Source organism: Zea mays, chromosome 8 (genome assembly GCF_902167145.1).
Source record: "Zea mays cultivar B73 chromosome 8, Zm-B73-REFERENCE-NAM-5.0, whole genome shotgun sequence".
Taxonomy (NCBI): domain Eukaryota; kingdom Viridiplantae; phylum Streptophyta; class Magnoliopsida; order Poales; family Poaceae; genus Zea; species Zea mays.
Window position 1 is genome coordinate 15846841 of NC_050103.1, and position 144179 is coordinate 15991019.

Below are 144179 nucleotides of genomic sequence, written 5' to 3' on the forward strand. Positions count from 1 at the left end.
CTCTGCGCCGATTCGACGAGGAGAAGCGCAGAGCCATAGGCGAGGAGATCCACAAGCTAATGGCGGTAGGGTTCATCAAAGAGGTATTCCATCCCGAATGGCTTGCCAACCCTGTGCTTGTGAGAAAGAAAGGGGGGAAATGGAGGATGTGTGTAGACTACACTGGTCTGAACAAAGCATGTCCGAAGGTTCCCTACCCTCTGCCTCGCATCGACCAAATCGTGGATTCCACTGCTGGGTGCGAAACCCTGTCTTTCCTCGATGCCTACTCAGGGTATCACCAAATCAGGATGAAAGAGTCCGACCAGCTCGTGACTTCTTTCATCACACCCTTCGGCATGTACTGCTATGTCACCATGCCGTTCGGCTTGAGGAATGCGGGCGCAACGTACCAGCGGTGCATGAACCATGTGTTCGGCGAACACATTGGCCGCACAGTCGAGGCCTACGTCGATGACATCGTAGTCAAGACGAGGAAAGCCTCCGACCTCCTTTCCGACCTTGAAGTGACATTCCGATGTCTCAAGGCGAAAGGCGTCAAGCTCAATCCCGAAAAGTGTGTCTTCGGGGTGCCCCGAGGCATGCTCTTGGGGTTCATCGTCTTCGAGCGGGGCATCGAAGCCAACCCGGAGAAGATCGCAGCCATCACCGGCATGGGGCCCATCAAGGACTTGAAAGGCGTACAGAGGGTCATGGGATGTCTCGCGGCTCTGAGCCGCTTCATCTCACGCCTCGGTGAAAGAGGTCTACCTCTGTACCGCCTCTTAAGGAAGGCCGAGTGCTTCACTTGGACCCCTGAGGCCGAGGAAGCCCTCGGGAACCTGAAGGCGCTCCTCACGAAGGCGCCTATCTTGGTGCCCCCAGCTGTCGGAGAAGCCCTCTTGGTCTACGTCGCCGCGACCACTCAGGTGGTTAGCGCCGCGATCGTGGTCGAGAGGCAAGAAGAGGGGCATGCGTTGCCCGTTCAGAGGCCAGTCTACTTCATCAGCGAGGTACTGTCCGAAACCAAGATCCGCTACCCACAAGTTCAGAAGCTGCTGTACGCGGTGATCCTAACGCGGCGGAAGCTGCGACACTACTTCGAGTCTCATCCGGTAACTGAGGTGTCGTCCTTCCCCCTGGGGGAGATCATCCAGTGCCGAGAGGCCTCGGGTAGAATCGCAAAGTGGGCGGTGGAAATCATGGGCGAAGCAATCTCATTTGCCCCTCGGAAGGCCATCAAGTCCCAGGTCCTGGCAGACTTCGTGGCCGAATGGGTCGACACCCAGCTACCAACGGCTCCGATCCAACCGGAGCTCTGGACCATGTTTTTCGACGGGTCGTTGATGAAGATAGGAGCCGGCGCAGGCCTACTCTTCATCTCGCCCCTCGGCAAGCACATACGCTATGTGCTACGCCTCCATTTCCCGGCGTCCAACAATGTGGCCGAGTATGAGGCTCTGGTCAACGGGTTGCGAATCGCCATTGAGCTAGGGGTCCGACGCCTCGACGCTCGCGGTGACTCGCAGCTCGTCATCGACCAAGTCATGAAGAACTCCCACTGCCGCGACCCGAACATGGAGGCCTACTGCGATGAGGTTCGGCGCCTGGAAGACAAGTTCTACGGGCTCGAGCTCAACCACATCGCTCGGTGCTACAACGAGACTGCGGACGAGCTGGCTAAAATAGCCTCGGGGCGAACAACGGTTCCCCCGGACGTCTTCTCCCGAGATCTGCATCAACCCTTCGTCAAGATCGACGACACGCCCGAGCCTGAGGCACCCTCGGCACAGTCCAAGGCACCCTCGGTTCGGCCCGAGGTACCCTCGGCCCCCGAGGGCGAGGCGCTGCGCGTCGAGGGGGAGCAAAGCGGGGTCTTGCCTGATCAAAACTGACAGACCCCGTACCTTCAATATCTCCACCGAGGAGAGCTACCCTCCGATCGAGCCGAAGCTCGGCGGGTGGCGCGGCGCGCCAAGTCGTTCGTCTTGCTGGGAGATGAGAAGGAGCTCTACCACCGCAGCCCCTCTGGCATCCTCCAGCGATGCATCTCCATCGCCGAAGGTCAGGAACTCCTGCGAGAGATACACTCGAGGGCTTGCGGCCATCACGCAGCGCCTCGAGCCCTTGTCGGGAATGCCTTCCGACAAGGCTTCTACTGGCCCACGGCGGTGGCCGACGCCACGAAGGGTGTCAGTTCTACGCAAGGCAGACCCACCTGCCCGCTCAGGCTCTGCAGACGATACCCATCACCTGGTCTTTTGCTGTGTGGGGTCTGGACCTCGTCGGCCCCTTGCAGAAGGCACCCGGGGGCTACTCGCACCTGTTGGTCGCCATCGACAAATTCTCCAAGTGGATCGAGGTCCGACCCCTAAACAGCATCAGGTCCGAGCAGGCGGTGGCGTTCTTCACCAACATCATCCATCGTTTCGGGGTCCCGAACTCCATCATCACCGACAACGGCACCCAGTTCACCGGCAGAAAGTTCCTGGACTTCTGCGAGGATCACCACATCCAGGTGGACTGGGCCGCCGTAGCTCACCCCATGTCAAATGGGCAAGTAGAGCGTGCCAACGGCATGATTCTACAAGGGCTCAAGCCTCGGATCTACAACAACCTAAACAAGTTCGGCAAGCGATGGATGAAGGAACTCCCCTCGGTGGTTTGGAGCCTGAGGACAACGCCGAGCCGAGCCACAGGCTTCACGCCGTTCTTTCTAGTCTATGGGGCCGAGGCCATCTTGCCCGCAGACTTAGAATACGGTTCCCTGAGGACGAGGGCCTACACCGACCAAAGCAACCAAGCTAGTCGAGAGGACTCGTTGGACCAGCTGGAGGAGGCTCGGGACAAGGCCTTACTACACTCGGCGCGGTACCAGCAGTCCCTGCGACGCTACCACGCCCGAGGGGTCCGGTCCCGAGACCTCCAGGTGGGTGACCTGGTGCTTCGGCTGCGACAAGACGCCCGAGGGCGGCACAAGCTCACGCCCCCCTGGGAGGGGCCGTTCGTCATCGCCAAAGTTCTGAAGCCCGGAACATACAAGCTGGCCAACAGTCAAGGCGAGGTCTACGGCAACGCTTGGAACATCCAACAGCTATGTCGCTTCACCCTTAAGATGTTTTCAAGTTGTTCATATAACTCGCTCCCACGCAAAGTTTAGTCATCAAGGAAGGGTCGGCCTCGCCTCGGCAAAGCCCGACCCTCCCTCGGGGGCTAAAAGGGGGGAACCCCCTCTGCATCGAATTTTTTCCTCGAAAAAAAGATCCTTTCTACCAGAATGTCTTTCGTGCTTTTTGACTACTTCGAAAGTGGAACCTGAAAACGACGGAGTACACGTAAGCAGCCAAGGCTGACCGAGCCGAGGGACTCCTACGCCTCCGTGATATGGATACCTCACTCATCACCTTCTGCGATAAGTAACTCACGTTCGGATAAGTGATTCCGCGGACCGAACAAGTCTTCACGTTCGGAAGCTCTTCTGCCGAAGCGATTCTTCGAGCCTTCTCGACTGCGTCGGTGACAGAACCCCATGGACGGGTAAGAGTGCGCGTAAGCGGCAAGGCCGACCGAGCCGAGGAACTCCTACGCCTCCGGGATACGGATACCTCACTCATCACCTTCCGCGAGAAGCAACTCTCGCTCGCACAAACATTTCTGTTACCGACAAAAAGGTCCAGATACTCGGAATAAGAGGAAAAGAGACGCAGCTTTACAACACGGCGAGGGTGTGTGTTGGCCTCGGCGGCCGCAGAAAACACACGCTACAAGACGATCCGATCCTGCAGGCTCGGATCTTGACGCTTGAAGGGAGCAGCAGCACCCTCGGCGTCGACAACACCTTCGGCGAGGTCCGACCTGGCCTCGGACGGTGACACGGACCAAGGGTCTCTGCTCTGAACGACAACGTCATCACCAAGCCCGGGCCATCGCCGCCAGGGTCTTCTCCGAGAATTCGGCCCGAGCAGGCGGCTCGGTCGATCACCCCGGGGCCTCGGCCAGCTGTCCTCCGAGGACATCAGCCCAGCCCGAGGCCTCGGCAGTTCATTTCCAGCGTCGATCCCGCTAACGGACGACCCGGCCAGGCTCCGGCCGACCAGATCTTCTTTTCGAGCCAACTCTGCCTCTGTTCGCGCTGACACCGCTACCCCTGGCCTCGGCTCATCAAAGAGCGGTCGAGGGGTTCCTCTAACTAAGCAAGGGAAGCCTCAGACAACAAGGCTGACCGAGCCGAGGGACTCCTACGCCTCCGGGATACGGATACCTCACTCGTCACCTTTACACGGGGCGACTAACGCTTCGTGAAGCGGTTCAGGCAACCAACAGGCGAGTCTTAGTGCTCGAAAATGAGGGAAAAACACGGCTCCGTGCCGAAATTACATACATGTTCAGGCCTCGACAGCCACAATGAACAAAAACACTGGCATTCGAAGTGCCATTACAGACGGAACTCTGGTTCCGTCCCCGCGGGTATGTACCACCTCCACACCGGGGAGCCTGCGGGGCGACGAGCACCGGGGGACCCGCCAGCGACCTCTGCAGCAGCAGCCATGGTCCCAGGACGGACGCGGCCGCCGGAGGGCTCTCGTTCGCGTTCCCGCTCAAGGGACGCGAACCAGCTATTAAAGCCAAAGAGCGGGCCGCTCCAAAGCGCACCGGCAGGTCCTCGCTCCCGTCCTCGCCACAAAAGCGAGGAAGAGGGCGGAATGTTGCATCCTAGCTGGGCAGCAACAGTTCGCCTTCCCCGGCATGGCTGGAGGACGTCTCCTCCGCAGAGCTGGAGGATGGTTGCCACCACCAGAAGCTGGAAGAAGAGGTGGCCAGCCGGCCCGCGCGAGAGGTAGAGCCCCGGCTCGCCTCGCCCCCCGCCCCAGCAAGGATGACGAACATCCTCGAGGCTGAGGCGGGACCAAGATCACAGCCCGGTTTGCCTCTCCCCATCCAGGGGCTGGAGGTCACCGTTTTGGGTGACCACCGGCGGGGGGGTGCAACCGGGCTGTATGATGAAAATCCTTGAAGCCGAACGATGGCTGAAAGGTACCAACTCCCGCGGAGTTGCGTTCCTCCAACGACGAGGCGGAAAGACGGCGGGTATCCCCCATCCGGGGGCTTGGAAGGTGGAAAGACATGATGCATAAGGGAGCGCGAAGACATGGTCGCCTTCCAAGGGGGTCACCCTCCTTTTAAAGGCGACTCTCCCTACTTGCGTCCCCAGCTGTCGTGGGCTGAGTCTTCTCCAACACACTCCAAGGTCCTCCCCTACGGCGCGGGGGCTGGGTCCCACACGTCATGCAAGCCGGCTCAGAGCAGAAGAAGCCAAACCGCCGCACGCGGTGCGTGCAACCGCCCAGCGGTTGCAAGCGGCTCTCCACTTTTGCCCAGACCAACGGGCGGAAGGGCGGGCAGCCATGCAGGCGGCATGCAACCGCGCCAAGTGGGCGCACTTCTCCGACTCCCAACACGCCCGACATGGAGACCCGGGCCCACGCGTCATGCAACCGGCGCGCCGAATGCTTCGTGCATGCAACTGCACCGCCACTTGTGCCACCACCGCGCCTCCTCGACTGTGGAACCAATACCGCGACTCGAGGCGGCCCAGAGCACGACCCAGCAGCGCCAGCCTGGCGCGACGGACAATATGGCCAAAAATGGGCCAGCAGTAATGGCGGTGGCAGACGGGGCAGCGGTCACGTCGTCAGCCAAGCTTACGTCCCATCCGGGGGTAGCGAGAGAACCCACTCTCACGGCGTGAAGACGACGCGCCCGTGTTCCGTTCCTCGAACGGCTCGCGCACGCGCAACGGTCGCCCCGGGAACCACTCGCCCCGTCGCATTAACTCCGCGGCGAGACAGGCGGCGCCTCTGGCAGGAGAAGCGGGCGACGCTTCGCCTTCGCCATAATGACCGCGTCAGAAAAGGTACGCCGCGTCGTTCGATTTCGTATCCTTTTACTTTTTTTCCTCTTTCTCTCTCTTGCAACAGGGACCGGGAAAGGGGGATACCCCGAAAAGGATCCTTCCCCGTGAAGGAACCAGGCTCCGAGCCTCCCTACTAATCAGAGGTTCGAAGGCTGGCCCCTCGGAAGGGTTCAACAGCCGCCTCAGAGCGCGTGGGCTCCACACCCACTACTGGTCAGAGGTTCGAAGGCCGGCCCCTCGGAAGGGTTCAACGGCCGCCTCAGGCTACTCGGGCTCCGCGCCCACTACTGATCAGGGGTTCGAAGGCTGGCCCCCGAAGGGTTCACAGCGGCCTCAGACACAGAGCGAGGGATGACCATGGGTACGTTCGATACATAACCAAGGCTCGGGCTGCGCTCCCGAGGTACCCTAGGACATTTCCGAGACCAGCGGGAACGATCTTGTAACGGAATCCCATCGGAGGGAGGCATCGAGCCCTCGGACCCCGTCGCCAGGGGACCGGGTCCGGCAGATCACCCGCAGGTACTTTTGGGCGCGCCTTTGGGCCCCTAGCCGACCCCTAACGAACGGGGCATGGACGTCCACTCGGATTACCCGCCTGCAGCTCACCGGAGACACCATGTTCGGCGCCCACCGAGGGCAACATGGCGCTTCCCCCCCCTCCTCCTTGCGGAAAGGCGACGCAGGGGCGTATATAAAAAAGTCGAGTCTGTCCCTGATCGCCCTCTCGCCCTGTGCGGAGGCTCGGGGGCTGCTCTCGCAAACCCGGCTCCGGCCACACCGTTGACAGCGTCAACATACCAGCCCGAGAACTTGGGACCCGACCGTACACCCGGGCTACGGCCAGCTCGCATGAGGGAACGACCAGACCAGCCGAAGCATTGCGCGAGGCATTAAGACCTCGGAGGAGTCAAACCACTCCTCCGAGGCCTTGGGGGCTACACCCGGCGGGTGCGCTCGCACGCACCCGCCGGAACAAAACGCGACCGAGAAAGGCTGGTCCCCTTGCAAAAAAGTGCGACGAAAGCCTCCAAGCGAGTGCTAACACTCCCTTCGAGGCTCGGGGGCTACTGTCGGGGACCATAATTAGGGGTACCCTCAAGGCTCCTAATTCTCAGCTGGTAACCCCCATCAGCATAAAGCTGCAAAGGCCTGATGGGTGCGATTGAATCAAGGATCAGTCCATTCGAGGGACTCGATCACGCCTCGCCCGAGCCTAGCCTCGGACAAGGGCAGCCGACCCCGGAGGATCTCCGTCTCGCCCGAGGCCCCCCTCCAGCGGCGAACATATTTCTGGCCGACCCAGGGCTCGGACTCGGGCTAAGCCCTGGAAGACGGCGAACTCCGCTCCGCCCGACCCAGGGCTCGGACTCGGGCTAAGCCCCGGAAGACGGCGAACTCCGCTCCACCCGATCCAGGGCTCGGACTCGGGCTCAGCCCCGGAAGACGATGAACTCCGCTCCGCCCGACCCAGGGCTCGGACTTGAGCTTAGCCCCAGAAGACGACGAACTCCGCTCCGCCCGACCCCAGGGCTCGGACTCCGCCCTGGCCTCAGCCGACGGTCTCCGCCTCGCCCAAACCAGGGGCTCGGACTCGACCTCGGCCACGGAAGACAGACTCGACCTCGGCTTCGGAGGAGCTTCCACATCGCCCAACCTAGGGCGCAGACCAGCCACGTCAACAGGAGGCGCCATCATCACCCTACCCCGAGCTGACTCGGGCCACGTGGAACAAGACCGGCGTCCCATCTGGCTCGCTCCGCCAGATAGGCAATGATGGCGCCCCGCATACTCTGTGACGACGGCGGCTCTCAGCCCCCTTACGGAAGCAAGAGGACGTCAGTAAGGACTCAACAGCTCCGACAGCTGTCCCTCCGCCAGGCTCCAGCACTCCTCCGACGGCCACGACATCACACCAGCTGGGTGCCAAAATCTCTTCGGCTGCCACGATGGCATGTACTTAGGGCGCTAGCTCTCCTCCGCTAGACACGTAGCACTCTGCTATACCCCCCATTGTACACCTGGATCCTCTCCTTACGCCTATAAAAGGAAGGACCAGGGCCCTCTTAGAGAAGGTTGGCCGCGCGGGGACGAGGACGAGACAGGCGCTTGCGTGAGGCTGCTCGCTCCCTCTCCCGCGTGAACGCTTGTAACCCCCTACTGCAAGCGCACCCGACCTGGGCGCGGGACGAACACGAAGGCCGCGGGATTTCCACCTCTCTCACGCCCATCTCCGGCCACCTCACTTCCCCCCTTCGCGCTCGGCCTCGCGTCAACCCATCTGGGCTGGGGCACGCGGCGACATTTCACTCGTCGGCTTGGGGACCCCCCGGTCTCGAAACGCCGACAGGTGGCGGCGCCAGTCTACCTAGACTGGTCCGACAAGCCCATCACCTTCGACCAAGGCGACCACCCCAACCGCGTGCCGAGCCCGGGGAAATATCCGCTCGTTGTTGACCCCGTCATCGGCAACGTCAGGCTCACCAAGGTCCTCATGGACGGAGGCAGCAGCCTCAACATGATCTACGCCGAGACCCTCGAGCTCCTGCAGATCGATCTGTCCTCGATTCGGGCCGGCGCGGTGCCTTTTCACGGGATCATCCCCGGGAAACGCGTCCAGCCCCTCGGACAACTCGATTTGCCCGTCTGCTTTGGGACTCCCTCCAACTTCCGAAGGGAAACCCTCACGTTCGAGGTGGTCGGGTTCCGAGGAACCTACCACGCAGTACTGGGGAGGCCATGCTACGCCAAGTTCATGGCCGTTCCCAACTACATCTACCTCAAGCTCAAGATGTCGGGCCCCAACGGGGTCATCACCATCGGCCCCACGTACCGACACGCGTACGAATGCGACGTGGAGTGCGTGGAGTACGCTGAGGCCCTCGCCGAATCCGAGGCCCTCATCGCCGACCTGGAAAGCCTCTCCAAGGAGGCGCCAGATGTGAAGCGCCACGCCGGCAACTTCGAGCCAGCAGAGACGGTCAAGTCCGTCCCTCTCGACCCCAGCAACGACGCCTCCAAGCAGATCCGGATCGGCTCCGAGCTCGACCCCAAATAGGAAGCAGTGCTCGTCGACTTTCTCCGCGCAAACGCCGAAGTTTTCGCGTGGAGTCCCTCAGACATGCCTGGCATACCGAGGGATGTCGCCGAGCACTCGCTGGATATCCGAGCTGGATCCCGACCCGTGAAGCAGCCCCTGCGCCGATTCGACGAAGAAAAGCGCAGGGCCATAGGTGAGGAGATCCACAAGCTGATGGCCGCAGGGTTCATCAAAGAGGTATTCCATCCCGAACGGCTTGCCAACCCTGTGCTTGTGAGAAAGAAAGGAGGGAAATGGCGGATGTGTGTAGACTACACTGGTCTAAACAAAGCATGTCCGAAGGTTCCCTACCCTCTACCTCGCATCGATCAAATCGTGGATTGCACTGCTGGGTGCGAAACCCTGTCTTTCCTCGATGCCTACTCAGGGTATCACCAAATCAGGATGAAAGAGTCCGACCAGCTCGCGACTTCTTTCATCACACCTTTTGGCATGTACTGCTACGTTACTATGCCATTTGGTTTGAGGAATGCGGGTGCGACATACCAAAGGTGCATGAACCACGTGTTTGGCGAGCACATTGGTCGAACAGTCGAGGCTTACGTCGATGACATCATAGTCAAGACGAGGAAAGCCTCTGACCTCCTCTCCGACCTTGAAACGACATTCCGGTGTCTCAAGGCGAAAGGCGTGAAACTCAATCCCGAGAAGTGTGTCTTCGGAGTCCCCCGAGGCATGCTCTTGGGGTTCATCGTCTCCGAGCGAGACATCAAGGCCAACCCGGAGAAAATCGCGGCCATCACCAACATGGGGCCCATCAAGGACTTGAAAGGCATACAGAGGGTCATGGGATGCCTTGCGGCTCTGAGCCGCTTCATCTCGCGCCTCGGCGAAAGAGGCCTACCTCTGTACCGCCTCTTAAGAAAGACCGAGTGCTTCACTTGGACCCCCGAGGCCGAGGAAGCCCTCGGGAACCTGAAGGCGCTCCTTACGAACGCACCCATCTTGGTGCCCCCCGCTGCTGGAGAAGCCCTCTTGATCTACGTCGCCGCTACCACTCAGGTGGTCAGCGTCGCGATCGTGGTTGAGAGATGAGAAGAAGGGCATGCATTGCCCGTCCAGAGGCCGGTCTACTTCATCAGTGAGGTACTGTCCGAGACCAAGATCTGCTACCCACAGATTCAGAAGCTGTTGTACGCGGTGATTCTGACGCGGCGGAAGTTGCGACACTACTTCGAGTCTCATCCGGTGACTGTGGTGTCATCCTTCCCCTGGGGGAGATCATCCAGTGCCGAGAGGCCTCGGGTAGGATTGCAAAGTGGGCGGTGGAAACCATGGGCGAGACAATCTCATTCGCCCCTCGGAAGGCCATCAAGTCCCAAGTCTTAGCGGACTTTGTGGCTGAATGGGTCGACACCTAGCTCCCAATGGCTCCGATACAACCGGAACTCTGGACCATGTTTTTCGACGGGTCGCTGATGAAAACAGGGGCAGGCGCGGGCCTGCTCTTCATCTCGCCCCTCGGGAAGCACCTCCGCTACGTGTTGCGCCTCCATTTCCCGGCGTCCAACAACGTGGTTGAGTACGAGGCTCTAGTCAACGGGTTGCGCATCGCCATCGAGCTAGGGGTCTGACGCCTCGACGCTCGCGGTGACTCACAGCTTGTCATCGACCAAGTCATGAAGAACTCCCACTACCGCGACCTGAAGATGGAAGCCTACTGCAATGAGGTTCGGCGCCTGGAGGGCAAGTTCTACGGGCTCGAGCTCAACCACATCGCCCGGCGATACAACGAGACTGCGGACGAGCTAGCTAAGATAGCCTCAGGGCGGACAACGGTCCCCCCCGACGTCTTCTCCCGAGACCTACATGAACCCTCAGTCAAGACTGACGACACGCCCGAGCCCGAGAAGGCCTCGGCCCAGCCCGAGGCACCCTCGGCCCCCGAGGGTGAGGCACTGCGCATCGAGGAAGAGCAGAATGGGGTCACGCCTAATCGAAACTGGCAGACCCCGTACCTGCAATATCTCCACCGAGGAGAGCTACCCCTCGACAGAGCCGAAGCTCGGCGACTGGCGCGGCGCGCCAAGTCATTCGTCTTGCTGGGTGACGGGAAGGAGCTTTACCACCGCAGCCCCTCCGGCATCCTCCAGTGATGCATATCCATCGCCGAAGGCCAGGAGCTCTTACAAGAAATACACTCGGGGGCTTGCGGTCATCACGCAGCGCCTCGAGCCCTTGTTGGAAACTCTTTCCGACAAGGTTTCTATTGGCCGACCGCGGTGGCCGACGCCACTAGAATTGTCCGCACCTACCAAGGGTGCCAATTCTACGCAAGGCAGACCCACCTGCCCGCTCAGGCTCTGCAAACAATACCCATCACCTGGACGTTTGCTGTGTGGGGTCTGGACCTCGTCGGTCCCTTGCAGAAGGCACCCGGGGGCTACACGCACCTGCTGGTCGCCATCGACAGATTCTCCAAGTGGATCGAGGTCCGACCCCTAAACAGCATCAGGTCCGAACAGGCGGTGGCGTTCTTCACCAACATCATCCATCGCTTCAGGGTCCCGAACTCCATCATCACCGACAACGGCACCCAGTTCACCGGCAGAAAGTTCCTGGACTTCTGCGAGGATCACCACATCCGGGTGGACTGGGCCGCTGTGGCTCACCCCATGACGAATGGGCAGGTAGAACGTGCCAACGACATGATTCTGCAAGGACTCAAGCCGAGAATCCACAACGACCTCCACAAGTTCGGCAGGCGATGGATGAAGGAACTCCCCTCGGTGGTCTGGAGTCTGAGGACAACGCCGAGCCGAGCCACGGGCTTCACACCGTTCTTTCTAGTCTATGGGGCCGAGGCCATCTTGCCCACAGACTTAGAATATGGTTCCCCGAGGACGAGGGCGTACGACGACCAAAGCAATCGAACCAACCAAGAAGACTCACTGGACCAGCTGGAAGAGGCTCGGGACATGGCCTTACTTCACTCGGTGCAGTATCAGCAGTCCCTGCGACGCTACCATGCCCAAGGGGTTCGGTCCCAAGACCTCCAGGTGGGCGACTTGGTGCTTCGGCTGCGTCAAGACGCCCGAGGGCGGCACAAGCTCACGCCTCCCTGGGAAGGGCCATTCATCATCGCCAAGATTTTGAAGCTCGGAACATACAAGCTGGCCAACAGTCAAGGCGAGGTCTACAGCAATGCTTGGAACATCCGACAGCTACGTCGCTTCTACCCTTAAGATGCTTTCAAGTCGTTCGTACACCTCGTTTACATACAAAGTCTAACCATCAAGGAAGGGTCAGCCCTGCCTCGGCAAAGCCCGACCCTCCCTCGGGGGCTAGAAGGGGGGCACCCCCTCTGCGTCAAAATTTTCCTCGGAAAAAGTCTTTCTGCCAGAACGTTTTTCGTGCTTTTTGACTACTTCGAAAGTGGGATCCTGAAAACGACGGAGTACACGTAAGCAGCCAAGGCCGACCGAGCCGAGGGACTCCTACGCCTCTGGGATACGGATACCTCACTCATCACCTTCTGCGATAAGTAACTCACGCTCAGATAAGCGATTCCACTGACCGAACAAGTCTTAATGCTCGGAAGCTTTTCTGCCGAAACGATTTTTCGTGCCTTCTCGACTATATCGATAGCAGAACCCTACGGACGAGTAAGAGTACACGTAAGCGGCAAGGCCGACCGAGCCGAGGGACTCCTACGCCTCCGAGATACGGATACCTCACTCATCACCTTCCGTGAAAAGTAACTCTTGCTCGGACAAACAATTCTGTTACCGACAAATAAGTCAAGATACTCGAAACAAGAGGAAAAGAAACACAGCTTTACAATGTGACGACAATATGTTTGGGCCTCGGCGGCCGCAAAAAACATATGCATACTATAGGAGAATCGATCCTGCAGACTCAGACGTCGATGGAGGGGGAGCAGCAGCACCCTCGGCTGCGACTCCACCTTCGGTGAAGTCCGACCGAGCCTCGGACAGCAACGCGGGCGAAGGATCTCCGCTCCGAAGGACGACGTCAGCACAACGCCCGGGCCATCGCCGCCAGGGTCTCCTCTAGGAACCCGGCCCGAGCAGACGACTCGGCCGGCCGCCCCGAAGCCTCAACCAGCTGTCCCCCGAGGACACCAGCCTGGCTCATGGCCTCGGCAACCCGACTCCGGTGCTGGTCCCGCCAGTGGACGGCCCGGCCAGGCTCCAGCCGACGAAGTCTCCTTTTTGAGCCAACTCTGCCTCTGTCCACGCTGGCACCGCTGCCCTCGGCTCCGGCTCACCGCAGAGCGGCCGAGGATTCCTTTAACTAAGCAAGAGAAGCCTCGGCCGGCAAGGCCGACCGAGCCGAGGGACTCCTACGCCTCCGGGATACGGATACCTCACTCGTCACCTTCGCATGAGGCAACTCACACTTGGTGAAGCGGTTCAGTTAGCCGACAGGCGAGTCCTAGTGCTCGAAATGAGGAAAAAACACGGCTTCATGCCAAAAATACATACATGTTCAGGCCCCGACAGCCACAATGAACAAACACCGGCACTCAAAGTGCCATTACAAATGGAACTCTGGTTCCGCCCCCGCAGGTACGAACAACCCCCCACATTGGAGGGCATGCGGGGCGACGAAACCCCAGGTGGCTCACCGACGCCCGCTCCGGCAGCAGCGACAACGACCTCCGCTCCAGGTGGCCAAACAGCAGCAGCGATGACCTCAGGGCGGACGCTGCTGCAACAAGCCCCTCGCCCACGTCCCCACTCGAGGGGCGAGGACAAGCTATCAAAGCCAAAGAGCCTGAGGCCCGGAGCGCGGGTGGTGGCGGTGATCCCGTCGGTGACGAGGACTTCTTCAGCCGCCACCACCTCAGTGCTAGCGACGGAAGCCATCTGCCCACCGGCAGATCCCCACTCGGATCCTCCCGGACGGACGAGCACCGACCTCCGTGCAGAGGCGTCGTACCGGAGCAAAGACAGGACCGTCCAAGAACATGAACGCCGCCCTAGCAGCGCGCGACATCTAGGGCGGTCCTCCGGTGCACGCGGCGCGACAACCGCTCTCGCGGCGGGAGGGGGCACCGGGAGCCGAGCCAGAGCCAGCTGAGCCAGTGAGCCCAATGCGGTGAAGTTGACGACGCTCGCCACCGACCAGCCCCGCGTTGTCGAAGTCCGACCCTCCCGCTAGGCCGGTGAGCGCCCTCTCCCCTGAATGTTGGGGGAGAAGGTGACCCACGAACCCGCGCGGGAGGTAGAGCTCCGGCTCAGTCCGGCCTCCGCCCTAGCCAGGATGATGAAGATCCTTGAAGCTGAGGGCGGGGCAGAGGTCGCAGCCCGGCTTGCTTCTCCCCACCATCAAGCTGGTGGTCACCGTCTTGGGTGACCACCGGCGAGGGGATGCAGCCGGGCCGCCTGATGAAAATCCTTGAAGCCGAGCGATGGCTGAAAGGTACCAACTTCCGCGAAGTTGCGTTCCTCCAACGACAGCAAGACGGAAGCGACGCGAGTGTTCCCCATCCGGGGGCTCGGAAGGTGGAAGGATGCGATGCATGAAGGGAGTACGAAGACATGGTTGCCTTCCAAGGGGGTCACCCTCCTTTTAAAGGCAACTCTCCCCACTTGCGTCCTCAGTCGTCGCGGGCTGAGTCCTCTCCAACACGCTCCAAGGTCCTCCCCCTACGACACGGGGGCTGGGTCCCACGCGTCATGCAAGCTGGCCCAGGGCAGAAGAAGCCAAACCGCCGTGCGCGGCGCGCGTAACTGCCCAGCGGTTACAGGCGCTCCTCCACTTTCGCCCAAACCAGCGGGTGAAAGGGCGGACCGCCATGTAGGCGGCATGCAACCGCACCAAGGGGGCGCACCCTTTCGACTTCGACGTGTCCAGCATGGAGGCCCAGGCCCACACGTCATGTAACCGGCGCGCCGGTTACTACGTGCGAGAAACTGCACCGCCATTCGCGCTAGTACCGCGCCGACTGCGGAACCGGTGCCGCGACTCGAGGCGACCCTGCGCATGACCCGACAGTGTCAATCAAGCACATCGGTCACGGGTCAGTCAGCCGCGGGAGAAGGCGTGACGGTCCACACGGCCAGAAATGGGCCGGCAGTAATGGCGGTGGCAGGCGGGCGGAAGCAGCAGTCAAGTCGTCAGCAGGCTCACGTCCCCTCCTGGGACAGCGGGAGAGCCCTCTCCCACAGCGTGAAGACGATGCACCCGTGTTCCGTTCCCCGAACGGCTCGCGCACGCACAACGGCTGCCCCGCGAACCACTCGTCCCGTCGCATTAACTCTGCGGCAGGACAGGCGGCACCTTTGGCAGGCGAAGCAGGCGACACTTCACCTCCGCCATAATGACCGCGTCAAAAAAGGTGTGCCACGTCATTCGATTTCGTATCCTTTTCCACTTCCTCTTTCTCTCTCTTGCCACAGGGACCGGGAAAGTGGATACTCTGAAAGGGATCCTTCTCCGCGAAGGAAGCGGGCCCCGAGCCCCCCTACTGATCAGAGGTTCGAAGGCTGGCCCCTCGGAAGGGTTCAACAGCCGCCTCAGAGCACTCGGGCTCCGCGCCCACTACTAGTCAGAGGTTCGAAGGCTGGCCCTCGGAAGGGTTCAACGGCCGCCTCAGGCCACTCGGGCTCCGCGCCCACTACTGATCAGGGGTTCGTAGGCTGGCCCCCGAAGGGTTCTGACAGCCGCCTCAGAGCACGCAGAGCGAGGGATGACCCTAGGTACGTTTGATACATAACCAAGGCTCGGGCTACGCTCCTGAGGTACCCTAGGACATTTCCGAGACCCACGGGAACGATTTTGTAACGGTATCCCACCAGAGGGAGGCATCGAGCCCTCGGACCCCGTCAAAAGGGGACCGGGTCCGGCAAATCACCCACAAGTACTTTTGGAGCGCGCCTCCGGGCCACTAGCCGACCCCTAACGAATGGGACACGGGCGTCCACTCGGATTACCCATTAGCAACTCACTGGAGACACCATGTTCGGCGCCCTCCGAGGGCAACATGGCGCTTTCCCCCTCCTCCTTGCGGAAAGGCGACGTAGGGGCGTATGTAAAAAGCCGAGTCTGTCCTTGACCGTCCTCTCGCTCTGTGCGGAGGCTCGGGGGCTGCTCTCGCAAACCCGGCTCTGGCCGAACCGTTGATAGCGTCAACATACCAGCCCGAGAACTTGGGACTCGACTGTGCACCCGGGCTACGGCTAGTTCGCATGAGGGAACAACCAGACCGACCGAAGCATCACGAAACGCACTAAGACCTCGAAGGAGTCAAACCACTCCTCCGAGGCCTCGGGGGCTACACCCGGCGGGTGCGCTCGCGCGCACCCACCGGAACGAAACGCAACCGAGAAAGGCCGGTCCCCTTGCAAAAAAAGTGCGACAAAAGCGTCCAAGCGAGTATCAACACTCCCTTCGAGGCTCGGGGGCTACTGTCGGGGACCATAATTAGGGGTACCCCCAAGACTCCTAATCTCAGCTGGTAACCCCCATTAGCACAAAGCTGCAAAGGCCTGATGGGCACGATTAAGGTCAAGGCTCAGTCCACTCAAGGGACACGATCTCGCCTCGCCCGAGCCCAGCCTCGGGCAAAGGCAGCCGACCCCGGAGGATTCACGTCTCGCCCGAGGGCCCCCTCAAGCAACGGACACACCTTCGGCTCGCCCAAGGCCCAGTCTTTGCAGAGAAGCAACCTTGGCCAGATCGCCACGCCAACCGACCATATCGCAGGAGCATTTAATGCAAGGATGGCCTGACACCTTATCCTGACGCGTGCTCTTCAGTCGATAGAGCCGAAGTGACCGCAGTCACTTCGCCGCTCCACTGACCGACCTGACAAGAAAACAGCGCCGCCTGCGTCACTCCGACTGCTATGCCACTCGACAGAGTGAGGCTGACAGCAGCCAAGTCCGGCCTCGGGCGCCATAGGAAGCTCCGCTTCACCCGACCCTAGGGCTCGGCCCCCGTCTCGGTCTCGGAAGATGGACTTCGCCTCGCCCGACCCCAGGGCTCGGACTCAACCTCGACCTCGGACGACAAACTCCGCCTCGCCCGACCCCAGGGCTCGGACTCAGCCTTGGCTCCGGAAGACGACGAACTCCGCCTCGCCCGACCCCAGGGCTCGGACTCAGCCTCGGCTCCGGAAGACGACGAACTCCGCCTCGCCCGACCCCATGGCTCGGACTCAGCCTCGGCTCCGGAAGACGATGAACTCCGCCTCACCCGACCCCAGGGCTCGGACTCAGCCTCGGCTCTGGAAGACGACGTACTCCGCCTTGCCCGAGCCCAGGGCTCGGACTCAGCCTCGGTCTCAGAAGACGGACTCGACCTCGGCCCCGGAGGAGCCTCCGCCTCGCCCGACCTAGGGCTCGGACCGACCACGTCACAGGAAGGGCCATCATTACTGAAAGGGAATTAGGCTTACACCTAGTTCCTAAATAATTTTGGTGGTTGAATTGCCCAACACAAATATTGGACTAACTAGTTTGCTCTAGTTTACAAGTTATACAGGTGCCAAGGTTCACACATAGTCAATAAAAAGGACCAAGTGTTGAGTTCAAACAAAGGGTAAAGAGGCAACCGAAGGCTCCTCTGGTCTGGCGCACCGGACTGTCCGGTGTACCACCGGACAGTGAACAGTACATGTCCGGTGCACCAGAGGACTCGCACTCCAACTCTTCACCTTCAGGAAAATCCAGAGCCGGCGCGCTATAATTCACCGGACTGTCCGGTGTACACCGGACAGTGTCCGGTGCTCCACAGAGGCGCGGCTCAAGAACTCGCCAGTCTCGGGGAAATCACGAAGGCTGCTCCGCTATAATTCACCGGACATGTCCGGTGTGCACCGGACTGTCCGGTGCATCCTCGGAGCAACGGCTACCTCGCGCCAACGGTCGCCTGCAACTGCAATAAATGCGCGCCAGAGCGCGCAGGCGTCAGAGTCGCCCACGCCGGCGCACCGGACAGTGAACAGTGCATGTCCGGTGCGCCACCGGACATCAAGGCGGGCCCAGAAGTCAGAACTCCAACGGTCAATTTCCAACGGCACTGATGACGTGGCGGGGGCACCGGACATGTCCGGTGCGCCATCGAACAGACGGCCTCCACCAACGGTCAAGTTGGTGGTTGGGGCTATAAATACCCCAACCACCCCACCATTCATTGCATCCAAGTTCTCCACTTCCCAACTACTACAAGAGCTCTAGCATTCAATTCTAGACACACCAAAGAGATCAAATCCTCTCCAAATTTCACACAACGCCCTAGTGATTAGAGAGAGTGATTTGCTTGTGTTCTTTCGAGCTCTTGCGCTTGGATTGCTTCCTTCTTTCTTGATTCTTTCTTGTGATCAAACACTCACTTGTAATTGAGGCAAGAGGCACCAATTGTGTGGTGGCCCTTGCGGGAAGTTTGATTCCCAAGTAATTTGAGAAGAGAAGCTCACTCGGTCCGAGGGACCGTTTGAGAGAGGGAAGGGTTGAAAGAGACCCGGCCTTTGTGGCCTCCTCAACGGGGAGTAGGTTTGCGAGAACCGAACCTCGGTAAAACAAATCCACGTGTCACACTCTTCATTCGCTTGTGATTTGTTTTGCTCCCTCTCTTTCGCGGTCTCGTTTATATTTCTAACGCTAACCCGGCTTGTAGTTGTGATTATTTTTGAGAATTTCAGTTTCGCCCTATTCACCCCCCCCCCCTCTAGGCGACTTTCAATTGGTATCGGAGCCCGGTGCTTCATTAGAGCCTAACCGCTCAAAGTGATGTCGGGAGATCACGCCAAGAAGAAGATGGAGACCGGCGAAAAGCCCACTACAAGTCACGGGAGCACTTCATCGGAAGAATCCCGCACCAAGAGGAGGGAAAAGAAGAAGAGCTCCTCCAACAAAGGGAAGGAGAAGAAATCTTCTTCGCACCACAAAGAGAAGGAGGAGAGATCTTCCTCCCACAAGCCACATCGGAGAGGGGACAAGCACAAAAGGATGAGGAAAGTGGTCTACTACGAGACCGACACTTCATCAACATCGACCTTCGGCTCCGATGCGCCCTCCGTAACTTCTAAACGCCAAGAGCGTAAGAAGTTTAGTAAGATCCCCCTACATTACCCTCGCATTTCTAAAAATGCATCTTTACTTTCCATCCCATTAGGCAAACCACCAACTTTTGATGGTGAAGATTATGCTAGGTGGAGTGATTTAATGCGATTTCATCTAACCTCACTCCACAAAAGTATATGGGATGTTGTTGAGTTTGGTGCACAGGTACCATCCGTAGGGGATAAAGACTATAATGAAGATGAGGTGGCCCAAATCGAGCACTTCAACTCTCAAGCGACAACAATACTCCTCGCCTCTCTAAGTAGAGAAGAGTATAACAAAGTACAAGGGTTGAAGAGCGCCAAGGAGGTTTGGGATGTGCTCAAGACCGCGCACGAGGGAGACGAGCTCACCAAGATCACCAAGCGGGAAACGATCGAGGGGGAGCTCGGTCGGTTCCGGCTTCGCAAAGGGGAAGAGCCACAACACATGTACAACCGGCTCAAGACCTTGGTGAATCAAGTGCGCAACCTCGGGAGCATAAAGTGGGATGACCACGAGGTGGTTAAGGTTATTCTAAGATCTCTCATTTTCCTCAACCCCACTCAAGTTCAATTAATTCGTGGTAATCCTAGATATACTAAAATGACCCCCGAGGAAGTTATCGGGAATTTTGTAAGTTTTGAGTGCATGATCGAAGGCTCGAGGAAGATCAACGAGCTTGATGATTCCACCACATCCAAAGCTCAACCCGTCGCATTCAAAGCAACGGAGGAAAAGAAGGAGGAGGCTACACCAAGTCGACAACCAATAGACGCCTCCAAGCTCGACAATGAGGAAATGGCGCTCGTCATCAAGAGCTTCCGCCAAATCCTCAAGCAAAGGAGAGGGAAAGACTACAAGTCCCGCTCCAAGAAGGTTTGCTACAAGTGTGGTAAGCCCAGTCACTTTATTGCTAAATGTCCATTATCAAGTGATAGTGACAGGGGCGACGACAAGAAGGGGAGGAGAAAGGAGAAGAAGAGGTACTACAAGAAGAAGGGCGGCGATGCCCATGTTTGTCGGGAGTGGGACTCCGACGAAAGCTCAAGCGACTCCTCCGACGACGAGGACGCCGCCAACATCGCCGTCACCAAGGGACTCCTCTTCCCCAACGTCGGCCACAAGTGCCTCATGGCAAAGGACGGCAAAAAGAAGGTAAAATCAAGATCCTCCACTAAATATGAATCCTCTAGTGATGATAATGTTAGTGATGAGGAAGATAACTTGCGTTCTCTTTTTGCCAATCTTAACATAGAACAAAAAGAAAAATTGAATGAATTGATTAGTGCTATTCATGAAAAAGATGACCTTTTGGATTCCCAAGAGGATTTTCTAATTAAAGAAAACAAGAAACATGTTAAGATTAAAAATGCTTATGCTCTAGAAGTAGAAAAATGTCAAAAATTATCTAGTGAGCTAAGCACTTGTCGTGAGATGATTGACAACCTTAGGAAAGAAAATACTAGTTTAAATGCTAAGGTTGATTCTCATGTTTGTAATGTTTCAATTTCCAATCCTAGAGATAATAATGATGACTTGCTTGCTAGGATTGAAGAATTGAACATTTCTCTTGCTAGCCTTAGAGTAGAAAATGAAAATTTAATTGCTAAGGCTAAGGATTTTGATATTTGTAGTGTTACTATTTCCAACCTTAGAAGTGAGAATGATATATTACATGCTAAGGTTGTTGAATTAAAATCATGCAAACCCTCTACATCTAATGTTGAGCATGTTTCTATTTGTACTAGATGTAGAGATATTGATGTAAATGCTATTCATGATCACATGGTCTTAATTAAACAACAAAATGATCATATAGCATTATTAGATGCTAAAATTGCCGAGCATAACTTAGAAAATGAAAAATTTAAATTTGCTAGAAGTATGCTCTATAATGGGAGACGCCCTGGCATCAAGGATGGCATTGGCTTCCAAAGGGGAGACAATGTCAAACTTAATGCCCCTCCTAAAAACTTGTCTAACTTTGTTAAGGGCAAGGCTCCCATGCCTCAGGATAACGAGGGTTACATTTTATACCCTGTCGGTTATCCTGAGAGCAAAATTAGAAAGATTCATTCTAGGAAGTCTCACTCTGGCCCTAATCATGCTTTTATGTATAAGGGTGAGACATCTAGCTCAAGGCAACCATCCCGTGCCAAGTTGCCTAAAAAGAAAACTCCTAATGCATCAAATGAACATAGCATTTCATTTAAGACTTTTGATGCATCTTATGTGTTGACAAACAAATCCGGCAAAGTAGTTGCCAAATATGTTGGGGGCAAGCACAAGGGATCAAAGACTTGTGTTTGGGTACCCAAAGTTCTTGTGTCTAATGCCAAAGGACCCAAAACCATTTGGGTACCTAAAGTCAAGAACTAAACTTGTTTTGTAGGTTTATGCATCCGGGGGCTCAAGTTGGATACTCGACAGCGGATGCACAAACCACATGACAGGGGAGAAGAAGATGTTCTCCTCATATGAGAAAAACCAAGATCCCCAACGAGCGATCACATTCGGGGATGGAAATCAAGGTTTGGTCAAAGGTCTTGGTAAAATTACTATATCTCCTGACCATTCTATTTCCAATGTTTTTCTTGTAGATTCTTTAGATTACAATTTGCTTTCCGTTTCACAATTATGTCAAATGGGCTACAACTGTCTATTCACTGATGTAGGTGTCACTGTCTTTAGAAGAAGTAATGATTCAATAGCATTTAAGGGAGTGTTAGAGGGTCAGCTATACTTGGTAGATTTTGATAGAGCTGAACTCGACACTTGCTTAATTGCTAAGACTAACATGGGTTGGCTCTGGCACCGCCGACTAGCCCATGTTGGAATGAAGAATCTTCATAAGCTTCTAAAGGGAGAACACATTTTAGGATTAACAAATGTTCATTTTGAAAAAGACAGGATTTGTAGCGCATGCCAGGCCGGGAAGCAAGTTGGCACCCATCATCCACACAAGAACATCATGACGACTGACAGGCCACTGGAACTCCTACACATGGATCTATTCGGCCCGATTGCTTACATAAGCATCGGCGGGAGTAAGTACTGTCTAGTTATTGTGGATGATTATTCTCGCTTCACTTGGGTATTCTTTTTACAGGAAAAATCTCAAACCCAAGAGACCTTAAAGGGATTCTTGAGACGGGCTCAAAATGAGTTCGGCTTAAGAATCAAGAAAATAAGAAGCGACAACGGGACGGAGTTCAAGAACTCTCAAATTGAAGGCTTTCTTGAGGAGGAGGGCATCAAGCATGAGTTCTCTTCTCCCTACACCCCTCAACAAAATGGTGTAGTGGAAAGGAAGAATCGAACTCTATTGGACATGGCAAGAACCATGCTTGATGAGTACAAGACTTCGGATCGGTTTTGGACCGAGGCGGTCAACACCGCTTGCTACGCCATCAATCGGTTGTATCTTCACCGAATCCTCAAGAAGACATCCTATGAACTCCTAACCGGTAAAAGGCCCAATATTTCATATTTTAGAGTCTTTGGTAGCAAATGTTTTATTCTTATTAAAAGAGGTAGAAAATCTAAATTTGCTCCTAAGACTGTAGAAGGCTTTTTACTTGGCTATGACTCAAACACAAGGGCATATAGAGTCTTTAACAAGTCCACTGGACTAGTTGAAGTCTCATGTGACGTTGTGTTTGATGAGACTAACGGCTCTCAAGTAGAGCAAGTTGATCTTGATGATATAGGTGAAGAACAGGTTCCGTGCATCACGCTAAGGAACATGTCCATTGGGGATGTATGTCCTAAGAAATCCGAAGAGCCTCCAAATGCACAAGATCAACCATCCTCCTCCACGCAAGCATCTCCACCAACTCAAAATGAGGATGAAGCTCAAGTTGATGAAGTAGAAGATCAAGCAAATGAACCACCTCAAGATGACGGCAATGATCAAGGAGGAGATGCAAATTATCAAGACAAGGAGGATGAAGAGCAAAGACCGCCACACCCAAGAGTCCACCAAGCAATACAACGAGATCACCCCGTCGACACCATCCTCGGCGATATTCATAAGGGGGTAACCACTAGATCTCGTGTTGCACATTTTTGTGAGCATTACTCTTTTGTTTCCTCTATTGAGCCACACAGGGTAGAGGAAACACTTCAAGATTCGGATTGGGTGGCGGCGATGCAAGAGGAGCTCAACAACTTCACGAGGAACGAGGTATGGCATTTAGTTCCACGTCCTAACCAAAATGTTGTAGGAACCAAATGGGTCTTCCGCAACAAGCAAGACGAGCATGGTGTGGTGACAAGGAACAAAGCTCGACTCGTGGCCAAAGGGTATTCACAAGTCGAAGGTTTGGATTTTGGTGAAACCTATGCACCCGTAGCTAGGCTTGAGTCAATTCGCATATTATTGGCCTATGCTACTTACCATGGCTTTAAGCTTTATCAAATGGACGTGAAAAGTGCCTTCCTCAATGGACCAATCAAGGAAGAGGTCTATGTTGAGCAACCTCCCGGCTTTGAAGACAGTGAGTATCCTAACCATGTCTATAAGCTCTCTAAGGCGCTTTATGGGCTTAAGCAAGCCCCAAGAGCATGGTATGAATGCCTAAGAGATTTCCTTATTGCTAATGGCTTCAAAGTCGGAAAGGCCGATCCTACTCTATTCACTAAAACTCTTGAAAATGACTTGTTCGTATGCCAAATTTATGTTGATGATATTATATTTGGGTCTACTAACGAGTCTACATGTGAAGAATTTAGTAGGATCATGACACAAAAGTTCGAGATGTCTATGATGGGGGAGTTGAAGTATTTCTTAGGATTCCAAGTCAAGCAACTCCAAGAGGGCACCTTCATTAGCCAAACGAAGTACACTCAAGACATTCTAACAAAAATTGGAATGAAGGATGCCAAGCCTATCAAGACACCCATGGGAACCAATGGGCATCTCGACCTCGACACGGGAGGTAAGTCCGTGGATCAAAAGGTATACCGGTCGATGATAGGTTCATTACTCTATTTATGTGCATCTCGACCGGACATTATGCTTTCCGTTTGCATGTGTGCAAGATTCCAATCCGACCCTAAGGAATCCCACCTTACGGCCGTAAAACGAATCTTGAGATATTTGGCTTATACTCCTAAGTTTGGGCTTTGGTACCCTCGGGGATCCACATTTGATTTGATTGGTTATTCGGATGCCGATTGGGCGGGGTGTAAAATTAATAGGAAGAGCACATCGGGGACTTGCCAGTTCTTGGGAAGATCCTTGGTGTCTTGGGCTTCAAAGAAGCAAAATTCGGTCGCTCTTTCCACCGCCGAAGCCGAGTACATTGCCGCAGGTCATTGTTGCGCGCAACTACTTTGGATAAGGCAAACCCTGCGGGACTACGGTTACAAATTAACCAAAGTCCCTTTGCTGTGTGATAATGAGAGTGCAATCAAAATGGCTGACAATCCTGTCGAGCATAGCCGCACTAAACACATAGCCATCCGGTATCATTTTCTTAGGGATCACCAACAAAAGGGGGATATCGAGATTTCTTACATTAACACTAAAGATCAATTAGCCGATATCTTTACCAAGCCTCTTGATGAACAAACTTTTACCAAACTTAGGCATGAGCTCAATATTCTTGATTCACGCAACTTCTTTTGCTAGATTGCACGCATAGCTCAGTTATATACTTTTGATCATATCTCTTTTATATGCTATGACTAATGTGTTTTCAAGTCTATTTTCAAACCAAGTCAAAGGTGTATTGAAAGGGAATTGGAGTCTTCGGCAAAGACAAAGGCTTCCACTCCGTAACTCATTCTTCGCCGTCACTCCAAGCTTCTCTCCATCTTTAGGGGGAGAATTCAAAGCAAAAGGACTTCGTCTTTGGGGGAGAGAGTAAGCCCAAAGCAAAAGGACTTCGTCTTTGGAATAATCTTAACTCATTTATTTATGACCAAAGGGGAAGAAAAAGCACTTTGAGGGCTCTAATGATTCCGTTTTTGGCGATTCATGCCAAAGGGGGAGAGAGTATGAGCCCAAAGCAAAAGGACCGCACCACCACCAATTTCAAAAACTTAATGTTTTCCAAGAAGTATTCATCAATTGGTATCCTATTGTGTTCAAAAGGGGGAGAAAGTAGTATTTCAAAAATGATATATCAAAACCCTCTTGAACACTAAGAGGAGGATCTCATTTAGGGGGAGTTTTGTGTAGTCAAAGGAGAAGCATTTGAAACGTAGGGAGAAAATTTCAAATCTTGAAAATGCTTTGCAAAATCCTACTCATTTACCCTTGACTATTTGCAAAGGAACTTTGAAAAAGATTTACAAAAGAGTTTGCAAAAACAAAACATGTGGTGCAAGCGTGGTCCAAAATGTTAAAAATGAAAGAAACAATCCATGCATATCTTGTAAGTACTTATATTGGCCCAATTCAAAGCAACCTTTGCACTTCCATTATGCAAACTAGTTCAATTATGCACTTCCATATTTGCTTTGGTTTGTGTTGGCATCAATCACCAAAAAGGGGGAGATTGAAAGGGAATTAGGCTTACACCTAGTTCCTAAACAATTTTGGTGGTTGAATTGCCCAAAACAAATATTGGACTAACTAGTTTGCTCTAGTTTACAAGTTATACAGGTGCCAAGGTTCACACATAGTCAATAAAAAGGACCAAGTGTTGAGTTCAAACAAAGGGCAAAGAGGCAACCGAAGGCTCCTCTGGTCTGGCGCACCGGACTGTCCGGTGTACCACCGGACAGTGAACAGTACATGTCCGGTGCACAAGAGGACTCGCACTCCAACTCTTCACCTTCGGGAAAATCCAGAGCCGGCGCGCTATAATTCACCGGACTGTCCGGTGTACACCGGACAGTGTCCGGTGCTCCACAGAGGCGCGGCTCAAGAACTCGCCAGTCTCGGGGAAATCACGAAGGCTGCTCCGCTATAATTCACCGGACATGTCCGGTGTGCACCGGACTGTCCGGTGCATCCTCGGAGCAACGGCTACCTCGCGCCAACGGTCGCCTGCAACTGCAATAAATGCGCGCCAGAGCGCGCAGGCGTCAGAGTCGCCCACGCCGGCGCACCGGACAGTGAACAGTGCATGTCCGGTGCGCCACCGGACATCAAGGCGGGCCCAGAAGTCAGAACTCCAACGGTCAATTTCCAACTGCACTGATGACGTGGCGGGGGCACCGGACATGTCCGGTGTGCACCGGACTGTCCGGTGCGCCATCGAACAGACGGCCTCCACCAACGGTCAAGTTGGTGGTTGGGGCTATAAATACCCCAACCACCCCACCATTCATTGCATCCAAGTTCTCCACTTCCCAACTACTACAAGAGCTCTAGCATTCAATTCTAGACACACCAAAGAGATCAAATCCTCTCCAAATTTCACACAACGCCCTAGTGATTAGAGAGAGTGATTTGCTTGTGTTCTTTCGAGCTCTTACGCTTGGATTGCTTCCTTCTTTCTTGATTCTTTCTTGTGATCAAACACTCACTTGTAATTGAGGCAAGAGGCACCAATTGTGTGGTGGCCCTTGCGGGAAGTTTGATTCCCAAGTAATTTGAGAAGAGAAGCTCACTCGGTCCGAGGGACCGTTTGAGAGAGGGAAGGGTTGAAAGAGACCCGGCCTTTGTGGCCTCCTCAACGGGGAGTAGGTTTGCGAGAACCGAACCTCGGTAAAACAAATCCACGTGTCACACTCTTCATTCGCTTGTGATTTGTTTTGCTCCCTCTCTTTCGCGGTCTCGTTTATATTTCTAACGCTAACTCGGCTTGTAGTTGTGATTATTTTTGAGAATTTCAGTTTCGCCCTATTCACCCCCCCCCCCCCCCTCTAGGCGACTTTCAATTACCCTACCCCTAGCTAGCTCAGGCTACGGGGAACAAGACCGGCATCCCATCTGGCTCGTCCCGGTAAACAAATAATGATGGCGCCCCGCGTGCTCCATGACGACGGCGGCTCTCAGCCCCTTACGGAAGCAAGGAGACGTCAGCAAGGACTCGACAGCCCCGACAGCTGTCCTTCCGCAAGGCTCCAGCGCTCCTCCAACGGCCACGACATCACATGAACAGGGTGCCAAAACCTCTCTGGCTGCCACGACGGCATGTACTTAGGGCTCTAGCTCCTCTCTGCTAGACACGTTAGCACACTGCTACACCCCCCCATTGTACACCTGGACCCTCTCCTTACGCCTATAAAAGGAAGGTCCAGGGCTCTCTACGAGGAGGTTGGCCGCGCGGGAGAACAGGCCGACGCGTAAGTCTCTCGCTCTCTCCCACGCGGACGCTTGTAACCCCCTACTACAAGCACACCCGACCTGGGCGCAGGGCAACACGAAGGCCGCGGGTTTCCCCTTTGCCTGTTCCCTTCCCCCCTTCGTGCTCCGTCTCGCGCCGACCCATCTGGGCTGGGACACGCAGCGACAATTTACTCGTCGGTCCAGGGACCCCCTGGGATCGAAACGCCGACAGAAAGTATTGGAGTGCGTTTAGAAATAAGGGGATAACGAAGTAGCATCTTACTATACTTCTTGCGCTCATGGCGCTTAGAAGTGACGGACACCGCGTCGGAGCCGGATGTGGAGGGCGATGAAGAGTCGGTCTCGTAATAGACCACTTTTTTCATCTTCTTCTTCTTGTCACCACTCCGATGCGACTTGACGTGGGGAGGGGATTCCTCCTTGCCTTTGGTGCCGGACTCCCTTGATGGAGCCTTCCCGTGGCTTGTGGCCTTCTCGCCGGTTTCCATCTCCCTCTTAGCGGATCCTCCCGACATCACTTCGAGTTGTTAGAATCTAATGAAGCATCGGGTTCTGATACCAATTGAAAGTCGGCTAGAGGGGGGTGAATAGGCGGAATCTGAAAATTATAAACTTAAGCACACACTACAAGCTGGGGGTTAGCGTTAGAAATGAATCTGAGTCCGAGAGAGAGGAAAAACAAATCAACCAACAAATAAAGTGAATGAACACGGTAATTTGTTTTACCGAGGTTCAGTTCTAAAGAATCTAGTCCCCGTTGAGGTGGTCACAAAGACCGGGTCTCTTTCAACCCTTTCCCTCTCTCAAACGATCACTTAGACCGAGTGAGCTTTCTTCTTTACTTCTCACGGGTCACTTAGACCCCGCAAGGACCACCACACAATTGGTGTCTCTTGCCTTGCTTACAAAGCACTTGAGAGTAACAAGGAAAAGAAAAGAAAGCCAACCAAGCAAACAAGAGCAACAAGAAACACAAGTGGTCCTCTCACAAGCCCTAATGCGTTAGAGTTGAATTTGGGACTTTGAGTAGATCGATCGCTTTGATTTGTGTCTTGGAGTGAAGTCTATTGCTCTTGTATTGAATGCAATGTGTGGAATGCTTGGATGGTTGGAGTGGTGGTGGTTGGGGGTATTTATAGCCCTCAGCCACCAAACAACCGTTGGGGGTGGCTGCTGTCGATGGGCGCACCGGACAGTCTGGTGCGCCACCGGACACTGTCCGGTGCACTAGCCACGTCACCCAACCGTTAGGGTTCGGGAGCTGACAACCGTTGGAGGCTTTAACTTCTAGTGGCACCGGACAGTCCGGTGTGCCTCTGACGGGCGGCTCTGACTCTACGCGCACTGTTCTTCACTGTAGCTCTGGTCTTCAGCTTTTGCAGGCGACCGTTGCGCGAAGTAGCCGTTGCTCCGCTGTCACACCGGACAGTCCGGTGCCACAACGGACAGTCCGGTGAATTATAGCGGAGCGCGCCCTGAGAAACCCGAGAGTGGTGAGTTTGAGACTGTACGGTCCTGGTGCACCGAACACTGTCCGGTGGCACACTGAACAGTCCGGTGCGCCAGACCAGGGCACACTCGGTTTCTTTGCTCCTTTGTATTTGAACCCTACCTTCAATCTTTTATTGGTTTGTGTTGAACCTTTGTGCACCTGTAGAACATATAATCTAGAGCAAACTAGTTAGTCCAATATTTGTGTTGGTCATTCAACCACCAAAATTAATATTGGGAAAAGGTTAGCCCTATTTCCCTTTCACTTCTTCACCCCTAGCTTTGGGTACCTCGGCCTCCTTGACTGTATCTCGTGCACTCGGTACCTCAGATTTCTTCTTGCCTCCATCCTTGGCTTGACCAATTGTCTCCGAGTTATACACATGAGTCTCACTTAGACAATGTTCATCCTTCACTTGTGATGTCCACTATTCATAGTCATTTTAGTCTTTGGATCATCACACTTGTGTTGAGCCCTGTAAACTTTACACTAAGCACTTGTTCAACACTTAGCCACATAGACTGGTCCTTTAATTGGGTTGTCATCCAAACCACCAAAACCCACACAGGAGCTTTCATAATCTATCATTGATTATGCATGCAACATGTATAATATAAAGTATAGATCGTTCATATACAATGTAATGATATGATATATATATCTTTATATATGTGTGTGTATATTGCTTTATTCATTTGATATAAAGTTTATTAATGTATTGTTTATTATTATTAATCCTATTTTTAGACAAATAAAAAATATTATTATTTATGTTTTTATATCTGAGTCAAAATGAATCAGCTACAACTCATAAATAAGTCGAATCAAACTAATTTTTAGCTCGTTAAGATAATAATCAAACCAAACTACGTTGTTATGTTAACAAGCTCGAACGAGCCACACTGACCAAGCTCATTATACAGCCCTATGTGATGGTTCATTGAAGAAGAATTGTCTACTATCTTTGGGTGCATAGGCAAGACGATAAAGTTATATCTAAATGAGATGGGTTTGTACACATGGTGTTTGTGTGTAGAGAAGGTTATACCTTCGATTATCATCAAGACAAGCTCAAAGGTCTTACATTTTCGGAGGCTGACTTTCGAGTCCATCAGAGAAAGAGTCTTGAGAACCTCCTGGGCCTCGACCAATAGGAGTACCTACTTTAAATAATGTTACAAAATGTCATTCAAATTAGCAGACTCGAATGTTGGATGACCTAGATCCTTTCAAGCTAGATACACATTGGAAGGCCTAAAGCCTTAAGCCTTTTGGGATCTCTAGTGTTAAAATATTCTAAGTCCTCAAGATGCCATGTGACATGGGATGCTAACCTAGGGCAGATCCTCGGGACCCTCCGAGCACCAGGGCACCCTCAAGACGACACATACCCCTTAGACGCTTGCAAGTATAAGTCCCTAGGACCCCTCATATCTCGAGGCATCTATTAGTATAAGAACCTAGGCCCCCACATGTTCTGATACACCTATAGGTGTAAGCCCTTGGGGTTCTTGTGCCCCAAAGCATCTATAGATGTAAGTCCCTAGGTCCCTCACGCACTGGGGCACTTATCGGTGTAAGTCCCCAACGGCCCCTCATGTCATGAAGTAATAAGGAGTGTCCGAGGCAGACTGCCCCCAAACACTCGTATTGCTTACCTATTCAGGGATCTTCATTAGGCCCAAGGCTCCTAAAGTAAGATTGGCCAACAATATTCGAAAGCTTGTTCTGTTTGTGCAAAGGACCAAAACACATGTTGTAGGACATGTGTTTCCTCATCGGTGGAGGAGCCGAAGTACATCCCTCCAATAAATAGAAACCATCTAAACCCAGGGATAAAGTACGCCATTGCATATAGTATCCTTGGAACCCTATTGTATGCTTCCTTGCATGCCAAGCATTCCCATACTTGGGAGTATAAACTTTGAAACCCATATGGAACGAATCAACATCGCACAAAAATGTTGTTATCCTCATCAATGAGGCCCAATATGTGATGGGCTAGGTAACATATCATGAGTTGAGAATGTTCTATTCCCCTTATTTGTTAGACATGTGTGCAATTAAACCACTTTTCTTATCCTCCATTTGCCATCACTGGACTTCTTGCAAGCACATACCCTCTAAAGACAACCTTGCTTGTATATCACATAGTACCTCTTGTTTTGATTAGAGTGTGTTGCAGTGTATGGCCTATGGTGATGCACCACATAGTGTTGAAGAGAGATATTCAACGTAGATAATGTATTGAATACCATCCCTGTGCTAATAATCCCATCCTAGGGGTCGTATGATGATTTTCTACACTGATGCAACCCAATGTCACAAACGATCTTATCGATCTTGCTAATGTATGTGTAGTTTGAAATGTCACAAATATCAACATTGACCAACCTCAATTTTGTCATCTTAGTAGTGGTGTAAGTCTCACAGGGAATGTATTGTCGTGATTCACTCAACATGTCCCATGAACCATACTCATTGACCACCTCTTCATGAGTATAGACATACATATCTATGACCTCTCTTACTCCATTGGTCATGGGTAACGCTTATGTCCCTCTTCTAAGGTACCTTCTTCATAATCATCATCCTGCTCTTCAGAGTTATTTGAATCACTGCTATCATCATTAACAATTCTTTCCTCCTCTTGTTGCCCCCACTTGTCCCACTTAGGGATGAAAACGAACAGGAATTATACCATCCCATCCCGTCCCGTATTCCCATTTAAAATCGTCTGTTTTCGTTTAATCGGGAAAATGTGAAAACGGTATGGGAACCGGGATAGGTATATCCGGGAACGGGACCGAAAACGGTTGAAGATGTTTCCCGCCCGTATTTACGGTATCCCATATTCTACCGGGAATTTCCCGTTTTATCCCGTTTTACGTTTTGTGGATCGTGTGCGTGCGTGAAAGCCCATGAGCCATGAATTCTTGGCCCATTAGCCACTGTCGTGTCGTTGCCCATAGAGAATTTCATGTGCACCGTCCCTAACCGTAACATACCTAATCAATAAACAATAGGAGACGGAGAGCACAGACGGACAGACCTTTGAGCGTGCGGCGGCAGCCGGTAGGACTCTGTCTCCAGTCTCCAAGTCAAAGTTGCGACGACGGCTTCTCCGGTTCTCCCTGTGGTGGATAGATCTGCTGCTCGACTTCTCCGGTTCTCCCTGCGGACGGCGCGTCGGCACGCCAGGTCACCAGCGGTCAGCACCAGTACACCACCGAGGCACCGACGCACATCTTCAGCAACACGCCAACACAGCTCGTCAGCTCTAAATCAGGTATACTGCCACCGCCTAGTAGTTGCCTGTTAATGTTGCCTGTTGTGGTTGACTGGTAAATTGATTTTTCATTGCTAAATTGTTTTGTCCTAGCACACAGAAATTTATTTTTTGTTGCTCACTGAGTCACTACTCGTTTGCTCCAGTTAGGAAATACTGATTGTGATTCATTGAATATTGTATGGAGCAGCAGCAGCTCTGCACCTGTGTGCCTTAGTGCCTATGTGTATTTAAATCCATGTGCAACTGTTGTCATTTGTAAAGTCTTCAAGGGTGCGCTTGTGTGCTGTCACCGCTGTGTGCATGTAGTTGTTCCTCCTGCTGTTCGGTTACCGTTCGTTTTCGGTGAATATTCGTTCGTATTCGTTCGTTTTCGTATACCCGTATATTTCGTAACCGTTTTCGTTACCGCCTTTTTCGCTCCCGCTTCCGTTTTCGGTAAAAAAAATGGTAACGGAAATGGGAGAGGTAGTTTCCCGTCCGTTCCCGTTCGTTTTCATCCCTAGTCCCACTCATGAACCCATGTCAAAGTCATTATTGACAACGCATGATGAACATCACATCGATTCATCAGCTGCCATAGGAGAATGATAAAGTGTCTTCTGAGTCAATTGATTGTCCAATACCATATTGACTGGTGGTGCATCCACATCGACCCCATATTGTTATTCATTGACTCTAACACCATAGAAAGACTTCCTATATCCATTCTCCAATAAAACCTCAAGCAATGTCATATTTGACCCTTGAACTACCATTTTGTAGCGTGACCAATAACCCTCATTGTGCAACGACATTAACATGTAGTGTGTCATACTCTTCCTAGTGTCACACATTTCGTTTAATGTAAAATTATCATCAAACTTTTCCTTAAGTCACAACAAAAGTTAATTAAGTTAGGCAACATATCAAACATTCTTGGTTCATCTTCCATATTCTCAAACATCCTATCTTCTTTTATAACAATTCCTCAATAAAACATACGAAATAAACAGTCCATCTACAAAAGCATTTCAACAAATTACATCAACTCCTTGAAATTATTCTAACGAATTTAACAGTTTACTACTTACATACAACCTATACTTACAAACTATGGTGTTACTTCTACAAATATTTGCAATAAACAAAATGCTAACCTAAACTTAAAGGAAAACTAAGATTGAACCTAAACTAAACTAAAGTAAACCCAATCTAAACCTAACTTAATACAAAACTTAAACCTAAACCTAGACCGAAGATATCTAAACTAAATAACTAACTAACTACAACTTGTAATATATTAACCCTACCAGAAGCTAAAAAAACTAAAACATTTAAAAACTAAAACATTTAGTGACCAGAAACTGAAAAAAAAACTGAAACTCGAGGAATGCCATATCACCGATCAACATCTGGTGCCTACCACGTTAGTAAAACTTGTATCAGACAAATCAGCGCAACAGACCAGTTAAGCAACTCCAGAGAAATTAACGTGACTAAGGCCTTGTTCGTTTGTGCCGGATTGGTGGGTCGGAATGATTCCTGACCAGATTGCTTCTCTAATTTATATAAACTTTGATTAGGCCTTGTTCGTTTCTGTCGGATTGGTAGGCCGGAACGATTCCTATCCGGATTGTTTCTCTAATTTATATAAACTTTGATTAGCTGGAACGATTCCGGGTGCAATCCGACGGAAACGAACAAAGCCTTAGGTGGAACGATTCCGAGTGCAATCCAACACAAACGAACAAGGCCTAAACAGATTAATTTTAGAAAATAAAACCTGTAGTATTATTTTTAGAAATAGTTTTAAAAAGGTTGAAAAAAAACCAAGTTAGTTTCAACGGATGCGCCGAGTGGATGTACTGAAAACTAAATTAGTTTTAGCATTTAGGTTTTATGTCTATATTCAGACGATGATAAACCTATACACAAATATAAAATACATACATTGAATTGCATGAATCCAATAAAATGCAAAAACGGATTTTAAATTGGAACAGAGGAAGTACATTTTAACAGATATAAGCGATGAATCATGTAGTAATTGTATCGTTTGTTCACTTAACAATGCAGAGTAGCAAAATAAAAATACAACAATACATCACGCATACAATTTCTAGTTTATAGTGACAAAAAGTGAGAAAACGGTGACATGTTTATGATCCTGCAAAACTGAATCCCTAACAACCATTAATTAATCCACATGTCAATACCGATTATTAGGCTCAAAGTAATTGTTTTATTTTACAACATTGCACCCCTCGGATACCTTTGACTCGCCCTCTGCTCTTCCATTTCGTTCATCCAGTCAGAAAGCCAGAAAATACCTTTCCACAACAGGTACAGACCAGCAGCAACGATTATTGACAGCAAAATAATCAGTAGCGCTCTCAGCACAAAAGTCTTCACTTCCTGCAAAATATAGATATGTTATAAGGACCACGGGTGTCAATGAAAGCAGCACATTTGCGTACATCACAAACCTGGAATTTCGAAATTTTAACTTCTTGTCCACGGTCACGCCGCTTCCTGCGTTTGGGTGCATTTACGACTTCCACAGCAGGGATCTGATTATTTGAAAGCACCGGAAATGAGCAGGAATGCACCAATATAGTTTGATGCTCAACATTTGCAAAGAAGTAAAAGAACAATACAACATAGCGCAATTTTTTGTACTAAAAAATGGTAAGGCTCAGTACCTTGTTCTCCTGACTTTTCCGGAGATGCAACTCTGAATCTGGAGCCTTCAGCTTCTTCTTGCAATCTTCACCGCAGGCAAGTAAGCCAACTCCAAACTGACTTTTAGGTACTTCTTTTGGATCCCGGCCAGACTTACGGTATTCCTTGAGGACATCTTGACATCGCCACTCTTGTTTCAGAGTGCTGCATGCACAACGGGTGTTGACCTTGATAGATATATCAAACAGTAAGTACAGATAAGTACAAACATAATTAAATGACAAATTCAAATTGTCAACAAACTTCTTATTTAGCAAAAATAAATTTTCACTATACTACAGTTCCAGCAGAAAGCTGGGTAATACCACAGATCAAGCATTGGTGTACCACTTGAACATTATTAGTATTCACTTATTCTACAGTCTGAACCTCTAACTATGTATGTCTGAGAGAATGAAAGCTCAGATCACACCTTTTTCATGCACTGATCAACCGATGGGCATACACCAGGGTGACATACTTCTGAACACAGATGGGGGCAATTTGGTAGCTTTCTGTTCAAAAAGCATGTTCAGATGCTTGGTAAAATCAAATAAATTTAAGGAAATTTGTGATAGGAGTTTAGTAACAACAGAAAAATTGTACAATTTTCGATACGGAAACAGTTAGGAGCCAAACTGACCTATGACATGGGCCACCACAAGATCTTATTTTAATCTGATCCTTTGCATTTAAGTTGTTATAAAACACACATTCAAAAGCATGCACCATAGCACCACAATGGCATGGTCTTTTAACAAGGACTTTACAAGAAGGACAATCGTTCAGATGACATGGCAAAGGGCAAGGATGTGAACAAGGAGGCTCCCTAACCTGAAATAAATATGTCAATATCCTGCACCAAGCTCAAAAGCATATGAAACCACAGTAGCTTCTTCATATTAAGCTTTGTAAAACAAACCAAACTGGAGTTCTTGAAAACGAAAAGAGAGTATCTAACCCTTTGACAAGGAAGATTGCATTGTTCACAAGGCATAGCAAGTGCGTTCACTTTACTGATAGATGTTGTACGATCTCCTTCAGGATGATTCAATGGGACTTCTAACACATGGCAAGATTTTGTACAATAATGGTTGCCACAAAGGAGAGGATTCCCACATAAATTTTCACAGGGAAAAGGCCTCCATTTGCAACATGGCATCTGTAATAAGAGGAAATGAAGCATATGTATTTTGTAGTCTGATTTTCGCATGTGCCACACATGTGAGAGAGAAGGCAGGTGGTAACAAATAAATCAAAAGACTGCATTGTTCCCAAAAACTTACAGTGCGTTCTTGGCCAAGATGCTGCCCAAAGCATGACACCAAAACCACCTCTTTGCATGGTGGGCACGGTGTCCCAGGTGTACATTCTATGTGCTTTCCCATTTTCTTTTTTGTCGGTTTCAGTGTGAACTCGGAGTTTGGAGGAGAAATAGGGCCATGACACCTAGATAATATATGAATATTGTTAAGATAACAGAAGTGATATTCCTTGATAGACAGCCAAGTGCAAACATGATTCAATTACACATTTCTTGTAGTTCAAATACAAACCTTTCTTTACACGTGTGCCCACATGGAAATTCTTCCCCGCAGATCAGCTTGCAAGGTGGGCAGGCTCCATAGTGGCATTTGTGGGGCTAAGGAAAGGAATTACATACCACATAATTCTTAGAATCCATTGAACCTACCAGGATAACTTCCTTACAAACACAGAAGGCTATTGAGATCTAAAGCCTAACAACAGGAAAAGAAGACAGCAGATTACCCGGCATTCAAGCTTGTGTCGGCAAAGGCGAGGTATATTGCATTTCTTTGAGCATTTGGGTGGTTTCTGATTCTTCTCAGTCCCACAAGGAACCTGCAATAGAGCTGTGCATATTAATCTTGGTGATTAAAACTTAGCAACAACGATACCACTATTCAACAAAATATACAGAAGTTGAGGCAGGAGACACTTTCACAAATTTTTTTCTTATGATGAGCAAGTATCTTGTGCATGATGGACAAAGAGAAAATTTTTAGCCGAAAAGAACCTGTCTAATGAAGCAGACAGAAGGAAACATAACTTCTACAAGTAAAGAAAAAACAGAACTGAGAGTCTACCGAATTCCACCTCAAAACATGTTTTTCCACAGGCGCAAGAAATGGTCTTCATCAGAGGACAAGGTGAACAAGCGCCTCTGTCAAACAACAGAGATATGTTAAAAAAGAACCTTGACAGCCTGGGCGTTAAGAAGCAAAATCCAAAGACAAATGTAACAATCTTGTGTATCTATTATGCACAGTAGAGGACAATCAACATATTAGCATGTGCTGCGAGCATATGCTTCAAAATGTAAACAATACATGGTAAGCCAATGTATATGTGTGTTGGAGCTCAGACAGTACCTGTGGCATGGTGAGAGACATTTATGGTTGCCACATCTGAGCTTCTTATCACAAGTCTAGAAAAAGATATGTATCTTTTAGTTATTGATGAATGGAATTTAATACCATGGCCAAAAAAAGTGGAAATGCACCTCAGAGCAGGGTGGGCAATCTCCAGCACAGCAACGTCGTTTACAAGCATGGCGACCACAGTTTCGCAAACGTTGACATTTTCTTTCACACGTCAATTCTTGGTAGCAGGGCACCTGATGCAGACATGCAATGCATCACATGAGCACGAAGGACTAAGAACTTGCATCCCGCTAATTTATAAAATAGAAGTATCCATAACCAGCTACAGCATTCAATGTTATACTAAGGACGTTGCTTGTTGCACAACCTACTAGCCAATACTGAGGAAAATGGTAAATGAAGAGGAACTACTTGTTGCTCTGCCAGGTGATATCTGCATATAAGTTAAAAAGTTTGACGGCACAATCTAATCTAAAGCAAAGGCCTCCAGACATCAAATGTGAATCCATTGATCTTAGAGATGTAAGCTATCTACAAGGTTCCAGAGCATTATCTTTTGATGTAGGCACTATGAGAATTAAGGTTGATAGTGCCTCTAAGTTAGGCAGATCTAGTGTCAGAGACTCCCACATGAGTGGGGTCTAGAGAAGGGATAAATTGAGGCAAGCCTTCTCCCCGCAAATGCGGAGAGGCTGCTTCGGACCTGCAACCTGGTGACACTATCAACAGAGTGTCTCTAAGTTGAATTTTGAATTTATATAACCAGATAATTCATTTGTTCGATTTATCCGCTTACATGGATTGATCCATTGTAAATAAACTAGATAAGACTGTACCTCCTTCTTCAACCCCCCGCAACGGCAGGCCTTAGTAACCACAAGACGGCAAGTCCCATCACATGGCCCACGATGGCAGCGCTCAGGGCACCTGTGTCGTCCACACCCAAGCACCTTCTCACAAGTTGATCCGCATGTGGCAGCCTCTGCATCACACTCCAACCTTGGATAATTTTTCTTCCCACACGGGCAAGTGCGTCGACCTCGGAGTGGGCATTCCCCACACTTGCCCCCATGGCACCCCCTCTCACACTTATGCTTACCGCAATCTAGCATCCCACCACACTCCCTCTTGCACTGGAAAATCCTTTCAGAGCACAATTTCTCCTCCAATATCTCTCCACACTCACATTTGTGACTCCCCAGCACTGCACACGGCGGGCAGGGGCCATCATGGCAATCCACTGGACAGTGGTGGAGTCCACAGCTAAGACGTTTGTTGCATTTCCCCCCACAAGAGTAACGCTGATGTGCGCAGCGTCGGGGCTCCCGGTGCACTCCACAGAAGCACGTCGCTTTAGGAACAACGGCCGGGCATGGCGGGCATGGCCCTGGGTGGCACAGCAGCAGGCAGGTATGCTCACAGCCGGAGTCGAGATTCGCATCAAGACGGCGGCCACAGACGTCGCCACAAGAGTGGGGGAGGATCCAGGGGTCCGGAGCCGGGTCTATGGTCTTGGAGCAGAAGCAGACGTAGGAGGAGGGGATCTCGGACTTGGGGTAGGCGAAGCGGCACTTGGGGCATCCCCAGGTTGGGCACGGCACGGCGGGCCCGGATGCTGACTGGTGCGCCCATGACTGGATGCAGGGGAGGTGGAGGATGGCAAAGCAGGATGAAGAGCATGACCACACCGGGTCAGAGGGGCGTATAGGATCGAAGCAGATAAGGCACGGCGGCGATCGGCGGCGCGCGGCGGATGAGAGGAAAATGCCAACTTTCGAGAGGTCGGCCCCCTCGCCAGCAACCGAGAGGTAGGCAGAGACAACAGAGGCAGTTGCGGAGTCGGAGGCGGCGAAATCGGCCTCATCCGCAGAGGAAGATGAGTAGGAGGAGGGGTCGGAATCAGAGATGACGCTAGGGTTCACCGCCAGGGGAGCGGGTGCCGGCGACGGTGAGGGTGCTGGTGGGCGAAGAGTGGGTGCGGCAGCGCTGGAGGTGCGATTCGGCTTGCGGGAAGAGGATCCGGCTGCAGCGGCAGCGTAGGAGGACGGCATGGCCGGCGGCGTGGTCGTCGCCGGAGACGGCAGTGGTGGTGCTGGTGCGCGCGCGATCTGTGAGGACTGAGACTCTCCAGCAGTAGTGTCCCCTAAATTCCCGTCCCCTAAAGCAATATTCTCTGTTTACAGAACACTCTAAAAAATTTTGTCATCTATATATTCTCAGTCTCCAGCATCGTCCTCTAAATTCTGTCCCCTAAAGCTACAGTGTTAACAGATTCCTTTTTTACATTTTTTTTCATTTTTCTTTGTTTTCTTCTCATTTCACGCTACACAAATGATGCGTCAAAAATGTATTTATTAATTTTTAAATTAATAAATTCAAATTGTCAATATTAATTACATTGCTTGTTTTGTTGTTGTGTAACTGTTGTCGATAAAGCGCCGCATAGTATATTATCGGTACGAAAATATGTTTTGAAATTGACAAGCTTCCACCGTAAGCCAGAACTCTTCTTTGAGAAGCCATGCTCTTACTTCCCCTGCACGGCAACCGCATTGCTTGTCTCCTGCCCTTCGCTCGATGCCTTCGCCAATCTCGCTGCGCCAACGGAGACAACGATCGGCAGTCTTCACTCTTCGTCCGGCACGCCAAAGGACGAAGACCTATGGCGAGGTCGCCCCATCCCGCGGCGTCGCCCAACACTGGAGCCCACGTGCAATCCGGCCCGTCATAACGGGCCCCGCGCTATCACTGCGCAGTACGGGCTCAAATTGTAAAGGTTTTTCTGTTATTACAGTCTGTAACCCTGCTTTAATGAGAATATTCAGGGGAACCTAGGCACCTGAGGGCACATGTGTCCTTAATCCTTGACGCTGGGCACTCAGACACCTATAAATACCCCCGCACAGTGCCCTTGAGAGGCCAGATTAACAGAGCTATTGCCATCTCAAGTTGAAACCTTGTTTACATCGCTTTCACTCCCACGTTGGATCAACTCGCCCAGGAAAACGAGTTCCAACATTTGGCGCCCACCGTTCGTGCTACGAAAAAACCACCCGCGATGGCACCCAAGAGAGCTACCTCGAAGGCTGACGAGGCTGCGAAGGCAGCACTGCTGGCCGAGAAAAAGGGCAAGGCCCTTGTCGACACCACCCACCAAGAGGCCTGCGAAGACGACGCACTCAGCAAGAGGCAGCGCAACGAGCAACCCACTCCCGAAGGCAATCTCCGCACCTGCAGCTCTGGAGGACAACCACAACTTCCCCCAGGCTTCGCTCCACCAGAGGGCGCGAACGCCACCGAGGACGGCGAAGTCATCGGCGTTTCGGCAGAAGAACAGCTACAACTGCGCGCCTTGCGCATCAAGAACCGCAACCTCCAGAAGCAAAAAGAGATCCTCGAGGCCAAGCGCCAACGCGTGTCCGCACAAGCCAAGGTGCGACAGATGATACGCGACGAAGAGCAGAAGGCTCAGGAGCTTGAACAAGAGATCGCCCTCATGCAGAGCGAAGGCCAACTCGGCCTGCAACACGGCCCACCCCTCCAACAGCGCGCATGAAAGTCGCCTAGAGGGGGGGTGAATAGGGCGAAACTGAAATTTACAAATATAAACACAACTACAAGCCGGGTTAGCGTTAGAAATATAATTGAGTCCGCGAGAGAGGGCGCAAAACAAATCGCAAGCGAATAATGAAGTGAGACACGCGGATTTGTTTTACCGAGGTTCGGTTTTCTCAAACCTACTCCCCGTTGAGGAGGCCACAAAGGCCGGGTCTCTTTCAACCCTTCCCTCTCTCAAACGGTCCCTCGGACCGAGTGAGCTTCTCTTCTCAAATCACTTGGGAATCAAACTTCCCGCAAGGGCCACCACACAATTGGTGCTTCTTGCCTCAATTACAAGTGAGTGTTTGATCACAAGAAAGAATCAAGAAAGAAGAAAGCAATCCAAGCGCAAGAGCTCGAAAGAACACAAGCAAATCACTCTCTCTAATCACTAGGACGTTATGTGGAATTTGGAGAGGATTTGATCTCTTTGGTGTGTCTAGAATTGAATGCTAGAGCTCTTGTAGTAGTTGGGAAGTGAAGAACTTGGATACCATGAATGGTGGGGTGGTTGGGGTATTTATAGCCCCAACCACCAAACTTGACCGTTGGCTGGTCTGTCTGTTCGATGGCGCACCGGACAGTCCGGTGCCCCCGCCACGTCATCACTGCCGTTGGATTCTGACTGTTGGAGCTTCTGACTTGTGGGCCCGCCTGGGTGTCCGGTGCACACCGGACATCTCCTGTTCATTGTCCGGTGCGCCAGTATGGGCACGCCTGCCTTCTGCGCGCGCAGAGCGCGCATTAAATGCAGCGCAGGTAGCCGTTGGCGCCGAAATAGCCGTTGCTCCGTAGATGCACCGGACAGTCCGGTGCACACCGGACAGTCCGGTGAATTATAGCGGAGCGGCTGGAGTGAAAACCCGAGGCTGGCGAGTTCCGAAGGCCGCGCTTCCTTGGAGCACCGGACACTGTCCGGTGTACACCGGACAGTCCGGTGAATTATAGCGCGCTAGCCTGACGAATTCCCGAAGGTAGCGAGTTCGAGTTGGAGTCCTCTGGTGCACCGGACACTGTCTGGTGGCACACCGGACACTGTCCGGTGTACACCGGACAGTCCGGTGCCTCCAGACCAGAGGAGCCTTCGGTTGCCTCTTTGCTCCTTTGTTGAATCCAAAACTTGATCTTTTTATTGGCTGAGTGTGAACCTTTTGCACTGTATAATCTATACACTTGGGCAAACTAGTTAGTCCAATAATTTGTGTTGGGCAATTCAACCACCAAAATTATTTAGGAACTAGGTGTAGGCCTAATTCCCTTTCAGCGCACAAATCGAAGACCTGTTCATCCCTCAGCGCGGACACGCCGTCCCACACGCCGCGGCATTCCAAGGCGTCAACTATCTTGACGAGCGAAGTCCCCTGGCGCCTCACCTGCAGGTGTCACCATGGCCCGCCAACTTCAGGGCAGGGACCTATCCCAAGTACAACGGCAGCACTGACCCAGCACAGTACATCATGAGCTATCAGGTCGCCATTGCATCATCCGGAGGGGACGACGCCACGATGGCCAAGTCATTTATCATCGCCCTCGAAGGCCCAGCCCAAACCTGGTACACCAGGTTGCCGCCATTGTCCATCGACTCCTGGAGAAGTCTCCGGGACAAATTCTTGCTCAACTTCCAAGGGTACCGCCCAGACACCGACGCCTTGGCCGAACTTTCACTCTGCAAGCAGCTGGAAAAAGAGACTCTGCGGGAGTACTACCACAAGTTTCTGACCCTCAAGTCACAACTGCCTTCGGTCGATGACCAAATCGCCATCCACTACGCCATCAGTGGCCTTCGGGCCGGCGTCCTTTACAGCCACTGCATCAGGGATCCGCCCAAGAACCTCCAGGAGTTGTATCAGCTATTTGAAAAATATGCCAGATCCGAAGAGCTCCACCAGCGCAAAGTCGAGTCTCAGAGGAAACCCAAAGACACTCCACAGTCCAGCCGCACGTGGACGAGGCCTTCGCAGCCAGACTCCGGTCGGGACGGCCGCAATCAGCAACAGGTGCACAACATCGCCAACCAGCACCCCGCAGGCGAGGCCCCTCACCGCCAGGAGTATCCCCCAGGGCCGCGGGAACGGAACTCGTGGTCGGGGCCGGGGACGTGCGCAGCAGCCGCGCAAATTTTACTGCCTGTTCCACGGCAAAGACTGCGCCCACCCTACCAGAGACTGCCCAGAGACGAAGGCCACCAGAGACAGGATGGCACGGGCCCAACCAGCCGACAACCCTAGAGTTGTCGCGCACACATATCAGCAACCCCCCCCCCCCCGCCATACATCCACGGCCCCGCTCCGCATCCACCGCACCACGCATACCAACACCACCAGGAGGTACAAATTGTACCTCCCCCACCCCCACCTCCACACCAGCAACAACAAAACATCCACCACCCCCACGCCCCAAAACAAAACATCAACCGTATCGCGGAGTCATTCATATGATCACTGGGGGGTCCAGCGCTGACTTCTACACAAAGCGGCAGAAGAGGGACCATTACCGCAGCGTCAACCACGTCGCCGTCACAGTCCCAGTCGTGTAGACAAAGTGGTCCCGTGTGCCACTAACCTTCGACGCCCGAGACGTCGATCTGCGCAGCGCACCCCACATCGACGCCATGGTTATCAACTGCAGCGTGGCAGGCTGGGACCTGCATAAAGTCTTAGTCGACAATGACAGCCAGGCGGATATCATCTTCCTCCATGCCTTCGATCGCATGGGCATAAGCCACAGCCTGCTCAAGCCTTCGGACAACCCACTGTACGGCTTCGGCGGCAAGGGCACCTTTCCTATCGGCAAAATAGAGTTACCTCTCTCCTTCGGTGTAGCACCCAATGCACGAAGTGTGATAGTCGCCTAGAGGGGGGGTGAATAGGGCGAAACTGAAATTTACAAATATAAACACAACTACAAGCCGGGTTAGCGTTAGAAATATAAACGAGTCCGCGAGAGAGGGCGCAAAACAAATCCCAAGCGAATAAGCAAGTGAGACACGGAGATTTGTTTTACCGAGGTTCGGTTCTTGCAAACCTACTCCCCGTTGAGGAGGCCACAAAGGCCGGGTCTCTTTCAACCCTTCCCTCTCTCAAACGGTCCCTCGGACCGAGTGAGCTTCTCTTCTCAAATCAAAGCCGGGAACAAAACTTCCCTGCAAGGGCCACCACACAATTGGTGCCTCTTGCCTTGATTACAATGGAGTTGTGATCTCAAGAACAAGTGAGAAAGAAAAGAAGCAATCCAAGCGCAAGAGCTCAAATGAACACGGCAAATCACTCTCACTAGTCACTAGGGCTTTGTGTGGAATTGGAGAGGATTTGATCTCTTTAGTGTGTCTAGAATTGAATGCTAGAGCTCTTGTAGTAGTTGAGAAGTGGAAAACTTGGATGCCATGAATGGTGGGGTGGTTGGGGTATTTATAGCCCCAACCACCAAACTTGACCGTTGGCTGGAGGCGTCTGCTCGATGGCGCACCGGACAGTCCGGTGCACACCGGACAGTCCGGTGCCCCTGCCACGTCATCACTGCCGTTGGATTCTGACCGTTGGAGCTTCTGACTTGTGGGCCCGCCTGGGTGTCCGGTGCACACCGGACATGTACTGTTTGATGTCCGGTGCACCGGTATGGGCATGTCTGACGTCTGCGCGCGCTGCGCGCGCATTAAATGCACCGCAGGGAGCCGTTGGCGCCGAAGAGAGCCGTTGCTCCGCTGGTACACCGGACAGTCCGGTGCACACCGGACAGTCCGGTGCACACCGGACAGTCCGGTGAATTTTAGCGGAGCGGCTGCCACGCGAACCCGAGGCTGGCGAGTTCCGGAGACCGCGCTTCCTTGGAGCACCAGACATGTCCGGTGCACACCGGACAGTCCGGTGAATTATAGCGCGCCGGCTTCCGAGAAATCCCGAGGGTGAAGAGTTTGAGTCTGAGTCCCCTGGTGCACCGGACAGGTACTGTTCACTGTCCGGTGGCACACCGGACAGTCCGGTGCGCCAGACCAGGGGTGCCTTCGGTTGCCCCTTTGCTCCTTTATTGAATCCAAAACTTGGTCTTTTTATTGGCTGAGGGTGAACCTTTTACACCTGTATAATCTACACACTTGGGCAAACTAGTTAGTCCAATTATTTGTGTTGGGCAATTCAACCACCAAAATTATTTAGGAACTAGGTGTAAGCCTAATTCCCTTTCAATCTCCCCCTTTTTGGTGATTGATGCCAACACAAACCAAAGCAAATATAGAAGTGCATAATTGAATTAGTTTGCATAATGTAAGTGTAAAGGTTGCTTGGAATTGAGCCAATATAACTACTTACAAGATATGCATGGAATGTTCCTTTCTTATTTAGTATTTTGGACCACGTTTGCACCACGAGTTTTGTTTTTACAAATTCTTTTGTAAATCCTTTTCAAAGTTCTTTTGCAAATAGTCAAAGGTAAATGAATAAGAATTTGTAAAGCATTTTCAAGATTTGAAATTTTCTCCCCCTGTTTCAAATGCTTTTCCTTTGACTAAACAAAACTCCCCCTAAAAGAGATCCACCTCTTAGTGTTCAAGAGGGTTTTGATATACCATTTTTGAAATACTACTTTCTCCCCCTTTTGAACATAATAGGATACCAATTGATAAATACTTTTGGAAAGCACTAAGTTTTTGAAATTGGTGGTGGTGCGGTCCTTTTGCTTTGGGCTCATACTTTCTCCCCCTTTGGCATGAATCGCCAAAAACGGAAGCATTAGAGCCCTCGAAGTACTATCTTCCTCTTTGGTCATAAGTAAATGAGTTAAGATTATACCAAAGACGAAGTCCGGTCCTTTTGCTTTTGAGCTTTTACTCTCTCCCCCAAGGATGAAGTCCTTTTCTTTGATGCTCATTTCTCCCCAAGGAATAGAGAGTTGCTTGGAGTGATGGCGAAGTATGAGTTACGGAGTGGAAGCCTTTGTCTTCGCCGAAGACTCCAATTCCCTTTCAATATACCTATGACTTGGTTTGAAATGCTCTTGAAAACACATTAGTCATAGCATATACAGAAGAGATATGATCAAAGGTATATACATGAGCTATGTGTGCAAGCTAGCAAAAGAAATTTCTAGAATCAAGAATATTGAGCTCATGCCTAAGTCTGGTAAAAGATTGTTCATCAAGAGGCTTGGTAAAGATATCGGCTAATTGATCTTTAGTATTAATGTAAGAAATCTCGATATCCCCCTTTTGTTGGTGATCTCTAAGAAAATGATACCGAATGGCTATGTGCTTAGTGCGGCTATGCTCGACGGGATTGTCGGCCATTTTGATTGCACTCTCATTATCACATAGCAAAGGGACTTTGGTTAATTTGTAACCGTAGTCCCGCAGGGTTTGCCTCATCCAAAGCAATTGCGCGCAACAATGACCTGCGGCAATGTACTCGGCTTCGGCGGTGGAAAGAGCGACCGAATTTTGCTTCTTTGAAGCCCAAGACACCAAGGATCTTCCCAAGAACTGGCAAGTCCCCGATGTGCTCTTCCTATTGATTTTACACCCCGCCCAATCGACATCCGAATAACCAATTAAATCAAACGTGGATCCCCGAGGGTACCAAAGCCCAAACTTAGGTGTGTAAGCCAAATATCTCAAGATTCGTTTTACGGCCGTAAGGTGGGATTCCTTAGGGTCGGATTGGAATCTTGCACACATGCAAACGGAGAGCATAATGTCCGGTCGAGATGCACATAAATAAAGCAATGAACCAATCATCGACCGGTATACCTTTTGATCCACGGACTTACCTCCCGTGTCGAGGTCGAGATGCCCATTGGTTCCCATGGGTGTCTTGATGGGTTTGGCATCCTTCATCCCAAACTTGGTTAGAATGTCTTGAGTGTACTTCGTTTGGCTAATGAAGGTGCCCTCTTGGAGTTGCTTGACTTGGAATCCTAGAAAATACTTCAACTCCCCCATCATCGACATCTCGAATTTCTGTGTCATGATCCTACTAAACTCTTCACATGTAGACTCGTTAGTAGACCCGAATATAATATCATCAACATAAATTTGGCATACAAACAAGTCATTTTCAAGAGTTTTAGTGAAGAGTGTAGGATCGGCCTTGCCGACTTTGAAGCCATTTGCAATAAGGAAATCTCTTAGGCATTCATACCATGCTCTTGGGGCTTGCTTGAGCCCATAAAGCGCCTTAGAGAGCCTATAAACATGGTTAGGATACTCACTGTCTTCAAAGCCGGGAGGTTGCTCAACATAGACCTCTTCCTTGATCGGTCCGTTGAGGAAGGCACTTTTCACGTCCATTTGATAGAGCTTAAAGCCATGGTAAGTAGCATAGGCCAATAATATGCGAATTGACTCAAGCCTAGCTACGGGTGCATAGGTTTCACCGAAATCCAAACCTTCGACTTGTGAATACCCTTTGGCCACGAGTCGAGCTTTGTTCCTTGTCACCACACCATGCTCGTCTTGCTTGTTGCGGAAGACCCATTTGGTTCCTACAACATTTTGGTTAGGACGTGGAACTAAATGCCATACCTCATTCCTTGTGAAATTGTTGAGCTCCTCTTGCATTGCCATCACCCAATCCGAATCTTGAAGTGCTTCCTCTACCCTGTGTGGCTCAATAGAGGAAACAAAAGAGTAATGTTCACAAAAATGTGCAACACGAGATCGAGTGGTTACCCCCTTATGAATGTCGCCGAGGATGGTGTCGACGGGGTGATCTCGTTGTATTGCTTGGTGGACTCTTGGGTGTGGCGGCCTTGGTTCTTCCTCATCCTCCTTTTCTTGATTATTTTCATCTCCCCCTTGATCATTGCCATTATCTTGAGGTGGCTCATCTTCTTGATTTTGCCCTTCATCAACTTGAGCCTCATCCTCATTTTGAGTTGGTGGAGATGCTTGCATGGAGGAGGATGGTTGATCTTGTGCATTTGGAGGCTCTTCGGATTCCTTAGGGCACACATCCCCAATGGACATGTTCCTTAGCGCGATGCATGGAGCCTCTTCATTACCTATCTCATCAAGATCAACTTGCTCTACTTGAGAGCCGTTAGTTTCATCAAACACAACGTCACATGAGACTTCAACTAGTCCAGTGGACTTGTTAAAGACCCTATATGCCCTTGTGTTTGAGTCATAACCAAGTAAAAAGCCTTCTACAGTTTTAGGAGCAAATTTAGATTTTCTACCTCTTTTAATAAGAATAAAGCATTTGCTACCAAAAACTCTAAAATATGAAATGTTGGGCTTTTTACCGGTTAGGAGTTCATATGATGTCTTCTTGAGGATTCGGTGAAGATATAACCGATTGATGGCGTAGCAGGCGGTGTTGACTGCTTCGGCCCAAAACCGGTCCGGTGTCTTGTACTCATCAAGCATGGTTCTTGCCATGTCCAATAGAGTTCGATTCTTCCTCTCCACTACACCATTTTGTTGTGGCGTGTAGGGAGAGGAGAACTCATGCTTGATGCCCTCCTCCTCAAGGAAGCCTTCAATTTGAGAGTTCTTGAACTCCGTCCCGTTGTCGCTTCTTATTTTCTTGATCCTTAAGCCGAACTCATTTTGAGCTCGTCTCAAGAATCCCTTTAAGGTCTCTTGGGTTTGAGATTTTTCCTGTAAAAAGAATACCCAAGTGAAGCGAGAATAATCATCCACTATTACAAGACAATACTTACTCCCGCCGATGCTTATGTAAGCAATCGGGCCGAATAGATCCATGTGGAGTAGCTCAAGCGGCCTGTCGGTCGTCATGATGTTCTTGTGTGGATGATGGACTCCAACTTGCTTCCCCGCCTGGCATGCACTACAAATCCTGTCTTTCTCAAAATGAACATTTGTTAATCCTAAAATGTGTTCTCCCTTTAGAAGCTTATGAAGATTCTTCATCCCAACATGGGCTAGTCGGCGGTGCCAGAGCCAACCCATGTTAGTCTTAGCAATTAAGCATGTGTCGAGTTCAGCTCTATCAAAGTCTACTAAGTATAGCTGACCCTCTAACACACCCTTAAATGCTATTGAATCATCACTTCTTCTAAAGACAGTTGTAGCCCATTTGACATAATTGTGAAACAGAAAGCAAGTTGTAATCTAAAGAATCTACAAGAAAAACATTGGAAATAGAATGGTCAGGAGATATAGCAATTTTACCCAATCCTTTGACCAAACCTTGATTTCCATCCCCGAATGTGATAGCTCGTTGGGGATCTTGGTTTTTCTCATATGAGGAGAACATCCTTTTCTCCCCTGTCATGTGGTTTGTGCACCCGCTGTCGAGTATCCAACTTGAGCCCCCGGATGCATAAACCTACAAAACAATTTTAGTTCTTGACTTTAGGTACCCAAACTGTTTTGGGTCCTTTGGCATTAGAAACAAGAACTTTGGGTACCCAAACATAAGTCTTTGACCCCTTGTGTTTGCCCCCAACAAACTTGGCAACGACCTTGCCGGATTTGTTAGTCAAAACATATGATGCATCAAAAGTCTTAAATGAAATGCTATGTTCATTTGATGCATTAGAAATTTTCTTCTTAGGCAACTTAGCATGGGTTGGTTGCCTAGAACTAGATGTCTCACCCTTATACATATAAGCATGATTAGGGCCAGAGTGAGACTTCCTAGAATGAATTCTCCTAATTTTGCTCTCGGGATAACCGGCAGGGTACAAAATGTAGCCCTCGTTATCCTGAGGCATGGGAGCCTTGCCCTTAACAAAGTTAGACAAGTTCTTAGGAGGGGCATTAAGTTTGACATTGTCTCCCCTTTGGAAGCCAATGCCATCCTTAATGCCAGGGCGTCTCCCATTATAAAGCATGCTACGAGCAAATTTAAATTTCTCATTCTCTAGGTTGTGCTCGGCAATTTTAGCATCTAATTTTGCTATATGATCATTTTGTTGTTTAATTAAAGCCATATGATCAAGAATAGCATTAACATCAACATTTCTACATCTAGTGCAAATAGAAACATGCTCAACATTAGATGTAGAGGGTTTGCAAGATTTAAGTTCTACAACCTTAGCATGCAACATTTCATTCTTAGTTCTAAGGTCGGAAATGGTAGTATTGCAAACATCAAAATTTCTAGCCTTAGCAATCAAATTTTCATTCTCTAATCTAAGACTAGTAAGAGAAATGTTTAATTCTTCAATCCTAGCAAGCAATTCATCATTATTATTTCTAGGATTGGGAATTGAAACATTACAAACATGAGTATCAACCTTAGCACTTAAAATAGCATTTTCATTTCTAAGGTTGTCAATCATCTCACGACAAGTGCTTAGCTCACTAGATAATTTTTCACATTTCTCAATTTCAAGAGCATAAGCCTTTTTAACCTTAACATGTTTTTTGTTTTCTTTAATTAGACAATCCTCTTGGGAATCCAAAAGGTCATCCTTTTCATGAATAGCACTAACCAATTCATTCAATTTTTCCTTTTGAGCTATGTTAAGGTTGGCAAAAAGGGAACGCAAATTATCCTCCTCATCACTAGCATTATCATCACTAGAAGATTCATATTTAGTGGAGGAGTTAGATTTAACCTTTTTCCGTTTGCCGTCCTTTGCCATGAGGCACTTGTGGCCGACGTTGGGGAAGAGGAGTCCCTTGGTGACGGCGATGTTGGCGGCGTCCTCGTCGTCGGAGGAGTCGCTTGAGCTTTCGTCGGAATCCCATTCCCGACAAACATGGGCATCGCTGCCCTTCTTCTTGTAGTACCTTTTCTTCTCCTTTCTTCTCCCCTTCTTGTCGTCGCCTCGGTCACTGTCACTAGATATAGGACATTTAGCAATAAAATGACCGGGCTTACCACACTTGTAGCAAACCTTCTTGGAGCGGGACTTGTAATCCTTCCCCCTCCTTTGCTTGAGGATTTGGCGGAAGCTCTTGATGACGAGCGCCATTTCCTCATTGTCGAGTTTGGAGGCGTCTATTGGTTGTCGACTTGGTGTAGACTCCTCCTTCTTCTCTTCCGTTGCCTTGAATGCAACGGGTTGAGCTTCGGATGGGTCGCCAAGCTCGTTGATTTTCCTCGAGCCTTCTATCATGCACTCAAAACTTACAAAATGCCCGATAACTTCCTCGGGGGTCATTTTAGTATATCTAGGATTGCCACGAATCAATTGAACTTGAGTGGGATTAAGAAAAATGAGAGATCTTAAAATAACATTTACCACTTCGTGGTCGTCCCACTTCTTGCTCCCGAGGTTGCGCACTTGGTTCACCAAAGTCTTGAGCCGGTTGTACATGTGTTGTGGCTCCTCCCCTTTGTGAAGCCGGAACCGACCGAGCTCCCCCTCGATCGTTTCCCGCTTGGTGATCTTGGTGAGCTCATCTCCCTCGTGCGCAGTTTTGAGCACATCCCAAATCTCCTTGGCGCTCTTCAACCCTTGCACTTTGTTATACTCTTCTCTACTTAAAGAGGCGAGGAGTATCGTTGTCGCTTGAGAGTTGAAGTGCTCGATTTGGGCCACCTCATCCTCATCATAGTTCTCATCCCCTATAGATGGTACCTGCGCACCAAACTCAACAACATCCCATATGCTTTTGTGGAGCGAGGTTAGATGAAATCGCATTAAATCGCTCCACCTAGCGTAATCTTCACCATCAAAAGTTGGTGGTTTGCCTAATGGGACGGAAAGTAAAGGTGTATGTTTGGAAATGCGAGGGTAGCGTAGGGGGATCTTACTATACTTCTTGCGCTCTTGGCGCTTAGAAGTGACGGAGGGCGCATCGGAGTCGGAGGTCGATGTTGATGAAGTGTCGGTCTCGTAGTAGACCACCTTCCTCATCCTCTTGTGCTTGTCGCCTTTCCGATGCGGCTTGTGGGAAGAAGATTTTTCCTTCTTCTCTTTGTGGTGAGAAGAAGATTTCTTCTCCTTCCCTTTGTTGGAGGAGCTCTTCTTCTTCTCCCTCCTTTTGGTGCGGGACTCTTCCGATGAAGTGCTCCCGTGGCTTGTAGTGGGCTTTTCGCCGGTCTCCATCTCCTTCTTGGCGTGATCTCCCGACATCACTTCGAGCGGTTAGGCTCTAATGAAGCACCGGGCTCTGATACCAATTGATAGTCGCCTAGAGGGGAGGTGAATAGGGCGAAACTGAAATTTACAAATATAAACACAACTACAAGCCGGGTTAGCGTTAGAAATATAAACGAGTCCGCGAGAGAGGGCGCAAAACAAATCCCAAGCGAATAAGCAAGTGAGACACGGAGATTTGTTTTACCGAGGTTCGGTTCTTGCAAACCTACTCCCCGTTGAGGAGGCCACAAAGGCCGGGTCTCTTTCAACCCTTCCCTCTCTCAAACGGTCCCTCGGACCGAGTGAGCTTCTCTTCTCAAATCAAAGCCGGGAACAAAACTTCCCCGCTAGGGCCACCACACAATTGGTGCCTCTTGCCTTGATTACAATGGAGTTGTGATCTCAAGAACAAGTGAGAAAGAAAAGAAGCAATCCAAGCGCAAGAGCTCAAATGAACACGGCAAATCACTCTCACTAGTCACTAGGGCTTTGTGTGGAATTGGAGAGGATTTGATCTCTTTAGTGTGTCTAGAATTGAATGCTAGAGCTCTTGTAGTAGTTGAGAAGTGGAAAACTTGGATGCCATGAATGGTGGGGTGGTTGGGGTATTTATAGCCCCAACCACCAAACTTGACCGTTGGCTGGAGGCGTCTGCTCGATGGCGCACCGGACAGTCCGGTGCACACCGGACAGTCCGGTGCCCCTGCCACGTCATCACTGCCGTTGGATTCTGACCGTTGGAGCTTCTGACTTGTGGGCCCGCCTGGGTGTCCGGTGCACACCGGACATGTACTGTTTGATGTCTGGTGCACCGGTATGGGCATGTCTGACGTCTGCGCGCGCTGCGCGCGCATTAAATGCACCGCAGGGAGCCGTTGGCGCCGAAGAGAGCCATTGCTCCGCTGGTACACCGGACAGTCCGGTGCACACCGGACAGTCCGGTGAATTTTAGCGGAGCGGCTGCCACGCGAACCCGAGGCTGGCGAGTTCCGGAGACCGCGCTTCCTTGGAGCACCGGACATGTCCGGTGCACACCGGACAGTCCGGTGAATTATAGCGCGCCGGCTTCCGAGAAATCCCGAGGGTGAAGAGTTTGAGTCTGAGTCCCCTGGTGCACCGGACAGGTACTGTTCACTGTCCGGTGGCACACCGGACAGTCCGGTGCGCCAGACCAGGGGTGCCTTCGGTTGCCCCTTTGCTCCTTTATTGAATCCAAAACTTGGTCTTTTTATTGGCTGAGGGTGAACCTTTTACACCTGTATAATCTACACACTTGGGCAAACTAGTTAGTCCAATTATTTGTGTTGGGCAATTCAACCACCAAAATTATTTAGGAACTAGGTGTAAGCCTAATTCCCTTTCAAAGTGAGCAAGTCACATTCGACATCGTCGACATGGTGTACCCGTACAACGCCATAATGGGCCGGGGCTCCATCAACAAGTTTGAGGCAGTCATTCACGGACTTTACCTGTGCATGAAGATACCAGGTCTGCAAGGCGCCATCACGGTCTACGGCAACCAGCAGGCTGCGCGTAACATAGAACGAGACTTCATCCCCGGAGAAAGAAACGTGCACTGCCTCACAGCCCAGCGTGAGGTCCCCGCGTCTGCCAGCCCAACTGACAAAGAACACGACAAAGCATAGCTGCAGAGCAACGACGGGACCAAGACTGTTCCCCTCGACCAGACCACGCCCAAGCAGACGGTCACCATCAGCGAAGACCTCACTTCGCATGATGAGGAGAGACTCCTCTGCTGCCTGTCCAAGAATAAAGACGTCTTCGCCTGGTCCGCCCTCAACCTAGTCGGAGTCAGTCGCTCCATCATCGAACATAGCTTGGGAATTGACCCTTCGGTAAGGCCGAAGAAACAGCGGTTGCGCAAGATGTCCGACGAGAAGACAGAGGCCGCCAAGGCCGAGGTACATCGCCTGCTGGAGGCCAAATTTATCGAGCAAATTGCCTACCCTACATGGCTCGCCAACGTAGTGATGGTGCAGAAGAAGAGCGGCAAATGGCGAATGTGTATCGATTTCACCAGTCTTAACAAGGCCTGCCCCAAGGACAACTTCCCGCTACCTCGGATCGACAAAATCGTCGATAGTGCGGCCGGGTGCGAAGTCATGTCACTCCTCGATTGCTTCTCCGGCTACCATCAAATATACATGAAGGAGGAGGACAAGGCGAGCACCAGCTTCATAACACCCTTCGACACGTATTGTTTCATCAGAATGCCGGAGGGACTTAAGAACGTCGGGTCCACTTTCTCTCGGCTCACCAAAACGGTGCTCGAGGGCCAAGTCAGCAGGAATATATTCACGTATGTGGACGACATCATCGTGGCCAGCAGAAGCAAGGAAGACCATCTGGCCGACCTCGCCGAAACGTTTGCGAACATGTGGGACGCACGACTTCGCCTGAACCCCGAAAAGTGTGTTTTCGGTGTTCGCCAGGGGAAAATCTTGGGCTACCTGGTGTCACACCGCGGGATTGAAGCCAATCCAACCAAAATCCAGGCTATCATCAATATGACGCCCCCGCAGTCAGCCAGAGATGTGCAACGACTGACAGGCAGGTTGGCTGCCCTCAACAGATTCATCTCCAAATCCGTAGAGCGAAGCCTCCCTTTCCTCAAAACACTCTATGGCGCAAAAGACTTCGCATGGGGGCCAGAGCAGGCAGCGGCCTTTGCTTCGTTGAAGCAGTACCTATCAGAATTGGCCATTCTTACAAGCCCCGACCCCTCGCTACCTCTGTTGCTCTACGTCGCGGCTTCGCCGCATGCGGTCAGCGCAGCGCTGGTTCAAGAGCATAGCAGAGAGGGCACAATCAGGCAATGTCCAGTTTATTATGTCTCCGAAGTACTTACGACATCCAAATGTAATATGATGGAACTGGAAAAAATAGCCTATGCAGTTGTTATGGCCTCGCGCAAATTGCGCCATTATTTTGAAGCATTCAAGGTCCGGGTTACCTCAGATAGGGGACTCGGCAAATTATTCAGAAACCCGGAGGCATCAGTGCGGATTGCCAAATGGGCAGTCGAACTCTCCGGCTACCACATCACATTTGAACCCAGGACAGCCATCAAGTCACAAGTCCTAGCAGACTTCGTCGTCGACTGGACCGGGCTAATAACACAGCCGGACCCGGCCGTAGAGAAGGTGTGGACGATCCATTGCGACGGCGCATGGTGCCATGCGGGGGCAGGCGCCGCTGCAGTCATTACTTCACCCACAGGGGTCAAGCACAGATACGCAGCACGCCTCAGCTTTGCTTTGGAGTCTGACAGATGCACTAACAACATAGTAGAATACGAAGCTGTCATCCTCGGCCTTCACAAGCTAAGGGCCCTTGGCGTCACCACCTGCATCATCAGAACAGACTCCAAGGTAGTCGCCGGCCAGGTCGAGAAAGACTACGCAGCGAAGGACCCCGCACTTATGCAGTACCTCGCAGCTATCCGTAGCCTCGAGAGGCAATTCAAAGGTTTCACCTTGCAGCATGTGGACCGTGCCAAGAATGAGGAGGCCGACGCGTTGGCCAAGCTAGACGCCCGAGGCAAGGCCCTGCCCTCCGACGTATTCTACCATGTCATCGGCACGCCAGCCGTCCGCAGCCCAGAGGGGCTCCAAATAACCAATGACAGCGAGGGCCACCGCATAGTCAACGTTATCATGACCGAAGACTGGCGGGCACCAATAACCCTGTTCCTGCAGGGGTACTATCATCCAACCGACATCAATGAGGCCAAGCGCCTCAAACATCGCAGCCGAGACTTCGCACTAATTGAAGGACAGCTTTACAAGAAGGGGGTCAGTCAACCCATGCTTAAATGTGTCACCGAGACCGAAGGCGTCCAAATTTTGCGCGAAGTCCACAGCGGGACTTGCGGCTCTCACGCAGGGCCCAGGGCACTAGCCGCAAAGGTAATCCGTCAAGGTTTCTACTGGCCCGCCATGATCTGCGCCGCAAATCGGGTCACAAGGTCCTACGAAGCCTGCCAGAAATTTTCTCCACTATCAGGAAGCCCTTCGCAGTTCACGAAGCTAATCGCCCACACATGGCCTCTTCAGCGCTGGGGCCTGGACATCATCGGGCCCCTACCCACGGCCCAAGGGAACCTCAAGTTCACCTTCATCGCTGTCGAATATTTTACCAAATGGATCGAGGCGAGGGCTGTATCCACAATAACATCGAAGACTGCCCAGAAATTCTTCTGGCAAAACATTGTTTGTCGCTTTGGAGTCCCGTCCGAACTCACAGTTGACAATGGCAAGCAATTTGACAGCCAAGACTTCAAGGATTTCTACTTCTCCATTGGCACCAAGCTTGCCTTCGCCTCAGTATACCACCCGCAATCCAACGGAGTTGTGGAACGCGCAAATGGCAAAAATTTTATAGCTGTCAAGAAGATGCTCCTCGACGATAAAAAGGGCAAGTGGGCCGATTTGTTACCTGAAGCGGTCTGGGCATTAAACACGACTGAGTGCAGGGCGACTGGATTCACCCCTTTTCGCCTTCTATATGGATCGGAGGCCATGACCCCGCAAGAAATAAAACATGGGTCCCCACGGACAGTCCCGTCAGTTGTCCCCGACGTGGACGAGCTCACTTCGAAGAACCTCATCGATGGAGACCGCGTCTTCGCCCTACAGGCTCTAAACAAATACCAAGCCCAAACAAAAGCATGGCGTGACCACACAGTCATCCCGAAGGAATTCAGCGAAGGAGACCTCGTACTCGTCCGGACAGCTCGGACAGAGTCCCGGGGCAAGATGGAGCCCAAGTGGGAGGGCCCTTTCATCGTCAAGACGAAAGCGTCCCCCAACACGTACAGGCTCGCAACACTATCCGGTGAGGACTTGGAGCATTCCTGGAACATTGATAATCTCCGAAAAATTTTTGTTTGACTCCTCAGGGCCTGCTCGCCCTTGTAATTCGCAAAACAATTTTATTCTGGCCCGCACTCTTTTCCTCCCGGGGGGTGAGGTTTTTAACGAGGCGGAGCCATGTAATATACAAGCGAAAAATCCCCCGCAAAAATCTACGTCGAAAAAAACCGCATCGACGGTCTTCGACATTCGACCAATACAAAGTCACCGCGAGGGGCAGCGCTAGCTACCCTCGCGTGCGATAATCCGCGCAAAAGTCGCCTAAGGGTGCAGCCGGACTAGCACAACAAGTGCGCAAAATCGAAGTCTTCCTCAAAAAGACTATCCGTGCAAAAGCCGCCTAAGGGTGCAGCCGGACTAGCACAACAAGTGCACAAAATCGAAGTCTTCCTCAAAAGACTATCCGTGCAAAAGCCGCCTAAGGGTGCAGCCGGAATCTCCATGCAAAAGTCACCTATGGGTGCAGCCGGACTAGCACAACAAGTGCGTAAAATCGAAGTCTTCCTCAAAAGACTATCCGTGCAAAAGTCGCCTAAGGGTGCAGCCGGACTAGCACAACAAATGTGCAAAACCGAAGTCTTCCTCAAAAGACTATTCGTGCAAAAGTCTACACCAAGAAACTGTCCGCGCAAAGACCAACAACAGGCGCAGCCGGACCGACATAATAAACATGCTAGACCAAGTGCGCAATGCCCCTATGGACATAGCCGGATGCGCGAAGGCGCACAGCCTCATCATACAAACTATAGTTACATATGTACAGCGAGGGCATCACACCTTACATTGGTTCAACCTTCGGAATGATTACCATCTCCCTATAGTTAAATAGCATTATCCTAAGTTCCTCACCCTCAAAAAGACTTCGCAACTCCCCCTCACCTACACTCGTCCCAACCGGCGAAGACAACAATTCCCGCTTGCCAGCCCTGCCCACACGAAGCCGACCGCCATCCACTTCACTCACTCTACGCTTTGCCACCGCCCTTCGCCGCCTACGCCCAGCACTCGAACCAGGCAAAACTTCAGCATCCGTAACATGCGGAGAAGCCTCCGCCGCAGCCACATCCAAGGCCGCAAAGTAATTCAAGTCCTCATTCGAAGACTCTTCCGTCCACTCAACCGAACTCCCAGAGTCATCAAAATCAGAAAACTTAAACGTAGACTCATCCGATTCATTTCCAGCGACCACGTTCGAAGCCGCCATAAAATTAGCAATAGCAGTTGCGTGCGCAGGCCCAAAATCCTGAACCTATGCAGCAACCAAGGTTCAGTAACATAGCCAAAATTCTCTAACTACCCCACACCCACTAAGCCACCTGTGAAGACCCAGCCGCCACCATGGGATCTCCGCTGCTGGCTCCGTCGCCGCCTTCGGGGGATTCTCCACCATCGGCGCAGTGGCTGGCGACGAGCCTCCACCAGACACAGCAGCCGCAGGGGCAGCGAGGGAGCCTTCACCCGTTTCCGGGGGTGGTGCCGGGTCGACTTCAGCCTCAGCCACAACCGGGTTGGCCTCCGCTTCGGGCTGCGCGCGGTTCAGGGGTCCAAAGTCCTCCACGTCCTCGGCACGCGCCATCTACAACATAGCACATCGATTCAGCAAAGCCCACGTATACCCACATTCAACGACACCATACACAAGACAAACTTTACCTGATCCCTCACCCGGTCAGACCGCTCCCTGACCACCTCCCGACCGTAGGGGCCCCACATCCGGTCGAAGAGGGCCCCGCGGAGTCCTTCACCACAGGGTCTTCGACTTTATAAATCTCGCGCCCAAAATCTTCATCAGATCGGTTGAAGACCTCATAGTGACTGCACCCCTCGCGGGACAGCGCGTTCAACGCCCCTTCACAGGTGATGAGGGAGGCAAAAGACATAAATCTCTCCATGATGGTCGGAAGCGCCAACAATTCCTCTTGCGGCCACTCGAGGAAGCGAAGGCCCGCCTCTCGGTCGGGCACTTCGAAGTCAGCAGTCCGCGCGCCCAGCTCGCGGTACGAGTCCACGAGCTGTTTGCGCGTCCGCTCAACCTCCGAGCGTGTAGAGGCCTCGGCCCTCTCCATGCGGGCCTGCAAAGCGTTGAACCGCACCTCCCATTCCTCGACGCGCTGGCTGGCAAGACTCCCCTCCACCCGCGCCAATTTGGCCTCCGCCTGCGCCGCCTGTGCCTTGGCGATGGCCTGGTTGGCCTCCCTCCTCTCCTCCACCAGCTGGCGCCGGAGGTCCGTCCTCTCGCCCTCCAGGGCGGCCACCTTCTCCGCCAGCTTGCGGCACTTGCTATCCGCAGCCGACTTTTCCCGGACGGCGTCAGCATGCTGCGCTCGAAGTTTCTCGACTTCGGCAGACACATCTGCAGTAAGGGCCCCCGACGCCACACGGTCGGTGAAGTCGGCCGCCTAACAGACACACATGAGACCACAATCCCCATGAAAGCGGTAAACACCGAAGTCCAGCTCAACTTACTTGACTCAGCTGTTGCGACGCCTCCCTCAATCGGCGGGACACAGTGCCCGCTTCGTCCTTGACGGCAGCGACCGCCAAAATCTCGCCGCCAGCGCTGAGAGCGCTACCCTTCACCCTAGGCACCGCGACAGACACCGTGGTCGCCACCGCAGGCGGAACAACAACAAGTTGCCCCTCGCCTGATCCTGCAACGTACCACCAGTCAAAAAAAAACTTACCAACGAGATAATCGTCCACACTAATATTCGTGCCGAAGTCGGCAATGCGTTTCCCCGGCGAAGGCAATTCCCTGGCCTTCGCGGCTCCGGCCGGGGCAGACTTGGTTCCACCGGCGCCGGCCGCCTTCACGCTCTCCGACACCTTGTTGGACCTAGGGCGACCGGCTTCTCCGCCAGCGTCGGCTGGCTACCGCCGGGGGCGGTAGCCTTCGCAGTCCCCCGCGCCCTCTTCGGTCTAGCCTCGGGAATCCTGATGACCGCCCGGCGCTTCTGCGCAGCTTCCTGGCGATCCTTGTTCATCACTGCCGACACAACAACAGCAATATTCCGTCCGTAAGGAAACACTCTCAAGTCACGAGCCATGCGAGATGTAAAGAAGTCTTCACCGGCCGCGCGGGGGATAGGAACGTTCTTAGGCCATCGACCCCCGGTAACCTCCAGCATCCGCGCCGAAGACTCCCGGAGCTCGGGCGAAGACATCCTTCCCCAGGGGCCGCGCATGTCCTCATCAACTCCATAGCAAAACTATCGGAGGCCCCCAGTTCTCCCATCGCAGTACCTAGCTTCCTCTTCTTAGTGGATGGGGCGGCCTCCGGCGCGGGGTCGTCTTCAGTCTCAGCCGCCGGTTTTTTCCCGCGGCGGTCGACAACGTCTTACCCGGGATAACCGCCATATGACAAACAATTCAACTCGAAGACCCTATTCAGGCGGTCGTTGATTCCGCGTATATCCCAACTCCGCTGGGCCTCCGTCTTTGGCACGTAGCGACCAACAATTCGCACCGCCCCATCCTCCGCCTCACGCACGAATGCGGCAGGATCTCGGCCATGCAAATCCAGTGCGAAGGCAAGACTCCGCACTAGCATCCCGCCACGGGAAGGCATCTGGCGAGGGCATACTTCGCCCAGCGCCTAGCCACGCGCCAAGGGCCATACCCCATACCCGACAAACTCCTCAACCAGATCGCGTCCGCTACTCATGCGAGCCGCGCACCGCAGGGCCCCTTCGTCTTCATCCTCCTCCGCTACCTCAAACTGCAGGTACGCTGAGTAATAATGCGAACACATGACGGCCACGGGGAGCCCCAAATGGTCTTCGACTGTGCCTTCGACAACGTAGAACCAAAATTCCCACCAGTTGCCCCATTTATTGCGGGCGCAGGGAACCAACTCAACGACTTCCATCGAAATCTTGCCGGTCTTCGGCGTAAATGTGCAAGATCCAAATTGAGCAATCTTATTTCCGATTTTCCTTTTCTGCCAATGCAGACAATAATGCTTCGCGAAGACTTCGATCAAGGGCTGCCCGCCGTATGAAGTCGGTGCCTAGACATATTTTGCCAGGGCCACCACAGCATTCGGCGTCAGCTGGTGGACCTGGACGTCGAATATACGTAGAACTTCTCCCACAAATCGATGTGTGGGCAGACGAAGGCCAGCGGCAAAAAAAGCCTCGAAGACGACCAACTCGCCTTCCGGCTCGAGGACCTCCTCTACCCCCGGGACACGTGCCACTCCGCCGCCAAAATACCCAAGCTGTTGCATGTCTTGCACACGGACCGAGGACATCCGCGACACGCCAAACTCCACTATGTCGCCGGTGCGCAACTCCTCCGCCGCCACATTGCTCAGCGTCTCCTCGGACGACGCGCCGGCCGGCGGTGTATCGGCAGCAGAAGAGGAAGAGGACGACATGGCTACGTACCATCGGCGGCGGTGGGCGGTCTGCTTCACACGGGCCAGATCTCCGACATGCAAGAGCAAGGAGGGCAGACGAGCAGCGAGCGGTTTGAGAAGGAAGTTAGGGTTTTCGCGGAGCGCAGAAAGATAAAGTTCAAAACGCGCCGCCCCCGTCCTCTTTTATACACAAGGCGTGGCGCTTCGGGAAACCCGCAATCCAACAGTACGGCGTCAATCAACGGTCATGTCAAAAACCCCCGCGAAACCACTTTGAGCGAGGGCAGCGTCTCCACCATCTAGCGACGCCTTCGGCACCAGATGACTTGGTCGAACTGGTCCCTCGGAGGGCAAATGTTGGGGCGAAGGCGAAGACGCTACCCTTCGCTCGATGCTTTCGCCAATCTCGCTGCGCCAACGGAGACAACGACCGGCAGTCTTCGCTCTTCGTCCGGCATGCCGAAGGACGAAGACCTATGGCGAGGTCGCCCCATCCCGCGGTGTCGCCCAACACTGGAGCCCACGTGCAATCCGGCCCGTCATAACGGGCCCCGCGCTATCACTGCGCAGTACGGGCTCAAATTGTAAAGGTTTTTCTGTTATTACAGTCTGTAACCCTGCTTTAATGAGAATATTCCAGGGGAACCTAGGCACCTGAGGGCACATGCGTCCTTAATCCTTGACGCCGGGCACTCAGACACCTATAAATACCCCCGCACAGTGCCCTTGAGAGGCCAGATTAACAGAGCTATTGCCATCTCAAGTTGAAACCTTGTTTACATCGCTTTCACTCCCACGTTGGATCAACTCGCCCAGGAAAACGAGTTCCAACATCTCCGAAGCGTACTTCCTTTATAAATACCGAGTGAGCCTTGCATACTTCACTCAACCTTGCCTTTACAAACTCCACAACAATGAACCCGTACTTAGAAAACAATTTTCTTGTGCGGTTGATGGAAGAAATGGAAGAGGAAGAAGAAGAGTTAGAGTTGGCGAGGCACATGCTCAATAGGAGGCGGCGTGCACGCAACGAGCGTCGTCATGGTGGTTCGATTCCAGGGCGTGTTAGGATTCATCGTGATCACATGAGCAGCGATGCAAGAATCCGAGCGGACTACTTTGGAGCGCACCCGGTGTACACGGATGCTCAATTTCGTAGGAGGTATTTAAATGTCCCACATTCATTTTGCCATGTACATAACTTCATGACCCCTATTATGACACATTAATTGTATGGTAGGTTTCGCATGCGTCGCCATGTGTTTGAGCGCCTTGTTGATGTTGTGCAACAAGTGGATCCATACTTTATTCAGCGGCCAAACTGTGCGGGTGAGATTGGTCTTTCTGCTCTACAGAAAGTTGTTGCTACTGTTCGAATCCTTGCTTACGGTATTTTGGCTGATGCCGTGGACGAATACATACGCATTGGTGAATCCACGGCTCATGAGGCATTGAAACACTTTTGCACGGCCGTCCAAACCGTGTTTGCTCCGTACTATCTCCGTGCACCAAATGCAGAAGATATCGCACGCCTTCTCCAAGTTGGCGAGTCACGTGGGTTTCCTGGTATGCTTGGTAGTGTTGATTGCATGCATTGGGAGTGGCGTAACTGCCCAAGTTCACGGAAGGGCATGTTTACAGGGCGTGGTAAACATCCTACCATGATCTTGGAAGCTGTTGCGTCGTATGACCTGTGGATATGGCATGCATATTTTGGTCTGCCAGGTAGCTGTAATGACATAAACGTTCTCCACCGTTCAAACCTTTTCCAAAGGCATCTGAGCGGTGACACACCTCCTGTTTCATTCACTGTGAATGGTCACACGTACAATATGGGATATTACCTAGCAGACGGGATTTACCCTGACTGGCCCGCATTTGTGAAGACAATCTGTAATCCCTATGACGTTAGAACGCAACACTTTGCAACAATTCAAGAGTCTGCTCGAAAAGATATTGAATGAGCTTTCGGTGTACTCCAGAAGAGATGGGGTGTGGTTCGTGGCCCTGCTTACGGTTGGAGTCCTGAACACATTGGGGACATCATGAAAACTTGCATAATATTGCACAACATGATAGTAGAAGACGAAGGTCCATTGTCTTTGAACACAACCTTTGAAAACATCGGAGTGCTGGCAGACACAAGTCAAGGTTCAATGGAAGAGCGCAATGACTTCGTCAATCAAAGGTACAACCAACTCGAAGACCGCAACAAATATACTTAGCTTCAGGTTGATCTGATACACCATCACTGGGCGGGACATGGATCCGGAGTTGCATAGGAAGCAATGAAACGAGTTGTCATGTCTATTCTTATCTAGTGTCGAACTGTTATTGTCTAGACATGTTTCTTAGTTTACCTTGTTCTAGTGTCGAAGTGTCTGTTGTCTGTACTGTCTGTCGTAGTGTCTCATGCTGCTCTTTCAATTCAATAACAAGAAGTACTACCGTCATGCAACCACATGTGTGTACAAATGGTAAACAAAAAAGTACAACATGCTCACAGTTATTCAAACTAAATAGTTCAAAAACATATAGTAAAACATTCAGGTACAAACCATGACAAATAGTTGAAAACAAATTGTTCAAACAAGTACTAAAACATTCTGGTACAAACCAGATTTGGGTCTGACGACAGCAAGCTCACACAAACAAGTCCGAGTACGCCTCATTCAGAAATGATAAACAAACAAATTAAGTAACCAACCATCACAGGCCAGATGATGTTGACCCAGTAACCCTAGCCAATATCTCTTGTTGCTTGGCTTCATAGTACTTGCGGAGAAGAGGGTTACATTTGCTCAAATCCATGCTTAAGATCATGATCTCCTCTTCCTTGTCCTCCTTTAGTTTCTGCCTTTCAAGCCTTAATTTCTCTAGGTTCAACTTCTTCTTTTCTAGGAGCAATTTCTGCCTCTCATTTTTGTTCATTGAATCCAACTTCTTTTCCTCAGTTGTAACAGCTGTTTTGTACACTGACAGGCGCTCCAAAGAAAGATCTCCCATGCGTGTCATGAACTCAGAATCTGATGAAGATGTGTCCACAGATTTAGTCCTCTTTGCCTTTTCCTTAGAAGAATCTCGACCCAATGGCCTCTTCGATGTGAAGCTAGATGGTACAGATTCTTCTACATCCACATCGACAGTGTTAGAATGGGTGGGATTAGCGTTGCCATGCTGATTTTGTTGGCCCATGTGGTTGTCCATCCATTTTGGTTGGTCCTTAAGTATGGCCCAGCAATGTAAAAAGTGGAAAGGCTTCTTCTTAATAGCTGCAAACCTAGAGGCTGCCAGTGATGTCTGCGACATAAAACAACTAGTTACAGCAGGAACATACTTGTAAATACCTACAATAGTTATGTGAAAATGTTACATTAAAGATGTACCTTGTCTGCGTCAGTGAGTCCACTAGGATTCTGTCGGAGGACTGCCATCATGTAACCAGCAAAAGTGGAACACTGTGTTTTGATAGTATCCCATCTACTCATCAAAGATTTTGTGGACCTTTCGGGCAATGTTCCTCGTCTTGAGTTGTATGCTTCAGTAATTCTACTCCAAAATCCTTGACGTTTCTGCCATGTGTTAATAATGGGATCGCAACTTACAGCAAGCCAAGCATGGCATACCCTAGTGTCCTCATCAGCAGTGAAGTTTGCTAGCTTTGTTCTTTGAGTTGGCTTTTTAGGAACAGTTGGTGTTCTTGAGCCCTCGGCTTGCCCATCAACTGGAAATTCAGAATGTTGAGTTCCCATAGGCTGCTCGTCAATCTGGCTAAGGAAGCTTCCATATTGAGACATCACCTGGTTCCAATCACTCCCCATTCTATGCAATAGAGGCAGATCAAACATGATATAAATGAACAGAACTGAACATGTAACATGATATAAAGTAACGCAAACATACTCCAACATAACAGAATAATAATTGTACTAGCTGAAATGGTTTGAGTTTACATAGACCAGAACATTGAAATCCCCCAAAAGCATGATCATACCAACCCTGTCACCTTTCCTAGTTTTCGTCATACAGACGTGGTTACCGTACATGCTACAATACTTCTACTTAAGTTAAACCTAGACACTAGTAGGGATATGTGTCGTCAGTTGAGTAGTCACGACCATCGTCGTAGCCCACAAGGTCTTCATAGTTAATTGGTGACTCTTCGTCTATCAGTAGCTCGTCTTCTGAACCATCTTCTATCAGAAGCTCCTCTACTGCTTCATCTTGTCGTGGATGTTCGTTTACTTGACAGTTAGCCATATTTTCTACCTCCCACTGAGTTTGCACTGCTACGTCTTCAAGATCCTTGGCGAGGTCGTCAATCTCAACTAGTGCTCGGTTCAATTCGTCCACCAAAGGTGAGTTGAAAGGCTGGAAGGCTGATTTGACGACATCAACGATGTCACAACTACGCTTTTGAACAACTCTGAGCAGAGTAGCCAGTGCTTTACGGAGCTTTTCGTTCTCCGATTCCATGGCTACATCAAACACAGTGTTCTATTAGTTAACACCGCCTACAAATTAGCTATCTTATACAAACTAGTGCATATAAGGGATTCGAAACTATGACTACACAGTTCAAATGAACCCTAAAACCATGAATGTACATTCCATCTATGTTATTTTCTGCAAACAATTATCTTAAATGTCAACCTGTTTTCAATTTGCAGATTACTGACCATGTTCGCATAAAAAGGCCTCATGATTTGCGAGACCCGACAAAACTACAAGGGAGAAAACACCCCGCTATTGAAGATTTCATGTTGATTAATTTGAATTCTCCGGATCTGGGAGGAACAACCCCCCAAACCCGAAATGGCTAGCCCCAAATCTGGTATAAATTAATGAATCCGGACACAACAATAAGGGATTCATGGATGAAATTCAAGCTCATTATTTTGAATGCTCCAGATCTGGGAGAAAACACCCCGCAAACCCTAACTTCCTTGCCCCAAATACAGAGAATACAATACGGTAATGAATCAGTAGTATACGCAATGGATTTGTGTAGATCGTACCTCGGTCTTCGTGGATCTGGCTCGGTGGACCGAATCGAAGAGGAAGACGACGACGGCGACGAGCTTCTCTTCCTTTTGCCGGCAGCCTTGGACGAAGTCGGCGAACGACGAAGTCGTTTGCCGATGGCGACTCTCCGGCGACGAGCTGGGGGAACCTCGCTTGGAACTTCGGTTGCGGTGGGTCGCGCGTCCTCGGTTCGAAGTGCTGCGACCTCTATGCCGCCAGACCCGCCACCGCACGCCCGCTTCTCGCCCACCTGCCTCGATGCCGGCGGCGAAGCACGCCGGATCGAGGGCTCAGCCCCAGGAGATGCAGTCGCCAGCGCGGGGTAGGAGGAGGCGGAAGTTTCCTCGCGGCGGCTGGTGGAGGAGTAGCGCGGATAGCGCACTCTCGGAGGCCTCCACATTTAGAGTGTCTGGCACATCCTCTAAAATTTAGAGGACGCTTTAGAGTCCCTTGCTGGAGGCGTAGGGGACCTGACAAACCCCTAAATTTACCGGACAGGACCCTTTATAGGGTGTTGTTGGAGACAACCTGAGGAAGAGTAACCTTTTGCAGGTAGATCCACGATACTTACTTTGCATTATTGCATATAAAGCACGACTCATACTTCTGATTTGTTCGTAACAATACCCACATAAATTATCCACCAAAAAGATTTTAATATTTTTTATTAATTGTCTTCGACCACTATATAATATTTTTTTATTTGACTAACTAATGTTTTTATTTACTCCATTCAATATGTCTTGGAACAACACAACTAATGAAATGAGCGATTAGAAAAGAGTTCACAACGACTCACTGAACAAACATAGATTATAGAATGACATAATCCCACCATACAGAGACCAAATAAAAAAGTTTGTGAACTCAAGTTTCTAAAATAAATCACATGAACTCAAACTTATAAAAAAATATAGATCAAAATATGGAGTAGATGTTAAAGTCAGGCATCAATAAAGACTGAATACGCTCCATACAAATTATGGTAATTTGTAACAATTACTAGTGTTTAAAACCAACAAATAACATTTCCTTTTATTGTTAGCGTAACAAATCATTGCTTCTTCATCTAATTCAGCAACCTCAATCATCATGGAGTCCATTGCATCAATGTGGTATCAGAAACGACCTAATGCATGCAAAAGCCAAGAACACAAGGAACGAACACCATGTGGTAGTGTGGTAGTGCTCGCATGGATCTCCAAATCCGGATCCATGAGCCATCATCAGAAGAACACAAACCATGTGCAAATAATAAATAAAGTATTAATACCTCAAATTATGTTCAGTCTTTAGCACAACAAAAACTAACACCCAAAACAATAGAAGGAACAACACAATAATTTTTGCAATGACAGAAGGATGGATAACAGATACATAGAAAAAGATAGAAGCATACCGAGTCGACATCGTGGTAAGGTAAAGGCCTTGTAGATAGGCGATGTCGAGCCACCGAACGGGTACCATAGATAGCAAATCAGGGACCTCAATCCCTCGCCTCCACTACTTCCAAGGTTTCGTAGAGCAGGAATGGAAGGGAAGAGAGGAGAAGAGGCATGCATACCTGTTCGTTGTCAGAGAAGGACACGACAAAGACCTAGGCATCTGAAGGCGACATAGGTAATATACCGCTAGATACATATAGGGAGAGAGCATGCAAGTGGAGAAAGAAGCACAACCGGAGCAGCTCCAAACCGAGAGCCACCCGCACCAGACGTCAGTCCGAGAAGGGCGAGAGAATGCGAGTGCCTTCCCAGCCCTGGACCCGCCGAGACGACACAACACCACCACTAACTCCATAGCATATGCCGACTGCTGCTCACGCTATAGGCCTTGGTTGTTCAATATTTTAGACCTGGACTCCTCATCGCCAAGATAAACTAAGCGTGACAGGCGCCACCGTGTCCTCCTCGGCGACATGCACGGAGAAAGGCCAGGAGCAAGATCGACTCGCCCTGTACCCGTGTCGACGAGCGTTGGTCGACTCGCGGCTGTGGCCGTGGGCGGGGGCGGTAGGTTGGGAGGAAGAATATGGCAAGGGCTGGGAAGACGGACGGGACATCCGATGACGGCGAAAACGATGGCACACGCATGCCGTGAAACGTCCTCGTGGACGTGCAATAGCCACTACGCGGGTCGGTGTTGGGACTGGTATCGGACGAATACAAGGAGGAGGCGCTTGCTCCCACGCCCTCTGCCGAGAATGGGGTGGCGCGGAGGCGGAGGCATAAGGGGAGAGAGAAAAGAAGTACGATGGCGAACAAGGTGGCGGCAACTGAGCGAGGACCATCATTATCGTGCGAGGGTATAGATGGCCAAATGGACCGTGTCTGGCGGGCCGGCCCGAGGTACGGTCCAGTTAATAGTGTCTGGACCAGCTCGACACGAGCGTCGTGTCGTGCTTGGGTTGTGCCTCGGCCCGTATTACTGAACCGGCCCAGCACGATTATATTTTTTATTTTACAAAAAAATGTATATATATATATATGTACAATTTATATTCAATATTAAAAACACTTGAGCACGATGTTCTACTAGTTAGACGGCTTCGTCCAGTGTCTTCCGCCCTTCTTCCATCAGAGCGTACGTGCCGGCCTAGCACGGTCAGCAGGCCGGTGTGTCGTGTCTAGGTCGGGCCGCTGTTTAGCCATATATATGCGGAGGTGTGATTTGGAACGTGGAGGTTAATTGCGCGGAGGACAGGCGTGTATCGGGTTAATTTGAAGTAGATGTGAGGAGTTATTTGTAAAAAGATGATGCAGAAGACAGTTGAAACTGTTGCTTTAATATAGTAAAGATAAAGTTTTTTTAGAGCATGCTTTGTTTATATAATAACTTGAGCTAAAATTTACTATTTTTTATTTTGATAATTGTTGGTGTCTGTTGGGTATGCTTTGGGCGGCACTCCTCTTGACACTCTTAGGATGTGTTTGGTTGTAATAACATAATGAGATGGGATAAGACGATCACTAAAAATAAAGTTGTTTGGTTTAAGGTTAAAGTTTGGAGTATGACTATCTCAATGTTGTTCTCAGTTGTCCCTCAAAATTAGAGGAACGAAAGAGAACGCCGAAGGATTTTGTATATTGTCTGTCCCGAGCTATCCTGCAACCAAATACATACTTAGTCAGCTTGGGTGAGTATCTAGTTTAGCTGGTTTTAGCCCGGTTTTCCGAATTAACCGAGCCGTATAGGGTTTTGCCTCGTTCCCTAAAATCTAAGTTGTTGATGTGTAGTTTCGCCATACAAATATCAATACAATTTAGGAGCGATGTGGGTTTTGCCTCGTTCCCTAAAAACAAAGTTGTTGATGTATAGCTTCGCCATACAAATATATCAATACAATTCAGATGGGGATGGTACCCCCGGTGACCGTCTAAAAACACAAGCGCCAACTTCACCATCGATTGTAACTTATCATCCAAAAGATAAGGATGGCGGAGAAATACCTCGCAACTAATTTCAAGTGCCGGTGAATCCGAAAACCATTCACGACATGCGCTTGCAACCACTTGATCAATTGCCTTCACCACTGGATTGTTTACAATGCAACAGGAGAATTTGGGCTAATGTAACCCAAGTGATAACTAAAATAACCAACACAGAGCATTTATTTACACGACTGCCAGGAATCAAAAGAATGGAACGGCATATATAATTCGACCTGAGCCTAAAAAATGAATGGATCGAGGAGGAGCACAAAATAGTTGCTCGCTCCTCTGGTGTCGTCCTAGGCGGCGGCGGCTTTGCACACCGGGCACGAGTTCTTCGTCTGCAGCCACTTCTTGATGCAGCCGGCGTGGAAGTCGTGCCTGCATTTCAGTATCCCCAGCATATCCTTGTCTCTGTAACCCTCCTGCCAGAATGCACCCATCGGTCAGCAACAGAATCCAACAGCTTTGAGCCATGGTTGAATAGTATTAGGCATCTTTAACAGGAACATGTTGCGAAAGTATGTATACCAGGCAGATGACGCAGCTTCCGTCGTCATCCTGGTCATCTTGATCGGTTTGCATCTGGTCGGAACTGCAGCAGACCACTTCTTTCACGCACTTCGAAATTTTCTCATCGGCCAAGCCTGTGTTGACATTGCCCATAGATTCTCCCAAAGCCAACAGGTCCTGAGGACAACGAAATATTGTATTAGTTGGAAGAAAATCTTCAGATTTCCGGAGCAAGGCAGTTGGAGCAAGATGCAGCACTCCTTACCTCGTAGCTCATGTTGTCGATGTCCAGTCTCATGTCCCTGTGGGGGTCAGCGGCTGCTGCTCTTGATTCGTAAAAGACCAACTGGTCCATCATGAACCGCTTCACAAAGCAGCAGCAACATCAGTTTCAGGCTCTACAACGCTAGCTTAACTTCATTGAGACGGGGGAAGAAAAGCTATCTACCTCTGCCTCTACCATCATCAGTGGATGAAGGCTGTAGTAAGAGCTCCTAGCCCTTCTGTACCTTCCATTGTTGGCAAGCCCTGCTGATACGCGTCTTGCATGTCTAGAAGCCGCAGCAGTTCTGGCAGGTAATGGTTGAGCGATCCACATGGATGTAGAGGTTGCTGCAGAGGTAGCAGGTGGATGGCTCTGAATGACCATCTGATGGAGCATGGGCATGGGCATGGTTATAGAGCCAGATGAAGTAGCAGGAGCTGGATTAGGGTAGATAGAAACAGTTCCAGCATCAGCATTAAGAGCATAGCCACCATTAGCAAATATTGCTGCGCCAGATGATCCACAGATAGTTGGAACGACATCAACGCTTGAGTTGCTACTTCCAACCACAGGATAGTAAGCCCTCCTTGTCAGGGACCTGCTAGTGATACCTGGTGCACCTACAAACCATAAAATTTTCTGCACTGTAAGTAAATCAATAACAGAAACTGCTACCATTAGAACAAAATGGATTGTTCAGTGCAAACTCTAAAGACATGTCGCATCATGTTTTAGATCACCTCAGACAGCAGCTCCTAACCAAACTATGAACAACTGTTTGCTTCCACCATGTAATGTTAAAACAATATTAGATATCTAGCATATTTAACTAAGCATCAAATACTAACCTGATGGTACATTTCTTGTTGGCACAGAAACAGATGCTTGGTTCCTTTCCACTGACATACTTAAGGAAGCACTTGTAGTTGAACCAAATGATGGCACATGAACACTGTTTAGTGGGTAGGTTGAAGCTGTTCTGGGCTCTAATGAAATATTATGGCTGTGGCGCTGGCGTGCTCTCACATTCCTCTGAAATCCTTCTTGATGAATTAAGTGTAGGCCATCCCAACCACTTCGGTCAATGCTTAAAGGTATTTGACGAAGTAAGGGCTCAGAAAGTGGAGCAGGATTTGGCTGCACAGAGTTAGATAGCTGAGTATTGGAAGAACTTCCAACATAATAACCAGTAGCACTGATCCCAGCAGGGTGCACAATAGGATCTTTTCGCTTCGTTGCAGCCCTTCTGTTGTCCATATGGGAACCCACTGGAGCAAAGCCTTCCTCCGACCTATGTGGATAATTCACAGCAGGTTCTGGTAAATGACTACTGGAACTTCCAGCATGACAATGAACAAAAGGAGCATGCGAGGCTCCTGGGTTCCCAACTCTATAACCTTGAGTTTGCACAGTGTGACTTAAAGGTGGAAGATCATTTGATCTAAGTCTCATATTCTCATGACTTGAATGACCAATTCTAAGGGGTGCATCACTTCCATGATGCAGCATAAGCTTCTGGCCTGAGATTAGAACACAAAATGTTATTCATTTTATCACAATTTTTTCCAAGTTTACAAGTATAGAGCACTGGAGTCAGTCTAGCTACCTAGAGGCAGTGGTTCATTGTGCGGGGTGTTCTTGGGTTGAATATGATCCATCTCTGGCAGCTGGAGATGACCCTCATTATTTCTAGCCATAAAACAAGTAATGTCTGCCTGCCCTTAATAATCTGGAAATGAAAACAAAAATCAATATCACTAATTCAGTATCACATAACATTAAGACACATATGAACGCATACCAAGATATCACAAAACAATTGCCAAAATCATCCAAGTTCATTCAATATTCGCTGTTTGATTTCCAGTTCATGGATACATAAACACAATTCTGAATGAGCACATCGATGCACAACAAGATGAAACAGCAAGAATTCAGAATTTCAACCAATTCATAAAAAAAACCACACCAAAAATATGGAAGAGGCACCCTTTTTGAGATGTGTACGTTGTGAAATATATGCAGTCCAAATTATTCTTCCTTAACTGACAAGAAAATGCACTATAAGGTTTTACACTGAATCGTTTGCATCCCTTGACAGATAAACAGCTAGTAAAGAGTATAAGGAATACTGATCTTGACACTTTTTTCTCGAATATACAGGAGAACTGCATATTAATTAAGAAGAAAGAGAAAAACCAAGCCCAAAAGGCCAATACAAAGTTTAGGTCTCCTCATGGAGGCCAAGTAGAAGCATACACAAAGGGGTCCATAGATAAGAAACTAAGAACAAATAATTACAGGGGCCACAGAGCCTCCAAACCAGCAGCCCCTGCTTTACACCACAGTGCAACCTCCTCTTTGATGATTCCAATTAGGGTAGGAGCGTGAGGCGATGTACCCTCAAAGATGCATGCATTCCCATGTTTCCAAATCCACCAAGCCCCCAACAGAACCAAAGAATTGAAACCTTTCCTGTGCTGTTTTGGTACCCCTTTTCCGCAACTCTCCACCATTCTTGCAAATTGACAACTTGAGAACTCGGGGCTAGGTGCTGGAGATTGACCAAGGCTAGGACCTCATACCAGATACCTCTAGCAAACACACATTGAATCATAAAGTGTTCCATGCTCTCCTCCTCCTGATCACAAAGAGAACATAGGACGGGGTGGTCGAGACCACGGCGTGCTAATCTGTCTGTTGTCCAGCACCTGTTCAAGGTGGCAAACCACATGAACTATTGGCACCTCGGAGGAGCCCAACTATGCCAAATGCGACTAGCTGGCTCGAACTGGATCGACCCCAAGAAGAAATCGCGATAAGCTGATTTCGAGGAAAAAAGACCCGATGCAGTAAGAGACCAGGAAAGGTGGTCAGGAACCCCTGGCGCAAGCTGAAAGTCCTCTAGCCTAGCATGTCCCATAACCAGAGATAATCATTTAAGACTTGAGCAGAAAGATGTCCCTGTATATCTTGAACACATTGAAGGTTATTGAGGGCCTCCTGAACAGAATGTCGTCCAACAATACGTTTAGGAATTGTAGCAACCAGAGCCGGAGCTAAGACTGAGATGGATGAACTATGAAGCCAATTGTCCAACTAGAAAAGAGTATTAGCGCCATCCCCCACCACTGAGACCATAGCAGCAGCAAAAAAAAGCTGCTGCATAAGCCACAGGTCTGTACCTGCAACTCCCTCCAAGGGCCCTCAGTTCTAGTCTTCCTCAACCATAGCCACCTCAAGTTTAATGCCCATCCAAGAGCTTCCAAGTTATGTAAGCCAAGACCCCCCAGGTCACGAGGTCCCAACTCACCAAACAGTGGCCACCTTGAGTATCTCTGCGACCCTTCCATAGAAAACTTCTCCAAATTTTATCAATTGCCTTTAACACCCATTTTGGACATTGTACGGAGGTGAAATGATATATGGGGACTGCTGTAAGAACCGCCTTGACCAGAGTAGCACGCCCTGCTGGGTGTAACAGAGATGCCTTCCATCCCAGGAGGAGGTAGGCGATCTTATCAATGAGTGAGATGAGGCCCCCCTTAGTGTTTTTTACTGACAAAGACAGCCCAAGATACTTGCAAGGAAATTCAGCAACACTTCAACGAAAGTTGGCTGCTCCTAGGTATATTTTACACAGGTCATCGGACCCAAAGGTTTTGGTTGTCGAACTCAAGGGCATCAAACCATATGGGCATAGTTGTTGGACAAAAAAAATTAAACGGCTAGTCCACATGGTTGCATCGGAGGGCGTTAGACCTTTGGTTATGGTCCGATGCTAGGGTTCAGATGGTTCGATGACCCACGGGCTAGAGTGGGTTGATTCCAACGCGAGTGGATCCTCTGTTGTACTTCCCGGGACGTAGCCCCTTGCCGGGTCACTGTGTGCAGGCCCCGCCACGCCCTGCGCCCACACGGTGGTGGCCGGGAAGTACTGCAGAGGATCCGGTTACGGTTCCAACAACTAGTTGAGCCTTACGACCTTATAAATAGATGTTGTGCGGTCTTAAGGGAGATATCATGGCTTATCAATATCAACTGAGTATACATCCTGGTAAGCACGAAAACATCTCTCACCCACATCTAGTGACAGTGATACATTCTTAGTGAGATTGAGGAGTAATCTAATGGCACTATTGATCTAGTTGAGCAGATTCTTGTTAGTTTTGGTGGTTGTCGCCACTTAATCGGCTTTGGTGCAACGAAGGATCATTAAGCGACAATTGCGATTGTTGCCATCTTTGATCATCGGAGGCTCTTGTGGTCGTCCCCATGGTAGATTCACAAAAACCAACTCTAGTGGAATAGTGGCTTGTTGAAGTGCTCTCCTAGAATGATTGCCATGGCGCCTTGTGTGAACCTTAGATTACTGCGTCAATAAGCATGTGAATCATCTAAGGTTAGACTCATCATAATGAAAACGTAGGTTGTCAACAAGCAATTGAACCTCGAGAATAAATATTATGTCTACCTCTTGCCCCTTGTGGTTTACGCTTACACTCACTATTACATATTGTTTTTTTAAGGGGGTCGCCATTACATATTGTTTTCATTAGCATATTGTGAAGTATTGTCTATTACTTCGCATGCTTCTGTATATAAGTTTTATCTAATACTTCTTATGCTTCCACATATAAGTTTTATCTTAGTTCTCGTGATAAAACCTTTATTAGAGAATTTTTTATACGCTATTCACCTTTCTCTAGCCATCTAGATCTTATCACCTTATCCCTCACACTGATAGTACTAATACAAATTGGCAAAAAAATCAACAAAACTTAACTACAGTGGAACCTAACAATGCAAATAACCCATAGCAATTTCAAGTAGAATTTCAAATATACCATAGAGGCCAGAAAAATAACCATTTTTTTATATAAATAGGCACTCATATATCAAATAGATTTACAGCCAGAATGTATATGACATTATTACTTCCAAGTTTTTTATACATCTTAGTAACAAATCAAACAAAGTTAATTTTACTTTACATAGCATGAAGAAACAAAATATAGAAAGAAAAATAAAAGCAGATGCAAATGAAAGAAGAAATGCTCCAAGCAATATATGCATGGAGGGGCCCATATTCTGCCATTCCTAAAATTCTTGGCGGGTGCACTTCTGCCTTTTGTCTGCTCATTGGTAAATCCAGCCAACTCCAAATTCAACAGATAACTAGCTTGGATTTCTTCTGGATAAGGTTCATCTTGCAAATACTAATAGGAACCAGCTTGCACAACTGGAGACAGGCTGCATTTTTTTTCTCGTGTATCAGTTCTTGCCTTCCAGTTCTACATAACTGAAGTTAGAAAACATCTTCCCTATGCATGTTCAATTTCGTAACCAAAAATGTGTTGAAGGATATTACTAAATAATCACTACGACTAGTCAATATTCAGTACAACCTAACATCATCCTACAAATGACAATGTCAGATTCATGTTTACACTATAGATAAAACACCAAAATAGAAGAAAGGGCCTCTAGCTGATTTGGTTAGGCGATTGAGTATGGGTAGGGCAGATTTAGAGGTTTCTCAATCAATACAATATCGAGAAACTGTTTTACCCTGTAGGTCAACTTTTTAAAAAAACACCAAAATAGGTTAAAATGAAGGTGTAAGGCAGCAAATGTCATATTAATCTAAATCCTCAAAAGGACAGGGTTAATCAAGACATCGCAGAACCAACCGAATAAATGACTACCAAACAGTGCTTCCATTAAACATCATTCGGATTCGAGAGCAGAATACATCATTCAAAAAAACAGATGTCTCATGCAGCAAAATCGCAACCAGCACATCCTAATACAGCTGAGGACAACACCAATGATACTTGGAGTACACCGATGACAGGTGCTCCAGAGGTACCGAAACGGTGGAGGTCTGAGAGGAAATCCTACTGTAGGTAGCATCGGCGCGTCCTATTTGAGTAGTCAAGAAAAACAAATGCAAACACCTACCAGCCCCATCTATCTGGAGTTCGCACATTCCCCGTCGATGGAACTCAAGATGTCAAAGCAATTCCCAAGGCCACAGATTAATGGAAACATCATACTTACTTGGCAGGCGTTTCAACATAAATAGTGTTTTTTTTGCCAATTTGAAAAAAAGATTTGAATGGAGACCACACACAGCATGGGAAGAGTAGAATCCGAAGATGCACAAGACATGGAAATGGTAATCGATGCTGAAATTACGCCGATTCGAATAGGTAAAAGAGACTCAGCGTCAGCGGTAGTGCATCCTAAAAATGGAAAGCACACACTTGTTCTTTTGAGTCCTAAAAAAGAAAACTCTGGCTGCGGAATTAAAACCGAACTCGTTCTATTAACTACACTGTATCCAGAAATTAATCGCGCTAGCTCCCATCAATCAATCATGGCTAACCAATCCATGTACCGCAATCATGCAAGCCCACAAGCAACACAAAATCCCACCCAACCCACACCAGGCCGATTATAGTTCTATCCCACAGGGGGGAGAATCTCGCCACGGCACAACATTTCCAGAGCACGCCTCGCCCACAAGCAACACAGATCGGCGAATCGCCGGCCGTGGCGCCGAATCCTGGGTCCACGAGCGTGTACCCGGACCAGACCACTGATGGCGCCAGGCAGGCGGTGGATCGCGAGGGCCAGAGGCGAAGCAGGTGGGTCGAGAAGGGGCCCGTACGTACCTCGTGGCCGGGCCGACCCAGTCCGGCGCCGGCGCGGAAGCCCGCTGCCGCCGGTGGAGACCGACTCGAGGGCTGGGGCGGAGGAAGGAAGAGGGCCCCCCGGAAGCTTCGCGGGGCGGAGAGGAGACGCGGCGGCGGCGGCGCGCTGCGTGGCTTGCGTCGCCTGCGTAAACAAAGCAGAGAGCGGAATTTGGCCGCGTGTGTGTGTGTGAAAGAGAGAGGAGAAGGACTAGTAGAGGAACGGGGCCGGCGGGAGAGAGAGGGGTGAGTGACGGGCCGGCAAGTAATAAGGCTAGCTGCAGCGCCATCCGCTACACCCGCGCTCCCCTTAGCGATTTAGAGCGACGCTCAGGCTGCAGCGGCGCGCCCTAAACGGCTCCCTACGTGCTACAGGCGTAGGGGAGGACGCGCACGTCCCCCAGGGGAGCACTGTAGCACCCCCTTGCACAGTGCTCCCCTATTTAATAGTTGAACAAAAATAGAAATAAAAGATGAATAGAGGTAGATAATAATATTTTATAGTTGTAGTGGAGTATAGGGAGATAATATAGGGGAAACCGTTGCGGGAGATGAAAATTTAGGGGGTGAAATGTTGATGATGTGACGCAAAAAAGTGATATAGGGGGGAAAATTTAGGGGGAACGCTTGCGGATAGCCTAATAGCAGACGGACAGACAGACGAGCGGGCGGGCGGGCGGAAGCGGAGGGGAAGGATGGGACGGGACGCGGGCGAGCCCCACCTCGACAACATTGCCTGTGGCTGGCCGTGTGGACTCGGGCCCCGTGGCTCGGCTTTACGGCGGGGAAAGGATAATGAAAGGTTCCTTTCCTAGTAAGGCTAATCACAATAAAAGTTTCACAAGGTATTTTATGTATTAATTAGTCTGTCATATCAGTTATTTGAATGACATATCATATTATTAGAATAAAACCATGTTAACTCGTTTCCAATGTCTTGGAACTGTACGTGAAATCTTCATTAAAAGTGTGTTGTTCCATCTTTAAATAATTGAGTAAATCTTATTAGTTATTTATATGCAGCATTTAAGAAGTATGTTGACATATGAAATAATGAGATGAATTTTTCTATTAAGAGAGTATTTCATTTATCCATAAAATTGACGTGACATTTTTTAAAATGGGACATGTGTGATTAGCCTAACAAGCGTAGTACTGATGTGCGTGGAGCTTGTGCTGGGCCCATGGGTCGGTGGGACCGAGGGGCCCTTTCTCGAGCCGACACGTGCTGGTATACGGACATAGTACTGTACTACGGTGTATGGTCTGGATGGGCGTAGCACGTGGTGGCCTGGTGGGTGGTGTGCTGTGTCGCAGAGGTGTTTGTTTGACTGACGCCGCGGGCCATCACGTGTCACGGACGCACGAGTAGCACTGTAGCAGTAGCACGGTGGTGGTGGTGGGGTGCCTGCCCGGCTGCCCCGTTTCTTTCGTTTTTGGCATGCGCTGCGAGTACTGACTGACCGAGAGAGATACCATGGCGTGGGGTGGGTACTGGCCTAATGGGTAGGGAGGGCATCAACGTGCCCCTGGGTTCTCTAGTTTTCCTTGTCTCCTACTCGTAGCGTAGACATGCTGCAAGGCCTTTGGATTCCAACCCACCGGCGGTAGAGATAGTAGGTGCTGTGGACTTGTTCTCAAATGCTATGAGTTAAGAAAAAGGTAACACAGAAAATATTAATCGGTAAAGTCCTTCGTCCTTCGAAGCATTATTTCCATTAGGATATAATAATTTTCGGACGATGGTTGTGAAGGACGTACCTTCATAAATACAGCATACGATGACGAAGAATAAATCATAAGGAATACGAAGGATAACTTAGACAATTATATATTATTATCAACTTATTTTTTGCATTATTGTTATGAATAAACAGAAATGACATCGAATTACAAATGTACTTACAGCTTGGAAGAAGATGAAAGTACAGGTGTGACACAAAAGCAGATGTCAAATCAGCGTGAACCGTACGGGGATACTGTTCACCTATTTATAGGCACGGGACACAGCCCATACAAAATTACATTCATGTCATTTACATTTGGTAATAATTCTATAGTAATCCACTGAGGTCTGAATGGCCTTTTCATCTTTAAGTCGGTTTCATTTTCTGCTACCACGCCGAAGCTTTCCCGCTCACATCTTCGGCGCTGTATCAACCTTCGTATTATTTTGGGTTTCTCCTACTGTGATACCGACTCGAGTCCGAAGATACCTGTTCACACATTATACTCCAGAAATACTGTTAAATCATGTTTTCGAGGACCTTCGTAAGCCGAAGGCCCCCAACAGTAGGACAGAGAGGACGGGAAAGAGAGGTGCTGCGATTGGCCCGGTCCGGTGTCAGGAGCAGAGCAGAGCAGAGGACCGGGGCGAGGACTGGAACGAGCATTGCGCAGAGCAGGCGAGCAGACTGGCAGGCAGGTTGTCCTGTCGGCCGATGGCAGCTTTGAAAAGTCCTGTCGGCCGGTTTGGCACAGAAGCCTAGCCTTCCCCTTCGCAGGAACAGGAATAGAGATGGCAACGGGTACAACCCGCTGGGTTTTGCCGTCCCAAACCCGTACCCGTGAAAAATATCCATGCCCATTAAAAAACCCGTACCCATGACGGGTTTGAGATTTTGCCCAAACCCGTACCCATCGGGTTAGCGGGTACCCATGGGTTACCCGCGGGTTTCATCTCCAATATACTTGTTCTTCTCATAATCAATAAGTATCGTAATGATTAATGATATCATGATCCAAAATCTATGTAATGAACAACGAGTTCATGATTTGGTATAAAAATTATTAGTAGAGAGAATGAAATATAAATAATAAGTTGTATAATTAAGTGACCTTGCACTAAGTTATCCATCCACCACATATATAACGCTAGTAAAAACTATAATAGCAAGCAAGTAACACTCTCACCGACTACTGATACATTCACCAATTGATAAAAATTATGAAGTAAATAAGGAATAACAAGGTTGTTGGTCGTTTATAAAATAAAATGACAATATGCACTAGGTTTGGTCGGGTTTAAAAAACCCACGGGTTCACGGGTTTGGGTAATATAGGAACAAACCCGTACCCATAAACCCACCGGGTATAGATTTATGCCCATTAACAAACCCATGGGTATGAAAATTGACCCAAACCCGTACCCTAATGGGGTAAAAACCCATCGGGTTTCGGGTTTCGGGTACCCATTGCCATCTCTAAACAGGAACAGGGGAGTCCCGAGAGAGCCTTTCCGTGCTCGCTTTGCGTGCCCCACGGCTCACGGCACGGGTCCCCTCTATCGGCTGTTGTCCCGCCAGATGCAAGTCTCCGGTAGACGAGGGGCATGTTTGGTTCAGCTTTTTTCTGACTAGCTTTTCTAAGAATCTGACTGTGAGGAGAATCTGGCTGTGTAGAGAATCTATGTATCATTATGATTACATGCGGAGGAAGATAAAGGTGTCCATAGGACTCAGGATATAGAAAGTGACGAATTCCTATTATTATAACGACTTAACCGATTATGTGTTTATGTTGATTTTGAATGATTTTTACCCAAACGAATTTTATATAAGCTGACTGAAAAGCTGAGCGTTTGGCAGTACGCAGCAGCTTTTAGTGGCCAGAAGCTCTAAAAAGCTGAAACAAACAGGGGCGAGAGGAGGCCGGACCACGGTTTACAAAGCTGTTTCATATGTAAAAATCACTCCCCACTGATAACGTTTTACCACCGATAAAAATCGGTAAAACCAACCGATTTAATCAATTAAAATCAATTTAAATTCACACCGGTTTATCGGTGAAAAACTGGTGAAAAATCGACGAAAAACCGCTCTAAACCGCTGGTTAACCGTGAAACAAACCGGTTTTTGCTGTTTTTTACAGAAAAATGGAAAATTTTGACAATATTTATTTGTAGTTTGCTCAATTCACATTGCACAACAAATATTAATTGATCCACACGATATGTGTTCACCAAAATAACATATAACATACATATGCAACCACAAACTCTAGTTCTCATGCAACAAGCAATCAACGAACTTCGCAATAGTCAAATACAAGTTCTTTTATAACTCTCCAACGAGGCAACGACACATAGGTCAGCTTATTTCACAATACTCACATGTTTATCTCGAGTCATAGTGATAGTACTCAGGTATGTTGTAAGGATCGTGATATTGTTCTAATCCGTTATAGTGATAATGATAGGTCTATACAAAATATATGAGATACATTAGCGAGAAAACAAGATCGGCAAATAAATATTTATACACAAAGCAAAAAAAACATACTGGTATATGTGTTCGATGTTTGTGTATTGCATGTGCACCTCACCAAGTGTTGGACTTTTCTCCCGATCAACAAATCTTAGGAACACATATAGAAGAACTAGAGCTAAGGGTTCTAGATTGAGTCTTGTCTAGACGAATAGTTATTAGAAGAACTGAAGCTACTTGATCTACGGATGATTTCATCTTGGTCAGGAAATAAAACCGAAATTGACCACTAAATGCCTAAACTGGACTTGAGCTATGGGTTTATCTTCACATATAACATATAACATCTTCACATATAGCATATAACAGTAAATAAGACTAATATGCCTAAATTGACCACTAAATACTTAGTTTTGGCATTAAATCCGATTTTTCAGCAAAAACTGGCGGTTTACCGATCTCAAATAACGGTTTACCGGTCCCAGAAAACGGTTTACCAGCGGTTTTCGTTTTTTATGTTTTTTTTCAAATTTTTTGAATTTAGAACGAATTTTGAAAAAGAACCGGCGGTTTCGGTAAACTGACCGGTTTACCGCCAGGTTTTACCGGTTTTGTAAACCATGGGCCGGACAGCGCCACAAGTACAAAGTACCCGTGTTGTAGCCTGTAGCTGTAGATTGGGGCCAGCACGGCGCTCGTGATCTAGGTGGATTAATTTTGAGAACCCATGTTTATTGTTAGCGTCGATCCGATCACCAACCACTGTGTTTGATAACCGGCGACGGTGCTCTCTGTGAAGGCGCGGACTGTTCGTGGTCAGGAGTCGGACTGTCCGCAACCTAGCGCAGGGCTCGGGTTCCTGTCGGACAGTCCGCGCGTGCGCAGGGGCGGCGGAGTTTGCCAGCAGGGCCTAAATCTCACTCCCGAGAGGTACCCCATCAGGGATAAGATATCCTAGGCTTTGTATAGGGTTGGCAGACCACCCTAGATACCTCTAAGCGACGTAGAGCCGACGAGAAGTGAAGAATTTGGGATGGAGAAGGGCTAAACTAAAGCTAAATTAGAACTACTCCTAATGTACAGGGTAAAATGAGAAATATATTGATGATTAATTCGATTATTGATGATTGAATCGGTTGTAGCCCTCTATATATAGAGATGGGGGTGTCTGGACCCGTTACACGCGATCTCCCGGGCTAATTCCGCATATCTAGCTAACCAATCCCGCAACAAACTCGAAACCCTAACTGATCCTGTGCGCGCGCGGACCGTCCGTGCCACCAGTGCGGACCGTTCGCTCAGCCAATTTGGTGCCCAACATATGTTTTGGCGACTATGATCTTGTGATTTTCTATTTCCCCTAAGACTGTCACTCTCTTGTCGGTCACTTCATCAATATTCATTAATATTGGTCCACAAAGCATATTATTCAAATAGAGATACTTTAGTAGCACAGTGTTTAGATATTCTATGAGCCCGTAAAGCTTCAGACAAAATCTTATGCCTATGCTTAGGATGATCAGATATATTTTTCTTTATCAGGCTAATCAATGTTCTATTACTAGACTCGGCCTGTCCATTGGCTTGAGCATAATATAGAGAAGAATTGAGCAATTTAATTCTATATAATTCAGCGAACTCACGCACCTCATTTGACATAAAAGAAGTTCCCTGGTATATAGTCAAAGACTTGGGAATATCGAATCTATGAATAATATGCTCAACAATGAACTCAATTACCTCTCGGTGTGTCATGTTCTTTAGAGCAACAACTTTAATCCATTTAGTAAAGTAGTCAGTGACAACTAACACGAACTGATGCCCTTTTTATGATAAAGGATGGATCTCTCCTATAAAGTCCAATCCACATCCTCTAAAAGGCCAAGGTGTAACGATATGATGTAATTCGACTGCGGGGACCAATTATAAGTCGTCGAATTTCTGACATACCTGGCATCCTATGTAGTACTTAAAACAATCAGCTATCATGTTAGGCCAATAGAAGCCAGATCTTCGTAATAATCACTTTATCTTTGGAGCCGATTGATGAGTACCACAAATCCCCTCATGTACTTTGACCATGGCTAATATAGCATCACTTGGGCCCAAGCATTTAAGCAGGACGTCACTGACTGTTCGGCGGTAGAGTTCATCACTCATTAAAACATACATGAAAGTTGTATGACGAACGTTCCTATCCGTCATAACACTAGGTATTCTGTAGGTAATTAATTATGGGTGTCCTCTAATCAATTGCATTGGCTCCGTTATCAGCCGAATCAATCAGGATAACCTTCCTAGCAACGTCGGACGGTCCGGCTCCCACACCCATTAAAATCAGGTGTATGAGTATTTTCTAATGCATGCGTCATATTCTCTATATCCTCCATTATAATTTTAATCCAATTATCAAAATAAATTTTAACAGATTGAATTTTGGCTAATGGCGTGGTGTTACTTACAATGGGGAGCTGATGCAGCAAGACTGACAATGAATCGTACTTTACTTCCCTCTCCTTGACGACCTTCTGGTGGTGATCTAACTAGAAGTGCGAGAGGTACCACTTTTCTGCCACCTTGCTTATCTAAGCCTGTTGACGTTGGAATTTCTAGCCCAGCCTTTTCATGTGGTCTTCTAATTTCTCATCCTCATCGGTCGGCGAGTTAGTCAGCCTTGTGTTAATATCTAGGACAACGTTGTTGTGATCTTTAGGATTGGCCATTGCGATCGATCTGATAGGTCTAATTTAATAGATCTAATCTAATGAATCAGATTTGATAGATCCGATTTTTCGTCCCCGACAGAGTCGCCAAAAAGTGTGTTGGCACCTTTCTGTCACCAAACACCATAATGAACCGAGTGACAGTACTTGGCACATTTAGATGATGTAGGGTTAAATAAAGTGGTTATCCTGAAGGTGGGGCAACACCTATATGATGGTCACCACCTATTTGGGACCAAACAACAATGAACCCTAGGGCCTTCTCGTGATGAGTAATATCTTGGGTCTGGCTCCGCGAGGTGAACAGTGGCGGCGGTCTGCAACGGGTCGCCGGGTCGCCTGGCGGCGCTCGCTGCAGGGGCGCAGATGCGGTTCGTGGCTCTGGGCCGGACGATCCGTGATCTGGCGGCAAGAGCGACTTCTTCCCTGCGTGTAGTCCGGACGGCCCGCGCTTTGGACCGGACAGTCCGTGATGGCATAGGGTCGTCTTCTTCTCCTTGTAGGATCTAGATCCCGCCCCCCGGGAAAGAGACCTTAGGTTGCTCCAGATCAGCAGGTCACCCGGGGCGTCACCAGACGACGTAGATGCGCATAGGAATTAAGAGATCAATTCAAGGAAGAGATCTTGATTAAAGTAGACGAAGTAGATCTTGCCCCTCAGGGTAAAGATCATAGGATCATCCTGAGGTCGGCATGCCACACCAGGACGGATCTAGACGATGTAGAGTCGAATAACGGTGGAGATGGATATGCGGAAGGATACAACTAGAACTACGCTACATCTACTCATAAGGCAGAAAATGTAAATAAAGTAGATAGATTCGATTGGAATGTGTTCAGGGTTGTCAATCGGTCGTACCCCTTTATATTTATAGATGAGGTGGTCTAGGCCTGTTCCTAAGAGATAGCCAACAATTCCCACGCGATTAGATGGATAACCACGCACTAGAAAAGGATAATCATCCAAGTTAATCTAATCGCGGGGCACACAGACTGTTCGGGCCCAAAAGCCGAACCGTTCACCACTTTTAGTGCTTAACAAGTAGTATGAATTAAAAAGAATCCAGCTTTTGAACCTACTATCACCGTCGCAAGAGAAGTGCTCCGGTATAAATGTCGAACAGCTTGCATCTACCACCCCGTGCAATTTCCGCCATAGCCAGAGCGCTCGCTGCGAATAGAGTTTAGGCTGTCTCCAACAACGTCCTTTAAATTTCATCCCCTAAAAGAATATTCTCTATTTTTTACAACACTCTCTAAAAGATTATATACTCTATTTCTTCATCATCTCCAAAAATATCCTCTAAATTTCATCCTCTATATCAACAGTGTTACCAGATTTGACATTCTATATTATTTTTTACCGCTCGTCAGCACGTGCACAGAAATCAACACAGTGTATAGAGCACCACCGTACATCCTCTATACATAGCGTATGCATGCCATCCTCTAAATTTTAGATGATCTTTTAGAGTCTCTTGTTGGAGGAATAAAGGATCTAACAAACCTCTATATTTAAAAGACAGGAGTTTTTACAGGATCCTGCTGGAGCCAGCCTCAGCCATATGAAACCAGTGGGGTATGTACGGTCTGTTGCATATACTATGAGTGAGTATATCGTACGTCTCCGGCTTCTTTCCAGAATAGAACGACCCACCATGCATGCCACTGCCACCTACGTCTGCTCTCGCCCACAACTATCTTAGGACAGCCATCCTCTACAAAACCTACAACTTCGGTCGACCGTTACATTGCAGAGAAAAAACAAAGCACCTCTCTCTAGCTAGCTACTAGACGACAGCTAGAGCTAGCTCCTCAACGACGACGCAGTAGTACATATGGAGAAGGCGGCGGGCGTGAGCGCGGCGAGGCTGGCCGTGGCGGCGGCGGCGGTGCTGCTGTGCCTGCTGCTGCTGCTGGCGGCGGGGCCGCAGGGGGTCTCCGGCGCCGACGGGAGGAGGAAGACGGCATCGCCCTACGATAAGTTGATCAGCTGCAGGGTGCTGGGCAACTGCGACAAGAACAAGGGCCCGGAGGCCACCCGCCCCGGGAAGCCGGTCAACAAGTACACCCGCGGCTGCAGCAAGATCGACAAGTGCCGCGACTGATCAACCGTCATCGATGCAGGCAGCCGGAGCTATATATATGTCGTGTCGTTCTCGTACCGTGTGTGCATGTGAAAGCCGACGTTTCTTGCGTTCAATCGATTGATGATTTGATGTACGTGGCCCAGCTTTTCATGATTAATGTACAGTCGCAGTGACGAATCAAAGTTTTATACTAATATAGTAATATATGGTATAAGTCAAGCAGTCTGCTAGAAACCTTATTAGTTGACACGCATGGTCATGGAGGTTAGACTGTATGCGGGTCGGTATCACTATTTGGGCTGCCGGTCTATTAGAGTTAAGATTTCCCCTGAATCTATATATGTAACCTTTCTTTATGTAATAGACATCAAGTTCTAGTTTCTAATAACGGACATAGATGGGAATCAAAATTTTGTAGCGACTGGTTTGTAGCTTCGTCATCCTACTACGATAGGTGTGTGGGCCGCACAACGTTTGCAGCAGAATGGACACCCATTAGCGTTCTTAGACTAACTGCAACGCAGCACTCTACGCAGTCCCCTCCCCTTGCATGCCAGCTGTAGGGGGCACTCCACACTACTACAGCATACCTCTGCACAGGCGGTCCGGTTAGCCTCTACACAGGCGGTTCCAGGAACCGCTTGTGGTGCACCGCCTGTGATGTAAAACAACATCACAGGCGGTCAATCAAAAACCGCCTGTGAAAAACACAGATTACAGGCGGTCCAGTTCAAAGGAACCGCCTGTGATAGACACACATCACAGGCGGTTTCTTATCCTAGCCGCCTGTGATAGACACACATCACAGGCGGTCTTTTATATAAGTCCGACTGCATACAATATAAATCACAGACGGTTTTCATTATACAGATTCATATATACAGAATTTTGAAACACAAAATATACACAGATTTCATACACAGATTATACACAGATTCACACAGATTGCATACACAGATTTCATACACATATTACAAGTTCCATAACAGGTATAATACACAGATTCATCCACATATCAAGTTCCATCGTCATACACAGATTTATACACATATCAAGTTCCATATACAACTAAACATCTCAAAGTTCCATAGACAACTAAACATCTAAAGTTTCTAACTAAAGGCCTAAACACTGTGTGATATTGTGTACAAACTTAGTTCTGGAAATTTTTGCAAATTTCCATTTGTATTGTAGAATAGCCCTTGTTGATGAAGAACTTCATGGCGCATAAAGTAAAGCAAGTCTCTTACAACCTTAGCAACGCCGACGGAAACCATATCTCTTTCTAACCATTCAGCATTGATCTTAGATTTAGGAACCTGCAATGAAAGCAAAAAACAAGCGGTGCTAAGAGTAATGTGATGAGCAACATTAATATAACATAAAAATTGCAACATAGACAATGATAGCGAACTTACATCCTCACGATTGACCATATAATGGAAGGTGACACGACACCATTCGCATACATAATAACCGCACAGGACAGTACCCGGAGGTTGTTTGTCACCATATGGAAATAATGATATTGACAAATTAGGCTTGTCCTCTGGATGTTCGCCGCCAAGATCTTTCCAATAAAAACGGTATGCACTGCATATAAGAATAGCATTGTGAGATTAAGAATACATTTGTTAAGTTGTAATAAGTACAAGTGTGCAATAATAATCATACTTCTCTAAAATCTTCAAGAAGTCATTATACGTAGCCTTTTCCATTCTCAGTGAGTCGAAGACCACGACTTTACCATCCTTTGGAAAGATCGTGATACAAATGTAGTGGTCACTATATAGACATAGACGAAAACACATGTTAAGATCACGATTGCCATAATTTATAGTTCAAAATTAAACCATGTCGATAACTTACTTAAAGTGGTGCGGAGCTATTATTAAGTCCTTGCCATGTTGTACATGATTATACATGGCTCGTCCAATGTATGCCGCCATTACCTTCATTTTGTTTCTCTGCTTCTGTTTGACGGCTTTCTCAAATTCAGCATCGTCCAAGTCTTTGTATTCTTCTCCATGCCTCCGAGCAACTACTTTGTAGCGAGCTTGGGATATCATCAACGGGTCAAGAAACCCTGTCTTAAGTTGTTTCTTCTTATCATCCATGTATTGCATCCTACGTGTAATAGTGTTAATCGTTGGACTCTCGTTTATGTGTGTGTGTACAAAACTAATAAATATGAAAGTTTAGAGGTACTTACAAGCAAAAGAGGGTTAAGTAGTTGGTTTCCATCCTTTGTCGGTGGTACAACGACCAGAGATCGTCAAAGAATAAATGCCGCACAGGATCTATATGATCATTGCTCCAAAATGCATCTTCTGGCAAAACAAATGTGAAGTCCTCGAGTTTGTATTTGTTGCTAGCCACCATGTACCACTCATGCATTCTAATCTCCGGAGTCGACAACTTAGAAAGTTGCACCGTCGTCAAGAACGGCCTCCCATTCACAAATTTTGGAGGAACATCCTCCTTCTTGTATACCGAGATATTGGTTTTAAGACGTAATGATTCTTGAGTAGAATCATTCCATCTTCCTCCCATACTTCGAAATTGTCTATTTGGGACCGTGTGCCTACTCCATGAGATGCTGATTCCGCTTTTGATTGATTTGTCATAACTCTCTGCAATTTATGCAGGTAGCGTGCCACTGATTCTGACGGTTTCTTGACATCGTCAGTGGCGATTCGATTATGAATTTTCTTTGAAATAGTTGGCCCTTCAACATTGGTGCCAACCTTTGGTTTCTTTTTGATGTTGACGTCGACATTCTGAGGAACAATTTTGTCTACGCCCCCTCGTCGAGTTCCTTCACAAGAGGCGATATGATTGTTTCAACGATTTTTTTGGAGGTCGGTGTCAGATCTTCCTGCACCATGGGGTGTGGAATAATCGAACTATCTTTTTGTTGCATTGGTGTTGAATTCGGCTCATCACCCAACTTGATGTCGCGTCGATGCCAAAGGACCAACTCGTTCATTGCCTCCTGCAAAGTTATGATCCCCTCAACTGGAAAATCTATCTCCCAATCTTCACAACCACTGTCTGTGATTTCTAGAACTTGGACCACAGCATAGTGTGGCGGGACAGGATTATCCTTGTAGTTAACAAGTCCTGGTTTTACCAAACCAGTAGCAGCTTGCTTTGTTTTTGTCCCAGATCGATTGATTGGAATATGAAGAAAGCAAGGCTTGTCCTCAACAATATCGTCTACAGGGTACTTGGTCAACTCTTGCACAGATCCTACGCTGCTAGGGACTATAGGTGGACTCATGTGGCTTGGCTTGAGTTCAAATGATATGCATTCTGTTTTCTTCATTTTGTTCATCACGTCATTAATAGCCTTTTGTACCCTTTCATCAATAGTCTCTTCAAGGGTCCTTTTCGACTTCTCGTGTTTCCTATATGACGATGCATACTCTGGAAAAGCCTCTCTCCAGGAAATCTTAGAAGAGATTCCCCGAGCCCGTCCAGTGTGTTCAGGATTGCCTAGTGCTGCAGTTAGTATGTCATTCTCCCTCCGAGGCTTAAATTCTCCTTTTTTTCTCTTATCTGCATATTCTTGAATTTTTGTCGAAACTTCGCCTACCAATTCTGGATGCAAAAGTTTGCCGTCCTCACTCAAACCTGCCCGACCTAAGATCCAACGAATAGCTCGCTCATCGATATCTTTTAATACTGGGTCCAAAGTGTCGTTAGCTATAGCTTCCTCGATTATCCTGTTCCACTTCACAACTTTATGGTGATATCCGGTTGACCCCAGGCGATGGGGGTGTTTGTTCATCTTCGCTCTCTGAGAATTAGTTTCGCCCAGTTCTTTGGCCTTCAGTTCGGTCTTCTGACGAACAAATTCCTCCCACTGAGCTTGAGTGATTTTCCCCATTTTCTTGGGCGGAGGAACCTTATTCTTCTTAACAAATTCCCTATTCATCTCGGCCTTCCACCCACGAAACATCTTGGCCATAGCAGAGAGCATCGACTTCCTTACTGCATCCTCTGTGCCTTTTGGGAACTTGAATGACTCAGACAACTTAGCCCATAGCTTATTGCAGGTGTCTTCATCTAAATCCTTCCATTTTTGAAGTGTGATTGGCACTATATCTCTAACAGTAGACCCGCAGGAATTTCGAAACTTTGTAACCACGTCAAGTGGTTCTTCAGGAAACCCCTCTGCATTTAGTTTTGTTACGTACATAATTGCACCTTCTTTCATCTGATTCGGACCTCGTCGCCCTCGTTTCCGCTTATGTGAAACGAATGATTCAGGCATCGGAGCATCCTCCGTGTTTCGTGTAGAACATGCATCCTCTTTCTTCTCTTCATTTGAAATCTATATAGTGAAACAATTAATGGCCTTTCATATATGAACATTATTTTAGAATATAGTCGGCATATTTCTATTTACCTCTTCATCGTTGGGAATATAGTCGGCATCAAGCTCATCTGATGTTTTTTTCTTCCTTGGAGGTATAGGAGTACAAGGATTGTCGTCACTAGAACTATCCTCCACGCTCCCTTCACCGGAGCTGCTCGTTGTCTACCATTCAAGTTTGGTCGCGTCTTCACCAACTTTGTTAGACGCACCGGTGCAGACCACATCCATACTAGGCTGCTCGTTGTCTACCATTCAAGCTGGTTCCATCGATAAAGGGATATACTGTTAGTCTGATATACTGGTTCCATCAATAAGGGAACTTGGAGAAAAGGTGATTCAAAAGAAATCGAGCCCAAACCCGCCTCCGGGGCAGGATCGGGTCGGGAAGCAAGCTTGCAGGTAGAAGTGCACTTTCCAATGCAGTTAGACAGAGAAGGCATGGCTATGATGTTATAATGTTGAAGGACCCCAAGAAGAGATTATGCCCTGTAGTCTACCACCTCCCGTTATTTGTGGGCTTCACCGAGGGCGGGAAACATTTGGTGACATCAAACGACCTTCGGGCTGGGGATGTCTGCGAGCTTGTTAAGGGGCCAGACGATGGTGAGCCGGTGTACTCTGTCTGGATGTGTGGTCACAAAATTTAAAGCCGCCCCGGCTTCATCTGTGCGCTTCTCTTCTCTTATGTCGGCTACTAAGATCACTTAGCACCCCACCTAAGAGAAGAGAAGCACACACATGCAGCCGGGGCGGCTGCAAAATTTTGTGACCACACATCTGGACATAGTACACCGGCTCACCATCGTCTGGCCCCTTAACAAGCTCGCAGACGTCTTCAGCCCGAAGGTCGTTTGCTATCACCAAATGTTTCCAGCCATCGGTGAAGCCCACAAATAACGGGAGGTGGTAGACTACAGGGCTTAATCTCTTCTTGGGGTCCTTCAGCATTATAACATCACAGCCATGCCTTCTCTGTCTAACTGCATTGGAAAGTGCACTTCTATCTGCGAGCTTGCTTCCCGACCCGATTCAGGCATTCCGCCGATGCCATTCTCCATATAAGTCCCAAATAGAGAATAGGGATGAGGTAGTCAAGATTGTAGGCGCTAGTTCTCAACTTCTAGCATATATAGATATGGACACAAGTCCAAATTTGGTGCTACTCGGCACCATCGATATCACTAGAAAAAAATACATCAAAGAGATCCACTTCCCAATAGTACTCGAAGATAGTTCATTGACTTGACACTCTCTAAGAGGTTCATACAAAATACATTATCTCTAAGAGTGAAACCTACGATACTCATATAGAGTGAAACATCAACAACCCCTTGACTGGTCGCTATCATACTCAATTCCAAAATATTTTTCCAATATGTCGGCTTGAGTAAGGAGATCTGGGCTTGGGAGTTCCTCCAAATCATCTGCAGCTTCATCATCTTCAGCATATTGCAGGGCTTCATCTTGAATAATTTTAGCCCTCTTGGAGTCAGCATACTTTTTGATGGACAGAGCACACTTCTCAAGCATGTCGCATACATCTCCAATTTGAAACAAAGTGGTCTTAAGTGTGTACACTGATTCCGGTTCACTAGTATCCACAACCCCATCAGTCACTAGACTGCGAATGATGTCAACATGTGTCTCGATGACTCGAACTGAGCTCTCAACCATGTCAAGTGGCTCCTTTTCCATCTCTAAAACTGAAAATGGCCAAGTCTCACAATCAAAATTGAGATCGCAACAAAGGCAGGGATCAGAGGGAAAACAAGGATGTGGCTTATAGGGCAAAAGAGGGGTCCAAATAACATTGTCATGGCTATGAACAAGTCAAAGATGGGAGATAAGAACAAGTCTTATAACATAGGGTTGGGAAGCAAAGATAGGTAGTCAAAAAACTAAGAAGGGAGATAAGAACAAGTCTTATAACATAGGGAGATAATAACATTGTCATGGCTATGTACTTCCATGATGTATGTGGCCATAAGCACATTTGCCCTAATGATTACCAAACAAAGATAGGTAGTCAAAAAACACTAAAAATAGACTTGTTGCCCCAATCACTATGGAGATTTTCTTATAACTGAATATGTAAGTGAAAAAACATTTAATCAGAAGGGATAAAAATAGATCCCAATCGATGGAGGGACACAAAATTGTTCATTCGAAGGATACTAACACCTTAATGGTATACAAACATTTAATCAGAAGGGATAAAAGAAATAAAAAAATTGATACATGAGAAGTAATTGACAACCAAGCAATAAGCATATGATTCACGGATAGCCAAACAAGTAATTGACAACCAAGCAATAAGCAATAAGCATATTGACAACCAAACAAAATATGTAAGTGAAAACACAAACAGTAATTATTCTAAGAACTGATAATCAGGGATAGCCATTGATTAACACATTAATGTGTTTGAACCATTGATTAACCTAAGCATTTGATTAACCTAACCATTTGATTAACCTAAGCTATGATTCAAACACATATATATCCAGCTGTGTATTCAAACACATATATGATTCAAACACAAGTAATTTGCCATCAATTAACATATATGATTCAAACACATATATGATTGAAACACATATAGGAAATTCGAGCCATGAACTTAGAAGAAATGAACCTGAACTTTGACCTTACTACGAGAGGAAGAAGAAAGAGCTTGGGGACGACGGCGCTCAGGGAAGGTGAAGGGGACGGCGGCGCTCGAGGAAGGTGAAGGGGATGACGGCGCTCGGGGAAGGTGAAGGGGACGGTGGCGCTCGGGGAAGGTGAAGGGGACGGCGTTGCTCGGGCTCGGGGACGGGGACGGCGGCGCTCGGGCTCGGGGACGGGGACGGGGACGGCGGCGCTCGAGCTCGGGGACGGGGACGGCGGTGCTCGGGTTCGTGCTCGGGGACGGGGACACGGCGCTCGGGGAAGATGAAGGGGACGGCGGCGCTCGGGGAAGGTGAAGGGGACGGCGTTGCTCGGGCTCGGGGACGGGGACGGCGGCGCTCGTGCTCGGGGACGGGGACGGCGGCGCTCGGGTTCGTGCTCGGGGACGGGGACACGGTGGCAGCCTGGCGGCGCTCGGGTTCGTGCTCGGGCGGGATCAGAGTTAGGGTTCCTATCGCGAGCTTTTTATATATTGTAAAGAACCCCAGGCGGATATTTAGCAAAACCGCCTGTGATAGACAACATCACAGGCGGTTGTTAATTCCGACCGCCTGTGATAAATTAACTTCACAGGTGGTCGACGTAAAAAACCGCCTGTGATGTTGTCTATCACAGGCGGTTTTGCTAAATATCCGCCTGTGATGTGTGTACACTAAAAAAGGACTCGCCCCCCACGGGTTCCAGAACCCTAACTCCCAGAACCTTCACAGCACTGTAGCGGCGGCGGTTTTTTTTGAGATCTACAGGGAGAAGGTTTTGTTTTTGAGTTTATTGATTGATTTCAATAGTTTATGCATATATATGATCTCCATTTGTTTTCTTTCTCATTTTGATGCGATTTTTTGCCTCAATTTTGTAATATAGACCGGATTTGAAGAAAAGCTTTGGAATTCAAGATTTGGACTTATAATAGTTGATCTAGTTTAAAGATTCTTTAAAAACACAGTTGTCTCACCTCAAGGTACCTATTGTTGCAATGTTTGTTTCATTTTCATGCACATCAATTCTTTTCATGTTTTATGGATGAATTCAATTAATTAATGATTTTATTGATGTTAATCAATATAAGGATAGGTAATGGACCGAGGTTGGATGTACAATGTGCCAAGACCACATCCGTTGTACATTCGAAATTTGAGAAGCTTTATTGAAGCGGCCAACAAGCACGCGAATTTGCGAAAGAGCAAGGAGATATTATGTCCGTGCATCGACTGTGATAATAAGATAGCTTGGAGAGATACAGGAGTAATCCAATCACATCTGCTAAAAAGAGGGTTTAAAGATAATTACACGATATGGTCAGAACATGGTGAGTTGGATCCGTCTGAAGTGCCTGGTAATGACGAGAGAGTTGTCGGAATTTTAGATCTTAAAGTTGATGGTAAAGTGGATAATGTGGATGCTAATCAAGATTTTGAAGAATTTGATTGCGAAGAGATGTTGCGCCATATGGAACCAGAAATGTTGAGTTCTGTGGGATCGCAGAAAGGGCTATCTAAAATGGAGGGACTGGAAAGTGCTTCAAAAGAACCTTTATATGATGAATCAAAGGGTTGTGACAAAGAGTTTACTACACTGCGTACAGTTCTAGAACTTCTGAAGTTGAAGGCTAGCGTCGGATGGTCTGATACTAGCTTCACAGATCTTTTGAATTTTCTGTCCCAATTACTACCAAAACCCAACAAACTACCAACAAGCACTTATAAAGCGAAGAAGCTTATATCTCCCATAGCTCTGGGTGTGCAAAAAATTCATGCATGTCCGAACCATTGTATTCTGTATCGTGGTGATTTTGAGAACGCATCAAGATGCCCAGTTTGCAATGTCAGTCGATACAAGAAGAGCTACAATCAAGACTGTGTAAAAAAAATTCCCGAAGAAAAATAAAAACAAGAAATCCACTATTGGACCTGAAAGTGACGATGACACTTTGGATGACATGGATGGGAAAAAGAAGTCAAAGAACCCAGCTTTGGTGATGTGGTATCTTCCAGTAATTGATCGCTTAAAACGTTTGTTCTCAAATCCTAGGGAGGCTGAGCTTATGCGTTGGCATGCTGAAAATCGCAAGCAGAATAACAAACAGATTCGACACCCTGCTGATGCATCACAATGGAAAAATTTCGATCTTATGTATCCTGAGTTTGCCAAAGAAACCAGAAATGTAAGATTTGCTTTGGGTACAGACGGAATGAATCCATTTGGTGAAAAAAGAAGTGTACATAGCACCTGGCCCGTGACTTTAACGATGCACAACCTTCCATCATGGCTGTGTCACAAAAGAAAGTACATTATGTTGACTATTCTTATTCAAGGTCCGAAATCAGTTGGTGTTGATATTGATGTGTTCCTAGAACCTCTTATGGAAGATATGACAAAGCTCTGGAATGAAGGAGTTAGAATATGGGATGAGTATTGCCATGAGTATTTCAACTTAAGAGCAATTATATTTGTTACCATTCATGATTCTCCCGGTGGCACCACACTATCAAGGCAAAAGACTAAAGGAAAGAATGGTTGTGTAGTGTGCGTCGATGGAACTGCTTCCATGTACTTTAAATCATCCAAGAAGTTGGTGTTCATGGGACACAGACGGTTCTTGATGAAGCAGCATAAGTACCGAAAGATGAAAGCGGAATTTAACAATCAACTGGAAAGTGAAGGTGCACCAAAGCCTTATAGTGGGAAACTTGTTTTTGAAATTGTAAAGAACATTCATGTTGTATTCGGAAAGGGAAAAACAAAGGAGAAAAGAGAAAGAGAACTGACCCTTCAACTTACACAACTTTCAAGAAGCAATCAATTTTTTTCAAGTACCTCCCATACTGGAAGGATATGGAAATTTGCCACAGCATTGATTTGATGCATGTAACAAAAAATGTTTTTGACAGCATCATTGGAACCTTGCTGGGCATGCCGAGTAAGACAAAAGACGGACTCAAATCACGCAATGATCTAGTAGATCTTCAAATCAGACCGGAACTTCATCCAGTGGATAGTGGCAAAGGGAAGCCTTACCTCCCCCCAGCTAGCTACAACTTGTCAGTTGAGGAGAGAACAAAGATTTGCAAATGTTTGCGTGGGGTCAAAGTGCCCACAGGTTTCTCATCCAATATCAGCAGACTAGTCAGGATGAAGGACTTGTCTCTATTTGGCTACAACTCTCATGACTGCCATGTGATGATGACGGTGTTCCTCCCAATTGTGGTAAGAGCCCTCGAAACAGAGCATGTCAAAGTTGTCATCACACGCTTGTGTTACTTTTTCAATGCGGTTTCACAAAAAGTAATAGCTTTAGAAGTCTTGGACTATCTAAAGGCATACATCATCGAGACTATGTGCAAGCTTGAAATGTGTTTTCCTCCATCATTTTTTGATATGCAAGTACACCTAATCATACATCTCGTGGATCAGATAAAAATATTAGGGCCACTATATTTACATCATATGTTTCAGTTGGAGCGATACTTGGGAGTATTAAAAGGTTATGTGCGAAATCGCGCTCACCCAGAGGGTTCAATCATGGAGGGATACACTACAGAAGAAGTGATTGAGAGCTGTATAGATTACATCAGTGATGGAACAATGATAGGTGTGCCTGTACCTAAACATGAGGGTAAACTATGTGGGAGAGGGAGAATGGGCAAGAAAAGTTTTCGCGTTGAGGATTACAAGCTAGTACATTGTGCTCATGGTAGTGTACTACAACATCTCACGATAGCCGAGCCTTACATAGAGGAACACCTGGATGAGCTTCGTAAAGAAAATCAGAACCGCACAGAGGACTGGATCATGAGGGAGCACAAACATCGTTTCAGCGAATGGTTAATGGACAAAAATATCCCATTCGGAGACTCTTTGGAAGAGAAAACAATGAAGAATTTGGCTTCTGGGCCATCGTGTTTTGTGACATCATGACAAGCATATGACATCAATGGGTACACATTCTACACTAAATCAAAAGACATGAAAAGTGTTGCACAAAATAGCGGTGTTCGTATCGATGCTTTTGACCTACATGGACAGAAGACCACATATTTTGGATTCATAGAGGAAATATGGGAACTTGATTATGGCCCAAGCATGAAAATACCCTTATTTAAGTGCCAATGGGTACAACATCCCATGGGGGTGATAGTGGATAACTACGGACTCACACTGGTAGACTTAAAGAAAGTAGGATATAAAGATGACCCGTGGGTTCTCGCCGAATGTGTTGCACAAGTGTTCTATGTACTCGATCCAGCAGATGAGAAGATGCATGTAGTTATTTCTGGAAAGCAAAAAATTGTTGGAGTTGAGAATGTGGGAGACCAAGATGAGGAATACAATAAGTATGAAGAGATGTTCGTCTTTAACGGTCCAGAGAGAATCAAGCGTGTGGAAAAGAAAATTGATAAGAACTTAAAGCCATACATGCGGAAAAATGGTAGTTCATGAAAAATTGTATGAATCAAATTGTACTTGTTATCATGTATGATCGACTATGAATTGTGGTTGCCAATTAATTTAAAATCTCTCTAGTTATCTATGTGTGCTATTATAATTCATTTAAATTGTATTTGCATATTATTGTTAAAAATTAAATATTAATTCATTTAAATTGTATTTGCATATTTCTGTTAAAAATTAAATATTAATTCATTTAAATTGTATTTGCATATTTCTGTTAAAAATTAAAATTATTTTTACAATCACAGACGGTTTTTTCTTAGGGTCCGTTTGTGAAAATGATAGAGCACCACAGGCGGTCCTAAACAAAAACCGCTTGTGATACTATTACATCACAGGCGTACTGAACCGCCTGGGACATCACAGGCGGTTTTCTAACCGAACCGCCTGTGATGTAAAAAGCCTACCGCTTGTATAGAGCCAAATTGTACTAGTGCCACGACCGCAGCGGTGCCCCCTACAGCGCCCCCTACGCGCCGGCCCCCTTCTCTCTCCCCCCAGATCTAGCGTGTCACTGTTCATCACCCTAAACACTGTGCTATGGGTCCACGAGTAATTGTTAGTAGATAAAAAAATGATAGTTCATGTAAAAAATGATATTTTATAGTTGTAGTGGGGTATAGGGGAGTATTTAGGGGGAACCGCTGCGGGAGATGAAAAAATAGGGGGGAAAATAGGGGGAAAAGTGATATAAGGGGAAAAATTTAGGGGTAACGGTTGCGGATAGCCTTAAGGGGCTAGGGTTAGAAAAAAAACTCGAGGCTCGCGAGCCGACTCGCTTGGAGCGGCTTGCCTTGGCTCAGAGCAGCTCGCGAGCTTTGAGCGAGCCAAGCCAACTCGTTCTGGCTCGTCGTGACCTGTGTCAAATTAATCAAACTATACAATAATAATGGATAACTTAGAATGTTGAATGATGATTATATTTTTCACATTTCTATACAATTAAATCACTATATAATACAATATTATTCATCAAAGTCCAGCTAGGGAGCCGAGCCGAGCCTCCTCTTTCAACTCGTTGAGTGAACGAGCCGAGCCGAGCTTGATCTGTCAACGAGACGCACCAAGCCGAGCCATCATATATTGGTGGACAATAATGTCATCATGGATTGTCGATGTCTCATTTAGAGATGGTAATAGGTAAATATCCACTAAATATTACTATCTATACTTATACCCACGACAAAAAAATAACTCCGTCGGATCACCCATATATATTGGTGGGTATGGATTTACCTCCATACCCATGTGGGTATGCGTCATCCGTACCCATAAAGATTAAACATCTATCAAAATAGTATATTATACAAATGTCAAGTATATCCATCTAAATATCATTACAAAATTTCTAGTATCATTAACCATCCATTTAACAATACCAAAGATAATTGAATAAAGTAGAAACACTAGGATCGTACTACATAACACATTACATTGTCATCGAATAGTCGTTAAACCTTCTATGATACTATAGCCAAAAGGTTGTTAAATAGTAAAAAAGATGAATGGCTGAAGTCTAAGTTCATGTTTTAGGCTAAGTTTATACCGGATATTTTATACCCACGGGTTAACGGGTATGGGTGAGGCCGAAATATTTTAGTACCCGTTTACCCATTATGTGAAGATTTTTGTCTAATAAAAGACACACGGGTAGAATATTTAGCACATATACATTTTCTAATGGAGTAAATACCTATTGATTACCGGATCACGAGTACCTATTATCATCTCCAGTGTCGTCGTGTCTATCGTCTCTCGGACCATGATCGAGTACTCAACAGCAAACTGTCAGTGCCAATTCTTCTTTGAGTTGGTCTTGGAGCTGAATCGCGCGTGAGACACAATTGGTAGTGAATTTCAGAAGGCTGATGAGACACAAGAACAAACACATTGTACGGGCAACGACAAGCGTGCAAGTAAACTATCTGATCTATTAGGTTTCTACGCATAGTGTGTCACAGCTTTCTCGAAACTTTCTCAAATTTTTATCACAGCCTCTATATATGATATCATGACACGTGGACAAATTTCATGATTTTTTGACTTTGTTTATGTCTTATACAATTTTTAAACATGTGGATGGCAAGTTCACGGCCATATTTAGTGAGCATGGTGCTCGAAGGTTTCGGTCTGCTCCGAAAATCGGTCGTAACTTGTGTTACCTAAAATAGATATCATTTTTGTATGCACGGTTTTCCATGTTTCGAGCCACTTGCAGTTTAAATGCGAATTTTCTGAAGAAATTCAAATAAACGAACTTGTCGGAGAAGGAATTCTCCGGCCGGGTGGCGGAACGCACTCGCCCTAAATCCTAAGATGAGAAGGGGCCTAAGCGTTTTGCCTGCTAGATGGAATCGGGAAGAACACAAGAACACACAAGGGTTTAGAGTGGTTCGGGCCGCCGGAGCGTAATACCCTACTCCACTGTGTGATGTATTGAGCTTGAGAGCTTGTATGAACTTGTGAGTTTGAGTGAGTGTGTGAGCCTTAGCCTAAGTTGGGTCTGCCTTGCAATGTAGCGTGCCCTCCCTTTTATAGCTCAAGGAGGCCACATACAAGGATACTGAGCCCCGACATGTGGGCCCAGGGACAAATGGAAGGAAGGAAGGTACCACTGCCTCTAACGCTAGGGAGATCTCTGAGCACCATAATTTCTGTAGTGTATACAGTATTGATATCTTGCGGCTGCTTCCTTGGTAACGCGCGAGCCATGATAAGCACAGTGTATACCGCAGCATGGGCGTACTGCCTGCCAACGGAATGGACAGGCACGCCGCCTGCAGGATGGTTTGGTCGCCGCCCGTCAGCAGAGTGGACAGGGCACATTTAATGCTGAGGCGGCACATCGCCTGCCAGTGGAGTGACAGGGCTCATTAAATGCTGAGGCGACACATCACCTGTCAGTTTGGCAGGCGACGCGCCTTATCCGCAATAAATGCAGAGGACACGCGGCCCAGAGGCCTTACGTCAGGCTCCGCCCGCTGGCTTACGTCACGGGCAGTGGGCCACGTGGCAGCATTGGGTCTCCGCCTAAGTGGGGAGCTGAGGCGTACACGGTATGGCCCGGACACATGTCAGCTCCGGACCCCCGCCTGGCCTTGACTAAGGTCCGGGTACTCTTTGTCCCAGAATCCTGGGACCCTGCTGTGAGTGGCCCGAACCCTTCACAGAAGGGTATGGGACCCGTCTCGGGGGTCCGGTTTGTAACCGTGGAAGTCCTGGACCTCGCTCGGAGGTCCGGCCTGTGTATATAGGGGTCCGGTACTCTCCTGTGGGGGTCCGGACCCACTGTTGACACCTTAGAGTATATCGTCTTCTCTGGCCACGTGGCGACCCCGGAGCCGTCCACGTGGTGGGGTCGGGTGCTGTTCACCACACGACTAGAGATAGTCGCATGGGCACCGTGCCTTCACACTGTAGTAAGGGGTACCCCTGTTTCAGGGTACCGACAGTGGCCCCCGGGCCTGCCTCAGGGGAGGATACAAGCCTGCAGGTGGGGCCAAAGCTTGACTGGCGATTGGCGCGCCGCTTCCGTGCGTCTGCTGACGTAATCACTGCCAGTCCGCCTTCGGTCACGCCAACTGCCACGTCTGTCCCCACGGCTGACTGACTCGTGGCCTCTGCACTTGGTGGTTTCGCCGGGCCACGCGCGGGGGGCCTCGATACCGCTGCATTGGTTTTGAAAATTCATCTCTTCCGTCCTCTGCCCAAGGAGGCGCGGTACTATCGTGAGCGGCGGTTCGACTTCTCTGCACCAAGGAACCAGCGCCAAGGAGGATGACTCGTGGGCCCAGGCCCCCGCGTCAGAGACTGGGCCGTTGGTTCCGGCGGAGGTGAAGAGGCGCGCTACCGCGGGCGGCAGCCCGCTCCTTTTGGCAGTTCGCCTTCCTCGCACCCGGAGACCGACGCCCAAGGAGCATGACTCATGGGCCCGGGCCCCGTGTCAGAGGCTGGGCCGCTGCTTTCGGCGGAGATGAAGAGGGGCGGTGGTTCGCCTTCTCTGCACTCGAAGACGGACGCCCAAGGAGTATGACTCGTGGGCCCGGGCCCCCGAGTCAGAAGCTAGGCCACTGCTTTCGGTGAAGATGAAGAGGCGCGTCGGTTCGCTCCTCGTGTGGCGGTTCGCCTTCTCCGCACTTGGAGACCGACGCCCAAGGATCATGACTCGTGGGCCTGGGCCCCCGAGTCAGAGGCTGGATTGCTTTGGTGTGCGTCGGGTGAGGTTTTCTACAGCGTCTCGGGACGCGAGCAAGGGAGACTTCCTTAAAAAGGGATTCACCCCGCGTGCAGCAGTTATGCTTTCGCATTCACTCCACTTGCTGCGCCCTTTCGCCTTCGAGCTCTCCGCACCCCTTTGCATTTGCACTCTTCTGTCGTCGTAGTCGCCATGGCCTTGCTAGACCCTCTCGAGTGCTTCCAGTCTGAGGTGGCACTCAACTCAGTGCGCAACCTGCTCAGAAGGGGTGTGTCGGCGTTTGCTAGAAGGATCCGTGTCGGCGCCACTCCCCTCGGCGATCTCGCCGCTGAGGAGTTCGTGCTCTCCGTCTCCAACTTTTCCTATGGGTTGGCGCTGCCGATCTCGCCTTTCTTCGTGCTGCTGCTGGAGGAGCTCGGCCTCCAACCTCAGCACTTCACGCTCCACTTCATCCTCCAAGCGGCCATCTTCGCCTACCTCTACGAGATGTCCGTGGGGGCGACGCATCATCTGTCAGCGCTCGGACGAAGGGGTGTTGTGCAGCAACCTTCCGGAGGTGGAAAGCGAGCCGAGCTGCGGCTCCATCTTTCTTGTGAGCATCACCAGCATCCCATGGTACACCTCCATGAATTGGTCTAGCTCCAACTCCATGAGGTGGGAAGCGAGCTGAGCTGTGGCTCCATTTCTTTGGCTTTAATGGCCTCGACGTTGCTTCCGACGATGACCGCTGGTCCGGTTGCCGATACTAGAGATGCCGCCCGGGAGGTCGTTCAAGATGCCGTGGAGACGGCGGCCGCGCGCTTCTAACGCGACCCTACTAATGTCGAGTAGCTCATACCTATAGAAATGAGGCTAGGGCTCCGCTTGAAGGCGGATGTAATAACTTTTGTTTTTGTAAGATACTTTTGGGAACTATCAATTAAACAACTCTTATCTGTATGGTGCTTGCTCTTGCTGTGTGTGGTTTTATCAACTCCTCTCCTGGTACTTGGCCCCCCTAGGATGTAGGCTCGATGTGTCGAAGCTAGATACCAGCATACCTAAGAAAGAGTTAGAGTCCCGGCCCCCAGGAGTTAGCCTCGACTGGGACCTGGACCTACACACAGCTTCAGCTAGGAAGTGTTAGTAGCACACCCATTAGGACCCATCGTCTGGTATCAGCCATCCTTTGATTGATGCAACAGGACCTACAGGATTTGGCCTGGGAAGCCAAGCCGTGTGCCCGGACCCCCTGAATCACAGTTCCAGATACTAGGACACCATCGCAGAGTGGTGGAGCGTGTAGGCTTACGGTACGGGACCAGGCTAAGCGGCTACACGGTTCCGGACCACCCCAGGGGACGTGCATCCATTCTCTAGAACCGGACCCCAGGTTCCCGAACCCACAGAGCTATAGTTCCAAATACTATGATACTGGTCAAAGAGTGCTGGAGCGTGCAGGCTTAGGGTGCGGAACCAAGCTAAGCGGCTACACAGCTCCGGACCACCCCAGGAGACGAGTACCCATTCTTTAGAACTAGCCCTAGGTTGTCGGACCCCTCCCTTCGTAGAGGGGTCCTAAACTGCAAGCCTGGCTACTCAATTCGGATGTCATCATACCAGCAAGGGTGGGCGACCGTATGGGTGGGTTAGAAAATAATAATATCTAGAATCTGTAGCAGAATAAAACCATCACAAGAGCACATCCGAGGGGGGGTAAGTCTTTCCTTTATAACTTGACATGCATGGGTGCAGACCAACAGGCCGGGCTTATGAGGGCGGACCTCACCGGGTTGGCATACACATATACATAACCTAGTTACAAAAAGAAGGAACCCCAACCCCTCAGACCTGCTCCTATGGATAGAACTTACGAAGAAGCTTTATGTTCTAGGGGTTGGGGAGAGGCACTCCTTCAGTTGTGGCAAGGCGGGCACACCCGGGCCGACTTATTTCTGTCACCTTGAGGGGTCCTTCCCAGCTGGGGGAGAGTTTGAGGAGCCCTTCTTGGTTTAGGATTCGCCTTAGGACCAGGTCCCGGACCCCGAGCTCCCTACTATGCACGATCCGCTGGCGGTAGTGCCCGAGCGTTTGGTTGTATCGTGCATTTTGGGTCGCCGCTTGCCATCTGCGTTGATGAAGTCCACGTCCTGACGCCGCAACCATTCCTGCATAGACTCATCAGAAGACTGGGCCCATGGGGAGCCCATAAGAGTTTTCGGGGGAAGACAAGCTTCGGACCCGTGGACCGGGAAGGGCGGGGTCGCCCCGGGAGCCTGGCTAGCTGTCTTCACCGGAGTCAGAGCCTCCGATGAAGACATCCTTCAGGACAACCTTGGGTGACTGATACCGAGGTCCCGTTCTCCCGTGGCCACTTCGCCGCTGTTGACCCTTTCCTTGCCAGGGCAGCGACGAGGTGGGGAGCCATCTCTAGAGGTCTGCTCGGGCCGCTCGCTGACGCACTTCGCGAGTTCGATGATCTTGCGACACTCCGCGATGCTATGGCGACTGTTGGGGTGTACAGGGCATGAGCCGCTGTTACCCCTCTATGGCTGTGGGCACTTGTTGCGCTTGTTCCGGCCCCTAGTCGCAGCTGCGACGACCAGAGCGGCAGACGACGGCTTCTCGTGGCCGCGGTTCTTTTTCTTCTTCTTTTTGCTGTCCTGAGCGGCGGCACCCGAGCCACCCATCTGGGCAGCTCCGGTCTATGGCGCCGAGTGCCATGCACGGCCCTCGCGGCTCTGGCGCACTTGTCGGCCAGAGCGAAGAGTGTGGTGACAGTCTCCACGTCATGCGTGGCTAACTTCTCCAACATTTTTTCATCACGTACTCCCTAGCGGAAAGCGGTGATGATGGAAGCATCGGAAATACGAGGTATGGTGCCTCGTACCTTGGTGAAGCGGGAGATGAACGTCCGGAGAGTTTCCCCGGGCTCCTGCTGTGGGGGACAGATATCCCCCGGGTCCACTAGAAGGATAAAAGACCTCACGAAAGGCCCAGGGGCCCAATAAATCATAAGGTCATCCTTTCGTGGGCCTGGGGAAGAACGACCAGCGAAGCAGATCGATGTAAGGCCGGATCGGCGCGAGCCTGGATGGCTCCAATAACATTGAGCAAGCAACCACAACAGAGACCCGACTTTCCTGCGCCTTGTACGATGGAACCAGGCAAGGATAAGTCGGCCGAATTATAGTAAGATAGACTCAATCAGTTCACTAACTTTTAGGTGCGCGTTGTTATCATATCTGCATGTATTGCTCCATGGTCGAATATATAAGGCCTAGGGGGCACCCCTTCAGATCGATCGATCTCATTACTTAGCCATCAACTCCAGCTCTCTACGTTTCCAATACTAGAGAACCTCCTTGTAATCTACCACCTAAAGCATACTCACCAGGACATAGGGTGTTACGCATCTCAAAGCGGCCCGAACTTGTAAACATTGTCCCTCGCTCCTCGTGCATCCGGCACGAACCATTTAGCTACAGTCGGCGACACCATCCTACTCCTAAAAACACCTTGAGGGGCAACCCCGGGTGTGCGGTCGGACCCAAAACACCGACAGCTGGCGCGCCAGGTAGGGGGTGTGTCGCCGATCTAAGCTAGCTCAATGGCCGTCACCTTCCACCGCAAGATCACCCTCCGCCCCAGATCTGTGTTCTGCTTTGGAACAATCTCATCCGTGGTGGACGAAGAAGGAACTCTACATCGCATCGCAGATCCGCCAAAGAAGAAGTCTCCTCCAACAAACTCCGAGAATGTCGGAGTAAGGAAGGAAAAAGCGCAACCTCCAGCGCTTCGAAAAGAGATCACCTTCAGCAAGCCAGGGACAGAGGGCCCGCTGACCCGGAGAACTCCGCTGTCTACTTCCCCGATGAAAGAATGGACACAAATCGCAAGGAAGAAAGAAACGAACGAAACCAGAAGGAAGCAAGTTTTTCTTTCCGTGCCTCTGCCCTCGAAGGAGAACGGAAAAAAGACTGCCAAGACAGCCACACCATTCTACCCCGACGTTCTTTTCATCGGAAGAGTGGAGTCGCCCCCCGTCTCCGACGACGAACCGACCGCGCCCGGAGAAGAACCACCTCAGCGGGAATCCCGTCGACGAACCGACCTGGAGGCGAGCACCTCAAATATGCCCTCCAGTTGCTATTTCCAGCCTCCAACAATGCAGCCGAATATGAAGCTCTGATTCATGGACTGAACATTGCTATATCACTGGGCGTCAAGAGACTGATGGTATACGGAGACTCCTTGGTGGTCATAAGCCAGATAAACAAAGAATGGGACTGTTCGAGCGATTCAATGGGAAAGTACTGCACCGCCGTCCGGAAACTAGAAGATAAATTCGAAGGTTTGGAATTTCATCATGTAGAAAGAGATCGAAACACGGCAGCTGATGTATTGTCCAAGTTAGGATCCAGTCGAACTCAGGCCCCACCTGGAATCTTTGTACAAGAAATACCGCATCCGAGCATCTCGATGGACCAGGCAGAAGAATGTAATATCATGAACCAATCAGAGTCAGATTTCGATGACTGGAGAAGGCCGATCATCAGATATATAAAGAATGAAGAGGAACCAGATGACAAAAACGCAGTCGAGCGCATCGCTAGACAGTCGGCTCACTACACACTCATCGGGGAGACACCGTACAGAAGAGGCGCATCGGGTGTCCTCATGAAATGCATTCTCTCATCTACGGGGAGGCAACTTCTAGATGAGGTCCATGCTGGGCAATGTGGAATACACACAGCATCCAGGACGCTAGTAGGGAAGGTCTTCAGGTCGGGATTCTATTGGCCAACGGCGAAAAGTGATGCGGCCGAGTTAGTTCAGAAGTGCGAAGCTTGCCAGTACTTGTCAAAGCAACAACATCTACCAGCACAGCAGCTGCAGACCATACCAGTAACATGGCCGTTCGCATGCTGGGGACTGGATATGATTGGACCTTTCAAGAAAGCTCAAGGAGGATACACTCATGTACTGGTAGCAATCGACAAATTCACCAAATGGATAGAATTCAAACCCATTGCTTCTTTAACCTCAGCCAAGGCCGTGGAATTCATATAAGACATAATATTCAGATTCGGAATACCAAACAATATCATAACTGACCTAGGATCCAACTTCACAAGTTCAGAGTTCTTCGATTTCTGCGAGCAAAAGAGCATTCAGATCAAGTATGCTTCGGTAGCACACCCGAGGGCCAACGGGCAGGTTGAACGAGCTAACGGGATGATATTGGAGGCACTCAGGAAAAAGGTCTTCGATAAAAGTGAAAAGTTCGCAGGAAAATGGATAAGGGAATTACCCTACGTTGTTTGGAGCCTAAGAACTCAACCTAGCCGAGCTCTGCATGGAAACACTCCTTTCTTCATGGTTTATGGGTCAGAGGCAGTATTACCCGCTGATCTCAAGTTTGGGGCGCCAAGGTTAGTCTTTGAAAGCATAGCAGAAGCCGAAGCTACTAGGCTGGAGGATGTTGATGTACTCGAAGAAGAACGATTGAACACAGTAATTCAATCGGCACGATACCAGCAGACTCTGAGACGCTATCACGACAAGGTCGTGCGACGATGATCCTTTGCAGTGGGAGACCTCGTCCTCCGCCGAATTCTAAAGGGGGAGGGACGACACAAGTTGTCACCTCTATGGGAAGGACCATTCATAGTAGTGGAAGTCACTCGGCCGGGATCATACCGTCTCACTCATATGGACGGCACAGAAATTGGGAACTCCTGGAATATAGAACACCTCAAGAAATTTTATCCCTAAGCTGTATTTCAAAAGCTACTGGGACGACAATATACTCTATAAAATGGGAAATACGTCATCAATAAACAAGATTTCAAGAATACTCAGTTTGTTCATGATCGACCTACATTCTTACTTAACTCGGGGCGACCACTATGCCCTGCTAACGGAGCAATCGGCTTAAGTCGGCAACGACTTAAGACGGTGCAACATGCTCACACTTACTTAACTCGGGGTGACCACTATGCCCTGCTAACGGAGCAATCGGCTTAAGTCGGCAACGACTTAAGACGGTGCAACATGCTCATGCTTACTTAACTCGGGGTGACCACTATGCCCTGCTAATGGAGCAATCGGCTTAAGTCGGCAACGACTTAAGACGGTGCAACATGCTCGCGCTTACTTAACTTAGGGCGACCACTATGCCGTGCTAACGGAGCAATCGGCTTAAGTCGGCAACAACTTAAGACGGTGCAACATGCTCACGCTTACTTAACTCGGGGCGACCACTATGCCCTGCTAACGGAGCAATCGGCTTAAGTCGGCAACGACTTAAGACGGTGCAACATGCTCACGCTTACTTAACTCGGGGCGACCACTATGCCCTGCTAACGGAGCAATCAATCTAAGTCAGCAACGACTTAAGGCGATTCCACATGCTTACGATTACTCATATAGGGGTGATCTCTATATCCCGTGAAGAAACTTCAAAATCATCATACAACATTTTACTCCTGCAAATCTATGTATTGTTGAATTCTAAAACAGTAGGAGAGTAACAGTAGTATTCAAATGTCGAGTTGGTGTCCTCTAACAAATAGTCGGGCACGATAACCGCATGCTCAAAGCACGCAATGTTTCTCTATTTTGCAATACTTTTCTCAGGAGCAACCGACGAAGAAGGGCGAATCGAGGAATCAGGAGCAGCGTTCACATCAGCCCTTATATCGTCAAGAACAATCACGCCGGGTCTCCTCATCAAGATCCGCCCCGCGCGAATGGCTTTATCCATAGCCCTGTCGCGTTGGGCCCTCAGAGTAACGAAAGTTTCTTCAGCAACTTTGACGGCCAGCTGAGCGGTCTCCAGCTCCTGGGCGATGGACTTCTTAGAAGCGCGCAGTTCCTTGATAGCAGCATCCTTAGCCGATATCAACTGCCTGAGACGGATCACATCGTCCGTGGATTCATGCAGCTTACAGCGAAGATTGTCTAACTCCTCCATGGTGAAGCAATGACTCCTTTCCAGGATGGTCAACGAGTTGCTAGAGTCACGATATAGCCTATCAAGATTGTCACGAGAGGCAACAAGGGCACGTTTTTCTTCCTGCAAACAAGAATCAGCTTCTTCAAACATCAAGCAAGCAATAAGAACACAGCAACACAAGGCGCAGACTCATAAATCACCTTTTCAGAATCAAGCTGAGCGCGAAGAGTAGAATTCAGCATATTAGCATCATTCAGAGCAGCAGAGACCTGGGCCAGCTCAGTCTGGCTTTGGGAATACCTTTCCTCAAAATCAGAGCATCGCTGGACCAGCTCAGCCTGACTTTGAGAATGTTTCTCTTCAAGAACAGAAAACTGCCGAGCCATATCTAGCGAGAAACAATCAAGCGAAAAAGTCAAATTGAGAAGCAGTTTCACAAGGTAGACGAGGGGAAGCAGAAAGGCACCAACCAGCATTCGCCGCCTCTAAGTCAGAGACACGTTGTTGAAGCAGCACAGGATTCCAACGGGCCAGCGACGAAGCTCTTTCCGGAGCAGAAGCACCCTGTAATTTCAGCTGACTAGCCATCTCATCCACTAATGCCTGATAACGAGAGCAAATGAGTGCAAAGACAACAATTCGTCAGGTGTAAAAGTCAAATTAGAATATGGCATAGTACCTGGAGGTTGGAGAAGAATAAGGGGACCCCGAGATCGTGAGAAATCAATTGATGGCTTGGCATAGGGTCACCATCCGGAGCAACATGCAATGAACCAGCGGGAACCAATTCAGTGTCATTAGCGGAGCCCAAAGCTTGGTCATCAGGAACGCAGGCATCTAAAGCGACTCCCTGACCAGAAACTTGGGCCACCACCATGCCACCAAAATGTGGAGAAGATCCGACGTGAACATCCATGGAAGTACAAGAGGGAGACCCCGCTCGGACACACTCGGGGGCTGGGTCATAGCTCGCGCTGCCCACTTGAGCCGGATCGTCTCCGGCAACACCCTCGGGGGCTAGGTCGTGACTTACGCTTCCCATCCGAGCCGAATCATCCCGGGCAACACCCTCGGGGGCTGGGTAAGCGTCAACACCATCCCTGAGGGTCAAGTTCTCTGCGGCAGCCGCCTCTAAGGCTGAAGGCCCCTCAGTTACTTCCATAAGAGCAAGACGATCAAAGTCAGTTTCCTGGCCCTCAAGACCGCGCTCTAAGGTCGATGAGGCGCGGGACGCTGCCCGGGATGACCCCAACCCGACGTCAAACACATCAGCACAAACATCCATCGCGTCACCATCCGTTGGCTCTGATAACAGGTCCTCTAGAACCATATCTTCTAGAGTCTGATCAAAGTTCGCCAGAGATAATTCCTGTAGACCGATGAGGGCTGACAGAGCAGGAGAAGGAACCCCACTACTTTCCCCACTGGCAATATATTGCCGACTGTTTTTCCAAGTCAAAGGGACCTCATCTTCTTCCTCCCCCACGATTTCGTCAGCAACACAGACAGCACCCCCATTGGGATCAGCGACAGATGGAGCACACCCATTGGGATCAGCGACAGATGGAGCACACCCATTAGGATTAGCGTCGGTAAATTCAGGCACATGCACTTCCTCAGCGGTAGGAACCGAAGGACCAACTTCCCGATCCAAACTACGTACTCGCCGAAAATGTCTCCTTTTCTTTTTCTGCTCATCAGCAGGAGAATCAGGTTGATGGGCTCGGCAAGGGCGTTTCGGGCGAACACTGACAGGCTTCTGAACATCCAAGGTTGTACCAGCTTCTGGGAGAGGCACCACCGCCAATGTCCCAGCAGGAGCAGCATCAGAAGAGTCTTCAGCCAGCATATCAAGCATAGCATTTATTTCTGCATCATTATGATCCAAAGGCACCTCAAAGTGGACTTGTCGTTCATCATCGGGAATTTCTCCAATCGAAGCAACCAAAGCACTAACTTCTTCGGCAGAGGGTCGTACTCTAAGGCCCAAACCGCCGTCAGCAACAGGAGGATTCGACACAAAATGGGTAAAAGCCTTGGAAGGAGGCAGGTTCCAGGCCGAGTATGCGATAGGGGCACCAACATTGGACACCTTGCCTCTAAGTATCATTTCAAGCCGGTTCACTAAGTCTACAGCGGGAATTCTTCTATTGGTGACCCGGGTTGAGTCAGCTAAACCTTGGTACAAGTAGGCTGGGTATGCCCTATCCTTCAATGGCTGGATGTTCTTGAAAACAAAATCAACAACCACAGCCTCTGCAGTCAAACCCCTCTCCTTCAGCAGTCCAACCTCCGCCAGCAAAGCCCCTGCCTCAGCCACCTCCTGGTCTGTAGGAGACTCGGTCCAACTCGGGGTGCGAACATCCGGCTGTCTCCCTGACCATGGGGGGAGAGATTTTCCGTGGTTCTCAACAATAAACCATTCCAAGCGACATCCTTTGATACTATCCTTGAGTGGGATTTCAAGGTAGTCAGTCTTCCTCCCATGGCGCATCTCTAAACTCGCACCCCCCACTAGCTGATGCTGCCCCTCAGCCATCCCAGGGCGACAGTGATACAAGTACTTCCACAGTCCAAAATATGGCAGGACGCCAAGAAAAGCCTCACATAAATGAACGTAAATGGAAATTTGCAGAATGGAATTGGGATTCAGATGGGTCAAGTTAAGGGATAGAAATCAAGGAGACCGCGCAAAAAGGGAGAAATAGGAAGAGCGAGACCGCGGAGAAGAAAAGGAACATAAATCACGGATTCGTGGGTATCCTCTGTTGGGACAGTGACCCCGTGGCAAATCCGCCAAGAACAGAGCTCCTTCGGAGGAAAAACCCTGATGGACACGAGGTGGAGAAGGTCGGGCTCAAAAACGACAGACATGTGGTTACCTGCGAAAGGCAACTGGCTGTTGGGGTCGATAGGGGGAATCACCGTAGCGGATGAACTCGAGGCCTTTCGCTTGGGCGCCATCTCAATTTCACCGGCGAACAGAACGGGAGCCGAATTTCAAAAGGACAGAGAGGATCTGGAGGCAGGAAAGCAAGAACTAGGGCACGGAAAGCAAAGGCGGCTGAAAGCACAACGCATATGGGATCTTCCCGGGCCAGATACCGTTTCCAAAAAGCGCCCAGTCATCACCCGGCGGTTATTTCTAAAAGCACTGGTGCGCCACATCATCACTCGGCTATTACCTTCAAAGTGGCCGACGTCGTCTTCAGTCACTCGGCAGTTATCTCTAAAACGCCGACGTCGTCTTCAGTCACTCGGCAGTTATCTCTAAAACGCCGACGTCGTCTCCAGTCACTCGGCAGTTATCTCTAAAACGCCGACGTCGCCTTCAGTCGCTCGGCAGTTATCTCTAAAACGCCGACGTCGTCTCCAGCCACTCGGCAGTTAACTCTAAAACGCCGACGTCGTCATAAGCCACTCAACTATTACCTTTAAAAGCGCCGACATGGTTATCAGTCGTTCCAACGCTGATGTGGCTTTGTCATCACTCGGATGCCACTTCAAAGGTGTAAATGTTGACAATAATAACTCGGTCATCACCCTAAAAGCGACGATATGATGCCCGAATGACTCAACTACTACTCCAGAGAGATTGATTTCACAGACAAAGTAAATGAAGAAATGACTTGAAAATCCCAAGCTGTGACACAAACATAACAGACGGAGAACATCATTCTTCATTAAGGGAAGTTTCAGAACTTACAAATCAACTCATTATGAGTTGATACTACCCTATTGTTACTATTACACTACATTCTACCACTACACTACATTCTACTACTCTACACTACTAACTACTACAACATTATTTCACTATACTACTTCTAATCTATACTAACATCTAAAAACCAGTGGCATCTAGCCACTAGCCTTGCTGCTGCCGCCGCCGTTGCTGCCCCTGCCGCTGTCGCCGCTGCCGCCGTTGCCGCCCTTGCTGCCACTGTTGCCGCCCTCGCTGCCGCCGTCACCGTCATCATCGCCGTCGTCATCATCGCCCCTGCCGTCGCCGCCGTCTCCGTCATCACCACCGCCGCCCTCCTCGGATGAGTCCGAAGAGTCCTCCTCGTCCGAGGAGTACTCCGACTCATCCGAGCCCGCGAGCCCGGAGCGCTCGACGGCCCGGATGTAAGTCCAGACCTCCGTGGCAATCCCCTGGGAGTCGTCTGAATCGTCAGACGACGCCGGGGGAGAGACGGGAGTCGGAGACCCCTCGGACTCGGAGGAGAACTCCTCCTCCGAGTATTTCGAATCGCCGAAGTCCTCTGACGGAGGAGTTGGCTCGCGCTTGCGTTTGTTACTCTTGCCCATGGTGGAAACGAGGGGAGAAGAAGAAAGCAAGCAGTGGAGAACAGCAAAGAGGTGTGAAGAAACCGAAGAGGCAAAGGCACTATTTATATAAGAAGAAGGCAACCGCTCACCTCCTACCACGGTCGCCGAACAGTCGCAAAATATTCAATATACACTTCAACCCGTTTGAAGATACGTCAGGCGGCTGACACCGTTTCATGCAATGCAACACCCATTGGGTCTCCAGTCAACTGCACGGGCGATATGATTACACCCGCCGTCACATCACATTACTACTCAGAAGCGGCCGGCTAAAACATTCAGCGTACCAAGCCGTCCCTTGCCCACACCCATTGGGGGGGACGCCCAGGAATTATCAGTATATTTTTGAAAATTGTCACGTCCGTGCAGGGCATGCAATGAATACCTCAAGACAAAAATGAGATATCAGTAAGGATCAAAGGAAAGCCAAATATAGCCGGTGAAGTATAAAGTCCGACTGACAGAAACGACATGAAGATTAGCCAGGGAACGTCCATCGAATGTCCAATCAGTTGCAGATCAAATAAATCGCACCACCTAGCAAGATATGGGCAGATCACGAACTCGGCTCCAAAGACAAAATACATGCTGACCTCTAAAGCATAATATCGATGACATAATGCTGACCTCTGAGGCATTCGGAAGAAAAAAATAAAATATGACTCTCAACAAAAGGACACAAAATGAAGACCTTCGAGTGGATTATTTTCAAAAAATCCACTCGAAGCTCGGGGCTACACCCATTGGGTGCACCTCCGGTGCACCCCATGAATCGCCATTTCAAGTCAAGACAATGCTAACTTCTAAAGCATATGGCAAGATCAAAAGCAAGGCTGACCTCCAACAAAGTGCAAGCGGAAAATAAAATGATTTTTGATGAGGACCTTCGAGTGGATTATCTTCAAAAATCCACTCGAAGCTCGGGGGCTACACCCATTGGGTGCACCTCCGGTGCACCCAGTGAAGTTCAGGATCCTACAAATACGAAATGCTGACCTCCAAAGCACGAGTTTGAGACAGAACGCCAGTTTTCGAGCAGAAGGAGATAGTAAGAAATTGTTTTTACCAAACTACCCGGAAAGTATCCCTTGTCATAAAATGAAGACCGCAAGCTGGACCTAGGATCTTTGGGCCGATTATCTCAAAATCAACCCAAAGATCGGGGGCTTGTGGGGGACAGATATCCCCCAGGTCCACTAGAAGGATAAAAGACCTCACGAAAGGCCCAGGGGCCCAATAAATCATAAGGTCATCCTTTCGTGGGCCTGGGAAGAACGACCAGCGAAGCAGATCGATGTAAGGCCGGATCGGCGCGAGCCTGGATGGCTCCAATAACATTGAGCAAGCAACCACAACAGAGACCCGACTTTCCTGCGCCCTGTACGATGGAACCAGGCGAGGATAAGTCGGCCGAATTATAGTAAGATAGACTCAATCAGTTCACTATCTTTTAGGTGCGCGTTGTTATCATATTTGCATGTATTGCTCCACGGTCGAATATATAAGGCCTAGGGGGCACCCCTTCAGATCGATCGATCTCATTACTTAGCCACCAACTCCAGCTCTCTACGTTTCCAATACTAGAGAACCTCCTTGTAATCTACCACCTAAAACATACTCACCAGGACGTAGGGTGTTACGCATCTCAAAGCGGCCCGAACCTGGAAACATTGTCCCTCGCTCCTCGTGCATCCGGCACGAACCATTTAGCTACAGTCGGCGACACCATCCTACTCCTAAAAACACCTTGAGGGGCAACCCTAGGTGTGCGGTCGGACCCAAAACACTGACACCTGCCTCACTGCGTGGAGGTGGGCCTCCACGCCATGCTACTGATAAGCGCTGGCGAAGTTCGCTATGAACCTCACGTAGAGCTCTTCCCGAGAGTAGATCGACCCTGGGGTAAGGTTCATGAGCCATGTCCGGGCCGGCCCAGACAAGGCAACATGGAAGTATGTTGCCATTACGGTGGTGTCTCCACCCGCCACCGTAATGGCAGTGACGTACACCTGCAAGAATTCTGACGGGTTTGACATACCGTCGTACTTTTCCGGCAGGTGCGACCGGAACTTGGATGGCCAAGTTGTCGCGCGGAGATGATCCGCCAGCGCGGCGTGGCCTACGCCGGTTAAGGGGACACCCTCCTGGATCCGGGCGCCCGTTGGAGTCTGCGGTGCAACCACAACGAAGTCGTAGTCGAGGTTGCGACCCTCGACGTTCTATCGGCGCTCACGCGTCCTCTCTAGAGAGACGCAGGCATCCTCGCATGCACGCCTGCGGTTGAGTTCTGCCCGTAGGTCGTTAGACCACCCCAGAGAGACTAAAGCATCCTCTCCCGCATGCCGGCGGTTGAGCTCCGCCCGCAAGTCCTCGATCGGTGCGGCCCTCACTGAGGGGGAGCGCACTAATGCCGACGCCTCATGTTGACGCCGGGATGACCGAGGCCTGGCCCTGATTGAGCCAGAGTGCACCATGCCGAGCAGATGGTCGACATCGTCGCGCCACTGCTTCCTGGTCCCCGGTGAGGCCGTGGAGCTAGGAGGGTGGCGCAACAGTTCTCTGGCTGCAGACAGCGCCACAGGCGCAACCTTGGATGCCCTGGATGTCTGCGCAGGAGTGTGCTGTCGTGCAGAGTGCACAGCAGCAGCTGCACCAAGCGTAGGGAGGTTGGTGGCCCACGATGTGGAAGAGGCAGCCGCCTCTTCCACCATGAAATCCTCGGGCATGAAATCATGGTGCTCGATGATGTGAACCATGGCGTCGAGCAGAAAGACAAGCAAAAACCTAAAGCCAAGGCCCCTACCTGGTGCGCCAAATGTCGGAGAGGGAATTCTCCGGCCGAGTGGCGGAACACACCCGCCCTAAATCCTAAGATGAGGAGGGGCCTAAGCGTTTTGCCTGCTAGATGGAATCGAAAAGAACACAAGAACACACATGGGTTTAGAGTGGTTCGGGCCGCTGGAGCGTAATACCCTACTCCACTGTGTGATGTATTGAGCTTGAGAGCTTGTATAAACTTGTGAGTTTGAGTGAGTGTGTGAGCCTTAGCCTAAGTTGGGTCTTCCTTGCAACGTAGCGTGCCCTCCCTTTTATAGCTCAAGGGGGCACATACAAGGATACTGAGGCCTGACATGTGGGCCTAGGGACAAATGGAAGGAAGGAAGGTACCACTGCCTCTAACGCCAGGGAGATCTCTGAGCGCCATAATTTCCGTAGTGCATACAATATTGATATCTCGCGGCTGCTTCCTTGGTAACGCGCGAGCCATGATGAGCACAGTGTATGCCGCAGCACAGGCGTACTGCCTGCCAACAGAATGGACAGGCCCGCCACCTGCAGGATGGTTTGGTCGCCGCCCGTCAGTGGAGTGGACAGGGCACATTTAATGTTGAGGCGGCACATCGCCTGCCAGTGGAGTGACAGGGCTCATTAAATGCTGAGGCGGCACATCACCTGCCAGTTTGGCAGGCGGTGCGCCTTATCCGCAATAAATGTAGAGGACGCGCGGCCTAGAGGCCTTATGTCAGGCTCCACCCGCTGGCTTACGTCACGGGCAGTGGGCCACGTGGAAGCAACGGGTCTCCGCCTGAGCGGGGAGCTGAGGCGTACACGGTATGGCCCGGACACATGTCAGCTCCGGACCCCCGCCTAGCCTTGACTAAGGTCCGGGTACTCTGTCCCAGAATCCCGGGATCCTGCTGTGAGTGGCCCGGACCCTTCACAGAAGGGTCCGGGACCCGTCCCGAGGGTTCGGTTTGTAACCGTGGAAGTCCTGGACCTCGCCCGGTGGTTCGGCCTGTGTATACAGGGGGTCCGGTACTCTCCCGTGGGGGGTCCGGACCCACTGTTGACACCTTGTAGTATATCGTTTTCTCTGGCCATGTGGCGGCCCCAGAGTCGTCCACGTGGTGAGGTCGGGTGCTGTTCACCACGCGACTAGAGATAGCCGCATGGGCACCGTGCCTTCACACTGGAGTAAGGGGTACCCCTGTTTTAGGGTACCGACAGAACTAAATGTACTAGCTATAGAAAACACTTTTATAATTGTCCCAAAATGCTACATGTAGGTCTATATAGTGTAGGAACATACCACAAAAAGTTTGGTTGAGAAAATAAAAAAAATAAAAATGTACTTTGCCGAGTGTCTAGAGATGACACTCGGCAAAGAAGCCTTTGTCGAGTGTCAACTGGTTGAGACTCGGCAAAGTGTAGTGAAATAATCTTTGCCGAGTGTCGCCCGGGGGACACTCGGCAAAGAGGACTTTGCCGAGTGCCGGATCGGGGGCACTCGGCAAAGTGTATTTTAAAATTAAAAAAACTTTGCCGAGTGCCAGATCACGGGCACTCGGCAAAGAACACTTACTTACCAACGGTAAACCCTTTCTTCCTCACTCTCTCACTCTCATGCACCGCCGTCGCTGCCCTCAACGTTGCCCCGCCGCTGCCGCCGCGCCCGCGCTCCTCGCCCTCACCCGCCCGCCGTGCCACGCCCCATCATCGCCGCGCCCCACACCTCCGCGCCCCGTCACCGCCGACCGCGCCACCACTCCGGCGCGCCGCGCCCCACACCACCGCGCCCCCACGCCTCGCCCTCAACCGCCGTCGCGCCCGGCACCACGTCGCCGCTTGGTAAATCATTCTCTATATATGTGAGCATGTGATTGATAATGTGATGGATAGTTAGAGTTATATGATCTCTAGCCACTAGGTACTTAGAATTTATATACGGTCCCTATGCCATTGATATGATGTCCAATGCATTGTGTGGATTGTGTGGATAACCTTTTTCTAGTAGATTAATAAAAGAATGTCGAACTCTAAAACATGCATATTCAAAGGATGGAATAGAAGCATATATATATGAATTATGCCGTTGAATTATGCGTGGATGTCTCATGGATTGAATATATATATGTGTGATTGCCGGCCATCGTGCTGTTGAATTATGCGTGCATGTCAGCCATCGTGCTGATAGTTTTATTTGCAGGATTTCGAAACCTCCCCGTGCAGGGGAGGTGATGCCGAAATTTTCTATTGCTAGACTTCTATTAGGAGGACCGTGAGTGGATGTACATGGGCCGTAGAGGAAGGAACGATGTCACCCCTGAATGGATTAGAAAGACCGATGATTTTGTGAAATGAGCATATGGCGAAGCTGCTAAAGGAGCAAGTCTAGTCCCATGCCCGTGCAGCAAATGTGCCAACCGGAAAAGAAAACCAAAGAAGACCATGGTAGAACATATTTAGAAGAATGGATTTACGTCGGGCTATACTCGGTGGATCTTCCATGGTGAAGCGCATCGTACTAGAGAGGAAGTGCTGAGACAACGTGTCGAGGATTATGACATGGATGCGGGGGTAGCGGATATGTTGAACGACTATCAGGAGGCACAGTACACAGGAGGATGTATGGATGACGAGCTAGAGCCGGCTGCAAAGGTGTTCTACGACATGTTTGACGTGGCACAGAAGCCCATTCACGGCCAGACAAAGGTTTCTCAACTGGATGCCATTGGGCGTGTAATGGCGTTCAAGTCGCAGTACAGCATGAGTAGAGACGCATTCGGTGGCTTGTTGACGGTTATTGGGAGCCTGCTTCCGGATGATCACGTTCTGCCAAAGAGCATGTACGAGGCACAGAAACTCCTTCGTGCACTCAAGATGATGTATGAGCAGATTCATGCTTGTCCGAAGGGCTGTGTGCTATTTAGGAAAGAATACACGGTGGCAAAGTACTGTCCCAAGTGTAAATCGTCTAGGTTCATGGAGGTAGACTCTGGTGATGGACAAAAGAGGCAGCTCAACATCCCCTTGACAATCCTACGACACCTTCCGTTCATTCCGAGGATCCAGCGTCTGTACATGACAGAGGAATCCGCGAAACAGATGACATGGCACAAAAATGGAAAACGATACAATCCTTACAAGATGGTGCACGCATCTGATGGTGAAGCATGGAAACACTTTGATGCTATTCACCATGAGAAAGCCGAAGAGGCTCGTAATGTACGTGTTGCGCTGGCCACAGATGAGTTCAATCCCTATGGAATGAGCACTGCCCCATACACATGTTGGCCCATGTTTGTTATCCCAATCAATCTCCCCCCTGGTGTGTGCTTTCAAAGGCAGAATATTCGTGTTGTTGATAATTCCCGGACACCCGGGGAATAAAATGAGCGTGTACATGGAGCCTTTGATCGATTGGTACATGCCTGGGAGGAAGGGGTATGGACGTATGACCGAGCTACGAAGACAAACTTTAGAATGCATGTTTGATACCAGTACTCCATGCATGACTTACCGGCGTATGGGCTATTCTACGCCTGGTGTGTGCACGTAAGTTCCCATGCCCAGTTTGCAAGAAAGCTCTCAGGTTTATTTGGTTGAAAAAGGGTGGCAAATATTCGTCCTTCAATAAACATCGACAATTTCTTCCTCCTGACCATCCATTCCGCCTAGACATCAAGAACTTTACAAAAGGTGTCGTAGTGACAGACCACCCACCTGCAATGATGACTGGTGCCGGAATTCGTCAACAGATAGACGGGCTCGTGGCCAATATAGAAGGTGGTTTTGTGGGATATGGTGAGCAGCATATATGGACACATAAGTCTGGCTTGACTCGGCTCCCCTATTATGACAACCTGCTCCTTCCACACAACATTGATGTGATGCACACTGAAAAGAATGTTGTCGAGGCACTATGGGCAACAATTATGGACGTTCCTGATAAGTCAAAGGATAACGTAAAGGCAAGAGTGGATCTGGCAACGTTATGTGATAGACCAAACCAAGAGATGAAGCCGCCAAGTGGTGGAAAGACATGGAGAAGGCCTAAGGCCGATTTCGTCCTAAGCAGGGCCCAGAGGAATGAAGTACTTTAGTGGATCAAGATGTTGATGTTTCCTGATGGGTATGCTGCTAACCTGAGTAGGGGGTGAACTTATCTACTATGCGAGTCTTAGGGATGAAGAGTCTTGACTTCCACATATGGATTGAACGGATTCTTCCTGCGATGGTTCGAGGCTATGTCCCTGAGCATGTCTGGCTAGCGCTTTCAGAGTTGAGCTATTTCTTTCATCAGCTTTGTGCAAAAGAGTTATCTCGGACCGTGGTTGCAGACTTGGAAAGATTGGCACCCGTGTTACTGTGTAAGCTTGAGAAGGTATTTCCACCCGGTTTCTTCAATCCAATGCAGCATTTGATTCTTCATCTCCCCTATGAGGCACGAATGGGGGGGCCCGTGCAGGGACGTTGGTGCTATCCAATCGAGAGATGTCTAAACACTATTCCAAAGAAATGTAGAAATAAATGCGAAATCGAGGCTTCCATTGCAGAGGAATACATTCTAGAGGAGGTGTCAAACTTCACAACAACTTATTATGGTGACAAACTGCCGAGCGTGCATAATCCACCCCCTCGTTACAATGATGGCGACAATGAATCGAACCTTAGCATATTTCGAGGCCAACTCGGAAGCGCAAGTGGCTCGACCACCAAGACCCTGACACATGAAGAGTGGCGACATATCATGCTATATGTATTGACCAACCTTGAAGAGGTGACGCCATACATGGAACAATTTCTTCATAAATTCTGGCGTCGATCAAGGGACCCCACTCCACAGGAATATGACACTCTTCTTAGAAAGGGTGCGAGAAATGGGTTGCCCGATTTCATTTCTTGGTTCAAACGTAAGGTACGTGCTTAGTTTGTCAAAGAGATCTGTCTATGAACTCAATTTAGCGTCTTTTGACTTGTGAATACTTGCAGGGCCAAATAGATCCGTCTATGAGTGTCGAGTTGAGACAAGTAGCCAACGGCTTTGCTTATAGGGTCAAGAAATATTCTGGGTATGACATCAATGGATATCGTTTTCGCACAACAAACTACGTCCAAAGTAGGCCCAATCGGAAAACAACGTGTTCTGGAGTCTTTACGCCCGGCCTTGACGATGTCGATTATTTTGGACGAATCGAAGAAATATATGAGCTTAATTTTTATGGTTCCAAACCTCTTACTCCAGTGATATTCAAATGTCATTGGTTTGACCCTCAAGTGATGAGACGGACACATTCTAATCTTGGGATAGTCGAAATTCGACAAGATTTCATCTTACCAGGAGACGATGTCTATATCGTGGCCCAATAGGCCACACAAGTGTATTATCTCCCATATGCGTGCCAAACGAAAGAACATCTTAAGGGTTGGGATGTTATGTATAAGGTATCGTCGTACGGGAGGTTACCTGTTCCTAACGATGAAGATTATAACTTAGACCCGGGCACATATGATGGAGAGTTCTTCCAAGAAGATGGGCTAGAAGGGCGATTTGAGATAGACTTCACCGAAGCTATCAGAATGGACGTAGATATTGAAATGGTTGTTGATGAGGAGGATGATGAGGTGCAAAATGATAATGACTTAGTAATACTTGAAGGCAATGACATTAATGTCGAACTTGCGCCTTCCGATGGTGTTGACTATGAAATGGTTGATAGTGATTATGAGAGTTATGATCCGGCTAACCCCGACACATATGAAGATTATTTTTAATCGATGTAATGTTATATGACTTTTTATTTCGCACCTGTTTTTAAATACATCTTTTTATATGTGCTTATTTGTTTACTCTTAATTGCAGGTTTTTGGACAAATATGGTGGGCGGTTGGCTGAGAAGGAGGAGGGGGAGGAGGAGCAGGACGGCGGACGAGGCAGAGCAGGACGAGACACAGCAGGCGGCGCAGCAGGACGACCTTGTCCAGTAGCATGCGGCGTAGCAGGACGACGACGACCAGCAGCAGGACGACGATGAAGCTCAGCAGACCGCCTCAGGTTCTGGCACCTCAGGTTCGAGGAGCATCTACCTACGAGGTCCCGCGAGTCTCCCTCAGCGTCCCATACTTGCGGACAGGCGGCCGCTGATTCGGCCGGATGGGGAGGGGCATGTAACTTTATGTTCTTCATTCTTGTTCATATTATGTGTTCAAAATTATAATATAAACTAATACTTTTATTTATCACTTGGACAGGTCTTGGACGGTCGTGGATTATGCTGGGGGTCATCGTCGCCTCCCCAATGGCATCCTTAGCCTATTGTGTAGGGAACACTTCCCTGGACTGGTTGAGTACGCCGGAGTGATGAGTCCAGCCTACACCTTCGACCACTACGCCGTCGCCCCTGATGCAGTAGACCGGGACGGCCGGGAATTCAATAACAAGGCGGAGCGGGTGAAGCAAGAGTTGTGGGTAAGTCTTAGTATATTGTAAAATATGTCACATTCGTTGTAAATTCTTGAAATAATGTATGGATACATCATTTTTGTATGCAAGATTTCTTCAGATGCGAGTCTGGATACGAGGCTAGAGCAGATGTGGTGGCCACCACGAGCTGTAAGAAGCTCGTCGTGGACATGCACTATGAGGCCCGAATCTAGGCCATCGTCAGCTACCACGGCTCCGTCCTTGGGGAGAAGGTGACCAAGCAGCCAGTGGCGGAGCCAGAATCTCTCCGAGAATAGGGCCAGATATAACACTAAAAATTTACTCATGTCGGCTAATTTTTTAAATCATGCAAATGTATAGATATGATACATAAGAAGTTTATTTGAACACAATAATTGCAATTTAACATAAAATTGACTTAAACAAGTGATTACCAAATTAAGAAAATGATGTATCTTTAGCAATTGTGTGGTTGCTTTCATCAACAACAAGAAGACTTCCTAAAATTAAATGATATTACGTACATAACCAAAGAAAATAAATACAAAGTAAAAAATCGCTTGCTGAAAATTTGGAATAGAAGATTTTTTCTTTACAAAAAATTGGAATAGAAGATTTTTTTTCTTTACAAAAAAATGCCCGGTGCAGTCACGCACAGCCGCACATGCACTCACACTTGCTGCTTGCTTCGTTGTTGGCCAACTCGGCGGCCGTCCAGGTCTTGCGTGCTCAGGGCTTGATCCGCTGTGCTTCGCTAGTTCGATCGCACAACTGCACCCACTGCCTGGTTGACGCTTCGAGGGAGTGGCCACCACCCACTGGGACCCAGGCTCGCGCTCTCCCCTTCTACACGGCTACACCTATACTATACGCGCCCACCATCGGCTCCTAGAGGAGGTCGAGGGAGTAGACTCAGCGAACGAAGGGTTAAGTCGGTGCCGGTTCATAGACCTGAGGCCTCTACAGCTATTCTACCCAAGAGTAGGGCCCAGGCCCTAGTGGCCATAGGCCTGGTTCCGCCCCTGCAAGCAGCAAGCCTGAACCATGTCGTTGACCAGGGACTAGTACCTGCAGATAAAGTCATGCATGTTTGGTACCAGTACTCCATGCATGAATTTTATTTTATCTTCTCATATACACTTTACGTGTTTACTTTGTAGATGATTCCATATTGGTGCGTCGCATATCCTCTGTGCTGGAAGCAGATGGTGGATAGGTGGTGCTCGCCTGAGTGGGACGAGGCGCACAACACTAGCCGAGAACGGCGTATAATGATGCAAGGTCCCTCCCACCACCAAGGCAACCGGAGCCTGGGCCAATATGCAGAAGCATGGGTAAGCCCTCTTTTTTATTTAGGTATATAGCACTGGATTAGATATTATTTCTAACTATCTCGTTGGTTTTCTTGCAGTCGGCGTCATATGGTGGCCGACCTTGCTCCATCTTCTTGGCCTTTGCTATGGCCCATAAGGGCAAGGCGACGTTCGACGTAACCTACAAACCGGCTGACGAGCCCGAGACCTACACCAACCCCGTCATCTACAGCCACCTTCATGACTACACCGCCATGGCGCAGGAGGTCCATGGCCCAGAATATGATCCGAGCACCAAGCAGATCGACCCCGATGTGCTCATGAGGGTCGGAGGAGGCAAGAGACATGGGCGGTACTGGATTGCTGACGGGGCAATCGACTCGTCCTCCACTCCCACTCTGTCTCAGGTGCGAGCAAGGAGCACGGGCTCGAGTCCAGCCATACGACCTCGGCACGACAGCTCACAACATCGCATACAACAACTCGAGGTTAGTGCTTCTGTAACTCGTCCTTCCTTGAGTTATATACCTTCTATTTGAGTTACTGTAACGTTGGCTTGTAATATTACAGACCCAACTAGAAGAGATGGAGGCGAGGATGATGGCGGAGCGGGAGGCTCGCCTGGCAGATCATCAGAGGATCGGAGATGTTCCAGTACATGCAGAGCCTTGGCGCCGCACAGGGTTTCGCTCTGCCACCTCCATTGTTCCCTGCAGTTGACCCTGCTCTGTTCCATACTCCTTTAAGTATCAAATTGTAGTTAGATGTTGGTAATGCATCTGGTATAACACATGCAATCTCTTCTTTGTGCAGGGCCAATCTGGGGCGGCATCCAACAACCGTCATGGTTCGCCCAGCCCAACGCAGCACCAGTCCAACCGCCCCACCTCAATGAGAGTTATGTTTTTAGTGTTTAGACTATAAAACTTATGTTGAATACTTATGTCAGAGCTTTAGACTTATGTGTTCATACTTCTGAACTTGTGTTGATACTTCTGAACTTGTGTTGATACTGTTTGTGTTGAGAACTTCTAAACTTATGTTTGTATATTAATGTTTGTGTTGGATATTTATGTCTGTGATGATCTATGATGTATATATGTGATATCTGTGAAATATCTTTTGTTTGTTTGGATGGAATAGGAAAAACAAATAAAAAAGGTGTGTACTGGTCACTTTGCCGAGTGTGACACTCAGCAAAGAGGTAATTTGCCGAGTGTCAGGACCATAGCACTCAGCAAAGAACCAAGACCCGGGCACCGGTATAGGTTCTTTGCCGAGTGTAGTGGCCCTGGCACTCGGCAAAGAGGCACGCTTTCCCGAGTGCCATATAAAGCACTCGGCAAAGAACCTGACATGGGGAACTGCTAACGGATTCTTTGCCGAGTGCTGGCCGGTAGACACTCGGCAAAGGTAACTCGTTTGCCGAGTGTCACCTAGGGCACTCGGCAAAGACGCCGTCTCCGTCACCCCAGCACCGTGACGGTGGTTTTTCTTTGCCGAGTGCCCGAGAAAAGGTACTCGACAAAGAAGGCTTTGCCGATGAAATGTGTGCCGAGCCCTCTTTACCGAATGCGACACTCGACAAAGCCTTTTGTCGGTGTTTCGAAACCCGGGGGGTCCCTAGACCGACGAGTGAATTGTCGCCGCGTGCCCCAGCCCAGATGGGTCGGCGCGAGGCGGAACGTGAAGGGGGGAGAAAGCAGCCGGAGGGTGACAGGCGTGGGAGGTGGAACCCACGGCCTTCGTGTTAGCCCCGCGCCCAGGTCGGGTGTGCTTGCAGTAGGGGGTTACAAGCGTCCACGCGGGAGGGAGCGAGCGGCCTTGCGCGAGCGCTGTCCCGTCCTTCCCCGCGCGGCCAACCCTCTGCAAGAGGGCCCTGGACCTCCCTTTTATAGGCGTAAGGAGAGGATCTGGGTGTACAATGGGGAGTGTAGCAATGTGCTAACGTGTCTAGCGGGGGAGAGCTAGCGCCCTAAGTACATGCCATCGTGGCAGCCGGAGAGGTTTTGGCACCCAGTTCGCGTGGTGTCGTGGCCGTCGGAGGAGCGCTGGAGCCTGGCGGAAGGACAGCTATCGGGGCTGTCGAGTCCTTGCTGACGTCCTCTTGCTTCCGTAAGGGGGCTGGGAGCCGCCATCGTCATGGAGCGTGCGGGGCGCCATAATTACTCGTATAGTAGAGCGAGCCAGATGGGACGCTGGTCTTGTTCCCCATAGCCTAAGTCAGCTTGGGGTAGGGTAATGATGGCGCTTCCTGTTGACGTGGTCGGTCCGTGCCCTAGGTTGGGCGAGGTGGAGGCTCCTCCAAGGTCGAGGTCGAGTTTGTCTTCCAAGGTCGAGGTCGAGTCCGAGCCCCCAGGTCGGACGAGGCGGAGACCGTCGGCTGAGGCCAGGACTGAGTCCGAGCCCTGGGGTCGGGTGAAGCAGAGTTCGTCGTCCTTCGGGGCTGAGCCTGAGTCCGAGCCCTAGGGTCAGGCGAAGCGGAGTTCGTCGTCTTTTGGGGTTGAGCCCGAGTCCGAGCCCTGGGGTCGGGCGAAGCGGAGTTCGTCGTCTTCCGGGGCTAAGCCCGAGTCCGAGCCCTGGGGTCGGGCAAAGCGGAGTTCGTCGTCCTTTGGGGCTGAGCCCGAGTCCTGGGGTCAGGCGGAGCGGACTTCGTCGTTTTCCGGGGCTGAGCCCGAGTCCGAGCCCTGGGGTCGGGCGAAGCGGAGTCCGTCGTCTTCCGGGGCTGAGCCCGAGTCCGAGCCCTGGGGTCGGGCGAAGCGGAGTTCGTCGTCTTCCGGGGCTGAGCCCGAGTCCGAGCCCTAGGGTCGGGCGAAGCGGAGTTCGTCGTCTTCCGGGGCTGAGCCCGAGTCCGAGCCCTAGGGTCGGGCGAAGCGGAGTTTCCTATGACGCCTGAGGCCGGACTTGGCTGCTGTCAGCCTCACTCTGTCGAGTGGCTCAGCAGTCGGAGCGGCGCAGGCGGCGCTGTCCTCTTGTCAGACCGGTCAATGGAGCGGCGAAGTGACTGCGGTCACTTCGGCTCTGTCAACTGGAGGGCGTGCGTCAGGATAAAGGTGTCAGGCCACCTTTGCATTAAATGCCCCGGCGATTTGGTCGGTTGGCGTGGCGATTTGGCCAAGGTTGCTTCTTGGTGAAGACTGGGCCTCGGGCGAGCCGAAGGTGTATCCGTCGCTGGAGGGGGTCCTCGAGCGAGACGTAGATCCTCCGGGGTCGGCTGCCCTTGCCCGAGGCTGGGCTCGGGCGAGGCGTGATCGCGTCCCTCGAATGGACCGATCCTTGACTTAATCGCACCCATCAGGCCTTTGCAGCTTTGTGCTGATGGGGGTTACCAGCTGAGATTTAGGAGCCTTGAGGGTACCCCTAATTATGGTCCCCGACAGTAGCCCCGAGCCTCGAAGGGAGTGCTAATACTCGCTTGGAGGCTTTTGCCGCACTTTTTTGCAAGGGGACCAGCCTTTTTTGGTTGCATTTTGTTCCGGTGGGTGCGCGAGAGCGCACCCGCCGGGTGTAGCCCCCGAGGCCTCGGAGGAGTAGTTTGACTCCTTCGAGGTCTTAGTGCATTTCGCAACACTTTGGCTGGTCTGGTTGTTCCCTCATGCGAGCTGGCCGTAGCCCAGGTGCACGATCGGGTCCCAAGTTCTCGGGATGGTATGTTGACGCTGTCAACGGTTTGGCCGGAGCCGGGTTTGCGAGAGCAGCCCCCGAGCCTCTGCACAGGGCGAGAGGACGGTCAAGGACAGACTCGACTTTTTTACATACGCCCCTGCGTCGTCATTCCTCAAGGAGGAGGGGGGGGGGAAAGCGCCATGTTGCCCTCGGAGGGCACCGAACATGGTGTCTCCAGTGAGCTACTGGCGGGTAATCCGAGTGGACGCCCATGCTCCATTTGTTAGGGGTCGGCTAGAGGCCCGGAGGCACGCTCCAAAAGTACCTGCGGGTGATCTGCCGGACCCGGTCCCCTTTTGACGGGGTCTGAGGGCTCGATGCCTCCCTCTGATGGGATTCCGTTACAAGATCGTTCCCGCTGGTCTCGGAAATGTCCTAGGGTACCTCGGGAGCGTAGCCCGAGCCTTGGTTATGTATCGAACGTACCCAGGGCCATCTCTCGCTCTGTGTCTGAGGTGACTGTGAACCCTTCGAGGGCCAGCCTACGAACCCCTGATCAGTAGTGGGCGCGGAGCCCGAGTGGCCTGAGGCGGCCGTTGAACCCTTCCGAGGGGCCGGCCATCGAACCTCTGACCAGTAGTGGGCGCAGAACCCAAGTGCTCTGAGGCGGCCGTTGAACCCCTTCGAGGGGCCAGCCTTTGAACCTTTGATCAGTAGGAAGGCTCGGGGCCTGTTTCCTTCACGGAGAAGGATCCTTTTCGGGGTATCCCCCTTTCCCGGTCCCTGTTGTAAGAGAGAGAAAGAGGAAAAGGAAAAGGATACGAAATCGAATGATGTGGCGTACCTTTTTCGACGCGGTCATTATGGCGAAGGCGAAGCGTCGCTTGCTTCTCCTGCCTGAGGCGCTGCCTGTCCCGCCGCAGAGTTAATGTGACGGGGCGAGTGGTTCGCGAGGCGGCCGTTGTGCGTGCGCGAGCCGTTCGAGGAACGGAACACGGGCGCGTCGTCTTCACGCCGTGAGAGAGGGTTCTCTCGCTGCCCCTGGATGGGACGTAAGCTTGGCTGACGACGTGACCGCTGCTCTCGCCCGCCTGCCACCGCCATTACTGCCGGCCCATTTTTTGGCCGTATTGACCGTCGTGCCTGGCTGGCACTGCTGGGTCATACGCAGGGTTGCCTCGAGTCGCGGTACTGGTTCCGCAGTTGAGGAGGCGCGGTAGTGGTGCGAGTGGCGGTGCAGTTGCTCGCACGTAGCAACCGGCGCGCCGGTTGCATGATGCGTGGACCTGGACCTCCATGCTGAGCGCGTTGGAGTCAAAGGGGCGCGCCCACTTGGCGCGGTTGCATGCCGACTGCATGGCTATCCACCCTTTCGCCCGCTGGTCTGAGCGAAAGTGGAGGAATGCTTGTAACCGCTGGGCAGTTGCATGCCTTGCGCGCGGCGGGTTGGCTCCTTCTGCCATGGACCAGCTTGCATGACGCGTGGGGCCCAGCCCCCGTGTCGTAGGGGGAGGACCTTGGAGCGTGTTGGAGAAGACTCAGCCCGCGATGGCTAAGGACGCAAGCGGGGAGAGTCGCCTTTAAATGGAGGGTGACCTCCTTGAAAGGCGGCCATGTCTTCGCGCTCCCTTATGCACCCTGTCTTTCCACCTTCCAAGCCCCCGGATGGGGGACGCCCGCAATCCTTCCGCCTTGTCGTCGGAGGAACGTAACTTCGTAGAAGTTGGTACCTTTCAGCCATCGTTCGGGTTCAAGGATTTTCATCATGCAGCCCGGCCGCATCCCCTCACCGGTGGTCACCCAAGACGGTGACCTCCAGCTTGATGGCAGGGAGAAGCGAACCAGGCTGCGGCCTCTGCCCCTCCCTCAGCTTCAAGGATGTCCATCATTAGTGCTGGGGAGGGGAGTGTGCCGAGTTGGGGTCAGTCCCTGCGCGGGCGGCGGCCTGCTCCTTCCCTCAGTGATCGGGGGGAAGGGCGTTCGCCGTTCGTGGCGTTGGCAGCTACCGCGTGCCCGGCTCTCTGAGCCGAGTGGCTTCGGAGCCGCTCCCGGCGCCGCCTTCCGCCACCGCAGCCGGAAGAGGTTTCTCCGCCGACGAGCTAGCCGGTGCCGCCCACGGACTGACCTCCAACTCTACGGCCTTCTGCCCGTCCTTGCCTCTCGAGTGAGGGCATGGGCGAGGGCTTGACGGCAGCAGCATCCGCCCTGAGGTCATCGCTGCTGCTGTTCGGCCCCCCGGAGCAGAAGTTGTCATCGTCGCCGCTGCTGGGGCGGGCGACGGCGAGCCGTTCGTCGGTCTTCTGTTGCTCCGCAGGCCCCCCTATCGTGTGGGGTTGTTCGTACCTGCGGAGGTGGAACCGGAGTTCCGTTTGTATTGGCACTTGTGTGCTGGTCTTTTGTTCATTGTGGTTGTCGAGGCCTGAACATGTATGTAATTTCGGCGCGAAGCCGTGTTTTTTCCTCATTTTCGAGCACTAAGACTCGCCTGTTGGTTATCTGAACCGCTTCACCAAGCGTGAGTCGCCTCGTGCGAAGGTGACGAGTGAGGTATCCGTATCCCGGAGGCGTAGGAGTCCCTCGGCTCGGTCGGCCTTGCTGTCCGAGGCTTCTCTTGCTTAGTTAAAGGAACCCCTCGGCCGCTCTTCGATGAGCCAAAGCCGGAGGTAGCGGTGTCAGCACGGACAGAGGCAGAGTTGGCTCGAAAAGAAGATTTGGTCGGCCGGAGCCTGGCCGGGTCGTCCACTGGCGGGACCGACGCCGGAGTTGAGCTGCCGAGGCCACAAGCCAGGCTGATGTCTTCGGGGGTCAGCTGGCCGAGGCCTCGGGGTGGCCGGCCGAGCCGTCTGCTCGAGCCGGATTCCTGGAGAAGACCCTGGCGGTGATGGCCCAGGTGTGGTGCTGATGTCGCCCTTTAGAGTGGAGATCCTCCAACCGCGTCGCCGTCCGAGGCTAGGTCGGACCTCGCCGAAGGTGTAGTTGACACTGAGGGTGCTGCTGCCCCCTTCAACTGTCGACGTCCGAGCCTGCAGGATCAGGTTGTCTTGTAGTGTGTGTATGTTTTCTGCGGCCGTCGAGGCCCAAACGCACTGTCGTCGTGTTGTGAAGCTGTGTCCCTTTTCCTCTTGTTTCGAGTATCCGGACTTATTTGTCGGTAACAGAATTGTTTGTGTGGGTGAGAGTTGCTTTTCACGGAAGGTGATGAGTGAGGTATCCGTATCCTGGAGGCGTAGGAATCCCTCGGCTCGGTCGGCCTTGCCACTTACGCGCACTCTTACTCGTCCATAGGGTTCTGTCACCGACGCAGTCGAGAAGGTCCGAAAAATCATTCCGGCAGAGGAGCTTTCGAGCGTGAAGACTTGTTCGGTCCGCGGAATCACTTATCCGAGCGCGAGTTACTTATCGCAGAAGGTGATGAGTGAGGTATCCGTATCCCGGAGGCGTAGGAGTCCCTCGGCTCGGTCAGCCTTGGCTGCTTACGTGTACTCCGTCGTTTTCAAGATCCACTTTCGAAGTAGTCGAAAAGCACAAAAGGCATTCTGGTAGGAAAGATTTTTTTCCTTTTTTCGAGGAAAATTTCGACGCAGAGGGGGTTTCCCCCTTCTAGCCCCCGAGGGAGGGTCGGGCTTTGCCGAGGCAAGGCTGACCCTTCCTTGATGACCAGACTTTGTGTGTGAACGGGGTGTACGAATAACTTGGAAGCATCTTAAGGGTAGAAGCGACGTAGCTGTTGGATGTTCCAAGCGTTGCTGTAGACCTCGCCTCGACTGTTGGCCAGCTTGTATGTTCCGGGCTTCAGAACCTTGGCGATGACGAACGGCCCTTCCCAGGGAGGCATGAGTTTGTGCCGCCCTCGGGCGTCTTGTCGCAGTCGAAGCACCAGGTCGCCCGCCTGGAGGTCTCGGGACCTAACCCCTCGGGCGTGGTAGCGTCGCAGGGACTGCTGGTACCACGCCGAGTGTAGTAAGGCCATGTCCCGAGCCTCTTCCAGCTGGTCCAGTGAGTCTTCTCGATTGGCTTGATTGCTTTGGTCGGCGTAGGCCCTCGTCCTCGGGGAACCGTATTCTAAGTCTGTGGGCAAGATGGCCTCGGCCCCATAGACTAGAAAGAACGGTGTGAAGCCTGTGGCTCGGCTCGGCGTTGTCCTCAGACTCCAGACCACCGAGGGGAGCTCCTTCATCCATCGCTTGCCGAACTTGTTGAGGTCGTTGTAGATCCACGGCTTGAGCCCTTGCAGGATCATGTCGTTAGCCCGCTCTACTTGCCCATTCGTCATGGGGTGAGCCACGGCGGCCCAGTCCACCCGGATGTGGTGATCCTCGCAGAAGTCCAGGAACTTTCTGCCGGTGAACTGGGTGCCGTTGTCGGTGATGATGGAGTTTGGGACCCCAAAGCGATGGATGATGTTGGTGAAGAATGCCACCGCCTGTTCGGACCTGATGCTGTTTAGGGGTCGGACCTCGATCCACTTGGAGAATTTGTTGATGGCGACCAACAGGTGCGTGTAGCCCCCGGGTGCCTTTTGCAAGGGGCCGACGAGGTCCAGACCCCACACAGCAAACGGCCAGGTGATGGGTATGGTCTATAGAGCCTGAGCGGGCAGATGGGTCTGCCTCGCGTAGAACTGACACCCTTCGCAGGTGCGGACGATTCTAGTGGCATCGGCCACCGCCGTCGGCCAGTAGAAACCTTGTCGAAAGGCGTTTCCAACAAGGGTTCGAGGTGCTGCGTGATGGCCGCAAGCCCCCGAGTGTATCTCTTGTAGGAGCTCCTGACCTTCGGCGATGGAAATGCATCATTGGAGGATGCCCGAGGGACTGCGGTGGTAGAGCTCCTTCTCATCTCCCAGCAAGACGAACGACTTGGCGCGCCGCGCCACTCACCGAGCTTCGGCTTGGTCGAGGGGTAGCTCTCCTCGGTGGAGATATTGCAGGTACGGGGTCTGCCAGTTTCGATCAGGCGTGACCTCGCTCCGCTCCCCCTCGATGCGTAGTGCCTCACCCTCGGGGGCCGAGGGTGCCTCGGGCTGAGCCGATGGTACCTCGGACTGTGCCGAGGATACCTCGGACTGAGCTGAGGGTGCCTCGGTCTGGGTCGAGGCCTTCTCGGGCTCGGGCGTGTCGTCGGTCTTGACGGAGGGTTGATGCAGGTCTTGGGAGAATACGTCCGAGGGAACCGTTGCTCGCCCCGAGGCTATTTTAGCCAGCTCATCCGCAGTCTCGTTGTAGCGTCGGGCGATGTGGTTGAGCTCGAGCCCGTAGAACTTGTCTTTCAGGCGCCGAACCTCATCGCAGTAGGCTTCCATCTTCGGGTCGTGGCAGTGAAAGTTCTTCATGACTTGGTCAATGACGAGCTGTGAGTCACCGCGAGCGTCGAGGCGTCGGACCCCTAGCTCGATGGCGATTCGCAACCCGTTTACCAGAGCCTCGTACTCAGCCACGTTGTTGGAAGCCGGGAAGTGGAGGCGTGGCACGTAGAGTAGGTGCTTCCCGAGGGGCGAGATGAAGAGCAGGCCCGCGCCGGCCCCCGTCTTCATCAGCGACCCGTCGAAAAACATGGTCCAGAGCTCCGGTTGGATCGGAGTTGTTGGGAGCTGGGTGTTGTCGGCGTTTCGAGACCGGGGGGTCCCTCAGGCCGACGAGTGAGTGCCGCGTGCCCCAGCCCAGATGGGTCGAGCGCGTGGGCGAGCACGAAGGGGGGGGAAAGGAGCGAGGCGGCCGGAGACCGGCGCGAGAGAGGTGGGAATCCCGCGACCTTCGTGTTCGTCCCGCGCCCAGGTCGGGTGTGCTTGCAGTAGGGGATTACAAGCGTCCACGCGGGTGAGGGAAGCGAGCGACCCCAAGAGAGCGCCTGTCCCGTCCTCGTCCCGCGCGGCCAACCCTCTCTAAGAGGGCCCTAGTCCTTCCTTTTATAGACGCAAGGAGAGGATCCAGGTGTACAATAGGGGTGTAGCAGAGTGCTACGTGTCTAGCGAGGGAGAGCTAATGCCTTGAGTACATGCCAATGTGGCAGCCGGAGAGATCTTGGAACCCAACTAGCATGACGTCGTGGCCGTCGGAGGAGCGGCGGAGCCTGGCGGAGGGACAGCTGTCGGAGCGGTTGTGTCCTTGCTGACGTCCTCCTGCTTCCGTAAGAGAGCTGAGAGCCGCCGTCGTCACAGGGCATGCGGGGCGCCATCATTGCCTATCTGGTGGAGACAGCCAGATGGGACACCGGTCTTGTTCTCTGCGGCCCGAGTCAGCTCGGGGTAGGGTGATGATGGCGCTTCCTGTTGACGTGGCTGGCCTGCGCCCTAGGTTGGGCGACGTGGAGGCTCCTCCGAAGCCGAGGTCGAGTCTGTCTTCCATGGCCGAGGTCGAGTCCGAGCCCCTGGGTCGGGCGAGGCGGAGGTCGTCGGCAGAGGCCAGGGCGGTGTCCGAGCCCTGGGGTCGGGCGAAGCGGAGTTCGTCGTCTTCCGGGTCTTAGCCCGAGTCCGAGCCCCGGGTCGGGCGGAGCGGAGTTCGCTGTCTTCCGGGTCTTAGCCCGAGTCTGAGCACTGGGTCGGGCGGAGCGGAGTTCGCCGTCTTCTGGGTCTTAGCCCGAGTCCGAGCCCTGGGGTCGGGCGAAGCGGAGTTCGTCGTCTTCCAGGTCTTAGCCCGAGTCCGAGCCCTGGGTCGGGCGGAGCGGAGTTCGCCGTCTTTCGGGTCTTAGCCCGAGTCCGAGCCCTGGGTCGGGCGGAGCGGAGTTCGCCGTCTTCCGGGTCTTAGCTCGAGTCCGAGCCCTGGGTCGGGCGGAGCGGAGTTCGCCGTCTTCCGGGTCTTAGCCCGAGTCCGAGCCCTGGGTCGGGCGGAGCGGAGTTCGCTGTCTTCCGGGTCTTAGCCCAAGTCCGAGCCCTGGGTCGGGCGGAGCTTCCTATGGTGCCTTTGGCGGGGACTGGCTTCCTGTCAGCATCACTCTGTCAAGTGGCGCTGCAGTCGGAGTGGCGCAGGCGGCGCTGTCCTTCTGTCAGACCGGTCAGTGGAGCGGCGAAGTGACGGCGGTCACTTCGGCTCTGCCGGAGGGCGCGTGTCAGGAAAAAGGTGTCAGGCCAGCTTTGCATTAAATGCTCTTGCGATTTGGTCGGTCGGTGCGGCGATTTAGTCAGGGTTGCTTCTTAGCGAAGGCAGAGCCTCGGGCGAGCCGAAGATGTGTCTGCCGTTGGAGGGGGGCCTCGGGCGAGACGGAAATCCTCCGGGGTCGGCTGCCCTTGTCCGAGGCTAGGCTCGGGCGAGACGTGATCGAGTCGCTCGAATGGACTGATCCCTGACTTAATCGCACCCATCAGGCCTTTGCAGCTTTATGCTGATGGGGGTTACCAGCTGAGAATTAGGAGTCTTGAGGGTACCCCTAATTATGGTCCCCGACAGTAGCCCCCGAGCCTCGAAGGGAGTGTTAGCACTCGCTTGGAGGCTTTCGTCGCACTTTTTTGCAAGGGGACCAGCCTTTCTCGGTTGCATTTTGTTCCGGTGGGTGCGCGCGAGCGCACCCGCCGGGTGTAGCCCCCGAGGCCTCGGAGGAGTGGTTTCACTCCTTCGAGGTCTTAATGCCTTGCGTAATGCTTCGGCTGGTCTGGTTGTTCCCTCATGCGAGCTGGCCGTAGCCCGGGTGTACGGTCGGGGCCCAAGTTCTCGGGCTGGTATGTTGACGCTGTCAACGGTTTGGCCGGAGCCGGGTTTGCGAGAGCAGCCCCCGAGCCTCTGCACAGGGCAAGAGGGCGATTAGGGACAGACTCGGCTTTTTTACATACGCCCCTGCGTCGCCTTTCCGCAAGGAGGAGGGGGGAGAGCGCCATGTTACCCTCGATGGGCGCCGAACATGGTGTCTCCGGTGAGCTGCAAGCGGGTAATCCGAGTGGACGTCCGTGCCCCGTTCGTTAGGGGTCGGCTAGGGGCCCAGAGGCACGCCCAAAAGTACCTGCGGGTGATCTGCCGGACCCGGTCCCCTGGCGACGGGGTCCGAGGGCTCGATGCCTCCCTCCGATGGGATTCCGTTGCAAGATCTCTCCCGCTGGTCTCGGAAATGTCCTAGGGTACCTCGGGAGCGCAACCCGAGCCTTGGTTATGTATCGAACATACCCCTGGTCATCCCTCGCTCGGCGTCTGAGGTGGCTGTGAACCCTTCGGGGGCCAGCCTTCGAACCCCTGATCAGTAATGGGCAAGGAGCCCGAGTAGCCTGAGGCGGCCGTGGAACCCTTCGAGGGGCCGGCCTTCGAACCTCTGACCAGTAGTGGGTGTAGGGCCCACGCGATCTGAGGCGGCTGTTGAACCCTTCGGGGGGCCAGCCTTTGAACCTCTGATCAGTAAGGAGGCTCGGAGCCTGGTTCCTTCACGGGGAAGGATCCCTTTCGTGGTATCCCCCTTTCCCGGTCCCTGTCGCAAGAGATAGAGAAAGAGGAAAAAGGGAAAAGGATACGAAACCGAACGACGCGGCGTACCTTTTTTGGCGCGGTTGTTTCGGCGAAGGCGAAGCGTCGCCCGCTGCTCCTGCCAGAAGCGTCGCCTGTCGAGCCGCGGAGCTAATGCGACGGGGCGAGTAGTTGGCGGGGCGGCCGTTGCGCGTGCGCGAGCCGTTCTAGGAACGGATCACGGGCGCGTTGTCTTCACGCCGTGATAGGGGGTTCTCTTGCTGCCCCCGGATGGGACGTGAGCTTGGCTGATGACGTGACCGCTGCTCCCGCGCGCCTGCCACCGTCATTACTGCCGGTCCACTTTTGGCCGCGTTGACCGCCGCGTCAGGCTGGCGCTACTGGGTCGCGCGCTGGGTCGCCTCGAGTCGCGGTATTGGTTCCGCAATCGAGGAGGCGCGGTGGTGACGCAAGTAGCGGTGCAGTTGCTTGCATGCAGCATCCGGCGCGCCGGTTGCACGACGCGTGGGCCTGGTGATGGGTATCGTCTGCAGAGCCTGAGCGAGCAGGTGGGTCTGCTTCGCATAGAATTGACACCCTTTGCAGGTGCGGACAATTCTAGTGGCGTCAGCCACCGCCGTTGGCCAGTAGAAGCCTTGCCGGAAAGCATTCCCGACGAGGGCTCGAGGCGCTGTGTGATGGCCGCAAGCCCCCGAGTGTATCTCTTGCAGGAGTTCCTGACCTTCGGCGATGGAGATGCATCGCTGGAGGATGCCTGAGGGGCTGCGGTGGTAGAGCTCCTTCTCATCGCCCAGCAGGACGAACGACTTGGCGCGTCGCGCTATCCGCCGAGCCTCGGCTCGGTCGAGGGGCAGCTCTCCTTGGCGGAGATATTGCAGGTACGGGGTCTGCCAATTTCGATCAGGCGTGGCCCCGCTTCGCTCCTCCTCGATGCGCAATGCCTCGCCCTCGGAGACCGAGGGTACCTCGGATTGAGCTGAGGGTGCCTCGGGCCGTGCTGAGGGTACCTCGGGCTGGACCGAGGGCGCCTCGGGCTCGGGAGGGTCGTCGATCTTGACGGAGGGCTGATGCAGATCCCGGGAGAAGACGTCCGGGGGAACCGTTGTTCGCCCCGAGGCTATTTTTGCCAGCTCATCCGCAGTCTCGTTGTAGCGCCGAGCGATGTGGTTAAACTCGAGCCCGTAGAACTTGTCTTCCAGGCGCCGAACCTCATCGCAGTAGGCCTCCATCTTCGAGTCGCGGCAGTGGGAGTTCTTCATGACTTGGTCGATGACGAGCTGCGAGTCGCCGCGAGCGTCGAGGCGTCGAACCCCTAGCTCGATGGCGATTCGCAATCCGTTGATCAGAGCTTCGTACTCAGCCACATTGTTGGACGCCGGGAAATGGAGGCGTAGCACATAGCGTAGGTGTTTTCTGAGGGGTGAGACGAAGAGTAGGCCCGCGCCGGCTCCCGTCTTCATCAACGACCCGTCGAAAAACATGGTCCAGAGCTCCGGTTGGATCGGAGCCGTCGGTAGCTGGGTGTCGACCCATTCGGCTACGAAGTCCGCCAAGACCTGGGACTTGATGGCCTTCCGAGGCGCGAACGAGATGGTCTCGCCCATGATTTCCACCGCCCACTTCGCAATCCTGCCCGAGGCCTCTCGGCACTGGATGATCTCCCCCAGGGGGAAGGATGACACCACAGTTACCGGGTGAGACTCAAAGTAGTGTCGCAACTTCCGCCTCGTCAGGATCTCTGCATACAGCAGCTTCTAGACTTGTGGGTAGCGGATCTTGGTTTCGGACAGTACCTCGCTGATGAAGTAAACCGGCCTCTGAACGGGCAATGCATGCCCCTCTTCTTGCCTCTCGACCACAATCGCGGCGCTAACCACCTGAGTGGTCGCGGCGACGTAGACCAAGAGGGCTTCCCCATCGGCTGGGGGCACCAAGATAGGCGCCTTGGTGAGGAGCGCCTTCAGGTCCCCAAGAGCTTCCTCGGCCTCAGGGGTCCAAGTGAAGCACTCGGCCTTCCTTAAGAGGCGGTACAGAGGCAGGCCTCTTTCGCCGAGGCGCGAGATGAAACGGCTCAGGGCCGCGAGACATCCCATGACCCTCTGTACACCTTTTAAGTCCTTGATGGGCCCCATGCTGGTGATGGCTGCGATCTTCTCCGGGTTGGCTTCGATGCCCCGCTCGGAGACGATGAACCCCAAGAGCATGCCCCGGGGCACCCCGAAGACACACTTCTCGGGATTGAGCTTGACGCCCTTTGCCTTGAGACACCGGAATGTCACTTCAAGGTCGGAGAGGAGGTCGGAAGCTTTCCTTGTCTTGACTACGATGTCATCGACGTAGGCCTCGACCGTGCGACCGATGTGTTCGCCGAACACATGGTTCATGCACCGCTGGTACGTCGCACCCGCATTCCTCAAACTGAACGGCATGGTGACATAGCAGTACATGCCGAAGGGCGTGATGAAAGAAGTCGCGAGCTGGTCGGACTCTTTCATCCTGATTTGATGATACCCTGAGTAGGCATCGAGGAAAGACAGGGTTTCGCACCCAGCAGTGGAATCCACGATTTGATCGATGCGAGGCAGAGGGTAGGGAACCTTCGGACATGCTTTGTTGAGACCAGTGTAGTCTACACACATCCGCCATTTCCCCCCTTTCTTTCTCACAAGCACAGGGTTGGCGAGCCATTCAGGATGGAATACCTCTTTGATGAACCCGGCTGCCATTAGCTTGTGGATCTCCTCGCCTATCGCTCTGCGCTTCTCCTCGTCGAATCGGCGCAGAGGCTGCTTGACCGGTCGGGCTCCGGCCCGAATATCCAGCGAGTGCTCGGCGACATCCCTCGGTATGCCGGGCATGTCCGAGGGACTCCACGCGAAGACGTCGGCGTTCGCGCGGAGAAAGTCGACGAGCACTGCTTCCTATTTGGGCTCGAGCCCGGAACCGATCCGGATCTGCTTGGAGGCGTCGCCACTGGGGTCGAGGGGGACGGTCTTAGCCGTCTCCACTGGCTCGAAGTTGCCGGCATGACGCTTCACGTCTGACACCTCTTTGGAGAGACTCTCCAGGTCGGCGATGAGGGCCTCGGACTCGGCGAGGGCCTCGGCGTACTCCACGCACTCCACGTCGCATTTGAACGCGTGTTTGTACGTGGGGCCGACGGTGATGACCCCGTTGGGGCCCGGCCTCTTGAGCTTCAGGTAGGTGTAGTTGGGGACGGCCATGAACTTCGCGTAGCATGGCCTCCCTAGCACCGCGTGGTAGGTTCCCCGGAACCCGACCACCTCGAACGTCAGAGTCTCCCTTCGGAAGTTGGAGGGTGTTCCGAAACAGACAGGGAGGTCGAGTCGTCCGAGGGGCTGGACGCACTTCCCGGGAATGATCCCGTGGAAGGGCGCAGCGCCTGCTCGGACGGAGGACAGATCGACGCGCAGGAGCCCGAGGGTCTCGGCGTAGATGATGTTGAGGCTGCTGCCCCCGTCCATAAGGACCTTGGTGAGCCTGACGTCACCGATGACAGGGTCGACGACGAGCGGGTATTTCCCCGGGCTCGGCACGTGGTCTGGGTGATCAGCTTGGTCAAAGGTGATGGGCTTGTCGGACCAGTCTAGGTAGGCTGGCGCCGCCACCTTCACCGAGCAGACCTCCCGGCGCTCTTGCTTGCGATGCCGAGCCGAGGCATTCGCCGCGTGCCCGCCGTAGATCATGAAGCAGTCGCGGACCTCAGGGAACTCTCCTGCTTGGTGATCTTCCTTCTTGTCGTCGTCGCGGGCCCTGCCACCCTCCGCGGGTGGCCCGGCCCTGTGGAAGTGGCGCCGAAGCATGACGCACTCCTCAAGGGTGTGCTTGACGGGCCCCTAATGATAGGGGCATGGCTCCTTGAGCATCTTGTCAAAGAGGTTGGCACCTCCGGGGGGCTTCCGAGGGTTCTTGTACTCGGCGGCGGCGACAAGGTCCGCGTCGGCGGCGTCGCGTTTCGCTTGCGACTTCTTCTTGCCTTTCTTCTTGGCGCCGCACGGAGTAGACGCCTCGGGAGCATCTTCCAACGGGCGGCCCTGGGGCTGCTTGTCCTTTCGGAAGATAGCCTCGACCGCCTCCTGGCTAGAGGCGAACTTGGTGGCGATGTCCATCAGCTCGCTCGCCCTGGTGGGGGTCTTGCGACCCAACTTGCTCACCAGGTCGCGGCAAGGAACGCGCCGATGACATCTGAGTCGGTGATGTTGGGCAGCTCGGTGCGCTGCTTCGAGAATCGCCGGATGTAATCCCGAAGAGACTCTCCCGGCTGCTGTCGGCAGCTTCGGAGGTCCCAGGAATTCCCAGGGCGCACGTATGTGCCCTGGAAATTTCCGGCGAAGGCTTGGACCAGGTCATCCCAGTTGGAGATCTGCCCCGAAGGCAGGTGCTCCAACCAGGCGCGAGCGGTGTCGGAGAGGAATAGGGGGAGGTTGCGGATGATGAGGTTGTCGTCGTCTGTTCCACCCAGTTGGCAGGCCAGGCGGTAGTCCGCGAGCCACAATTCCGGCCTCGTTTCCCCCGAGTACTTTGTGATAGTAGTCGGGGGTCGGAACCGGGTCGGGAACGGTGCCCGCCGGATGGCCCGGCTGAAGGCCTGCGGACCGGGTGGTTCGGGCGAGGGACTCCGATCCTCCCCGCTGTCGTAGCGTCCCCCACACCTGGGGTGATAGCCTCGGCGCACCCTCTCGTCGAGGCGGGCTCGACGGTCGCGGTGATGGCGCTCGTTGCCGAGGTGGCCCGGGGCCACAGGCGCGGTGTTGCGCGTGCGCCCGGTGTAGACCGAGGCTTCCCGCATGAATCGGGAGGTCGCGACATGAGGTTCCGAGGGGTATCCTTGCCTTCGGGAGGCAGTGCTCTCGGCCCGTTGGACCGCGGCGCCTTCCAGGAGATTTTTGAGTTCTCCCTGGATTCGCCGACCCTCGGTGGTGGATGGCTCCGGCATCGCACGGAGGAGCATCGCTGCTGTGGCCAGGTTCTGACCGACCCCAATGGATGTAGGTGGTGGCCTGACCCTGACGACATCGGCGACGCGGTGCTGGAGACCCTGGGGCAGGTGACGTATTTCTCCGGCCGGGGGTTGGCCCGCCCATGCCTGCCCGACGTCCCGGCGGATCGGCTCAAGCGCTCCTGCTCCCTCGTCGATCCTGGCCTGCGCCCCGCGGACTTGCTTGAGCTGTGGGTCGTAACCCCCCGCCGGAACGGGGACCACAGCTAGCTCCCGCGGGATGTCAGCGCGAGGCACCGGCCCAGGGGGAGCACCGTCCTCCAGCATGCCGAGATGGTTGCCTCCGGAGGGACCCCCTAGATCGACGTGGAAACATTCGCGGCTTGGGCCGCAGTCCTCGTCGTCGAGGCTGCGGCTACCGTCGGAACAGTCGGAGAGGCAGTAGTCACATGCGGTCATGAAGTTCCGCATGGCACTGGGGTTGCCAAATCCAGAGAAATCCCAACAGATGTTGGGGTCGTTATCTTCCTCGGACCCAGAAGGCCCGTAGGTCGAGACGTCCGTCAGCCGGTCCCAAGGCGACCGCAAGCGAAACCCCAGAGGGTTTGTACTCGCCTCTACAAGGGCGCCCGCCAAAGCGAGATTGCTAGGCGGGTTGAGGCTGAGTATAAATGACGTAGGATGGGAATCGGTCGGTACCTTTTGGTCGTCGAGCGGCGATGAAGTCACGTCGAGGACTGACTGCATCGTCGCCTTCGGTACGAGGGCGACGTCCTGCAAGCTTTTCGCAAGCGCGCTGGCGTCGTCCACTTGCTCGGGATTGGCGTGTCGCGGGGAGACGGCGCTCGCCTTCGCCTCAAACGCGAGGTCGACACCCAACACGTCCCCCGTTGGGGTGCTAGGGACGTCGACTCGCTCGACAGCCGACGAGGCGCGGCCTCCTGCTTGGCCTTGGTTGCCCCGCCTCCTCCTCCGTTGGCGGGGGAGAGGACGGGGCGAGCTCGAATGTTGTTCTTCCGCTACGCGGGGAAGACGTCGTCGATTCCGCCGCCGGCGGGCGGGCTGTCGGCCGCCATTGTCGTTGTCGCGCGGCAGTGGAAGGAGTATCATGTCGTAGCTGCCGTCGAGGGACATGAACTCAAGACTCCCGAAACGGAGCACCGACCCGGGTTGGAGAGGTTGTTGGTGACTGCCCATCTGGAGCTTGACGGGAAGCTTTTCGTCAACACGCAGCAGGCCCCTACCTGGCGCGCCAACTGTCGGCGTTTCAAGACCGGGGGGTCCCTTAGGCCGACAAGTGAGTGACGCGTGCCCCAGCCCAGATGGGTCGAGCGCGTGGGCGAGCGCGAAGGGGGGAAAGGAGCGAGGCGGCCGGAGACCGGCGCGAGAGAGGTGGGAATCCCGCGACCTTCGTGTTCGTCCCGTGCCCAGGTCGGGTGCGCTTGCAGTAGGGGATTACAAGCGTCCACGCGGGTGAGGGAAGCGAGCGGCCCCAAGAGAGCGCTTGTCCCGTCCTCGTCCCGCGCGGCCAACCCTCTCTAAGAGGGCCCTGGTCCTTCCTTTTATAGACGCAAGGAGAGGATCCAGGTGTACAATAGGGGTGTAGCAGAGTGCTACATGTCTAGCGAGGGAGAGTTAATGCCCTGAGTACATGCCAATGTGGCAGCCGGAGAGATCTTGGAACCCAACTAGCGTGACGTCGTGGCCGTCGGAGGAGCGGTGGAGCCTGGCGGAGGGACAGCTGTCGGAGCGGTTGTGTCCTTGCTGACGTCCTCCTGCTTCCGTAAGAGAGCTGAGAGCCGCCGCCGTCACAGGGCATGTGGGGCGCCATCATTGCCTATCTGGTGGAGACAGCCAGATGGGACACCGGTCTTGTTCTCTGCGGCCCGAGTCAGCTCGGGGTAGGGTGATGATGGCGCTTCCTGTTGATGTGGCTGGCCTGCGCCCTAGGTTGGGCGACGTGGAGGCTCCTCCGAAGCCGAGGTTGAGTCTGTCTTCCATGGCCGAGGCCGAGTCCGAGCCCCTGGGTCGGGCGAGGCGGAGGTCGTCGGCAGAGGCCAGGGCGGTGTCCGAGCCCTGGGTCGGGCGAAGCGGAGTTCGTCGTCTTCCGGGTCTTAGCCCGAGTCCGAGCCCCGGGTCGGGCGGAGCGGAGTTCGCCGTCTTCCGGGTCTTAGCCCGAGTCCGAGCCCTGGGTCGGGCGGAGCGGAGTTCACCGTCTTCCGGGTCTTAGCCCGAGTCCGAGCCCTGGGTCGGGCGGAGCGGAGTTCGCCGTCTTCCGGGTCTTAGCCCGAGTCCGAGCCCTGGGTCGGGCGGAGCGGAGTTCGCCGTCTTCCGGGTCTTAGCCCGAGTCCGAGCCCTGGGTCGGGCGGAGCGGAGTTCGCCGTCTTTCGGGTCTTAGCCCGAGTCCGAGCCCTGGGTCGGGCGGAGCTTCCTATGGTGCCTTTGGCGGGGACTGGCTTCCTGTCAGCATCACTCTGTCAAGTGGCGCTACAGTCGGAGTGGCGCAGGCGGCGCTGTCCTTCTGTCAGACCGGTCAGTGGAGCGGCGAAGTGACGGCGGTCACTTCGGCTCTGCCGGAGGGCGCGTGTCAGGAAAAGGTGTCAGGCCACCTTTGCGTTAAATGCTCCTGCGATTTGGTCGGTCGGTGCGGCGATTTAGTCAGGGTTGCTTCTTAGCGAAGGCAGAGCCTCGGGCGAGCCGAAGATGTGTCCGCCGTTGGAGGGGGGCCTTGGGCGAGACGGAAATCCTTTGGGGTCGGCTGCCCTTGTCCGAGGCTAGGCTCGGGCGAGGCGTGATCGAGTCGCTCGAATGGACTGATCCCTGACTTAATCGCACCCATCAGGCCTTTGCAGCTTTATGCTGATGGGGGTTACCAGCTGAGAATTAGGAGTCTTGAGGGTACCCCTAATTATGGTCCCCGACAGGTGTCGACCCATTCAGCCACAAAGTCCGCCAAGACCTGGGACTTGATGGCCTTCCGGGGGCGAACGAGATCGTCTCGCCCATGATCTCCACCGCCCACTTTGCAATTCTACCCGAGGCCTCTCGGGACTGGATGATCTCCCCCAAGGGGAAGGATGACACCACAGTTACCGGATGAGACTCGAAGTAGTGTCGCAACTTCCGCCGCGTCAGGATCACTGCGTACAGCAGCTTCTGAATTTGTGGGTAGTGGATCTTGGTCTCGGATAGAGATGAAAACGGTCAGAAATGGTATTTATTCGGTAATCAGTTTTTTCTTTGATTGCGAATAAATAGGATATAGAATATACAATACAAATTTGTATTCTTGTTTTTAACATCTAGCTTGTTAAGATTCATAAAAGGTAAACCTCAAATTCATCCTACATTTTCTCAAATAATAGATATAAACTTCGGTATGGATTCGGAAACAAATTCGGTAATTTTTTCAACTTTTTGTGTTGTAGGAAGCAAATAATACATAAAACAACTTATATAATATTTTATTCATATTTGTATTAATGTGTTTGATAACATAAGAAAAGATCAACATCAAATTTTATACATATCTATTTTAAAATATTAAATTTGTTCTAACAGTTCGGATTACCACTTTCATCCCTAGTCTCGGACAGTACCTCACTGATGAAGTAGACTGGCCTCTGGATGGGCAATGCATGCCCCTCTTCTCGTCTCTCAACCACAATCACGGCGCTAACCACCTGAGTGGTAGCGGCGACGTAGATCAAGAGGGCTTCTCCGGCAGCGGGGGGCACCAAGATGGGCGCGTTCGTGAGGAGCGCCTTCAGGTTCCCG

The 144179-nt window shown here is 50.9% G+C and overlaps 3 protein-coding genes across 7 annotated transcripts; 1 reads left to right on the forward strand and 2 right to left on the reverse strand.

Moving 5' to 3' along the window:
* Positions 1 to 34029: 34029 nt before the first annotated feature.
* LOC100383238 (sequence-specific DNA binding transcription factor) lies at positions 34030 to 66582 on the reverse strand. Of its 3 annotated transcripts, XM_035961539.1 has the most exons (14): positions 66547 to 66582; positions 37983 to 39263; positions 37266 to 37379; positions 37135 to 37190; positions 36860 to 36926; positions 36512 to 36604; positions 36298 to 36383; positions 36028 to 36190; positions 35703 to 35903; positions 35385 to 35575; positions 35175 to 35256; positions 34723 to 34929; positions 34507 to 34590; positions 34030 to 34435 (listed from the first exon to the last, which is right to left on the reverse strand). In XM_035961539.1, exons 2-14 carry the CDS (start codon positions 39195 to 39197, stop codon positions 34268 to 34270), a joined length of 2727 nt encoding a protein of 908 aa, XP_035817432.1. In that variant the 5' UTR covers positions 39198 to 39263; positions 66547 to 66582; the 3' UTR covers positions 34030 to 34267.
* Positions 66583 to 69497: 2915 nt separating this feature from the next.
* LOC100277549 (putative RING zinc finger domain superfamily protein) lies at positions 69498 to 77271 on the reverse strand. Of its 3 annotated transcripts, none has more exons than XM_035961399.1 (7): positions 76908 to 77271; positions 71834 to 71956; positions 71076 to 71747; positions 70411 to 70847; positions 70228 to 70308; positions 69981 to 70139; positions 69498 to 69874 (listed from the first exon to the last, which is right to left on the reverse strand). In XM_035961399.1, exons 2-7 carry the CDS (start codon positions 71922 to 71924, stop codon positions 69749 to 69751), a joined length of 1566 nt encoding a protein of 521 aa, XP_035817292.1. In that variant the 5' UTR covers positions 71925 to 71956; positions 76908 to 77271; the 3' UTR covers positions 69498 to 69748. The 3 variants fall into 3 exon arrangements, with proteins under 3 accessions (XP_035817292.1, XP_020397607.1, NP_001348222.1); XM_020542018.3 differs by having other exon boundaries at positions 70228 to 70326; positions 71834 to 74599; positions 76908 to 77208; NM_001361293.1 differs by having other exon boundaries at positions 69518 to 69874; positions 70228 to 70326; positions 76908 to 77096.
* An 8340-nt stretch (positions 77272 to 85611) lies between these two features.
* On the forward strand, positions 85612 to 86213 carry LOC103634839 (uncharacterized). The gene has a single exon (XM_008657425.4). The coding sequence runs from the start codon at positions 85692 to 85694 to the stop codon at positions 85959 to 85961; it is 270 nt and encodes an 89-aa protein (XP_008655647.1). The 5' UTR covers positions 85612 to 85691; the 3' UTR covers positions 85962 to 86213.
* The last annotated feature ends 57966 nt before the right edge of the window (positions 86214 to 144179 follow it).

Bases quoted from the DNA above. Each gene is read 5' to 3' on its own strand.
- LOC100383238 (XM_035961539.1), bottom strand. From the start codon at position 39,197: ATGCCGTCCTCCTACGCTGCCGCTGCAGCCGGATCCTCTTCCCGCAAG. The intron at 37,191-37,265 runs GTGCATTTCCAC...ATCTTTTTCTAG, and splicing joins ATTGCCCACCCTGCTCTGAG to ACTTGTGATAAGAAGCTCAG. The intron at 34,436-34,506 runs GTTTGTGATGTA...TATATTTTGCAG, and splicing joins TTAAAATTTCGAAATTCCAG to GAAGTGAAGACTTTTGTGCT.
- LOC100277549 (XM_020542018.3), bottom strand. From the start codon at position 71,924: ATGGCTAGAAATAATGAGGGTCATCTCCAGCTGCCAGAGATGGATCAT. The intron at 70,140-70,227 runs GTAAGGAGTGCT...CGTTGTCCTCAG, and splicing joins TCGACAACATGAGCTACGAG to GACCTGTTGGCTTTGGGAGA. The intron at 69,875-69,980 runs GTATACATACTT...GCATTCTGGCAG, and splicing joins GAAGCTGCGTCATCTGCCTG to GAGGGTTACAGAGACAAGGA.
- LOC103634839 (XM_008657425.4), top strand. From the start codon at position 85,692: ATGGAGAAGGCGGCGGGCGTGAGCGCGGCGAGGCTGGCCGTGGCGGCG.